A 127,752-nucleotide genomic window follows, 5' to 3' on the forward strand; every position below is an offset into this window, starting at 1 on the left:
TCATTAGGCAAATTACATAGGTATAAGCCATACATGCAAATATAATAAATTTTTAATGATTGAAAATAATCACAAAAAAGTAAAAATTCCCCAAAAATTTAAGTGAGAAAGGCAAATAAAATTTACGAAACCCCATATTTATTTAGAGGCACGAGATAGCATCAAAAATTCAAATTTATAGTGGCATTTACTACTACAAAAAAGGCTTTAGGTGATGTTCATAGTGATTATGGGAAAAAAATACCTCCATAAAAAAAGCAGTGACAATTTTGTAAAATATTTGGTGGTTGATATAACCTTTCACAGCAGTTTAAAAAAAAAAACCATTAAAAATGAAAGAAACCCTTCAACCTGGTAATTATTTTCATGGCATTTGTCTAAACAAACGTCATGAAAAGTTCTTTTTACAAAGAGATAGTTGTTTTGAATGCAAAAGGAAAGTTATTACATAAGCAATGGAATGATACTAAGAGGCAATGGCAAGAAACCAATCTTGTTCAAAATTCAGATTGTGATGTTTACGGTATATGTGGAGAATTCAGAATTTGCAATTCAAAGAGTGCACCAATTTGCAGTTGTTTGAATGGTTTTGAACCAAGAAATAGGGAGGAATGGAATAGAAAAAATTGGACAGGTGGTTGTGTTAGGAAATCAACTCTGCAATGTAAGAAAGTGAGTAATGGGAGTTCCAATGGAAAGAAAGATACATTATTCCATCTGCAAAATGTTAAAGCCCCAGGCTTTGGAGAACAATCATCCAATTCAGAAGACAAATGCAGAATGCAGTGCTTGGAGAATTGTACTTGTAAAGCATATTCATATAATTCAATGCTTGGCTATATGACTTGGAAAGAAAATCTAATTGATATACAATAGTTCTCAAATGGGGGAATTGACCTATATATTCGTGTAGCTTATTCAGACTCTGGTATCTAAATTTTCTTAGAAAACTTGGAATTTAGTTCTTCAAACTTTATTTTTTGGCAAGAATTTCTTTACATTCTTTTTATTTTGTGACAGATAAGAAGAGGCATAGGACATTCATCATTGTCATTATTGCAGTAATAGGAACTACCATTATCAACGTCACTTGTGCATACTTCTTATGGAAATGGAAGGCAAAACATTTAGGTACTATTACTTTCTATATCATCTTATTAATTTCAAATCCTACCACATCTGTTAACTTTAAAATGACATAGGCATTAACAGTTCAAGTACTGAAGGCATTTTCAAAAGCAATATTGATATGAGTAGATCTTTTTTAAACATTTATGTTTCCATATTTTTCAAATGAAGTGTCTCTATCTCTCTCCCCCTCTCTAAATTCGTTAAATTGATATGATCAGCTGGAAAATGGAATAACAAAACAAGTGGCAGTATTAGTGGAAAATTGTCACAAGTTAAATTTTAGGAGTTATTGGTCTACGATGTTGAAAAGGTTGCAATGGCTACAAACACCTTTCAATTGACTAATAAACTTGGGCAAGGCGGTTTCTCTCCAGTCTATAAGGAATATGATTTCATGAATTATTCATCAGTTTAATTCCAAAAATTCAAATTCGTTATGTATGACAGTTGTTTCATGGGGTTGTCATCAAGGGAACACTGCAAGATGGTCAGGTTATAGCGGTTAAGAGATTATAAAGAGCATCGGGACACGGACAAGAGGAATGCATGAATGAGCTGGTTGTCATTTCCAAGCTTCAACATCACAATCTTGTACAACTTTTAGGTTGCCGTATTGAAGGAGAAGAAAAGATGTTGATCTATGAGTACATTCAAATAAAAGTTTAGATGCATTTATTTTTGGTTGGTTTTTCTGATCCCTTATGCTCTAGCTCTTTCTAGCCATACATATATATAAATAACAGGAAAAAACACTTGTTTGTAGGAGTCTTTGTCACAGATATTATGAGTTTTTTTTATGGTATGGACAAAACTTATATAACCCTCTCTCTATTAGTGTAGATCCACCAAATCGAAAGCTTTTAGATTGGGGAAAGCGCTTTTTGTCATAATTGAAAGAATAGCTAGAGGAGTACTTTATCTTCATAGGGATTCTAGACTAAAAATTATACATAGAGATCTAAATATAAGCAATATCGTGCTAGATGAGAACCTCATTCCAAAAATATCAGATTTTGGTATGGTTAGAATTTTCAAAGGAAGTGAAAATCAAGCTAACACAAGAAGAGTTGTTAGAACCTAGTAAGTTTTTCTTCCCTATCTAATATTACATTAGCATATTGAGTAGTGAGTATTCTAACAATTGATTGTTTTCCTCAACAATACAGTGGTTATATGTCTCCAGAATATGTAATAAAAGGATTATTTTTAGAGAAATCAAATATATTTAATTTTGGAGTTTTACTATTAGAAATTATAAGTGGAAGAAGAAACTCAAGCTTTTATCATAATGAGCACTCTCTTAGCCTTTTAGGATTTGTAAGTCCTACTATTTATTAACTTCCTTAATACCTAATTAAAGAGTTCTATTATTAATTGTCAATTTAACTCTTAGCTCTAAAGCTAATAATTATATATGCTTCTTTTGTTATGTGTTTTAGGCATGGAAATTTTGGAATGAAGAAAACAATGTACAGCTAATAGGTCCTGAAATATCTGATCAAAGCATGGAGAAGGATCTATTGAGTGCATACACATAGGACTTCTATGTGTACAAGCCGTGGCAAGAGAGGCCAAAAGTATGAGCATTGTAGTTGATGACTGGCTTTGTGAAGACTGAGATGCAGTGTGATTATTTGGTGAAGATGACACCATAGTTCCATGTGAGGAATCATAACTAGAGTTACCATCAAAAGACCTACAAGCACCGGAACTTTCTACAATAACAGGACCAGTAGTATCATTGCACTGAGAAGAGACACGAGTGATGACAGGTGGTGAAGGAAGTACAGAACAAGACGAAGTAGAATTTGAAGAAGACTCAGAGCAACAAGACAGACGCAGATAAGGAAACTCAGATTCATTGAAGATAACATCCCTTGAAATATAGGTTCTACCATTTGGATCCCAACACTTGTATCCTTTATGAGCAACACTGTAGCCAACAAAAATACATGTGACCGATCGAAAATCCATTTTATGTCTATTGTAAGGTCTGGTAAGTGGAAAACAGGTACACCCAAAAGCTCTGAGATGACCATAACTGGGAGCCTTTCCATACAGCTTCTGAAATGGAGAAACTCCACCAATAGCTTTATTGGGCAGTCTATTAAACAAATAAACAGCAGTAGAAAATGCTTCAACCCATAATTGAAAAGGCAAAGAAGCATTAGCTAACAATGTTAAGCCAGTCTCAGTAATTGATCTATGTTTCCTTTCTGCAAGACCATTTTGTTCATGAGTATAGGGGCAGCAAAGTCTATGAACAATACCATTATGTTTAAGAAAACGCCCTATCTTCAAATACTCAGCACCTGAATCAGACTGAAAAGCTTTCATCGAGCAACCAAGCTGTAATTCAGCCATCTTTTTGAACTCAAGAAAAATATCATATACTTGAGATTTCGAGTGCATTGGGTAGAACCAAGTAAATCGGGTGTAAGCATCAGTAAAATGCACATAATACTTAAAACCATCAAGGGATGTGTAAGGGGCAGGACCCCAAATGTCTGAGTGAACTAACTCAAGAGGACGAGAATATTGAGTAGAAGACAGGGTGTAAGGTAAACGATGAGCTTTACGAAGACAACAAGCATTGCAAAAATCAAACATAGATTTCTTATTAGCAGCTGAAAGATTACAGAGTTTCATGACCTGAGATACAATGGGAGACGAAGGATGACCTAGTCTATTGTGCCAGATGCGAAAAGAAGACACATCAGTTTTATTCAAGACAGAAACAGAGGAATTACAATCAATGGAAGTAGACACATAGGCAAAGTGTTGAGCGAAAGCAGAAGGCTGAGTTGAAGACTGAGAGACAGGATGTTGAATGGACAAAGAGACTCCATGAAGACTTGAATGCTGCCGTTTGAGATGACCTTGATTGATGACACGATTAGTTTGCAGATCCTTGATCACACAAACATTAGAAAAGAAAGCAATCAGAATTGGATTATCAAGACATAACCGAGGGATACTTAGTAAATTCTTAGAAATTTCAGGAACATGGAGAATATCTTTAAGTTTAAGATTATACTGAGAGTGAGGAATAACAGACGAAGAGGAGCCAGTGCAATGAACTAAAAGGCCTTTACCATCACCAACAAAAATTTGATCTACACATTTTTCACCTGATTTATCCATGATGTTCTTCTCATCAGAGGTCACATGACTGGTTGCACCAGAATCAAGATACCAGTCTGGATCGCCAACACATTCAGCTGTCGCAACATAAACACTGTGATTTTTCTTGGAATTCTTGTTATCCAGATTCAGTCCTTGGAAGGACTCATCAAAGCGATACCAGCATTCTTTGGCACTATGGCCTCTCTTCTCACAGATTTGACATGAGTCTATGATCTTTCCAATCGAAGAGTCATTAGATGAGAAGTTATTACTTCCATTGGAGCGTCCTCGACCGCGATTGTTACGGCCGCCTCCCCTGAAACGACCACCTCCTCTGTTTGGAGGTTTGGTATGAGCAATATTTGCCACAACAACTGTCACCAACTTTTGGTTCTTTTCAATTCTGAACTCTTGAGCTAGGAGCAAAGACTCGATTTCATCAACCGTATACGGCTCTAATCTTGTAGTCACAGCAGTGATCCATGAATCATACTCTTCAATGAGACCGTCAAAAATGATCTCTATATGGTCTGATTTATTGACTGGATGGCCAATGCCAGCAAGAGCATCTGTGGTTGCTTTAATTTTCAGCAGATACTCATTTGCAGTCATGCTGCCTTTCTTGGTACTCTTTAACTACGCCTTGAGCTGTCAAACTTTTGCTCTGGTTTGAGATGCAAAATGACCGTGTATCTTCTCCTAGATCTGCAACGCGGTCGTACAGCCCACCACTCGAGTGAGCATTGCATCAGTCATGGAACACGACATCCATGAAGCAAGTAACTGATCTTGCCGTTCCCAGTCAAGATAGGCTGGATTAGGACGAACTGCTTCTGGATCTTTATCATCTGAGATAAACTTGGATGGAGGTTTGGTAGATTTGTCGATGAACGATTGGAGATCATGGCCACGGATAGCTGATGTGATTTGGTGTTTCCAAATCAGAAAGTTGCTCTCATCCAGTTTGACCGAAACAAGATGAGAGAAGGTAACTACATCCTTCTTGTGTTGAGAATGAGACGAAGCGGTTTCAGATGATGTCGACATGGCCTCAGGATCTGAAAGCTCTGATACCATAAAGGTATTGTGGAGGAGAGAGAGAATGGAGAATAGGACAAAAGTGTTTGACTAAATAGTGTATTGTATTATAATAATAAGAGCTTGTACACTATTTATAGAAGAGCACTACACGTAAAGACAAAGAGCAAGGAGAGTACTATGCGTGACAGCTAATGCCAGCTAACATATTCAGTTACGTATAACTTAATCTCATAACTAAATCACTTAACTACTTAACTACACTATCAATTCATCCAGTGGCAGAGTATATTGAATCAATTGACCCCAGAAGAAAGTCAAAGATTATTTTCCAACAATGAAGTTAGTATTAGTGACATACAAGGCAGATAGCTACATTACAAATCTATCATTAAAATGATGTAGTTTTGCTACGCAACTTCCTAGTTGCTATACCCTTAGTGGCACGAAGGATCTACTGTTGTCCATGAGTTTTCCCTATTACCAATTACTATATGAAAAGACAATACATGTTCACCATAACATTTGGGAATGCATCCCCTCCAGTCACAAAGACTGCAGGGGTCAAAATCAACCTAAATTTGAATTGTGAGCATTGCAAAGCTAGAATAACTTAATGTAACTCAATATTTCTTCTTTTTTTCCCCTTATGCATATGTATATAATCATATACATTTGTGTTCTTTATGTATAATCTGAACAAAAATACATTTAAAATTATATTTATATAAAAGGAGATATTATTGAAACAATTTTCATAAAAAGAAAAAAATTTTACTAATAAATTAAAGGATGGGAATTATAATATATTTATGGTTATCGTTGTTTCTTTTTCATATCATATTGTGTACGTAAATTTCCTTATGCACTCCTATTCACTGTATGGTATGTTAATTGATAAATTTTTTTCAAAAAAAATTTCTACTTATGTATAATCTGTTTTGAATGTACATTCATGGAACACTACTAGGAAAAAAAATTGAACAACGCTAAACAACGGCAGTTAAGAATAAAAATGCCGTGAAAAAAAAAGCGGTGGCATTTTTGTAAATAAAAAACGTGACTCTTCACTTTCCACTGCGGTTATTAAGAAAACTGCAGTGGAAAATTTTAAATTATAGCGTGATAGGGCTTAGTTTTTCTCATTTTCACAGTTTCATATTAGTGCGCAATGGTCTCTTTCTGTCCCACCACCACCAAACTGCTATTACCAGCCATTCCATCCTCTTTCCTGTCATTTAAACTCCTCCATTTCACTTGTGGTTGCTTGCCACCGTCTTCAAAGCCCATCTTCTCGCATTTAAATCGTCTCCACTGAATGAGTATCCTCTTCTTTCATTCTTTTCATTTTTTTTCTTGATTTCTTGGATGTTTTGACATATTGTATTTCAAATAGGTTGACTGGTTTTACATTTTGGATGTCTTACATTATTTATTTTGTATTTTTTATGTGCTTGAGATGTTGATTGGTGGCATTTAGTGTTAGAAAACCTCAATTCTTTCTTATATACCCATTAGAAACATGTTTAAATATTTAAAGTTTTTTAATAATTTTTTTATATTTTTTCAAACTTTTGGTTTTTTTTAGTAATAAATTTGAGAATTCACTAATAAATAATTTGTTTAGTGTTTTGTGAAATTTTTTTTTGTTATGAACTTTGATTGATAATAAAATGTCGTTTAAAATTTTATGGTAAATGGATATCATTTGTATTCCCATTTTGGATTCAAAAGTTTTGGCTTTAAGAATATTTATTCATTGAATTGATTTGAGATTAAATTGTTACTTTTGTTTTATTTGTTATATTTCTTTAAATTTATCATGTCTTTGTTTATTACATTGTTAGTTTGATTGATTGATTGATTTGTCTATTTTTTAAATAATTTTTTATTTGTTATAGGAAAAATTAGAATGGAAGACCTAAAGGAAATAATATTTTTATAAAATTTTATTTCTTTAAGTATGTGTTTTAATTTATTTTTACAAAAAGCTAAATTTTATATACAAATCTATTTTTATTTTTTTTTCTATGACATTAAATTACAAGCAAGTATTCGAAAAGAAATTATATTAAATTAATTTAAAATTTTCATAAAACTTTATGCATGTTGAATAATTTTTGTTTAACTATTTTACAAAATTTATTTATACTTGTCTGATTGTATATTTTTATCAACATTTTCACTCATTCACTATGTATGACAATTTTTTGTAGAAATTACTTAATCTAACTTTTAAAAGTAATTATATATTTGATTTTTTTATTATAATATATTTAATAAGACAAATAGGGTTGAGAAAAAAATAGAGATAAAAAATTTATCCTCATCTTAGTGGTTGAAGAAAATTTTATTTTTGATTAAAAATTTTGAGTGCATTTTGTTTTCAATTTGGTGCTTGTATATTTATTTTTTTATTTATGGTCCTTTTAAATAATTACAATTTTTAAGATCATTTATAATAAATATAACTTTTTCTTGGTCATTCATTCTAATTTTTCCTTTTGTTATATATTTAAGGAGAAATTCTGTCAATTTTTTTTTAAAAAAGGCATTCCCTTTAATGTGTAATTAAGTGTTAGTCAATTTTGATTTATTGACTAACACTTAATTATTTTATTTATTTGAATATTTGAATTAAAGTATTAAAATTGAGCTTGACAACTATACTCATTGACTCTGCAGAATAATAGATCGTAGTTAGATAAAAGCTAAAAGAATTAGTAAAAAATATGAGGATGGTATTGAAAGGTTTTTTGAGTTTGCTAAGAGAAATGTCTATAGTAAAAGAGATAGATTGCATTATTGTCATTGTGTCAAATGTTTAAATAATAGTCAGTGGGGTATTCTGGAGATAAGAGAGCATCTTATCTGTGATAGGATAAATTTAAGGTATACAAATTGGATATGACATGGAAAAATTAGAAAGACTACACTGTCTAGAAAGAAGAATGTTGTGAATAAAGACTTTAGTGATAGAATTTTGGATATATTTCATGACATAAGGTCTGAGTCCTCTATACAGTTCTCTTCCACATGTGAAACCTTGTGCAGTGATACAAAAACGCCTTTGTACCCAAAGTGTAAAGATGATTACACAAGGTTGACAACCGTGTTGAAATTGATGAACTTGAAAGCAAGAAATGGTTGAATCAATGCTAGTTTTATGAAATTATTTGAATCGTTGAGTGATATTCTTCCAAAAGAGAATTCACTTTCAAAACGAATGTATGAGGCAAAGAAAATTTTGTGTCTGATGGGTTTGGAATATGAGAAGATATGTACGTGTCCTAATGACTATATCTTGTTCAGAAATGAGTATGAAAAGTTGAATAAGTGTTCTAAATATGGGACTTTAAGATACAAAGTTAAGAAAAACCATGGTAATTATAATAAGATGACCAAATGTCCTCCTTTGAAGGTTTTATGGTATCTTTCAATAATACCACAGTTTAAGCGTTTATTTGCTAATACCACAGAAGCAAAGAACTTGAGATGGCATTCTGATGAGAAAATATATGATGGAAAACTTCGTCACCTAGCATATTCTCCTCAATGGAAAATAATAGATCAAAAATTTTCTCAATTCATTAGTGAGCTAAGAAACCTTTGTCTAGGGCTTTGTACAGATGGAATTAATCCATATGGTACTCTTAATAGCACACACAGTGCTTGGCCAGTGCTCCTAATAATTTACAATTTGCCTTCTTGGTTATATATAAAAAGAAAGTATGTCATGCTATCTTTGATGATCTTGGAGCGAAATCAGCCAGGAAGCGATATCAATGTGTATTTGGCATCTCTGATTGAGGACCTAAAGAAATTATGGGAGGAATGTGTTGATGTGTTCGATGCATATAAACAAGAGATCTTCAATTTACGTGCTATGATCTTCATCATGATAAATGACTTTCCGACATATATAAATTTGTCATGATACAATGTTAAGGGATGTAAAACCCTTAACCTCAAAACATCATAACTCGTCATAAGACCGCTACTATGGTAGAAAAGGAAAGCTGTTAAAACGAGCTACCATAGTAGAAGGAAAATTCATATTTTTAGAAATTGACTTTCAAACTCGGGTCAACCCGTAAGACGTTGCATGCAACTAAAATAATCCATTCATATCTACTGGGCCTCCGAGCCTCCGGCCCGGGTAACAAGACACATCCACAACAGCCCATATAAATCGTTTCCAACATAAATCAAAGTTCTACCATCAATAGAAAAGGCCTCCGGCCAACTAAAACAAGGAGATAACGTATCCTCCAATTTACAATAGATCAACAATCAAAATATCACAAAAGACCCTAACTGTGGCAATATACAACATATTCATACATAAACAAAGGCTAGAGGCCTGAAGCTACCAAGCTTAAGCCTCTGCGTCTCTTCCCGAAGGCGCACGCCTAGAAACTTCACCTGAAAACATTGTAAACCATGGGGTGAGACAAAGTCCCAGTAACCAACCTTTCCAATACTAGGTACTACTAAATAGGTGCTCGTGAGGTGTCAAGTGGGGCAGTTCACAAATAATATAAAACGATAGCCACAACAATTCATGTAAGTGCAATGATGCAATCCCATCAACCAAATCCCTCACTTTGGGGGATTTTCAGGAGCCGAAGCCGGCCTATCCCTCACTATGGGGGACGTAAGGAGCCATAAAAGGCCTACCCCTCACTCTGGGGGACGTAGGGAGCCAAAAGGCCTATCCCTCACTATGGGGGACGTACTAAGCCAACCATCATGCATTAATGGAGGCCTTACCACGTGGTAGTAATAGACAAAACTCTCACCAATTCCCAATTAATGCATCATACTCAAATCATAATCAAGAGTAATAATCATTTCACAATTAATCTCATTCAGTGGCATATCTTTCACAACTTCAAGATTTCATTCATCATCAATCAAAACCCTACAAGACGGTTTTCCTTTTTATACACAACATATAGTTTGAACACAATTACTACTTGGAGCACAAAACACAAATCTACTCACAATACCACAGAAGCAAGTACTAAGGATTGGAAAGTGGTTACCTCTCGTCTGAGCAAGGAACAACAAACCAACGATGTGGCCCCGTGCACCACCAAGACTCACAACCGGTCTACACAAGCACACAAACACACAACCATCATATATTAGCTTTCAAACTAATAATGTGGCCAAAAACAACACTTGGGGACACAAAATTCCTATCTCCCATCAAAACTCTACCCAACTCAAAGGGTATAACTATCAAGGCAACACTCCAAAGTCATACCAATCCATTAACACCTTAATTCCTTTCCAAACATCAATTAAGATTCACAACCTCAAGGGCCCACTAGGGAATTCTACACCCAAACATCCCATTTGAGCAATTAAGGTTCCAATAACAATTCTAAATCGATTAAACATCCAATTTAACCCTCCTTAACATAACCCAATTCACAAAACTCAGAATCAACCTCTACATTATCATCCTCAATCCCAAATCATCCATTTCCATAAACCCTAGCTCCAAAAATTCAAGATTCTTTAAATCCAGGAAAACTACACCGATTAAATACTTAAACTAATCCAATGCAATCAATTAAACTCAAAACAATCGGTCAAAAACCTCAGTTCCATCACAACCTAGAAAATCCTAAGGTTTCACCATAATTCCTTATAAATTCCAATCAAGAAGATAGATTAGAGGTTAAAATTACTTACTTGAGGTAATGGATCCTTAGAAATGTCCCCTCCAAGCCAAAAGTTTGAAACCCTAGCAGAGCTCCTCTCTCCTCCTTCAGATTTTCTTATTTTCGCACGCTGAACCCTCCCGCGACTATATAGAATCGCGACCTTTCGCCGCGGCAAACCCCAATCTTCGCCGCGGCGAACTAATCCCGAGAGGGATTACTCGCCTGAAAACCCGACTTCGCCGCGGCGAAAGCTTCCTGAGAGGAAACTCTCGCTCGCCCAGAAGAACTTCGCCGCGGCATGCACTTACCTTCGCCGCGGCGAAACATTCCCGAAAGGGAAGCCTCGCTCACCTGAACAACTTCGCCGCGGCGTCCCTATGATTTCGCCGCGGCCAAACCTTCCCGAGAAGACACTCCCCTCTGAAACTCCCGGTGCGCCGCGGCGAAGAACATACCCTGAGGGGTACGTTCACCTATTCCTCCAACAAACCTCAAATTCAACCCAAACACCAAGATCAAGATTAATTACTAATCTATCCTCAAAATCAACCCAAAAGAGGCTATTAAAACCCGATAAAACTCAGGATGTTACAAGGGACATAAAGTATGTCCGATATGCGAAGAAGTCACTCACTACATGCAACTTAAATATGGAAGAAAGACAATCTACCGTGGTCACAGAAAGTTTCTTAGTTGGCACCACCATTACCATGAGTTGAAGAAGGCATTTAATGACTCACAAGAATATCAAATGGCTCTAATATCATTAACTAGAGAAGAAGTTTATCAACAGGTGAAAGGAATTAATATGGTCTTTGGTAAAAAGAAGAAGACTGCAAGTAAGAGGAATATATGAAGAAAAAAAAAGATCTATCTTTTTTTATTTTTGAAAATGCCAAATAGTTAAGTCATCCCTAACATTTTAGTTCATTTTTTTATTATTAACTAGTTGATTATTTGTTGAGACATTAGGTGATTCAATAAGAATTGGATGTTAGTATTTATATGATCATCTTGAAATTGTTGTTCATATTCTTCTGCTCTGTCAGTTGATTTGGGTCTGTAAATTACAAGAGGTAGTAATTCAAATTCACATAGAATTATATAAAAAAATTTTTAATCATGGTTATTTGTATAATCGCCATTAAAATAATTTATAACGGCAGTTATTTTGCAAAACCATCGTTAAAAAATACTTTCTACGGCAGTTTTATTTAAAAACCCATCGTGGAAAGTTAATTTTTTACGGCGGTTGTAAATCGCCATAGTTTATTCTCTTTTCAACGTTGACAGTATCCACTTTGCCTCCAAAACCACCATGAAAAACCCTAATTAACCGTAGTTAAAAACCTATTTTTTGGTAATGTAATAACAAAAATATTATTGTTGGTTAAAAGAAAAGTAATAAGAGAAGAATTATTAAAAAAAAATTTTCTTAAAAATGTTTTGTTGATAATAAAATTAGGAATAAAGTAGAGGCCATGGCCCATGAAAAGGACTGTACAAAAACATTTTTGGTTTCTTCTTGTTCTTAGCACGGGGTTCCCAATCGATTGGTTCTCAGACTGCTTCTAGTCAAGTATCCTACCTTTGATTTATAACAATAAAGGACGCTAAAATACTAGCTTTTCCCCTAATATATTATACAGGTGGTATTATTTGTGTTCTTAAACTTTGAACACATTGTCAGCACTAAAAATCTAAAATAACATGATTGAACTCAAATATTTTTATATTTGTCTTTTTCCATATCATAATTCACATGTAATCTCTTTTATCCGCATTTGCATCCTTTATGTGCCATATATTTATTTGAAAACTGACTGTAGAACTAAAAGAACTTGTACTCAAGAATACAAAAAAGAACGCGCATCCAGTCAATTGAGCCCCATCAGAATTTGGGCTGAGTATATAAAAAACGAAAAAGCATATTAATGTGTAACAGGAGAGCAAGGTTCAGAAAGAAAGCCCAAAACCCACTACTAAGGGAGAGTACTGACTTTTCGACAGTCAAGAAAGTTATTTCCATTCTCAGAATACTGTTTATTTTCATTGCTTGGATGCTGTAATTAGGGACCGTTTTCTCTTAATTTTCCCTTATATCATGAGGATTGTAGCCTTTTTTCCTAATTAACGGAAATAATACCAATTCTCATCATAGTCTAAAGTTTTTGATCTGAGAAATTATTAACATTTTTCCGTAACAAAAGGTTTTCTTATCAAAACATTAAAAAGACTTGAGCTGAAAACAAAAAGACTAGGTTATAGAACAGAGCTAGAGTCTGGGTATAATTGTGATTCTGCAGGCACTATCTGCCTAACTTCAATATCTGTAGCATAAAAGGAGCTGAGCCGATCTCATTTTCTAATCGGCTCCTCTCACAAGTTATTGTTCATATGAACACTACGCTCCCATCACAAAATGAGGCGTTGCATGTTGGGCTCTGTGCATGGTCTTTATATCCTCGGCTAGAAATCAGAGAGAATGGCAATGGGAGATTCAAATTTCAAATTTTGAAATTCCATCCACTCTCATTTTTTCACCATCCCTTCCGTCCTTCCTTTACTATCTTCCATTTTTCTTTTTCTTTGCCCCAAGCAGCCCTCCTATTTTTCTCTGTTTTTCTATTTCTGCATCTCTATTGAGTTGATCGTCGGTCACGAGTTTTCTATTTTTCCTGATCAATCTCACCTCCAAGATCACTACTCTTGGTTTAAATGTAAGATTTCTCCATGTTCCTCTATGTTTTTCTCATGCTTTCTTTTCCCAGTTCATTCGTCTTTTTTCTACTCTATTCTTTTCCATCCAATTATTTTCCATCACTTAATCTATTTTATACTTCAATATTCTCTTTTTTCTTTTTTATTTCTGGAAGATTCAAGTCATCCATTTGACCAGATCAAATACAAACAGCAAGTCACTGGAGAGGTCGCCGACGAACAGTACCCTCAATCATTCTTTGTTCTCTGCTCTTTCCCTTTCTTTCTCTTCCAAAGACACGGAATTTCAGAGGTTTGGCTGTATTTAATTGAATGGTTTCTTAGAGGCTGTATAGTTGACGGAGTCGATGAAGTGTAACGCTGAAAAGCGGTTCCAACTAAGGCACCACCACTTCTTAATATGCGGGTGATTTCAGCAATCTTTGACAAGTTCAATTGTGCAGTGTCATGGTATGCGAATGGCAAGACAAACTATAAAGAAAATAATTCAAATCACATTTATAAGGTGAAAGTAACCACAATTCACATTGAAAGAAGCGAAACTCAAAGTGAGGATTTCTGTTTGAAACTTCGACCGGGAAGAAAACAGAGTGAGGATTTGAGGTTAAGAGCAGTGGAAAAGATATTAATTCCAATATCATATGGAATAGGATATGGCATGGTATTAAAACTCAAATTAGGTGGATCGGCTAGACTAGTAAAGTGATCCCAAGCTGGTCCAGCTGGGAGTTTTGAATGGGTCGAGTATATTAGACTTTATACTTTTTCTCCCATTGTTGGGCCTGAACTGATGTTGTTTTGAGCTAGGAAAAAAAAAAGAGTCTGTCATATTTGTGCTTTATTAACTACATTTCGTCAGATTATCTGTGTTTCTTTCATGAATGTTCTATTTACTCGTTAATTAATTCCTTTTTTATTTAAATATTATTTTTTTCAAGGTTATATGTAAATATTTTTGTATATTAATTAAATTATATTATTTTAATCATGATTGAGTTGACTTAGTTCAACCACAATTAGACTAATGACTCTTGAATTACTCCTTCAGTCCTTAATATAAGACTCATTTAACTAATTTGATTAGATTAAAGAAGTTAGGTAAGTTAGTTAATTATAAGAAAAGTGACACATTTTTCTTAAAACACTATAATCATTTTTCTTAATACTCCCTCTCCTTCTTCTACTTGATTATGGTTGAGGGGATATTTATAGGGGTAATTTAGAGAAAAATGATAAATATGATAAATGGGTCTTATATTTAGGACCAAAACCAACTCAAGAATTGGGTCCTATATTAAAGACCGAAGGAGTAATATTTTGACCAGTTGCATGACCAGTCAGTATTTTAGTACCTTGGGCAATGTTGAACATTTCATTTTCATCATGCCCACAAAGATGGCACTTGTAGCAATGGAGGGAGAAGGCCGACAATGCAAGGCTGCACCGGCATGAACGGCATCAACTGAACCAGATGAGAAAGGAAGCCTAGAAACATCTGCCCTTACCAGACCAATATTACTGCCAACAATCAAACAAAACTGGATTCCTTATACAAGCATACACCAAAAGAATAAGGGTTAAAAACATTGGATTTCTGATGTTTAGTTACATTGAATTTAAATTCAAGCTGAGGAAAAAAAGGAAAACCATACTTGGTTGAAATATTGTCTTGCTTTACGAAATTGTAACACTCATGAAGCATATTCTCAGAAAAATCTAGAGCAATGACACCAGAATAAACTCCAGATTTGGCGAATTTTCGGGAAAACAAACCACTTCCAATGTTAACATCAACAGGAACTCCGCCTCATCAATGATTTTCAAGTATTGGCACGTCACAATCGTAGCAAAGGGGCAATGATAGCATACCTCTTCATGAGGGCCAGGAAAACCAGTTTGATTGAAAATCTGACGCCAGCCTCTTTCATAAAAGAATGAAACAAGTGGATTCCTAATGGATTATTAAAACAATGAACTCCTTTAATTGGACCACAGCAAGTGACTCTCATGTTGTCATAATGTAAGTTATACCACAAGGACATGTGCCAAAAGCCTGCAAAGGATACCTGTTCACAAAAATATGTGCCAAGAGTCTCTGAAAGGGATATGTATCCAAACACTTCATGTTTCAAATCAAATGCAAGTATAAATCATATTCTTGCTTAAAGCTGTCAATTCAATGATGCACACCATTGAAGCATACAGACTTGCTATGAACCTCACATGAAGGAGAGATGCTATGTTTGAGACGTTTCCAGGACCATCCGACACATGAAAAATTCTAAAACGAGTCAATCTAATCACCAAGAGTACAAAAAACAAAGTTTACAATCTTAAAATTATTGCTACTACGATCAAAACCAAATCCTACACTGCAAAATTTTTATGCCAAGTCATCATGAGGGGAAGACATACATATTTTCAAATAATTGGGCTCCAAAAAATGAATTTGAAAGGTCATCTTCGGACAAAACATTCCAACTTATTGCTTGCACCTATAACTTATGTGCCTTTAAAATCATCGGTGGTAGGACTCTCCATGGTGCAAAGTAGATCAAATTGATCGTTATCACTATGCGGTGAATTTTGAAGTTACAAAACTTTAACAAGAAGGACTTGATTTGTGGTGACAAACTCATTCCAATCTTTGCAAACAAAAGGAGATCATAATAGAGTTTGACCACATTGAAATAGGATTTGAGCGTCTAGCCTAGGTAAAATTGCTTCAACCACATCACAAGAAATAAAAGCAATGTCGCCATTTGAGACAGTGAGTAGCATTACTCTCTTGGAAGGTTTCATGACCTCGTTGCCGTTGAGAGGCAGAAAAGGTTTGAGATTGATGGGCATGAGGCGTCTAGGGTCCGGGTTGGGCTATATTAATATAGTTACTATTAATGCATATATATATTAATTAATGATTAATTGGAAAATTAGAGGGATATCGCCTAGAGATAATAATATTTATTAGAGAATCGCGAAAACTTTAATTATTTAGAAGGATCAAATATTATAAATATAAATTAAAAAAATATTAACTTACGCCTCACTGAATCCCTATATTTCTTATAATCACATATCATGGACCCCATCATATTTCATATCTCAAGGTATTGGTCTATTTGATTAAAAGTAAAAATTTATCAAAAAGATATGTAAGATATTTTGAATAAATAATAAAAGATTTTGATTTGATTTTAATAAATTTTGTTGCAAATATTGATTAAAAAAATATTACAAAGAGTTTTAGCATAAATTAAGACGACTATAAAAGAAATTCTATTCAATAAAGATGTGATTAGAAAGAATTGTAAGGATTCAATTAGGGGCAATTTAGCACTTTTAAATTTAGATTTTGATATTTGGTCATTTAAAATTTCAATTAAAAGTCAAACTATTTTACAAATAAAGGAATGTAGAGGGAAAAAATTTCAAAATCTTTCTTCTAAATCTAAAATATAAGATAAAAATAAATCTTTTTTGGCCAGCAAAAATAAAAATAAGTCTAAATATACACAAAGTGGTAAAGATTAAAATAAATCCAAATCATGCGTGGGGAGGTCGATGTCTTAAACGGGAAGAATTTTTAAATTTAGTTCATTCTCACACGTAACTATATATTCAAATTCAAGAGACTAATTAACTATAACTAAGAGTATAGAATTTCGTTGTAATATTGTATAAGATATGTGTAAACAGCTGGCAGTACAAGTTTCACTGTAATAAAGTTTATGGCGTGATTAATTGTCTGGTTAACAATGAGTTTTTATCAATTCTTCCTATATGCCAATACAGAACATTTTAAACTTAATTCCATATTTGATTCAATAATTGAGACTTTGATGGTTTGTGTTGCATGGTTAATTTGTATTGTAGATTTAATTAGAATGGTTCAATTTTTCTTTTACTTTCATTTTTAAAAAAATATTATTTATTTTAATATTATTTTAAAAAATTATCAATTGAATATTTTAAATTTAAATGGTTGAAACTGTGTTTGGATAGTACAGATTTCAGGTCTTTAACACATCCATGAGCAACGACTTAACTAATAATTTAAGAGTTATAAACAAAATTGAACAATATATTAGTTCTACATTATGCCCAAATACCCCCCCCCAATAAAAAAAATTTGGCTTAGGGGCAACAAGCATGAAGAGTAGATTTGGATAGAAAGCCTCACTGCTGCTGGCCTTGGCATGCTAAGTTGCTTGCTTCCTCTTCTTTCTGCCTGTGCCTTCGCTTTTCATATTACTAGCAGTTATGAGTTTATAGTCAGAGCAAGACATTTCATTCATTTTCCCAAATCTTCTTTCGTAGAAGTCCCATAGTTCAGACCTGGCCACAGGAGAACCACGTTAGGAAATTAACTTGCATGGAAAGGTCCATTATAGAAACACGAAAGAGTACCACTAAATAACATGGCTTAAATTCATTTTTTGTTCCTCTAGTACTATAAAGTTTTCAGTTTCCGTATTTTGGTTTTTGCTTTCCTTCTTGTTACTTACCAGTATGCCAGGAATTGGTACGGCTCGTACTTTCCATAAATTTCTTCAACATCTCTCTGAACTGTTTGGGTTGTGGATTTTCTCGAATGAACCTGCATTTGCATCTCATGCATAAATATCAGGAGCATTTGACAAATTGACAAATTGACAAAGAAAACAGGAAATGTTTGACACTAACACCTGTTTCAAATGCCTAATCGTTTCAGAATCGGTTGGAATAACATGGTAGTAGCCCATGCACATAAGAACATTGGCACGAGTAAAAGGGCCAAATCCCTCGATTTCTTTCAAGTGGTCCGTTAGTTGGTTATAGCTTGATAAGCTCGCATCTTTAGAAAGTTCTTCAAGTAGTCCTATTTGAATTCTACCTTCAACAATGGCTCGAGCAAGTTTTACTATCCGCCCTGCCCTATAACCAAGTTTGCATCGCTTCGCCAGAAAACTCTCATCAAGGTTTGCTAGCTCTTCTGGGGATGGAAAATTCCCAATACCCTCGTTAGCAAAATAGTCTCTTCCATTAGAGAACCCAAGAGATGATTCGTCATCCGTGCTTAACTCCGTTGAATTTTCACAAGATTTGCAATGCTGACTTGGATTTCCATCAGTATCAGTTGGATGCAAGCTTGAGTTCAAACTTGTTGCAGGGACATTGTCTTCCCGCGAATTTTCATCTCCTTCGAAGTCCAGTTTCTTCTTAAGAAACTTGCTTTCAGAGGAAAAGCCAGAGGTCCTATGTGTTTTCTTGGTTTCTTTTGTCGCTGGTGTCTTTGGAACGTAGTCTCCATTCTTAGCTTTTTCTTCTTGACTGTTAGAGACTGTGGCTCCCCCTTCAACAATCGATGGGAAGGAGCACACATTGTCCAGTTCCGGCTGAAGCTCACAAAGTGCCTGAGCCATGCTCAAAGTCCTCGACCACCTGAATTTTTCTGTTTGTTAGTTTGGGATTTCTGAACAGAGTGGAGTCAAGTAATCGTTATTGGAGTAGAAGGTGAAGCGGCAGAGTTTCTATTCCATTATTTACAAGTTTCATAAAAAGATGGCCAGTGACTTTCTTAGATTGAAATCCTCTGAAATTAGAAGTTTGTAAAGTGTCTATCAAGCAAGGAAGATAGAGAATATAAGAGGCAACTTCCATACACACTCTCACATCTTGGATCACAATACCTTTTATCTCATCTCAGAAATCACTTTAGAGTTATAAATTATTACGGAAATCTGTGTTTTGTTAATAAGAAGAAAAGGGAGGAAATAAGAAATCCCAGAAGCAAGAAATAAAATGAATTGAGGAACAAGTTTTCATATCTTCATTTCGGCATTATGTCAATCACATGGTGTGCCAGCCACCAAGTCGGAGTCACTAGACAGATCATGAAAGACAGTAATAAACTCACTGGCAGTTGCAGAGGAGGATGCACTTGACCATATCCTCAAACAATGTGGGAGACCTAAAGACTCTGCCGTTAAAGCTTTTGTTCTGATCATCATCGCCATGCATGGATATGCTTCTGAACTCCCTCACAGCTTTCTCTTCGGTCTCTGACAGACGCAGCATTCTTGACACCTGAGCCTGGCCACATCAGGGAAATTGATGACGATATTTTTCTTCCTATGAATAAAATAACTCACACTCCCTCGTAACCCTAAACCCAAGTCGAATTGAAATCAATTTTTTCCCGTTCAAATACAAAAAGCAACAACTGAGCAGAACACATTCGCAATATTTGTGTCTGTATTTCCCAAGTGATGTTCAAGAGCATTGATCAGTGGTGATACCAGTAATGCATGTTGTTGTTGAGGAGAGATGAAGCTGGTGCCATGAACTCGAAGATTGAGCGAGCTGGGACGATGCGAAGGCTGAGCAATGGTGACGATGACAGATCGAAAGAGAGACGAGGAAGGGGAGGAGCGATCACCGGAGAGAGGTAGACGGAGAGGGCGCGTGAGAGTGTTGGAAAGAGGGTCCCAATAGTTAGGAGCCATCATAAAGAGGCCATGGCTGCACACAGCTTTCTTCAATTGGAACGCTTCTTCTGATATCCCCAATGGAAGCTCCAACTCGCACCACCGCCATGGAGGACCACTTGCCATTCTTCCTTCCTCTTCGACGTCGTGTTTTGGATCGCCTCAGTTACAGAGAGCTTTTTCTTCTCCTTCGTCACTGTGCTATTTTTGAGACCAGTTTCCCATGAAGCTGCGTCCCAGACTCTCAGTGATCATGCCCGCACACAAATATAGCCGTTAGTCGCTCCTTCCCTTCCCCCCGCCCAAAAAAAAAAACCAAACGTTAGTCGCTCCTTCCTTTTTTATTTTTTGGCCTGAATTTATATATCTTAGTTTATTATTATACTCTTTCGGTTTTAAATATAAAATTTTTTATAGTATAATTTATATTATAAAAAGATTATTATATTTAGAATCGGAGAAATATAATTAATCTGTTCAGTTTGGAAAAATAAAATCATATTTCATACTAGAATATAACGAAAACAATATATTTCAATTATATACACACACAAAAGGTCAAATCTATTAAATTATTTTCTTCTAAAATAATTCTTTTATTTTATTCCTCAAAATTAATTCAAGATATGTTATATCTTTATCATCATTATCATTATTACTCTCTTTAATCCTACATAAGTTTTTTTTGAAAATATGTCGTATTCCTATTTACAAAGAAATCCTAATACTATGTACCAAAAAATATATTAATAATATGTCTGAAATTTTTAATATTGTTTTTTTTACCTTCATTAATCGTTCTTTAATCTCATTACATTAATTATCTATTATTCTTTTTTATAAGTAAGGATGTTTTGAGAAAAATAAGTTATATTTTTTTTATATGTTTATTGTCTTTAATTTAATTAATTTTTTATTCAATTTATTTCATATTATAAAAAAAGATGATACTATTTCGAATCTTGGGCTGCCCATGGAAACTGCTCGGGGAGTATTCATTTTAGATACATTCTTACATTAAAAAAAACCCCAAAATCCAGGCATGACTTCTTTTGGGCCTTAGGTGATAGGTCTAAGCTTGTATGACGTAATTGGGCTTAATCTATTCTAGTAGCTAAATTCAACCTATTTAAACCAAAAAAAAAAATACCTATCGTCCGTGGGTTCAACTGGTGAAGGGGTGAGACATATGACCAAGTTGGCATGTGTTCAATCCCTGTAGAGTACCACTTTGTTGTGGTTCCAGTCGTAGCGCTTGGGGAGGCATCCTAGCTCTTAGGTGCCTAGGTAAACGCCTGAGGGTAATTGACGGCTCGCCCTGCCCAACATTTGTATGACCTAAGAGGAAGGGAGATTTCGCCCTGCCCTTGGATCGTGGGTAAGCCCAACCCCTTTCCAAAAATTTTTGTAACAAAAAAAAACCAACAGGGGTTGATCCGAGTGGTAAGCGGCTCGGTTTCACTTAAGTGAGATCTCGAGTTCGATTCCTCATGGATGCAGAAGCCCCCGCTGGGCGACTCACCCACCATACCCAAGTGCGCGACGTGGGTCAGATCTGGACGTAGCCAGGTAAAACTCTGGTGAATCGAATCGAATGGCGAACCAAACAAAAAACAAAAAAAAAAAGGGGAAATTTCACTGTAGGACCGCAGAAGACAAATAATTTCAAAGAGCCCCCAAAACATTCTGAAATCTCACTGCAGGACCAAGGGGCCAATCTGATATTAATTCCACAAGCGAAATGACGCCACTACCCCTCATTTTACTTCCGCTGAAATTTGAAAATAAGGCGAAAAAGCGACGGTCAAAAGTCCTCCCACTCTCTCTCTATATGCGAACGTAACCCGTGTGCGAAAAGTGTTCCCTCTCCCGCTCTGCGAACGTGCAACCACTCTGGGAAAACTGCTGCGTCTCTCGGTCTGCGAACGTGCTACCACTCTATGAAAAATCTGCCCTCTCCCGACTGCGAACGTGCTACCTCTGTGGGAAGATTCCTGCCTCTCGCAATCTGCGAAAAGTGTTCGACGTGGCCCCAAAAATTCCATCAGCTTCAATCTGCGGGTTCGTGGTAATCACTAGAAGCGGAAGGAGAATAAGAAGAGGCCGACAAAGGAGGAAACTTGCAAGGCTATCGACAAAGAAGGAAGAACCAGGGCGAGAAGAAGTCACTGATTTCCATTTGGTAAGCTTCGCGGTCCCGTTAAATGCAGTAGATTTCTTGGATTTTGTTTTCATGGTAGGTTAAGGAGGAATGACCCACTGAAAGGTGGGTGTGTTTGGTAATGACATTTAGGTTCTAACCCAGGAATGATTACCAATGTGTCACATAGTTTTCGGCCATTTCCCTGACTGCCCTTTAGCAAATGCTCCTGATTTAGTGAGCGAACGCTTGTGAGTGTAGCATGAAGAGTTTGTGTGGGGGCTAAGTAAGAAAGTTATTTAAATTATTTAGGGAAAAATTAGTGTTGGTAGTTAACTGCATTGCTATAGTGTTTGTAGGCATTTTGCAGGAATAAGGAAAAGAATTGGGAGGGGCAAATGTTGTCGTATGGATTAGGCAAATGAGTTTGTTTTGTTTGGTTTATCCCGTTGATTGTTGGAATGTGAGATTTTGTGGGCTAACAATGGGAGTTAGTCAATTGACGTGAAGAATTAGTTGACTAACCAGTTGCATGTGACAACCTCATGTTTGTTGGAATCTGATTTGTAGTGGCCTCACAAGGAAAACTAGGAAATTGACACGAGGAATTAGGGGTTTATCCAGTTAGCTTATGTCAAACAGTTTTCATGTTTCCGGGAATCTGTCAAGTTAGGAAATTTACATGGAGAATCAGTAAATTACCCACAAAGTTTGTGGGAATTTGGTGTGCAGTTGCCTGACAGGGAAAATTAGGCAATTGACACCACGAGTGAGCTGGATTTCCACTTAGCTTATGTGTAACTGTTTGATGCGTGGTGGACTGAGAAAGTTAGGAAATTTACCTCGAAAGTTAGTTAATTAACCACCTCTGCTGCATAATTGCATGTTTGTGGGAATGTGGTTTGCAGCGGCCTCACAGGGAAAATTAGGTGATTGAGACGAGCAATTAGGTGAATTTGCACTTAGCTTCTGTTTAAGTGGTTGATGTGTGGTGGACTCTGGAAGTTAGGGAATTTACATGAAAAATCAGTAAAGTAACAACTGGCAATTCAAAATTTCATGTTTGTTGGCATGTGATCCGTAGCGGGCCTCACAGGAGGAATTAGTCAATTGACACGAGGATTTAGGGGATTATCCGCGTAGCTCCTGTCTAACGGTTTCATATTTTTGTTGAATCTGTCAAGTTAGGAAATTTACATGGAGAATCAGTAAATTACCCACAAAGTTTGTGGGAATTTGGTGTGCAGTTGCCTGACAGGGAAAATTAGGCAATTGACACCACGAGTGAGCTGGATTTCCACTTAGCTTATGTGTAACTGTTTGATGCGTGGTGGACTGAGAAAGTTAGGAAATTTACCTCGAAAATTAGTTAATTAACCACCTCTGCTGCATAATTGCATGTTTGTGGGAATGTGGTTTGCAGCGGCCTCACAGGGAAAATTAGGCAATTGACATGAGCAATTAGCAGAATTTTGACTGTTCGCCGGTGTAATTGTTTGATCTGTGTTGGAGTGTGAAAGTTAGGGAATTGACATGAAAAAGTAGTTAATTAACCACCTCTGTTGCATAATTTAATGTTAGTTGGAATCTGATCTTTTGTGGCCTGACAATGAATGTTAGCTAATTTACACGAAGAATGGTGTCATTATCCAGTTAACCTGCATGTAACAATTTGATGTCCTGTCGTATGACAAGTTAAGGATTTAACAATAATAATTAGTGTGTATATAATTTCCGGGTTTATGTTACAAGAAATGTTGGATGGTATGAATGTTGCTGTTTAATGTACTAACTAATGACTTTGTGATTATTGGATACAGGAAGAAGATGGGAAAAAAGGACGCACAAGTTACCGGCTGGAAAGTATTCAAGGGAGAATATTGGGAGCAAAAGAAGCAGGAGATGCATGGAAATATGGGAGCAATCACAGATGCGGCTTCAGCAATTTGGAGGGAGATGAGTGATGCTGACAGGGAGCCGTACAGGAAGAAGGAGGAACAGCTGATAGAGGAGAAGAAGAAGAAGGAGAAATATGTGTCCCCATTTTCTACTCGGTGCTCCCCCACAAAATTCAAGGAAGTGGCAAAGTTTATAAATGGCAAAGAAAATTTAAAGCGCAAGGTAGAAGAAATGGGGTTTGGTCATCTTCTTGGTATTACTTTGAATAAGCTGCCCAGAGATTTATGTCTGGAGTTGATTCATGCATATGACCCCCCAAGTAAACAAATTACCATAAGGGGGAAGACAAAGAAGGTCACGTGTACAGATGTTAGGAGGGTTCTTGGGTTACCAGATAAGGGCTCCAAAGTGAAGTTGGATGGCTTCAAGGATGAAGTAAATGAGCTGAAGAAGGACTATACTCCACTGACATATTCTCAAATTGCGGAGAAGATAAAGAGTGATGAAGAAGATGGAAACTTTGAATTCTATTTTGTTCTTTTCACAGTGGGCACTCTTCTTTGTCCCACGGGAAGTGCAAGTGTGAGTGACAAGGTGCTAAAAGTAATGGCCTGCACAGAAAATAACTGAAAAAAATTTGACTGGGCTTCCTTTGTGCTTGACGAGCTTAGTGAGGAAATTAAACGGTACAATAGGAGCAGTAAGGAAGGACAGACCGAGAGTGCCAGAGTCGTCGGAGGGTGCATCTACTTTTTATTGGTACTTGCATATTTCCTTACAAAATATGCCCTGTTGGATATGCTTTGAACATTAAACTGTTGATGTATTATGTAATTTGATTTTTGAGTCATATTTTTTCTTTCTCTGCAGTTGCACTTCCTGCAAAGGTTCCCTCTACAGGGAGGTGAACCAAAAGACAAAGACGCCGTCACACATTGGGATGATAAGGCTGTGAAGAGGAGAATTGATGCGGAAAAGGAGAGTCGACATGGCATTTTCTACAGTCCACCCGCTGCTGAAGTGAATGAGTCAACACAACCGGGGAGCAGTACAAGTTTCCATCATCCGGTGAGTAATACCAATGTGATAATGTCTGTTGGTGAGACTTAATATCTGTTTGATGACATACATTTACAATGTGCAGGACATTAAGGAGTTTTGGCTCAATTTCAACACCACATTGAACAATGAGATGACCAAGATTCAAAACTTAGTTTGTGATGAATTAGTTAAGCTGGAAAATAAACTTCTTAACCGGGGAGGCAATGAAGAAGAAGGAAAAGAACACCACACTGAGGAGGATGAAAATGAGCGGCCACAACATGATGAAGTTATGACTGTAGAGAGCGGAGAAACACATGAAAGTGGTGACAAATTGCATGATGATGAACAGCAAGAAGAAGAAGAAGAAGAAGAGGAAGATGAAGACGAGAACGACAATGTGAGAGAAGATGAAGCTGCAAATAAGGATACTGAAGATGAACAGGCAGCTCAAACGGAAGAAGGGAAAATGGTGGGCAAAGCAGTGCAGCTACCCACAAGGAGGTCAAGTAGACGTAAAGTCCCAGCAGTTAAATCTCCTTACATGTCTACTTATGGCAGAAAGGTGAAAATGAGTGAGAGGGATGCATTTTATACTGTGTGTACTGAGTGGTGTCAACTAGATGAGGCTCAAGAGTAAGTATAGTCAGTTATTATGGAAAAGACAGCTTGTGAATAATACTACTATGCAACACTGACTACTTATTTTCACTTTCATATTTGTTGTAGGGTCATGGTAGATATGTTTGGGCATTTGGCAACACGATCAGACCTACAAGCACTGGGTCCCAGAAGGTGGATAAGCAACAGGGTACGTGCACCTATTCAAGTTACATCAAAGTGGCCATATATGGAATGTGCCACAATTTTAATTTAATTTTCCTGCTCCTTTATTCTACAGATCATGACTCTGATTGCCCACACCTTGAACGCTGACCAACATGAGAGTGCCTCTGCGGTTAAAAGACACATATTTGATGCAGATTTCACGGTTAGTGCTATCCCCTGTTAATGGATCAATGCTTTAAATTGTGCAATAAAGTTATCGATACAGTTTCTTCACTGACAATTTGCATTGCTGTGCAATTTGCTGTTGTGATAGGCAAGGATGGTGCAGCAACACACAGCATGGCAAGTGGACAAACACCTGAAAGAACTACTTCCCCAACACGTGGGATACAATTTGGCTGAATGTGAATACATATTTGCACCTGTTGTGTTTGCACTGCATTGGTTTTGCTTTGTGTTTGAACCGAGCACACTAAAGTTTTATGTGCTGGACTCTCTGCGTGGTGGTGAGGATACAATGAAGCACCAAAAGAAGAAGAATAAGTCTGATCCAGCATTAAAGGGGCAGCAAATGATGGCGCAAACTTTTGTAAGTGGTGTAATTATTCTGCTACTTTTGTGTTGGACAACCATAGTATCCCCTGTGTGATAATCATCTGTAATTGTGTAGAGGGCACACTTCATTGAAATACTAAGGAGAGTGAAGCCTGAGCTGGAGGGGTTGGCCAACCCAGATTCAAACAATGACATCTTGTATCCCACGGTTCATGTTCAAGACAATACGTGAGTCTTTTGTTCACTGAAAGTTATTTGTCATAAATTATAATCGACATACATAAGCCAGCATAGTGATGTGTTCATTTTTTCAGTGATGATTGTGGGGTTCATGTCATCACATATCTAAGAGAGTGGCCCAACCCACAAGAGAAGGATGGAGTTCTATTCACCATGCCTTATTATACAGCGGTAGGTGTTGAATTATATATTAATGACATCATGCATTTGTGTCAACTTACTGAGAACAGTTGTTGTTGTCCCATAGGATCAATACACATCTATACGGTGTGAGCTATTGTGGTGGCTCGTGACGCATCAAAGAAACATCAAGTCAGATGCTGTTACCAAACACCTTGACCACATTAACAGACAACGCAAGAGAAAGCGATGACTGATCAAATTCCTACCTTGTAGTTTTTGCTGATAAGCACTGTAATTGTTGTTGTGAACACTTTATGCGGACTAAAATGTTGTGCATACAAACGATGTTAATGAAGACTGTTTTGATGGATTCATATTATCACTACTTGTTTACTTTCATTAGATGTACGGTTAACAACAAAAATTAGGGAATTTGCACCAAAAAAACAGGAATTAACACCAAATGTTCGTCCATTTCCAACTGAACAACCTACATCAGGGATTAGACCTTTCAACGAACGATTAGACAATTTGCAAGAGAGACAAATAAGTTAACAACAGAAATTAGAGCATTCACAAGTGTCGTTCATCTGCTGAACAACGTGTCCTCTTAAATATGCAAGTGCCCTCCTTCACCTGAATAAGGTGTTCATTTCCATGAGGAACTAGGGAATTTGCTACTCCGATACATATATTCACAACTGTAATCAGTCCATTTACATGTGCCGTCCTTGACCTGAACAGGGTGCGCATTTGCAAGGGGAACTAGCCAATTTGCACAACACATACCAATATTCACACGTGGAATCAGTCCGTTCACATGTCGACTGGTGCAGCTGAAGCACGTGTCCGTGAGGGAACAAGTGCGGGAGAGCGCATTTGCAAGGGGAACTAGCCAATTTGCACAACACATACCTATATTCACACGTGGAATCAGTCCGTTCACATGTCGACTGGTGCAGCTGAAGCACGTGTCGTGGGGGAACAAGTGCGGGAGAGCGCATTTGCAAGGGGAACTAGCCAATTTGCACAACATACCTATATTCACACGTGGAATCAATCCGTTCACATGTCGACTGGTCCAGCTGAAGCATGTGTCCGTGAGGGAACAAGTGCGGGAGAGCGCATTTGCAAGGAGAACTAGCCGATTTGCACAACAAATACCTATATTCACACATGGAATCAGTCCGTTCACATGTCGACTAGTCCAGCTGAAGCATGTGTCCATGGGGGAACAAGTGCGGGAGAGCGCATTTGCAAGGGGAACTAGCCAATTTGCACAACACATACCGATATTCACACGTGGAATCAGTCCGTTCACATGTCGACTGGTCCAGCTGAAGCATGTGTCCGTGAGGGAACAAGTGCGGGAGAGCGCATTTGCAAGGGGAACTAGCCGATTTGCACAACAAATACCTATATTCACACGTGGAATCAGTCCGTTCACATGTCGACTGGTCCAGCTGAAGCATGTGTCCGTGGGGGAACAAGTGCGGGAGAGCGCATTTGCAAGGGGAACTAGCCAATTTGCACAACACATACCGATATTCACACGTGGATCATCACAAGTGCAGACGCATTTGCAAGGGGAACTAGCCAATTTGCACAACACATACCGATATTCACACTGGAATCAGTCCGTTCACATGTCGACTGGTCCAGCTGAAGCATGTGTCCGTGGGGAACAAGTGCGGGAAAGAGCATTTGCAAGGGGAACTAGCCAATTTGCACAACACATACCGATATTCACACGTGGAATCAGTCCGTTCACATGTCAATGGTCCAGCTGAAGCATGTGTCCGTGAGGGAACAAGTGCGGGAGAGCGCATTTGCAAGGGGAACTAGCCGATTTACACAACAAATACCTATATTCACACGTGGAATCAGTCCGTTCACATGTCGACTGGACCAGCTGAAGCATGTGTCCGTGAGGGAACAAGTGCGGGAGAGCACATTTGCAAGGGGAACTAGCCTATTTATAAAATACATACCTATATTCACACGTGGAATCCGTCCGTTCATATTGGCAAGGGGGACTAGCTAATTTGCAAGACACATACTTGGCTTCACATGTGGACTGATTCACCTGATGCATGCGTCTTCCTTAAGTGTGGGACAGCCCATTTACAAGTGGGACTAGACAATTCGCACCATACATGCATATTTTCACAACTATAAATAATCCATTTGCATCTGACCTACTCGTACTGAAGGAGGTGTCCGTGGGTGAACAGCTGTGCAAGGGCCCATTTGCAAATGAGATTAGACAATTTGCCACATACATACAAATATTTACAACTAAAAATAGTCCATTTGCATGCGGACTGATTCACCTGGAGAAGCTGTCCAAGTATGGTTTCTTATACCATTTGCAAGTGACATTAGACAATTGGCAACATACATATATATTCACAACTGTAATCAGTCCATTTACATATGACGACCTTCACCCGAAGAAGCTGTCCGTCAGTGGACAGGCAGGGGAATCTCCGTTTGCAAGTGACATTACACAATTTGCAACATACATACAAATATTTACAACTAAAAATAGTCCATTCGCATGTGGACAGATTACAGCCTAACATATCCTGCGACAGCTATAGTCACCTACTGTCATGAAATTTTTCAACTATTGACACCACTATACAAAATATAATCGAACCCACCACCAAAAAATCAAAATGGGTTGTCATAGCTACTTCCCCAACAACTCAACAACTACATAGTGGGGCTCATTTATGTACAAAAGTAGCTGTGTGTTGAACCAAAAAAATAAAAGACCATTTTGAGCAACAAAGTCACCCAGGGTTCGGGTTAGTGCAAATCTTTCTAGTGTGACCAGCTTCACCACATCCTGAGCAATGATACGCTTTCTTCTGCTGGAATTGTGATTCAATCCTCCTACCTCTGGGTCTTCCAGCACGCCGAGTTGTCAATGGTGGTTGTAGGAAGATGGTGGACGAGTAATCTTCATATCGAAGGGAATCTGGCCTAGGGATGTCATGGGTCTCAACTGGAATCATGAGTCTGCCATAAATTTTCTTTTGGGCTGAGAGTAAAAAGCAATCCTCGACATATGCATATATATTACCATATACCTTCTTGATTGCAGCACACGCATGTGGGCAAGGTAGTCCTGACATTTGCCAACCTTTGCAGGTGCATTCACGTAACACAAGATTTACCCGCACATCTAGGTTTCCCCATCTGACCCTGAAATTGTTCATTCCATAATTTTGCACATCCATTCTTTCTGATCTGGCCACATGATCCATCAACTTTTCCTCTATATTAGGTCCCACACCATTGCTCCAATTCGTCATGGCTTCTTTGCTGTGGTACATCTTGTTTGCCAATTTTTCCCTGTGCTCATGTATCAAGACAGCTATGTTGTGCTTCCTCTCACCAACAAGCCAAGCATTAAAGGATTCGCTAGATTTGTTGTGATATTGTCCCACCTCTTGTAAGGAAATTTGCTTTGTGCCCAACGGTCAATGTCTCCATTTGTTTGAAGCCATTGTCCTAATTCTGGACAAAATGCCATTAGCTTTTCCATACTGCAATCAAAGTCTCTATCAAGTCTTGCGTATGCAATAGAATCAAGTAATTTTAGTGCAACTTCCTTTGTCTGTCCGCTGGTCCTCCTCTTTCCCCTGGTTATCTTCAAAAACTCAGCACTGTAATTCTCCTTCACATGACGGTAGCAAAAAGCATGTCGATCTCCTCCAAACACGGCTTGCACTGCACCTTTTATTGAGTTGTGTCTATCCGATACTATTGTCACTTCTAATGAGCCCGTAATATCCTTTATGTTACCAAGAAACCATGCCCAGTCATCAAGCGTCTCACCTCCAACAATCGCATATGCAAGTGGGAATAATTCATTATCCGCGTCATACGCTTGTGCTCCCAATAACGTTCCTTTGTACGGACCACTCAAGTGGCATCCATCCACATATAATACAGGTCTGCCACCTTTCAAAAACCCTTCTACACAGCAACCGTATGCAATAAATACAGCTTGAAATCTATTATCTGATGATGCAACCCACTTTGCTACCGTTTCTGGATCACTTTCCTTCAGCCTTTCACATATCCAAGGGATTAGCATATAAGACTCCTGCGGACAACCATGAATTTTTTCCAATGCTTTCTCTTTCGCCCTATATGCTTGTTGGTAGTTGAGCCTCAACCCATACTCTCTTTCCAAATCCCGTCTAATGTCATTTGGAGCTTTGTGCATGCAAGAAATCAACTCATCTATTATGACTGCTGAAGCAAGTTTGCACCTCTTTCTCTGAGGGACAACTAAGTTGTCTTGTGCATAATGCAAGTGTTCATAGTTAAATCTTCTCACAACTAGGAATCCATTATTCTCACCTACACCATATGCTGAAATTTCCCAGGGACAACCATCTACACAGCACTTCACAATCATCTTATGCCTATCATTCTTTACGTACCGGTAACCAAACTTGTGTGCAAGGCTATACTTATATAATGCCTCTCTAAAATGTTCAGCACTAACAAAGGTTTGCCCTCTTGACATCAACAAATCTGCCCACTTTGATGAATTCATCACCGCTATTGGGGTTGGCAACGTTTCCATACCTACACTTCCTATCAGTGTTGGCACATCTTGTACGGAAGATATGTTTATGTTGTCTGTGTCTAGATCCAATTCCATTGCAGATACTGACATTCCACAAGGGCCAACCAAATCATCTAACCTGCATAAACAAATACAGCTATTCAGTATTACAGTTCAATTTATCAAAATTGGACATATTCTTTCTTATCCTACACACAATCTTAATAAAACCAGTTGAGAACAACTTACTCTTGTACACTGTCCAGCTGTGACACTTGTGTGAAGTCTTTCTCATTCTCACAAACATAAACATGGCCACTACTATTGTTGTACTCAATTACTTGTCCAACACCAATATCGTCAACAAGATCCAAGAATGTATCCCGGTCAAAGCTAACTGTGTACTTCATTTTATATTCACGAGTCCCTGGCCACACATCATGAGCTACCATGCATTGTAGTTCTTCATATGTCATCCCTTCTCTAATCAATCTTCCAGTAATGATGCCCCCTTCATAAATGAATTTCCCTTCTGAGGTCTTTACAAAGTGCCCTCTAACATGAAAGATGCAAAATACTTGTTTCCTACTACTGCTAGCCATTTATCCTCTGCTGCTGCACATCATTCAAGTATGACACAACGTACGTTTACATCAGCAATTTGACAATTGACAACAAGAATTAGTATTTTCACAACATTATATTGCTTTTTCTCGCACACAACCAGAATTACCAAATTTACCATCGTACTATGTATTTTCACCATTCCTCTGCGCGTCTACCTGTCATATAACCCATTCCAGGCCACACACCCATTTCCCTTTCTTTTTCGCCTACCTATGTTCCTTCAGCAGTGCATTATTCTCAATATGCACCCACTTTTGAAAACATCACAAACACCACATCTTTAACAACTTAAAACAGCATCAGCATGAATTTCTTAAACCATAAAACCGTAAGATTTGCAACTCACTCCCAACCTACATGCCCATGCACTTAAATACTCATTTCTTCCTCATTCACCCATCACAACCCACCTGTGCTAACCGAATCACACCAACAAAACCAAAATTTTAACAACAAAATCTTACCTCCCACGCCAACCTGACGCTACTTCCAGAGAACACGCAACACTGTAGGGCACACTTGCGACTTCTCTCTCTTGCACCAACTCTAGCTTGGAGTCCGAAAGACGGCGGAGGGACGGACCGCAAAAGTGAAGCTCCGCCACTGCGTTTTCTCAGCTCATGGTTGTCAGCTATCTCCCTTCCGCACCGGCGCGCTGCATGGGAGAGGCAGGAAATAACGCCATCTCCTCCCTTTCCGTCTTTCTTCCGTCTTTTACACCCGCTGATAATATGTCTCATTTTCGGAGGAAATAAGTCTTCATTAGGGGCAGTGGCGTCATTTCGCTTGTGGAATTAATATCAGATTGGCCCCTTGGTCCTGCAGTGAGATTTCAGAATGTTTTGGGGGCTCTTTGAAATTATTTGTCTTCTGCGGTCCTACAGTGAAATTTTCCCAAAAAAAACGAGTATAAACAGTTACCTCAAGTTATTAAATATAATTAAATTATCAAAATTAATTTTATAATAATTAAATTCATCAATATTAGTTTTATAAATGATGGGGTCTCCTTATGTTTATAATAATCTTCGTTTTTCTATGGGACAGCTTGGTACGCACTGCTAAATTAGGCAACAAATTGACGCAAACCAACTTTTCCCATTTGAGCTGCCAAAAATCACCAAAGAAGAGTTAGGTCCATTTGTTTGATTCACTTCTTTTATTTGTTCCTTTTCTTTAAAAATTGTTCGTTGATATCCATATTTTTCTCGTTGTCTTTTTAAATCTACTTTTTGAATTTCTTAAAACATAGTCCACAAGTTTGTTCATTACTTCTTGTCCTTTTTCCATTTGTTCTGTTATAATTCTAATTTGCTTCATATTTTCATCTAATATTTGAGATCTTATTTTTTCTTGGGAAAATCCCAAAAGAAATCTTTAAATTTTAAAATTTCAAATTGCCGTTATTCACTATATTTTAATAATAATTGACAACATTTGAAAAGTAAATGACAACATATTTTTGTAGTCATTCTTGATTTGATATTTTAAAATTTTAGAGTTTTTTTTTTTGGATTTTTCCTTTTTTCTTTAATATTCTCATTATCTTTCTCATTTTCCTCGGCTGTAATTCTTAACATTTTAATTTGCGGATTATTTTCTATTAGTTCTATTTTTGACTCTATTCCTGAAGCTTTCATAATATTTTTAGTGTTTCCTTTTAGATAAGCTAATTCATTAGTAAGATTTCTTATTTCTGTTTTTATATCATATATCTTCTGTTCTAACGGTTTTGCTAACTCTATTAATCTTTCTAATCTCTATTTTGGTTGTTCTTTGTCTATTACTAATTTTGCATCTTTTGGTAATCTTTCTATTATATCTTATGAAGCATATACTTTTAATATATCTTGAATATTTTTTTTTATGAAAATATATCTTGAATATTGATATTTATATAACATCCTAATTGTTTCATTAAATACATATATTTGTCCAGTTTACTTGGTTAAATGTACTATCTCCATCTCCTAAGATAAATGGGGAAAACATACATGTTTCATCTTCGTCTAAAGGCATATAAGAACTTATTGGTAGCTTATTGCTTTCTAGACATTATATTCTTGGTTCTACAGTTTTTATTGCATCCATTATTTAACTCGAATATTAATCAGACAATAATCAGCTATTCAAATAAATATACTAGATTATCAAATAAACAGTAAATAATGATTGCTTAAGCAATCAAATACTAACAAATATGATTAAGGTAAAAAGATATTTCTCAAGATCACGGATCCAAATATGATTCCTGAAGCAATCAAATGCAAGCAAATAAAAAGATACTGATTGCAAAAAGAGATTGATGAAAGCGTTTATGTAGTTTATGAAATAGGTAAAATGGTAAATAAATTGAATAAGGGAAGAATCATTCATAACATGTAATTAATAGCTCAAAACAATTTTCATCCATACATAAATAGAACAAACCAATAAGAAAGACAGAAACCAAGCCGTTAAAGATTAACAATGTCAACATAATTCTCATATTCATCTTCCAACAATTATTTAATTATTCTTCATTGCAATTAGGTTTTTCTTCAATGACAATAATATCAAGGATTTCATCTACCATCTAAAATAAAATCATGCAACCAGTTACAAGCACAAATGAAAGCTTGAACATTTGTTAAAATAAGAGAATTTCTATACTTCGTTAGCACACATGAACCAATGATAAGTGACAATTTATTGGCTATTATAGTTATAGAAATGCTAAAAATATCAACTGTCATCCTTGAAATAATTAGAAATTGATTTTGATTGTTCTTCAACTAATTCAAGACATCTAATTCTTTTCGATTATTAAGTTTCGTATTGGTTATTCTAAATAATTTTCTTGTCCAAACTTATTCATACAAGATTGATTCATAATTATATAGTTATTTTGATAATCCTACACCTTTAAAAGAATTTCAACTACATACTGTTATACTAGCCAAATAAAATTAAGCAAGTTTAATTGACAAAGAATTTAAATAATAAATACAGTAAATGCATCATAAAAAAATGTTGTTGTTGAAATACTTGAAGTATGAGAAGAATGACAAGTTGTAAGTGTTGAAACTTTAAAAGTTGATGAACTCCCAACTCTAAGATTAGTAGACAATGTCCCCATATTTTAATACTGATTAAAAAAATTTCACTTACTCTTAAAATTTACATTACGTTATTTAGATTTGAATTAGAATTTAAATCATTGTTATTTATTATTTCCTAAACTCAATAGTAGTGAGTTATTTTAATAATGTATTAAGTTTTTATAATTAAAGAAATAGAAGGGATTAAAAAGGCTAGCCTTTTTATTTCTTAAGCCTTATGAGGCTAACTCGTTGAAGTCCAATTTTCTTTTAAATTTTTTAAAACACAAACCTAACTCTTCATTTAAAATGACTTAAACGAGCTGACCCAATGAGCCTAACCTGTTTTGACAAGTATATTAGTTTCAAAAGTTTATATATAAAACTAACGGGGATTGATTCCAGTGGTAAACGGCTTGGTACCGATTAAGCGAGATCTTGAGTTCGAGCTTCAGCGTATGCACAAATCTCTGTTGAGAGAGGGGGACTCACCCACCACAGCCAGGTGTGCGACGCGGGTCGGATTCAGATGTAGTTAGAGCAAAACTCTGATAAACTGGATAAGCAACAAAAGTAAAGTTTATATATAAAAAGAACAGCAAAAAATAAGAAAAAGTTACTTCACCTTAAGTTTTAGTCCAGAAATTCATTTCCTCATAAGCCATCACAAACACACATGTCAGGCCAAGGTGACATTTTGCCACGGAAAAGGTGGTTTGGCAGCACACAGTACAATGACAAACAAGTTCTGTACTCAAAATTTGAAAAATAAATCAACTTTAGTCTTAAAATCTTGTCATATTTTCAGTAAAAATCTTTTAGAAGCATTAATTGCATGTTACCAACGATTCTTTCCTTATTCCATTTATTTACCTATTTCATAAACTACATAAATGTTTTCATCGATCTCTTTTTGCAGTCAGCATCTTTTTATTTATTTTTATTTGTTTGCTTAAGCAATCATATTTGGATCCGTGATCTTGAGAAATGTAGAAAAGGAAAGAACCGGAGAAAAAAGGAATATTTTAAGGGTTAAGGTGCACCCAACACCCCGAACTATTTACCCAGGTACGTCCAGTGGCCTAAAGTAATTTTGGGTGCATCCAGTGTCTTAAACTAATTAAAATGATGCGTCCATATCTCAAGCTAACAGAAATGTTATGTCTAACTGTTACTTTCCTGACTCAACTTAAAGTTGACCCCAGATATTCTACATGGTAGACACTTGGACACCCGATGTGTATTATTCTTACTCAAAAAACAATTTATTTAGAAGAAGAGGAAGGAAATAAATTCAATTTTGAGTAAGAATAATACATATCAAATGTCCATATGTCTACCATTTAGAATATTTGGGGTCAATTTTAAGCCGAGTCAGGAAAGTAATAGTTAAACATAACATTTTTGTTAACCTGAGATATGGACGTACTATTTTAATTAGTTTAGGACACTAGATGCACCCAAAATTATTTTAGGCCACTGGACGTACTTAGATAAATAGTTTATGGTGCTGGACGTACCTTACCCCATATTTCAATTGGCATCTTTTTGGGTCAAATATTATTTATTACGTGTATTTCAACGAATATTTATGTTTTTTCATTGTTTATCTTTCCTTTTCTATATTTCCCAAGAGTTCAAACTTCAAAGTACATTTTTTCTTTCCCAGTGATTTGACTACTAGGTTCTTCTAAGCAATTTTTACTGGTTCGTCAGTTGCTGGGTTATTCGGTTTTGTTTTAGTCAAGTCCTTTGTTTTTTTTTTTTTTGTGGGGGAATTTCTTTCCTTAATTTTTATCCAAGTTAGAATGTTCGATGGTATTAAAGTCTTCTAACAGGTGATACAAGCAAAAACTAGGATTAAACTCTCAACAAGGTAGATCATTAGGATTGTATTTGATTCATTGTCTATTAAGATTTTACAGTCTATTCTTGATGTAATTTCTTTTTAATATCTTCCATTTATCTTTATTATTGTCATCTCTCAAATCTTTTTAACTCAATGCTTTCCTTCAAAAATTCATACTACTCCTATCTTAAATATAAGACCTATTTTGTAATATAAAGTTATACTACAAAATAAGTTTTATATTTAATACTAGAGAAGTATATCACAATTTTGATCAATAGGGTATTTGACACAAAAGTGCAAATGTAGCCTTTTTATTCAAGGGGAAAAATATTGTTTCGTGTTCCAACATATCTGGAGATTCTCTTTAAACTATTAGATAACTATAAACGTTGGTTCAATCAACCAACGAGGGAGAGAACTATAAACGTTATTTTTTATAAAAATAAAATTTAATAATGAAAAGGGTGTAAAGTTTCTCACTTTTTTTCATTTAAGAGAAATTTTTAGATTTTCTAGAGTACCACTTTATTTCAATACTGAAATGAAATACTCTTCTTCTTCTTTTTTTTTTCATTTTTCATCCATTCAAATCATTTTATCGGCATCAGTGTTCTATATCCGAAAAAAGAAATTCCAACTATTTTTTAAAATCTTTTCTATATTAACATAGTAGTAGAAAGAGTACTACGCTGTGTTTAGACTTTAAACTGTTTAGCTTTAACCATGTTAATGGTCCCAAATTATTGGTTGATAGAGAATCAAAGTAGATACCAATAAAATTGTACCAATTCAATTGGAGTCTATCTACATGTCTAAGAAAGGAGGCTTTTTAAAATTTAAAATAGTTTTTGAAAAAACCTTTGACACTATCATCTTTTCTCTCTCATTTTCCTACAAATATCACTTAAAAATTTTTCTCTGATCTTGAACATCTCTCCAATTTTTTCTTCTGACTCTCCTTCCCCCGTAAATTTCCCTCTCTTCTTTCAACTTTTATCTTTAGAAAAAAATTGGCAAAGTTTGCAACTCCATCATTCATGAACCTCAAGGTCACGACTTCATCTTATCCCTGATCATCATCACCAACAACGCCTTCAACTCTATCGTTCCTCACCACCATCAACCTTGACTCCATTGTTGACTTCATCTTCTTCTCCCTTCCTAGTTGCAGATTCACAAACTACATCTCTACTCCTCTTAAAGCCATCCATCGGCTCCACTTAATTACTTCATCACAACATTCATCAAATCTCCACCCCCATCTGGTCTCCACCCCTTTGTTTTTTCTGCGAGTAAACTCCATATCTTTTCAAAAGATATTTGAAAAATTGGAGATAGGTAATGACAAAGGAGAGGTCAATTAAAGAAGGAGGAAAGATGGTCAAGAGAAAAAATAGAGGAGAGATGTTCAAGGAGAGAAAGAAATTTTAAATGATGTTTGTTAAAAAATGAGAGAGAAATGATGAGAGTATCAGAGTTTTTTTTCATAAAATATTTTAAATTTTGAAAGGTCACCTATGTTGACATGCAAACTAATACCAATTAAGTTGGCACAATTTTATTAGTCAGTGTTGAAATAAGGTAGTGCTCTCAGAGCACTTAAGAATTTCTCTCCCCATATTGCTACGGTTTTACATAATGGAGACATGACGTCGCTTGTGTGCAATAGGTTCATGCTCCCAAAAAAAAAAACAATATGCCTATAAAGAGCACGTGGCATCTAAACATTAGAATGTAACTTAGAGATGCTTTGCTCAGATTCTGAATGGAGATCAAAATCTGGAAGAAACTATATTGATCTTAGTATATGGAAAACAAGGGTAGTTGGTGAGGATAATTTGAAGCGGACCCTTAGTAAGTGCCTTACACTTATCCTGAAAGCTAATTCAGTTCATATATTAACCTTTTAGACTAGTCAACTTGAGTTGTAGCCTTGTCTTCATCATTGCTTGAAAAGTATTGGTTTTAAATAGCTTCCAGAACCTTAAAGAAAATAAGCTGGTGGTTTTTTTTTAAAAAAAAGAGTCTCAAAGTTAGACACAATTAGGTAATAAAGAAGCTTAATATAACCAAAATGCAAAAAAAAAATAAAAAATATTTCTAAAACTTTAGGCAATAGACATGCTAATTGATTTTAATTATTAGTATTATAAATCTTGAGTTAGTAAGTGTAAAAACCCAACATTCAACACATCGAGAACTTCTCTCTAAGAAAGGATTGTTCCCACTTTGGTATCAGAGCCTAGTTTGCATGAAAAAGAATTGGGTAATTAATTAATCAAGATCTACTTTGCTGTTTAGAAATATTTTCTAAACTCACCCCGCCTTGGTATCAGACCCTAATTTGAGTAAAAAAGAATTAGATAATTAATTAATCAAAATATACTTTTGCTATTTGAAAATATTTTCTAAACTCATCTACATTACCTCATAGGAGCATCTCTATTCAGAAATTGAGCAAATGAATTTGTAAGGTGCATTGTAAGATTTAGTTGCCTCGTTTGCTCCACGATCACATAATCCTTTTAGAGCACGAGCTTATGGTAAAGAGGCAGTGCTACATCTCCATTGTACAGAGTGACAGCAATATGAGGGATCACGAATCTCTTTTTATCTTCACTTTGCGTAGCGAAGAATTACTCCACAAGATTCTAGTAACTGATATTTATGATATTCTTTGATATCGACAGTAACACGAAACAACAGGGACAAGAAAACCTAAAACTATGGTTTTAAAAACCGGACCGGACTGACCGGTTCAGGCCAAAAACCAAGGAATCTGCTACTTGTCCGGTCTGGTCGATAGTCTGACTCGTCACTGTTTTGACTTAACAGGACCTGTCGTGAACCGATATAAACGGGAAGTAACCCTGATAACCCACTGGGTTAGGCAAGTTACCCATTTTTGTTTCCTTCCCTCCAGATGCTGAGATAGTTGTCGTTTTGCTTTGGCAAAAAATAATACACTTCATCTAGTTTCAGTTTTTAAGTGTTTTCATAGAGGAGAAGAAGACAAAGATGTTGACAGGAGAAGAATAATAATAAAAAAGGAGAAACAAAATAAAAGAAAGATGAAGGCAAAATAAAAAAAATGAAAGAAGAGAGAAAAATAAAAGCCATGAAAACCTACCTAAAATCGTAGTGCATATTACAAAGAGGAAGAGTGCTTGAGAATGAACGATGCAGAGAGATAGAGGAATGAGAGTGAACGGTAGAAAGAGAAGGAGCCACGAATGAACCGAAAAATGAAAAGACATCAGATTCAAAATGTATATTCATTGCCACACAATTTAATTTCAATCAATGTCTTGCTACACTTACCAATGCATTTAAGAGGTTTAGAAGAACGCGTAGCAAGAAGGCTTAGTTTATACGCTAGCTATGCTTTCTTTGGGTAACCAAACCTACCAACTTTTTTGTTATAATAAATTATTAAAAAGAATAGAATTTTGATCAGGTTAGAATATTTTTTCACATGTTATTTTTTAAAAATATTTTTAAACTCTTCATATATTATTTTAATTTTATTATTTGACATTTATATTTATATTTATATTATTATCTACACTAATCAATATATTATTAAAAATATATCATCTTAATCATGATTGGTTTGACTTCGAGTTGACTCCGATCTGAATCATTGACCCTTAAACTTCTCCCTTGACTGGTTTAGTAACCGGTCTGGTGTTTAATACCTTGCTAAAAACTGGCGTGGATGTTAAAACTTTTAAAATGTTCTTATAACACCATTTCAATCACATGCCCATTAAACCTCATGTTTCGATACCACACACGCATCAGAAATGTAAATTGCGTGGTTTTGGAATTCATTTCCCCCTATTTGATTGTTATGAGTATGTTGAATTTTACTATTGATTTTTTTTTACATATTGCATATGTAGAGAGCACAATATCAGGTGAAAAATGACTAAAACTAATTGCTTACACTAAAATCTACATAAATTTGATATTCTTTTTATCTTAAATATTACTTCAGATATTTAATATGAGAGTTGATTAACTAATTTGAGTAGATTAAAAAAATTAGTTAAGTTGTTATTTATAATAAATACGTGTTGTTTTTCTTAGAATATTTTTACTTATCATGTGTATTCGTTAGAACTATCATTTAATAAAACATTTAACATGTACAACCACTACAAAGACTACTTGGGAAAAAATGAATAAGTATAAGAGACAAAATGAATTGAAATCTTATATTTAAGATCAAATTGAAAGTTAAATTAGCTCTTATATTAATGATTAAAAGTAGTATATGACTCGAATGACGAATAGTTAGTTTGACGACATGGATCATATAGTGCCATTATACTCTATTACAACCAAATTTAGATAAATAATTATCGTATATTAAAAAGTAAAATACTCTAACCTTCCTTGTATTTTACTCTAAGTATACTAACATCTCCTCTATTTTGAAAACATACACTTAAGTTCAAACTGTTCACTCCGTTAATAATATTATAAAAAGATACTTTTTTAATTAAAATGTATATTAAGATACTTTTTATTTACTAATTTACCCTTCATAACACTAAATTCCTACACTCTGGCTAAAATGTTTTGACATTTTAAATCTTTTTTCTTTTTCCTTAATTTTATTTTTATTTTTACAAATAGTTATTTGCAGTGTTTTTATCATATTGAGATGGAAAATTAATTTATTTATTTAATATAGGCAGAAAAACCTTGAGTGAAAGTTTGATTAATTCTTTAAATAAATATATAATAGACTAAATACGTTATAAATGTTTCTAACAAAATTTTTATTTCAAAATTTTAAATTTTAAATTTCAATGATTTCTATTGTCTCTCAAACTTAAATAATTTATATTATACGATGAAAAAAATATTTATTTAATTATATCTTGCATTTAAAAGAAATATAAATAAATAAATAAGTTTTATTATCCAGCGAAAAATTAAAATTATAAAATTTTATAATATAATCAAAATTAATAAATTTTATTCCATATTAAAAATTTGAAAATATGTGTATTAAAAATTTTTTGTTGTATCAAAAATTATTTTTTTGACAAATATAAATGTTTAAATAACTTTTATATTAAGGAGGGGTATTTTGATCAAAATAGATGTTTAAAAGTCCAACTTAAGGTTGAATGGATGGAAATAAAATAATAAATATACAAGGGAGGTTTATGTAACATGCATTGTAATTTCAATGGAGGTTTATATACTTTGTCAAAATAGAGGGAATATTTCTGTAATTTAGATAAAACAGATAGATAGTTAGAGTATTTTACTCAATATTAAAATAATTAGTTAAGTCATATTTTTGTTAAAAAAAAAACGTGTGTTGATTTTTCTGAAGTATTTTTTTAATTATTTGCAATGAAAACTATCTCCTAATGAAAAAAGACCTATTACCATATACAACCAATAAAGAGACTTTGGGTAAAAAATTGTAAATTTGTAAAATAAATTAAAATGGACTGATATTTTACGTCTGAGACCAAAACAAATTACTCTTCCAGTCCTAAATATAAGACCAATTTAGTACTGGAAGAGTATTTTACAACATATTACATTTTGGAATATCCAAGAGAGTAGCTTTCGGTAGGAAATTACACACATTATGAATCTGGCCCAATTAAAAGAGTAATGAAAAATAGACCAAAATTTATGAAATTAATCGGTGTACATGGTCCAAATATTATAGCAAGTCTGAGATTGCTAGCCGTAATAAGAAAACTAACACTTGATTGCTGGTTACATTTACAACAACCATAGACAACAACAGACTCAGATACATCACCAAACCACTTCAAATTTGGAGTACAAAGAAAGTGTCCATTGCCCATTACTATTATATATGCAACATTTGCATGTGTCATATACTACTTCCGGTCACATATTAAGGACCGGAAGTAGTATATGGTCAAGCATTGCCAAGTGGTACAATATTATCAGTCTCATCGGCTGCCGCCGCGAACGGAGGTACTTCTGCTATCCTTGCCTTCATGGATTTCAGCTTCTCATTACGGTTTACCAACCTACAGCATCAGATTGTTAACATCAGTGCATTTTAATTGTATTGCATGTACTAAACATCTGAATGACTGACCACACAGAAAATTACCTTGGACAAAGACTTTCTCTGCTCAGCACTTTCCACAAGCTTATTCCATCGCTCACTCCTTCTCAATGTTGAGGCTGATCCAACCACCAATAAAAAGAACCAAGACTTAGATGATCACATTAAGATGCATGTAACACTGTAAACTGATGCACTGACTGAAGGTACAATACCAAAACTGCAGACTTTCAAATATGCACCTTCCCAGGGATCTTGCGTTCCCTAGTCATCTATTAGAACTGTATTCGCAATAATTCTTAGGTTATATTATGAATTAAATAATCTATTGTTAAAATTTTCAAGGCATAGTTGAATAAATAGTGAGGACTCAATCTCTTCATAAAATCACTCATCAAAATATTTGCTGACACTCCAAACTCCTCTTCAAAATGTTCTTTGGAAGAGCTTTACTTGTTGACTATAGGGAGAAGTTATCGCAAGGTTACCAGACTTTCAGCTCTGGATATAATGTTACCAGCTTCTTATATAGCAGCAGAACGAATTCAACTTCGTTGACGCTTACCCATTAACCACTTCAGTGAATCTCCATAGAACTCTATAGAAGGAAAGCTTCTAATCTGCTGCGAGTCACACGCCAGAATGGTTGTCACATATACATGGCAATGGTCATCAGTAATAAGATGCATAACTGTAGACAAACCCGCAGATGAAATAATCCTGGAGACTCAAGTTCCACTCCACTATAATTTGTACTATTTGTATAATTTATAGGGTGGATATAAAAAGGTCACAAAATAAACATAAAACATCTGAAAAACGGGGGTAAATGGGGATGTTAATTGGGTTGCATGATCAGAGCGCACGCGCTCTAGATTAAGGCATAAACAAGACCACGCGCACTAGATCAAGGTATCAAGTGAACCAAAAAATTCACTAATTTAGGATGTTGAGTCTGACCCAAATAAATTCAGAGCATGAATGAATTTGACTCAAATAAAAAGTTCACAAAAGAAACAAATAACAACTGAAAAAAGGGGTAAATGGGGAAGTCAATTGGGTTTCGTGATGTGCTCTAGATGAAGGCATAGACAAGAGCGTGCGCAGTAGATGCCTAACCAGAGCACACGCGCTCAAGATTAAGAGCTCACGCCCTCTAGATTAAGCCATCAACAAGATCACGCGTAGTAGATCAAGTATCAAGTGAACTAAAAATTCATTAATTTAGGATGCTGAGTCTAACCCAAATAAATTCAGGGTATAAATGAATTTAACCCTAAATAAAAAGTTCACAAAAGAAACACAAAACATCTACAAAGAAAAAGGCTAAATGGGGAAGTCAATTGGGTTGCAAAAGCAGGGCGCACGCGCTCTAGATTATGGCAGAGCGCGCTACATTTACGCATAACCAGAGCGTGCGCGCCCTAGCTTTACACATACACCACACCGTGCGCGCACTAGACGAAGGTGTCAAGTAACTAAAATTTACTTCGTTGATCTGCCAAGGCTTTACCATGAAGAAGCAGATGGTAGTGCATGGCGTATGCAAAAAGATAAAGAAGCATGGCGACAGTCCGTTTCTTCCCGATGAAATCATCACAAACATTCTCAAGCGACTTCTGGTAAAATCTGGTTTCAGTGCGTCTGCAAACATTGGAAAAATCTCACGAATGTCTTAATCCAAAAACTGAAACGGATAGAGTTCAGTATCACTGTCACTGGGGGAAAATAATGCATACCCATGATTCTTTGCTGCCTCTGAAATCAGAGTTGCCGGTAGTTGAGCTGGCTCACCGACCTGAGAGGAATGGAAAACGTAGCCATTTGTATGAGCCATACAATACGAAGCCCAGGAATTCCATTTCCAAGCCATATATGCTATGTGATGGCCTGTGAACAGTAATATGTATCTAAAGTCATTGATAAGCCATATTAGGAGGTGGCTTAATTGATGAGTTTTTATATACATATTGATAAGAGGGTAGTTAGTGAGAGTAGGCAGAGGGTAACTTCTGAAATTCAGTGTGTTTTTGGAAATTCTCCTTTGGCTTTGTTAGCTGTATGAGTTTAAGATCCTTACTCATATCTTAATAGAGATTTTCTTCATCTTTATTAATTTGTGAAGCTTTATTCTGATTTCACATTTTAGTAGAGACTTCCCTTCCTCCTATGTCTACATCCATCTTGGACCCTATCATTGAGAAAATCGCATTTCCTTATTTTAAAACATTCAAAAGAATGACTAAACGTACTATTGTGGCTTCGCTCAGAATTGCAGTCCGAAGACTGTCATCATCAGTCCCTGCAGGACCACCACTCTGTTTACGAGTGGATGATTTGTTAGCAGTAGTCTGTTTTTGTTTCACCTGCAAGTAGAATTTGCAGCATCAAAATTTGTCCTATGGCATTAATCCATTAAATTTGCAAAGAAAAGGAATTAATGTTTAAGAGATAAGTCAGAATAGCCATACCGCAATTGCCATATCCAACTAAATAATTGTTTCCAGTGAGACGATTTTCTAAAGGAACAATGATTAGATTAGACGATTTTCCAAAGTTAATTTAAAATGTTGTGAAGTAAGGGTAATACAAACACATTCTCCACCGAAGATAGATTTTAAAAAAATGCCAAATATGCATGTACCATAAGAAGCTGAAGTGCTTTTGTTGCCTCGCATATAGGCCACAAGTTGCAAGATGGAGCGAGGAAGTTGACACCTCCCTTTAGAACACGCAACACAATCTCATCTAGGGCAGAATTTGATGGAGCACATACTAGCACTCGTACACGATACTTGCGACTTGAGGTCACAGCTTCAGATTTCTAAAAGCATGTGAAAAATATATATATTACCTCCGGTCTTTAATATAAGACTTTGTTTGACTTTTATTTTGATCCTAAATACAAGACCTCAACCCATTTTGTCTTTAATATTTATGTATTTTTTTCCTAATGTCGTCCTTCTAACAACGATAGTTCTAACCAATATACTTGATTAGTAAGAATATTTTAGGAAAGACAATATCTATTCATTACAAATAACTAACTTAATTTCTTTCTTTAATCTCCTCAAATTAGTCAACTAACTCTTATAATTAGGACCGAAAGTAGTATATAGTAAGAGATAATATTGTGAAATCAGAATGTTGAAAGAATGGTTCATACTCACTAATTCATTTCCGGTGGTTGGGTAGAAACCGTCATCGCCATCTTTAGGCATCAAACTGTCCCTGGGATTAATGCCAGGCAACCATGGAGATGCCACTCCCCAATGCCTGTATCTGCACAAGGACGATACAGAAAAAATTCATTACAAACCTTTAAGCAAGCAACCATACAAAATCACTACGTATTTTTTAACAGAACTCACATGAAACTGTCTGTTCTTATTTGGTTGGGTCAGGGCAGAAGTGCTTATACGAGTATCATAGTATACCCAACACTGGTACACCAGAGCAGAGTCAGCCTATAAATGAGGAAGGTGAATGACTAGAAATGGGCAAAACAACAAGATCCTAAGGAAACCCAAAATAACTGCTTGGTAATTAAAGCACAACAAATATTAAAGTATTGGCTATTGAGTAAATGGCATCCAAAGTATCCAATACTAATATTCATCATTCAAATATATTTTACAAACTTGTAATTATTCTTTGAAAAGAAAATTTGTACTTATTAATTACTTTAAAAAATATATTTAAAAACAACAATTAAATAAAAAAAAAAAGAGACTAGATTTCCCAATAAGAAAAATAACAAAACAGCTAACATGTAAGAATTACAAAACAGCTAACATGTAAGAATTACAAAACAAACCAACATCAAGAACATGAGGGACAATCAAGTAAATAAAGCCCACTAGTTCATATACTTTTCCTCAATTGGCAACTGCGGTCCCCGCTTCAGCTCAAGCGCCCCACTCCTCAGAAAGCAAAAGAGATTAGTACATCAGCAACGAAATGGGGAATATATGCGCATGCTAGCTGCTTAGATTCTTAGTGCATACTTTGTAGAAGCAAAATTTTCCAATTTTTTACTTTCCACTCCATTCCCTCAAATTTCACCTCAGTTAAGCACACTATTGTAATACTGTACTCCCTTTGGACCATATTATAAGAAGCCTTCTAGAATGTATTTTTGGTTCATTTTATAGCAAGTTTTGATAGTTTCACTGAGCATTAAATATTTTTTCATATATGTCCATATTTAATAAGGGTAGAGAGAGAGTAGAAATTCATATGATATTGAAATTTAGTATTGCGAATAAGGGTAGTATTGAAAATCACTTAAATTTGATAACAAATTTAATGATTTTAACTATTTTTATTGTTAGGCTGAGTTTGTTGGAAACATCTTATATTATGACGGAAGGGAGTATTCAATACAACAGGGAAAAAGGAAAAAAAACCAGCAACATGTGATTGTTTATCACAGACCCGCGCAAATATCTAGAAAGAGTCATACTTAAAGTACACTCTTGCTGGAGGTGCATGGAAAGTGGCACTTACAAGTCCAAGTATGGTGTGAGTCTTTCCGGTCCCTAGGCGCCCCTACAAGAATTTTGTTAGAACCAGTTAAAGCATTTACAGAGGCCAACAACCAATTAAAGCCTACAGGCCTAGGCTGAATAATTTTTTAAAATTCATTTTATTAAAATATGTATGCTTCTAAGTATATCAAAAGCTTAAATTTATGTAAGTTTTACTAGATTCAAAGTTTATTTATAGTTTTTAAAGTTTGAAACATGAGGTCTTTATAAATGTTTATATTGTAAGTAGGGTTTTAAAAGGGTTTCAAACCTGCCAAGCTTTTCGAAGGCTCAGGTTTGAACATAAAAAAAAAGCATGTATGTAGGCTCAAGTTCAAGCTTAGGCTTTAAACTCCTATTACAAGCTCAAGCCTAATCTGAATTGGCTTGTTTCCATTTCTCGTATATGTGCGCGTGAAAAAAAAAAACAATGTATTAGTTCATCGTTATATAGTTAATTTGTTCATTTTCAAAAAAAAAAAAATTCCTGGTTAAAAAAAACGAAATTCACTAAAATCTAACGAAAACAATGTATTTCATTTTACATAAATATAAAAAATGCTCAAATCTATTAAATTGTTTGCTGCTAAAATAATTCTTTTCTTTTATGCCTAAAAATAATTATTACTCTCTTTAATCCTATATAAAACTGTTTTAAAAAAAGATACTAACAGTACATACCAGAAAATATATTAATAATATAGTAGATAGTAGGGAGAATTACAATAAGGTCTAAAAAAAAAAAAGCCTTAAAAGTTGTCATTTTCTATTTGAAACACATTTTTACAGACTATTTAAGTTATTATTAGGACTTTTTAGTAATTATGTTTTTCTTAAATACTTTATTGTAATTCTTTCTAGATACTAATAGAACTCCAGGTTACCTCTTCCTGGAGTTCTCATGAAGATCACTTCTGCTAGTGACTGTAAACAGGCTCTAAAATTAACATATCAATTTAAGTCATTAAATATAGTTAAATTATCAAAATTAATGTTATAATAATTCAACCCATCAATATTAGTTTTATAAATGATATGGTCTCCTTATATTATAATAATATTTGTTTTTCCATAGGACAGATAGGGACACACGGTTAAATTAGGCCGTAAATTGAAACAAACCAACTTTACTTATTTGAGCTGCTAAAAATCACTGAAGAAGAATCAGGTCCATTTGTTTGTTTGTGTTCATTACAATCAATTTTCCCATCAAATCTTGACAGTCGGACAGTTTTTCCTTACTTTATCATTTACTTAAATATTATCAGCTATAATTATATTATATTTGTGGTAAAATTTAGATGTCAAGATTTGATTGTAATGCATATATGCAAATGGAATTAAAGTTTTGCTCAAAAACATTACACCTAAAGATACAATACAACATAAATATTACCAATGGGATTAAGTTTAGTAGAAAAGAATTAGTTTCTCATAATACGAGGAATCAGATATTTGCTAGAAGAGATATTCACGTAAATGTCTAAACTATCAGGGACAATTTCTCTCTCACAAAAGCACACCCCAAAAAAAAAAAAAAAAGAAGAAGGAGAAGAAGAAGAAGAACCCGCGTACATGAAACGGCGAGACCAGGATTCTTCTATACAATGTTCTGGGCTGCGCCATAATGGCATGCGACTTAAGAAGACTTGACCTATAAACTTTTTCAAGCTCAGAAACGAGTCCAGGAGTTACATAGAACAAGTCAATAATATATTTTGAGCCAATCTGTAAGTACATTGACTATGAGCTTCTTTTCTTTTCTGTCAGTACCTTCCACACTGGATAAAACAACCTAGAGAATGACAGCACGTGTCGCCTTTTCTCCTTGTCTACGCATCTCCTCTACTTTCTCATAATCTTATGTGTTCGATTTAATGTGATTGGTGACTTTCATGTCTTTTTGTAGAAGACTCAAAGTTCAAGGTCTTCCAAGGTTGACAGGTCTTGTTTTTTTCGTACACATGCATGGAAAATCAGGTCTGACATTTCTCTAATTTATATTGCTTGACATATATGGTACTGAGACTTTATCTTCATTCTCTTATCCTTTCATTTTGATGATTTAGATATGTATGGCTATTGTTGGTTCATTATATTAGATTGGTTTATTATATTACATTATTAGATTGTTGCAGTTTTATCCAAGCTTTAAAAAGAAAGAAAAAATTAACTTTGGCTCTATTAAACATTAACTAGCCTTTGTTGACAAGACCCAGGTAAAACAAAATTGCACTTTAGTTATTATCCCAGTATAAACTTGGACACAGGGCATGATATAAGATAGGAACATAGAAATACAATCAAATACAGTGCAATTTAAAGTGGGACCAAGTCTTATACATGCTTTTGACATATCTGTACTGGAGATGTGTACATTTTTTTTTAAACGTCTTCGGTAAATACTGGATGGAAATATCCTAGAATGCTGTCTATAACTTCTCTTATATCAGTGTATTGGGATGATAGGTCGATAACAAGATATTTATGATTGAACAAGGGGAAGCTATGAGAGTGAACCTTGCAGTTCCACCACAACTAGATGATGGGTGAAAGAGTATCAATGTTGCTGGTTCTTGTTTTCACCCTTTTTCTGGTTGCAGAAACAGGAACAGCTCATGAGGATTGAAAGTTTAGTTCTAAAGTCATGTATTATATGACATCCTTGATTTCTGAATAACTTCTATGCTACACATGTTTCGCCTGCAAGTAGAATTGTCAGCATCAAAATTTGTCCTATGGCATGAATCCATTAAATTTACAAAGAAAAGGAATTAATGTTTAAGAGAGATAAGTCAGAATATCTATACTGCAATTGCCATATCCAACTAAATAATTGTTATTAGTTAGACGATTTTCTAAATGAAAAATGATTAGATTAGAGGATTTTCAATGAACTCTGGGAATACATATAGTGCTGAAGCTTCCAACTAAATTACCCGAAGCCAAATGCTATTAAAACCAAAAATTGTTCATTCAGTAGCATGGAAAGTTAAAAAAGTTACAGTTTGAGACATAATCAGTGTCGTCTCTTCATATACATACAAGTTCATCTAGGGCAACTGACTTCATCGAATGGTGTGCTTTAAGACCAATACGCACAACTTTAGGGCAATAAGAACGGTCGCCTTCGTAATGTATACCTGAGAAAACCCAACAGTAACGAAAATTAACTAACAAAAACTGCATCAGATGCAGGGTTCCTATATAAACAGACTTCTAAAGAAAAATTAGTGCTAAATGGTTGGTTAGTCTACTAATAATAAGAAAGAGCTAATTACAAGGGCTAAAGCCTGAATGGCGTTGATTTCTCCCTAGAAAGAATGCCTCTGTTGAAATCCCAACCCCCAACAACAACCCCCAAGATTTTTCTTTAAAAAAAATGAAAATATAGTAGAAACTACTGGCTCTTGGAGAACACATCATAGCTTAATTATTCAATAAAAATTAACAACGCTGAATGTGAAAACCTTCAAAACTTCCAGTATTTGTATTCTTCAAATGGAAGACACCATCATTGAAAGTGATACACTATGCAGAATCACTTCTATTGACAAATTAGGGCCAGTTTGTTTAAGATTAGAGAAAAAAGTGATTTTGGCTGATTAAATGCAAGTGAGTGTTGGAGTAAAGATGAAGCGATGTGTTGAAAGATAATTTACTTCTTAGCTTGTTTTGTTAAGCTAAGCCCATCTTTACTCCAACAACTCCCTTGCATTTAATCAGCCGAAACCACTTTTTTCTCTAATCTTAAACAAACGGGTCCTGAAATGTTGCCAAAAGTTTATTTAAAATGTAGTGAAGTAAAGGTAATACAAACACATTCTCCGCTGAAGATACTTTATTATATTATAACAGGAGACATATATTCTCATCTTTCTTTGAGAACCCATTTTAGTACATTATGGGAGAGCAATTGGAACATATACGGCACATCCAAAGGTTCTGAGATGGGAAATATTGGGTTCCTGACCAAAAACCAATTGGAAATGAGAGGATTTGAGATAGCTTGTTGGCCTGATGCGAATTAACATTGCTGCAGGCATCGTGCTGATAACTGTTATAAATAAAAAAGAAGATAAAGAAAAAAAGAATATCAATAAGAGAGAGTATTTCTCATTCCATTCAAGGGTGCTGAATACATTATACATGGCCTCTATTTATAGGCACAACTTTACATTTTTGATAAAATCTACAGATATAATAATAAAAGATAATTACAGATAATGGGGATAATGGGAGATATTGAAGATACTGGGAGATAAGAGAGATAATGGTAGATATATGGACATCCATAAAGATATTACATTCATAAAATAAAGAATGTATACTGCTTATTGCTTGATTGATTTTAGTTTTTTTTTTTTTGTCAACATATTGACTTTAGTTTATTTGAAATGATTTTACGTTATCAGACTAACGTGCGAGAGGCATTATCTCGTCAGTGCAAAATACTACCTTTTTCTAGTATTCTCAATGGAAATTCACTGCTTTTTTTTAATTTAACACCTATTGGAATTCCAAAAGTACCTTGTGAAAGTAAGCTTCGGATATGGAGATGCATCTTAAATTGACTTATGGTGACACTTTTTAGATATATTGTGACAAAAAAAAAGTTGTTTGATGTACTGGATTATATAGAATTTTCTGTTCTTTCCCCCTAAGATATCCTCCTTTTTACTTCAGAAAGGTCAGCAAAAGTTTGTAGCTTGAAATATGTAATAAAATCTTTTTATTATGGGATATTCTTATTAATATTAAAAATGCTGCAATTTTATGCTTGGTTGAAAAACATCAACTAAATTGAAGAAAAGAATTCGTAAAAAAGATAATACAAGTTCAGATTTGGGAAGTACGTTTGTTGAGAGAACTTTAACCATAATGTTCTTAGTCTAACACATATTAGTCTCAGGTCCAAAGTGACTTGAGCATACTATGAGTTGCACCAAAAAAATTTATATCAAATAATTATAATTTAAAGCATCTTTTTTCAGTATTTTACTGCAAAAACACAATTTACATTTATTGAGTCATTTTTTTTCATTAAATGAGACTAACAATGGTAAAATTAAGGATTAGAAATGTGTAGAGACTCCACTAAATCACGTCAGCAAAAAATCTACTCCTGTCCTATATAATATATAGGTAATATTCTTTCAAATAGGTTGGTTTTATATATAAGTAACAATTTGTATTTGTCAAAAAATTTAATGATTTTTTTACCTCTAATTAATTATATTTTTCTCATCTCTTTTTCTACTTATTCTCGCATAAATAAGTACATATTTTGGGGGGGGGGGAGAATCACCTCCAGAAGTTAAGTGACTAATTTGTTAAAAGAAAGAAAAGACAACTAATCTATAGATATTAATAAGGTTAGTTAATTTAGTTATTCATAATAAATACTACCTCCGGTCCTAAATATAAGACCCAGTTGACTAATTTGGAGATTAAAGAACTTAGTTAAGTTAGTTATTTATAATGAATAGGTGTTGTTTTTCTTAAAATATCCTTACTAATCAAGTTTGTTATCTAGAACTACCATTTTTAGAAGGATTATCTTGGAAAAAAAAGTGGATAAATACGAGAGATAAAATGAATTACGGTCTTATATTTAGAATCAAAATAAAAGTCAAACAATGTCTTATATTAAGGACCGGATATAGTACTATCTCTAGTCTTTAATATAAGATTTCGTTTGATTTTTATTTTGATTCAAAATATAAGATTATAATCCACTTTGTTTATGATATTTATCCCTCTTTTTTTTCCAAAGTAGTCTAATTTTAACCAGTACACTTAATTAGCAAGAATATTTTGAGAAAGACAACGTTTATTTATTATAAATAACTAATTTAATTAGTTTTCTTAATGTACTTAAATTACTCAACTAACTTTTATACTATTAAGAAATAGAGGTAGTGTGTCCTAATTATTCAAGAACGTGGGTTTAACGGAAAGAGTCATTACCTTACAACATGGCGAACAAGTGTCAAGTGCTGGCGCAATGCACCTCTTATGGAGTATTTATTAATTTTAATCAACATTTTCGCCTCCATGATTTGGTTAGTTACTATAGAAGTTACTATGCCAAGTCCGACGCATGCGTAAGAAGCAAAGCATGTTTGGATTACCGTTTGGAATGAAAAAAATTTATCAGAAAGCGTGAAACTGCAGTTTGTGACTTATTTAGAACTAAATGATTGTTTGGATGGGATTAAAAGCCAACCAACTTCTAATCTTCAACCTCAGTTGGATTTAACGAAGGAAAATATGACTTTTCCATTTCAAACTGAAGTTTCACGCTTTCCTATAGATTTTTATAACTGAACTCATTTTTTATTTAATTATCTAAATAACTTTTAACTTTTTTAACTGACTTTTTATAAACAATACACTTTTTCTAAGCATATATATAAACATAAATCGTATTATATTAACTGATTCTAACTTCAATTACAATAATCAATTAGATTAGAAGTTAGTTTTGCCCAATATTAATCCAAACACACCCGCAGACGATGACCACGACGGTGGACATTCAAAGGCACGTGGTCGGGTGTCTTGTCACCTAATGGCAATGTATTACGATAGCTGGGTCATTGTTGAGAAATTAAAAGCTATAGATAGCCAATTTGCACCACTAGGGCATGCATCATTAACTACGGGCTTATCTTTTCATTAAATGCCGTCTCCCATACTTCACAATGCTCCGCTCTGAAAAGTGGGAAGGACGTGCCAAGAATCCCTCCAAATATCCTGGTATCATTTCTTCCATTCCACACACGATGCATTGACTTGGCTGACTCGTGATTGGCCATTTCTTTTGATCATTTTTAGATGGAATTTTCATGGTATTCGATGAAGACAACATTATTCACCTCATTACCCTGTCTGCTATTGACTGGCTTGTGAAATGCTGAACCTTGTTGGTCGTTCTTTCGGGATATGTCCTATTCAACTGAGCTAGAAATTAGTGATCATTTACACTTTAGAGAGATTCTCCGGTACATTTTGGTATAACAAAGGAAAAAAGAGTTATTCTGAGCACATCGATGGGTCCCACTAGAAAATGTGACGCGCTTGTTTTTAGGTATCTTGACATGATTAACTTAGTTTACTTGTAACCCTTTTATCGCTGAAGTACACTCGTTTTTTTTTGGGGTTACAAATGACAAGATCTTACGAGCTTTTACAATGGTCTATGGAGCCTAGAGCCGTTGGCTACTTGGCCTTTCTACTCATGACGGACACTCGGATGAAGATATCTAATTGTTGGCAGAGAAAAGAAGGGTCAAGATATTTAATGTTTTGTTCAGCATTTGTTGACTTCTAATATAGTAGTGTTTTCTTTTTGCTCGTTATTGACTTTTCCAACATTGGTGTACCGGGTGGTGAGCGTGTTGGGTGTGAGGTTGATAACAAAAGGGTTCTGCTATTCAATTTAGAAAAATTATCACAGTGATGAGCGCTTGAATGCCGGTTTAACTTGATGATGGGTGGAACAATACTGGTATTCCTCCTGCTTGTCTGCAATTGCTTGCTGGTTGCAGTAGCAGAAATTGCTACAGAGGATTGTGAGTTCAACCTTAAGGCTTATATTCCATCTCTTGGATATTTTTCTTGAGATCTAAACGCAGTCTTCAGTATATAATATTCATTCATGGGATGTTTACAATCCATAGAATCAGAACTCAATCTGTAGGAAATTTAGTACCAGAAGCACTGGCCCTGCTTTTGCTGCTAGAATAATTCTTTTCTTTTATGCCTCAAAAATAATTATTACTCCCTTTAATCCTATATAAAATTGTTTTCAAAAAAGATACTAATTGTACATACCAGAAAATATATTAATAATATAGTAGACACTAGAGAGAATTATGATGAGGTCTCAAGAAAAAAAAACTACAAAACAAATCTTAAAAATTGTCATTTCATACTCTGAAACTTGTCATTACAGACTGTTTAGGATATTATTGAGATTTTTAGTAATTATTTTTTTTGGAGTTGACTTTAATTCTCCCTTCATACTAATAGAACTCCAGGTTACCTCTTCGAAGAGTTCTCATGAAGATCAATTCTGTAGTGACTATAAACACACTCTAAAATTAAGACATCAATTTAAGTTATTAAATATAGTTAAATTATCAAAATTAATGTTATAATAATTAAGTCCATTAATACTAGTTTTGTAAATGATATGCTCTCCCTACGTTATAATAATATTCATTTTTCCAAGGGATAGGTAGGTAGACACAGTTAAATTAGGCCATAAATTAAAACAAACCAACTTTACTTATTTGAGTCGCCAAAAATCATTGAAGAAGAGAGTCAGGTCCATTTGTTTGTTTGTGTTCATTACAACCAATTCTCCCATCAAATCTTGACACTTGGATGGTTTCTCCTCACTTTATCATTTACTCAAATATTATAAGCTATAATTATATTTGTGATAAAATTTAGATGTTAAGATTTGATTGTAACGAATATATGCAAATGGAATTAAAGTTTTGCTCAAAACCATTACACCTAAGTTACAACACAACATAAGTATTGCCGATGGGATTAGGTTTAGCACAAAAGAATTAGCTTCTCATAACATGAGGAATCGAATGTTTTCTGCAAGAAATATTCACATAAATGTCTAAACTATCCCGGAAGATTTCTCTCTCTCACAAACATACACACCCAAAAAAAATAAAACAATAATAATAAGAAGAAGAAGAAGAAGAAGAAGAAGAACCCGCGTACATGAAACGGCTAGACCAAGATTCTTCTATACAAAGTTCTAGGCTGCACCATAATGACGTGTGACTTAAGAAGACTTGACCAATGAACTTTTTCAAGCTCAGATATGAGTCCTAGAACAAGTCAATAATCCATTTTGAGCCAATTCTGTAAGTACATTGACTATGAGCTTCTTTTCTTTTCTGCCGTACCTTCCACAATGGGTAAAACAACCTTGAGAATGACAACAAGTGTTGCCCTTTCTCCATGTCTACGCATGTGCTCTACTTTCTCATAATCTTATGTGTTCAATTTAATGTGATTGGTGACTTTTATATCTTTTAGTAGGGACTCAAAGTTCAAGGTCTTCCAAGGACAAGACATGTCTTGTTTTTTTCGTAGCAAATGGAAAATCAGGTTTGACATTTCTCTAATTTATATTGCTGTATATGTATGGTACTGAGATTTCATCATCATTCTCTTATCCTTTCATTGTGATGATTTAGATATGTGTGGTCATTGTTGGTATTACATTAGATGATTAGATTGTTACTGTTTTGCCCAAGCTTTAAAAAAAAGAAAGAAAGAAAGAAAAAACCAACTTTGCCTCTATTAAACATTAACTAGCCTTTCTTGACAAGACCCAGGTAAAATAAAATTGCACTTTAGTTACTATCCCGGTATAAGCTTGGATACAGGGCGTGATATAAAATAGGGACATAGAAATACAATCAAATACAGTGCAATTTAAAGTGAGACCAAGTCTTATACACGCTTGTGACATATCCGTACTGGAGATGCGTACATTTTTTTAAACGTCTTTGGTAAATACTGGATGGAAATATCTTAGGATGCTGTCTATAACTTTTTCTATATCAGTGTATTGGGATGACAGGTAGATAACAAGATATTTATGACTGAGCAAGGGGAAGTCATGAGAGTGAAGCTTACAGTTCCACCATAACTAAATGATGGGTGAAAGAGTATTAGTGTTGCTGGTTCTTGTTTTCACCCTTTTTCTGGTTGCAGAAACAGAAACAGCTCATGAGGATTGTAAGTTTAGTTCTCAAGTCATGTATTATATGATATCCTTGATTTCTGAATAATAACTTCTATGCTACACATGTTTCACCTGCTTATTAAAAATGAAAATTTAGTAGAAACTACAGGCTTTGGAGAACACTATAGCTTAATTATTATTTAATAAAATTAACAACGCTGAATGTAAAAACCTTCAAAACTTCCACTATTTGTATTCTTCAAATGGAAGACACCATTATTGAAAATGATGCACTATGCAGAATCACTTCTGTTGGCAAATTAAGGGCCAGTTTGTTTAAGATTAGAGAAAAAAGTGATTTTTGTTTATTAGATGTAAGGGAGTTGTTGGAGTAAAGATGGGGGATGTGTTGAAAGGTGATTTACTTTTTAGCTTATTTTGTTAAGCTAACTCCCATCTTTACTCCAACAACTCCCTTGCATCTAATCAACAAAATCACTTTTTTCTCTAATCTTAAACAAACGAGTGCTAAATGCTGCATGCTATGTTAGAAAAATAATTGCCAAAAGTTTATTTAACATGTTGTGAAGTAAAGGTAATACAAAACATTCTCCACTGAAGATAGATATTTTTTTTAAAAAAAAAAAAGAAAGGGCCAAATATGCATGTAACATAAGAAGCTAAAGTGCTTTTTGTTGCCATTTGTTGCCCCGCATATAGGGCCACAAGATGAAAGATGGAGTACTGAGGAAGTTGATACCTCCCTTTAGAACATGCAACACATTCTCATCTAGCTAGGGCAGAATTTGATGAAGCACATACTAGCACTCGTACACAATACTTGCGACTTGATGTCATCACAGCTTCATGTTTCTAAAAACATATTTCTAATTATAAAACCCGTTTTAGTCTACAATTAAAATCTTATAAATAGGATTGGAGGTAGTATATTTTACGAACTTGTAATTATTCTGCGGAAAAAAAACTTGTACTTATTACTTACTTTAAAAATATATATTTAAAAACAACAATCAAATTATAAAAAAAAAAAAAAAGACTAGATTTCCCAATAAGAAAAACAACAAAAGGAGTTAACATGTAAGAATTACAAAACAAACCAACATCAAGAACATGAGGGTCAATCAAGTAAATAAAGCCACTAATTCATATACTTTTCCTCAATTGGCAACGGCGGTCCCCGCTCCAGCTCAAGCGCCCCACTCCTAAATAGCAACACAGATAGATACATCAGCAACGACAAGGATTAACTAAGAGGCGTCAGGGAAATATATGCGCATGCTAATTGCTTAGATTCTTAGGACATACTTTGCAGAAGCAAAATTTTCCAACTGTTTACTTCGTCCACTCCATTCCCTCAGGTTTCACCTCAAGTAACCACACTATTGTAATACTGTACTCTCTTTGGACCATATTATAAGAAGCCTTTTAGAATGTATTTTTGGTTCATTTTATATGAAGTTTTGATAGTTTCGATGAGCATTAAATATTTTTCATATATGTCCGTATTTAATAAGGGTAAAGAGTAAAAATTCATATGATATTGGAATTTAGTATAATGAAAAAGGGTAGTTAGGAATCACTTAAATTTTATAACAAATTTAATAATTTTAACTATTTTTATTGGTACGTTGTATTAGATGAAAACGTCCTATATTATGACGGAAGGGAGCATTCAATACAAAAAGGGCGGGGGGGGGGGGGGGAAGCAACATATGATTATTTATCACAGACCCGCACAGAAGTCCAGAAAGAGCCATACTTAAAAGGGAGAATTTCATTTAAAGCCTCTGAAGAGATTTAATTTCAAAATGCCCCCATAAAAGTCTGAATTATCACTCCACTCCTATAAAGGTACATTGAAATTAAATTATGAAGCTAGGAGACCAAAATAACCCCCTAAAGAAAGAGAAAAAAGGAAAAGTTTTATTAGAAGACTCCATTGAATATGAAATGGCACTATTCCTAGTAAAATGACGTAAGAACAACGTGTGTTATTATTTTTTTCGTATTGATTTATTATTTTAAAATTTTCGAAGCAAAAAAATCAATGTATTAAAAGTATTTTAAAATATTTTAAACTCAATCACTAATATATATATTACATGATATATGAAATGTAGTTATTTCTTCATATTAGAACTCATTTACAATTTTATTCTCATTTACATTCACATTCTCTTTTTTCTTTTCTTTTTTTCATAATCCAAACATTTATTAATTTTTTATAAAATGTTTGAATTCATAATCTTTTTTTTTTAAATTTAGTAAGGTGTTTTTTAAGCCTCATTTCATTAAGATTTACAAGATATCTAATAATAAATGTGGACTAGGTATATGTTATTTTTTTCAATAAAGTAAAAAAAAAATCAATTTGATCTCTTGGGCGGCCAAAATCAATATTTGTTTACAAATTTTGTTGGATTTTGTTCATTTTTTATTCTTTTGCCGTTAAATTTTTTTATCCTTTTAATTTTCTATACATTTCATTTTATTTTACGTAAATATTGAGCAAAACAAACATATTTTTTCATCAAAATTTAAATTATTATTCAATTTGGAAACCAAAAAAATAGTTTTTACAACAAGAATTAGTGTATTTACAAGTTGATTGTAGCAATTTAATGTTTGTTAGTGGAACAACTAAAGTTAGGCAATTTACAATAAAAATTAGTATATTTACAAGTTGATTATAGAAATTTCATGTCTGGTCGTGTAACAAGTGAAGTTAAGAAATTTATAACAACAATGAGTATATTTGCAGGTTTGGGATTTATGTAACAAGTGAAGTTACATGCTATGAATTTTAATGTATTGTCTAGTATACATATTAATAACATAATAATTATTATGTGAAGGCTTATGAAAATGGAACGGGGAGGAGACGAAACATGTGACACTGTTTTATACACTATGCTTTTCAAGTAAATTCAACAATTGGAGTTCAATTATATGTTTATGAGGTTATGCATTATTTTGAGTTTTTAACATTCCATATGGGTAACCACACTAATTATTATTATGTCATAGAAGCAACTCACTTTATTGAGGTTAAAGTTATTGTGGTGGTTTGGCACTCACAAAAGTAATTTAAAGTCAGATGATGTTGCAAAGCTACTTGAACAGATTAAAACAAATTAAAAAAGAAAGCGCTGACTTATAAATTCATATATTTTCAATTGAAAATGTGGTTTAAATTAGTTTACAATGTGTACAATTTTGTATTTAGATATTTTGGTATGGAATACTTTATTATTTATTTTGGTCACATGGAGTAGTTTGTATATAAGAAATTTTTGACATGTCAATTTTATAGAATCATTAGTTGTGATTGTGAAAATTAGGAACTTGTGAAGTAACCATTCAAAGATATCAATAAATGCACACTGACAATTAGATTAAGTAAATTTACAACAAAAATATGATGATTCACAACAAAGATAAGTGACTTTAGAACTAAACTAATACATTCACAACTAAACAAAACACATTCATAATCGAATTATATAAACTTACAACAAACATTAGATGATTTACAATAAAGATAAGTCAATTTACAGCTAAACATAAGTATCAACAACTAAACTAATCGAATTCAAAACTCACTACAACAAATGGAAATAAGTGAGGGAGTTGATAAGGAAGATTAAGAGATTCACAAGAGGGATACAAAAATTTACAATCATTGGCTAGTGAGGGAAATGATAAATTTTTTTTTTTAGTTGTTAGACCAATAAACATTAAATTACTGTAATGAACTTGTAAATGCACTAATTATTGTTGTAAAAAATATTTTTTTTCTGTTTCCATAATGAATAATAATTTAAAATTTGATGAAAAAATATGTTTGTTTTGTTCAATATTTACGTAAAATAAAATGAAATGTATGGAAAATTAAAAGGATAAAAAAATTTGACTGCAAAAGAATAGAACATGAACAAAATCCAATAAAATATCTACAAAAAAAAATTGATTTTCGTCACCCAAGAGATCAAATTAATTTTCCTTTTTACTCTGTTAAAAAAAACTAACAAATACCCAAAGCATATGTATTATTAGATATCTGTTAAATCTTAAATGAAATGATGTTTAAAAAACACCTTACTAAAATGTATAAAAAAGATTATGAATTCAAACATTTTGTTAAAAAATAATAATAAATGTTTGGACTATGAAAAAAAAAAAGAGAATGTGAATGTAAATGAGAATAAAATTGTGAATGAGTTCTACTATGATGAAATAATTATATTCCACATATCATGTAATATATATATATATATATGTATTAGTAAGTGATTATTGAGTTTAAAATATTTTAAAATACTTTTAATATGTTGATTGTTTTGCTTCTAAAATTTTAAAATAATAAATCAGTATGAAAAATATAATAACACTTTCTCACGTCATTTTATCAGGAACAACGCTATTTCATCGAGGTCACGAAAAAGTTGAGATTCAATGGAGCTTTGCTGGATCTAATAAAACGTCCCTTCTTTCTCTTTCTTTACAGGCATTTTGGTCTTTTAGCTTCACAATTTAATTTCAGTTTACCCTTATAGGAGTGCAGTGATATTTCAGACTTTTATGGGGACATTTTGAAATTAAATCTGCAGAGGGTTAAATGAAATTCTCCCTGCTTAAAATTGCTGGAGTTGCATGCAAAACGATACTTAGAAGTCCAAGTATGGTCTGAGTCTTTCCAGTCCCTGGGGGCCCCTACAAGAATTTTGTTAGAACCAATTCCAGCATTTACAGGGGCCAACAACCACTTGAAAGCCTACGCGCCCAGGCTGAAATTTTTTAAAAATTTATTTTATTAATGTATATTAAAATATATCAAAAGTTTGTATTTATGTAGGTTTTACTAGGTTCAAAACTTGAAACGTGAGATCTTTTTAAAGACTTACAGTATATGCAGGTCTTTAAAAAGGTTTCAGGTCTGTCAAGCTTTTGAAAGCTCAAACCTGAACCTATTAAAAAAAAAAAAATGTATGCAAACTCAAACGTAGGCTTAGGATTTAAACTCTCGTTTAAAGCTCAACCTAACCTACATACATTTGTATGTAAAAAATCAATACACTAGTTCATCATTATATGATTAATCTGTCCAGTTTAAAATAAATAAGATTCTTGGTTTAAAAAAATGAAATTCACTAAAATCTATCGAAAACAATATAGTTCAGTTATATATATAAATATAAAAAAGGTCCAAATCTATTAAATTGTTTGCTGCTAAAATCATTCTTTTCTTTTATGCCTAAAAAATAATTATTACCCTCTTTAATCCTATATAAAATTGTTTTCAAAAAAGATACTAATAATAGTACCAGAAAATATATTAATAGCAAAACAAGTTCTAAATAATGAAGTCCTAAGGAAGAAAAATAATTACAAAACAAGTTCTAAAAGTTGTCATTTTTCATTTTAAAACTTATCTTTACAGACTGTTTAGATTATTATTATGACTTTTTAGTAATTTTTTTAAGACTTGATTATAATTCTCCCTAAATAGTAATAGAACTCCATGTTACCTCTTCGTAGAGTTCTCATGAAGATCAATTCTGCTAGTGACTATAAACACACTCTAAAATTAAGAGATCAATTTAAGTTATTAAATATAGTTAAATTATCAAAATTAGTGTTATAATAATTGAATTCATCAATATTAGTAATAAATGATATGGTCTCCGTACATTATAGTAATATTTGTTTTTCCACGGGACAAGTAGGTAGACACGGTTAAATTAGGTTGTAAATTGAAACAAACCAACTTTACCTATTTGAGCTGCCAAAAATCACTGAAGAAGAGTCAGGTCCATTTGTTTGTTTGTATTCATTACAACCAATTTTCCCATCCAATCTTGACATGTGGTCAATTTTTGCTCACTTTATCATTTACTTAAATATTATAAGCAATAATTATATTTGTCATAAAATTTAGAAGTTAAGATTTGATTCTAACGCATATATGCAAATGGAATTAAAGTTTTATTCGAAAACATTACACCTAAGGTTATAATATCAATGGATCAGGTTTAGTAGAAAAGAATCAGTTTCTCGTGACATAAGAAATCAAATATTTGCTAGAAGAGATATTCACGTAAATGTCTTAAACTCTCCGAGACAATTTTTCCATCTCACAAACACACACCCCCCAAAAAAGCTAGACCAGGATTCTTCTATACAATGTCCTGGGCTGCACCATAATGACAGGTGCCTTAAGAAGACTTGACCTGTGAACTTTTTCAAGCTCAGATATGGCCAGGAGTTACATAGAACAAGTCAATAATCTATTTTGAGCAAATCTGTAAGTACATTGACTGTCAGTTTCTTTTCTTTTCTGCCAATACCTTCCACACTGGGTAAAACAACACATAAATATCTTATGTGTTGGATTTAATGTGATTGGTGACTTTTATGTCTTTTTGTAGAAGACTCAACTTTCAAGGTCTTTCAAGGACAAGACATGTCTTGTTTTATTCGTAGCACATGCATGGAAAATCAGGCACTGAGATTTTATCATCATTCTCTTATCCTTTCATTTTTGATGATTTAGATATTTATGGCCATTGTTGGTTTATTATATTAGATGATTAGATTGTTGCAGTTTTATCCAAGCTTTAAAAAAAAAAGAAAGAAAGAAAAAACTAACTTTGGCTCTATTAAACATTAACTAGCATTTGTTGACAAGACCCAGGTAAAAAAAAAAAAAAGCACTTTAGTTACTATCCCGGTATAAACTTGGATACAGGGCATGATATAAGATAGGAACATAGAAAGACAATCAAATACAGTGCAATTAAAAATGAGACTGAGTCCTGTACACGCTTTTGACATATCCGTACTGGAGATGTGTACATTTTTTCACGTCTTTGGTAAACACTGGATGGAAATATCTTAGAATGCCGTCTATAACTTTTCCTATATAGTGTATTGGGATGACAGGTAGATAACAAGATATTTATGATTGAACAAGGGGAGGTTATGAGAGTGAAGCTTACAGTTCCACCATAACTAGATGATGGGTGAAAGAGTATTAGTGTTGCTGGTTCTTGTTTTCACCCCTTTTCTGGTTGCAGAAACAGGAACAGCTCATGAGGATTGTAAGTTTGGTTCTCAAATAATGTATTATATGATATCCTTGATTTCTGAATAACTTCTATGCTACACATGTTTCTGCATATAGAGTCTATCATCCCAAGAATGAAATCTTGAGCATCATCTAACATATGCAAAACTTTTATATCTCCAAGATTTAGCAGGTGGTCTTGGCTTCAAACTTCTAAATTTTAATTTTATTGCACTCAAAAGAGTGAAACTTGAAGCTTTTCATGATTTGACCTTCTGTTCTGCATATTTTCTGTGCAGTCGAAAGTTGGATATTAACATGTATATTCTAAACTCATGATTTGTCATGTACTTAAAAGAATGAAACCTTTGTTTATTCCACCTTCTCCTCTGCATATTTTCATTGCAATCAAAATCTGGATACTTCTTATGCATATTCTGAAGTGTGTTTGGAATATCATGCAGTTGTAGCTCTGAAGTCTCTTATGGATACGTTGAAGGACACTCCCGCTAGTTGGTCGAGTCCAGATCCTTGTGATGGTAGTTGGGAAGGAATCAAGTGCACCAACTCTCGTGTTACTTCGATGTAGTTTTTCTTGCGGATTTTTATGTGAAGTTGCCTGCTTTGTCGTATGCCTTCTGTTGTGAGATTAACTTGCTTCATAATATTTCAGAAAATTATCAGGCACAGATTTGACAGGCCAGCTATCAGGAGATATTGGTTCACTATCTGAATTAGAAACATTGTAGGTGATTTGCTTTTGGTATTTTTCTTATTATGCTCGTCCAATCCATAATGTAAAACCTGATTGTGAAGTTGATCTTAGTTCTAAATATAAGGGTTATTTCTCATGTTTATGAGTTTGTCCAAATTACTTCTATTGACACTCCCTCAACCATAATCAAGTAGAAGAGAATGGGAGGATATTAAGGAAGATTATTAGGATGTTTTAAGAAAAACATGTCATATTTATTATAATTAACTAACTTATATAACTTTCTTATTTTGATCAAATTAGTTAAATAAGTTTTACTTTAAAAATCAGAGGAGTGTTTGATATGCATCTATCTCTTTGTATTAGACATGACATGACACTTCATATTGCATTTCTTATGACCAAAAAATCTTCCAAGTTTGTGGCACATCCTGTAGTGTCAACTTTCTGTCACTGGGGTTGTGCATCGGATTTCAAAGCAGTGAAGAAAATTTGGGTAAAGATCTTAAGTGCTAGCTATGATGTTCTTGTGTGAAACATAATACACGGGGAACGTTTTTATTTGGAAGGAATCAAGCGTACAACGTGAGCTGTGAAAAATATCCGCACGTCTTGAAGGAATTGTGAGCTACTATCTTCAAATATGACTAAAGATTGAATCGAGTTCTATATGCTCTTAAAATTAATATGATTTCTGTAGGGAACTGTTTTTTGTAAAACGTTGTCACAAATTCTTCCTGATTTTTGTCCTTTGATAGGGATCTCTCTTATAACAAGGGTTTGACTGGTTCACTTCCACCAGAAATTGCAAACTTGCAGAAACTGTCCAACTTGTAAGAGTGTATTGATTATTATCAAGAATATAACCCCAATCTCAAATAGCTCACATCAAATGATTCTCAACAAATAAAGATGCTTTCTTATTTTCAGGTTTCTTGTTGACTGTAGTTTCACTGGTCCCATTCCAGATAATATAGGATCCCTGCAGCAACTTGTCTTCTTGTAAGAACTATGAAAAAAAGCTTTCCATTTAGACCAAGAAAATATGATTTGAGTATCTGTTCATATTCTTTTGCTGCAGTCTATGCATTTTGTTGGTGTGCTAGTTTCTGGGGTGACACTCTGAATCAGCCATTTTTTATTTCAGATCTTTGAATAAAACAGATTTTCCGGGAAAATTCCTCCTTCAATTGGTAATCTGACGCAACTTACTTGGCTAGATTTAACTGAGAATGAGCTTGAAGGACTCATCCCAGTATCAAGTGGCAGCATGCCTGGTCTTGATAAGCTACTCAATACAAAGCACTTGTACTTCAACTCTCTTCTGCAATAGTTACCATTTCTCCTCCAACTATGGATAGCTTTCATTAATTGATCCCTATTTCATACATTTCCATTTTCTACAGTCATCTTGGAAAGAACAAGCTTTCAGGAGAGATCCCCCCTCAGCTTTTTACCTCAGAAATGACTCTGAAACATGTGTAAGTACCACTCAACATTTGTCATATAGAAAAGTATGCAATATTTCCTACTCATATGGAAACTAAGCAAGGCACAGAATGCATCCCAAACATATAACTTTATTTTGTCTGCTTCAGTAGCTCTCTTTGTAACTAGGAACAAGCAAAGGGAAAAAAGAGAGGGAGATAACCGATAATGGATATTTTTATGACGCTATGCCAGCATAGAAACTGGGGATCAATGGTATAGAGGAAAGAGTCAATGATACAGAAGTAAACAACACAATCAACCAGAAAATGATAGAATCATGGATTTATATTCGTAGGGACATCTTCTGTCTTAAACTCTAGTGCTCATCTATATTAGACTATTTGACTGTGCCTTTCTACCTCAACATCTTTTGGCACAGGCTTTTGGACAGCAATAAACTTACAGGGAACATTCCTTTAACACTTGGACTTGTTCAGAGTTTGGAGGTGGTGTAAGTGTCTTTGTTACATATTTCAAACAGGTTAGAATTCAACTAGATTCTTTCAGGCTCAAGAATCCTTCTATGGCTACAGGCGCTTTGACAATAATTCCTTAATCGGAAACTTGCCTCAGAACATCAACAATCTTACGAATCTTCAGGAGATGTAAGCAGAAATGAACTAATTACCAGACAAGCTTTATTGTTCTATTAAATGACCATCGTTAATTCTTATGGAAACTGACTTTTGATCTAAGTTCAGGTTTTTTTGTTTTTGGTTTGCAGGTACTTTTCCAACAATAAGCTGTCTGGTCCTATGCCAAGCCTGAGTAGAATGAATTTCCTCGCATACCTGTAATTATTTGGCAATGCGTAAATTTTATGAAAATCATGTTACTATTATCAAATAAAATTTGCGAAGAAAATAATATTACTCCCATGATAATGGCTGACTTTGTTTTGAAGTGATATGAGCAACAACAGCTTCGATCGTTCAGATTTTCCACCATGGCTTCCAACTCTATGGAATTTAACAACATTGTATGTCTTTATTTTTTTCACTTCAACCTGATGCGCCCCCCGACCCCCACCCCCCAAAAAAAAAAAGGAAATTTGCACTTAAATGCAGTTTTTTCCCCATTGCAGAAAGATGGAGAACACTAAACTTACAGGGGAGATTCCTGCATCTTTCTTCACTCTTGCCCATTTACAGAATGTGTGAGTAATAGAGGAATTAATTTGGTGCCATGAAGTTTGGAACCTCGACAGTCACAAATTGATTGCAGAAAAGGAGTGGGAATCCTATTCATAGTCTCACTCATTTTGTCACTCTCTCTCGGAATGCTTAACTATATAACTGTAGAAGATCCAATTTAGTAGGGTGTTTTAAGTAGTTTGAGGTTTTCATATAATGACTGATTACATTCAAACAGGAAAGAAAGAAGAAATTTCACATATTAATGTCCGCTAATATGTTCTGATATGTGACTACAGGGTGCTAAATGGTAATAATCTCAATGGCTCGTTGAACATTGGCACCACCTACAGCAAGCAGCTGCGACGAATTGAGTTGCAGGGTAACGAAATCGTGAATTGTGATCCGCAAGATCCGCCCTCCAACATCAAGATAACGTAAGATATAAATCTTAATGATTATGGGCTCTTTTATCATCTAGCTGTATACAGAGAAGGCAGTTTCTTCGCTTCAAAAGAGTCTTATTCCTCCGTCCATGGCATAGTTTACATTTTCATCTTTTTCTATTCAGACTGGTGAGCAATCCTATTTGCTATGAAGGGAGAGAAACACGAAGTTTCTGTTCTGATGCGCCAGCCAATATGACATATGCAGCACCACCAAGTTCCTGCCCTCCAGTTACCTGTAGATCAGACCAGAATCTCAGTCCAAACTGCAAATGTGCATATCCATTTGAGGGAATTTTAAGTTTCAGAACTCCTTCCTTCCCAGACTGGCAAAACTCTTTGCCCATTCAGAAATTTCTAATGCGAGATGTTAAAGCTAATAATCTACCTGTGGATTCAGTATCTGTGACAAATCTGACCCAGAATCAATTTAAAGATGTTGAATTGACCTTACAAGTGTTCCCTTCAAGGGAAGATCATTTCAACAGAACTGAGACTTCTAGTATAACTTCTCTTCTAAGCAATCTGACCACTTATCCATTCTATTTCTATCCATATCCTTATGGACACTATGGTAATTACTTCGGTTAGCCTGTTTTACACTTTGTATAAGAAATTCCTTGTAGTTAGTTATTGTTTCATGTTAAATTTTTTCTTTCTTTCTTTTCATTTAGAGGAACCTGTGGAATCAAGTAAATCGTCAAATGTTGCTTTGATAACTGGAGCAATTGTTGGTTGTTCTGTTGTGCTGGTCTTACTACTTTTTGCTGGCGTTTATGCTTTCTACCAAAAGAAAAGGGCAGAAAAAGCAATTTCTCAAAGCAATCCTTTTGGTAAGATATCATTTACAAGAGGCAAATTACACAAATTCTCTCCTAGTTTAGTTTAAAAATAACATATTTCCTCTAAATTTTGTTGAAATTTGATAGAGCTCCTATCTATTCTAAAAACCCATCTGCATCTCCTAAAACAGAGTAAACTACAAGACTTCCCTTGAGTTCTGTTGAAATAGTGAGGATGCCTACGTTTTTTATTTTAGAGGAAGTCTCCACACACACACACACACACATATATATATTTGTTTTTCAGAAGATGAAGGATGACTTTATTTAATTTAGTCAATCTAACAAACTACGAAGACTTCCCTTGAGTTCTGTTTTTTGTTTCAAGGGAGATATTTAACTTAGCCCCAGAATTTCTAGACAATCTAATAAAATTGAGTTGGGAAATTTTTTGTTCTATGATATGCAGGAAAATGGGTTTCTAATGACAACAAAGTCACGACCCCTAATTTGAGAGGAGTAAGGCAATTCTCTTTTGCAGAGGTCAAGAAATACACCAGAAATTTTTCTCAAGCCAATGATATCGGAGCTGGGGGTTATGGAAAGGTCATTTATCATCTTTATCTTCAATTCCCAGTGGTTCAATAAATGGCTAATAGCTGGCTAAAAAGGGATCAAAATACAAATAACACTCCTTAACATAGGAGGTTATACAATCTATCCCTTCAACTTTAAACAATGACTATCACTAATACTGTTATGGTAGTCCACAAGGAAAATGTTTTTTTGGTCAAATTAATATTTAAGATTACACATTTTGTAAGTATTTGTTGACAGGTTTATAGAGGGACACTTCCCAATGGGCAACTAGTAGCCATAAAAAGAGCTCAAAGAGAATCTAAGCAGGGAGGGCTTGAGTTTAAAGCTGAGATTGAACTTCTGTCAAGGGCCCACCATAACAATCTTGTAAGCCTTGTGGGGTTCTGCTTTGAGAGAGAAGAACAAATGCTGGTTTATGAGTATGTCCCAAATGGAACTTTACACGGTGCTATCTCAGGTATTTCTATCCACTTTTCACCATCTACAGAACAGATTAGTTCAAGTGCCATCTGAAAATGTATATGGATATTTTTTGGCTTCTACATCCAGCTTTTGGGCACAATGCAGTTTCCTAAAAGCTGGTAATACGAGCTTTTGGATAACTAACATACCAAAAAGAAAAATGAAAATGTTTGCAAAGTGGGACATAATAGACTCAGCATATTTTTCTTCTACAAATAACACAGATGTGATCTGTGACTGTATCCAGGGAAATCAGCACTTAGATTGGACTGGCCTAGGAGGCTAAAGGTAATCCTTGGCGCTGCTAAAGGTTTAGCTTATCTACATGACCATGCGAATCCCCGTATCATACATAGGGACATCAAGTCAACTAACATCTTGCTGGATGATCACTTAAATGCCAAAGTAGCTGATTTTGGCCTTTCCAAGACTATGGTTGATTGTGGCAAAGATCATATCACCACTCAAGTTAAAGGAACAATGGTAGGTTTGGTACCTTCTAAACCCTTTTACACTACACAGACTAACAGAACTAGTTATGACTTATGAGAAGATTTCATATAATTGTACAGATTGATTGAGGATTGAATGCTTCATTGTACCCTTAAATCATAACTAATAGTCCCAATATTGTAATTCTATTTTGGTTATGGAATCTAATATCTAGAAAACTCTCAGATTCTGTGAAGAATGTCAAACTAATTTGATGAGCATGGATCTATTTATTTCTGATATAGGGCTATTTAGATCCAGAGTATTACACAAGTCAGCATTTGACTGAAAAGAGCGATGTTTACAGCTTTGGAGTTCTAATGTTGGAGATGATAACTGCGAGAAAACCTATAGAAAAAGGGAAATACGTTGTGAAAGTGGTTAGGAATTTAATTGATAGAACAAAGGAGTTATATGGTCTTGAAGAAATTATTGACCCAGTCATTGGTTCAGAATCAACATTGAAGGGTTTAGAGAACTTTGTGGATCTCTCACTGAAGTGTCTTCAAGAGACAGGTGCTGATAGGCCTTCAATGAATGATGTGGTCAAAGAAATTGAAAGCATTTTGAAGATAGCTGGTTTGAACGACACTTCTGGATCAATGACATCTAATTCAGCTAGTTATGATGAGATAACAAGAGGGACTTCTCTGGATCTTTACAGTAATGACTCCTTTGATTCAGGTGCAGTACCCCTGCAACTAAAACTCGAGCCTAAGCAAGTCCACCGTACAATTTAGAATTGTGAAGCCAGGAACTTGTTTTATCAACCTTTCTTTGTATTTAGGCCATAGGTTAAACACGGGGGCGTCTTTATTGATCTATCTTTCTTTTTAGTCTTCGGACTGTATGGCTGATATTTGTTTGTGGATACTATAAATGTTTGTTTTTCAATTTGCTAGCTATATGAACACAATTTGAACTTATGGATGAACGGAGTGAGGTTCGAAACTAGGAAAATAAGATATTCAATGTTGAGAGGTTGTAATGCTGTTTTGGTATTGATGTTCTTAAGCAACTTTATTTGACATGGCTGCTTATATTTTTATCAAGAAAGAAGCCTTTGCATGGCATGAGAAGTGTCCTTCAGAGACCTAAAGGAATTCAAATACATAGAACGGCAAGACCAGAATTCTTAATTAGTTAACACGAGTTATGTTGTAGATTGCACCGCAACCATGAATTACTTCACATGACCTCCCAAGATTTCACCTGAAGATTTTAGAGATACACGTAATCCAGAGAGGTATATGCTAGTGTATCACTAATGACTATAGCATTGTTTTTATCATTTTTTTTTTAATAAAAAGATCTATTATACTCCTCTAGTCCTTAATATAAAACCTATTTAACTAATTTGATTAGATTAAGGAAGTTAGATATATTAGTTAATTGTAAAAAATATGACATGTTTTTTTCTAAAATACCATAATCATCTTTCCTAATATTCTCTCTCTCTCTTCTACTTGATTACGGTTGAAGAAGTATCCATAGAGGAAATTTAGAAAAAATTGATAAATATGAGAAATAGGTCTTATATTTAGGATCAAAATCAACTCAACAATTAAGTCTTATATTAAGGACTGAAGAGTAGAATAAAGAGACGTATATAAAGATAACCATACATACAATAATACTACCTCTGATCCTAATTATAAGAGCTAATTGACTAATTTGAGGAGATTAAAGAAAGAAGTTAAGTTAGTTATTTGTAATAAATATGTGTTGTTTTTTCTAAAATATCCTTGCTAATTAAGTGTATTAGCTACAACTACTATTGTTAAGAGGACTATCTTAAAAAAAAGTATAAATATGAGAGACAGAGTGCATTGGTGTCTTATATTTAGGACCAAAATAAAAGTCAAACAATGTCTTATATTAAGGACTGGAGGTAGTAATACACACCAGACACAAATTTAACAGAAAGTTTACTAGGTAAGATATAACACCCAAATGCTACTTCCCGTTTTTAATATAAGACCCAGTTGATTAATTTGGAGTGATTTAAAAAGTTAATAAATTACTTAATTATAACATACTACCTCCGGTTCTTAATATAAGACTTTGTTTGACTTTTATTTTGATCCTGACCATAAGACCCCAATCACTTTATCTCTCATATTTAAATATTTTTTTCAAAATAATCCTTCTAATGATAGTAGTTCTAGCCAATACACTTGATTAGCAAGGGTATTTTAGGAAAGACAACACCTATTTATTACAAATAACTAACTTAACTTATTTTCTTAATCTCTTCAAATTAGTCAATTAACTCTTATAATTAGAACCTGAGGTAGTATATTGTATGATCTTTCTAAAAGATTTATAAATATCATTAGATTATATATCAATTTATAAGTGAAACAAATTAGTATTTATAAAAACAATAAATATAAATACTTTAAAGTAATTTAATAACTTCTTTAATCTCACCAAATTAGTTAATTGAATATTGTATTAAAGATCGGAGCTAGTACAACTATAACAGCTAATGACCAAACTAAAGTGTCAAACAAACTAAAGGATGAAAGCGTACTACAGCTAACTTCCAGTAGATCATATTTAAACACATTTTTCATGTGGTTTTTGACATAGCTATTTGAAATACAGCTCAGATTCAGACGCTAATTGTATAATACATAAAGCACATTGTACTGTTTATCGCCGGCGCATAGTGCAATTTGCTATATAAATGTTATTAACTTTGATTTTAAATATAAAAGATAGATAACTAATTTATAAAAATTAAAAAAATTAGTTATGTTAATTATTTATAAAAAAAATATTTTGATTTTCCTAGAGAGTACTTTTTTAGTTATTTACATTAGAAATTACCTTTTGACAAATATCCTTTAATATAGGTACTGATTCATATAATTCGAATTGTAGGTCATATGTAACACGTATTGATATGAAGTTACATTTATATATATTTAGTTTACTGTGTTTTTTGCTTTGTAATCCACGTCCTTTTTATGATTCATATCGCGCTAGGTATCCCCAATCCTTAGAGGATACATGTATGTGTCTTTTTTCTTTTCTTTTTCCATTTAAATTTCATATCGATTTTTTTTTTAAAAAAAGGATGACTAATAAATATTATTTCTCCGGTTCTTAATATAGGACCCAATTATTGTGTTGGTTTTGTTCCTAAATATAAGACCCATTTCTTATATTTATCAATTTTCTCTAAATTATCCCTATGGATACTTACTCAACCATAATCAAATAGAAGAAAGAGATGGGGTATTAAGAAAGATGATTATGGTGTTTTAAGAAAAATGTGTCACTTTTTTCTTATAATTAACCAACTTACCTAACTTCTTTAATCTAATCAAATTAGTTAAATGGATCTTATATTAAGAATAGGAGAAGTATTTCTGTTTGTTTTCCAAGGGGGAAAAACTTCTTATATGTGTTTCGGCGGCATCCCTCTCCTCTCCCTGTTTTGCGCCGATTCCGTCAGTTAAGGTTGCCGTCTCTTCAATTCTTACCCTTCCACGAACTCATCTCTCTCTCGGTGCACCAACCCAATCGCGATCTTCACTCCCTCCGCTAAACAAGTTCCTGTTGAGGTGCTGCCACCACTCGATCACCGGCGCACTGGCCACCACCGCCGCCTCCAGTGCTGAGTTCCCCCCGCATTGAGTCCCAAACCACCTACCAACTCTGCTCAGCACCTCCACTTGTGGGGCCCCTCGACCTCATCACCGCCACCATCGTCGTATCTTTGATTCTCTCCTTATGCGACCATCATCTTTCCGGCAGGAAGGGAATGTTGGATAGCTTCTTCAAGCCGGACGGGTCAGACTCAGATCCCTGGTTTTGTTTTCTCTTCGATTTTCCCAAAGACTCAAATCAGTGAACCAAACGGGCCTAGTTTTAGAGTTGCATTAGGCAGTAGCGGTGGCGCATGATCAGATTGTTCCGTCCCACTAAATCTACCTCACGATCATGCATCGCTTTATCAGCACATTCTATTTCCTCTCAATTAAGCCACCCCCACCATTACCAATCCACGGCTTCTGTGGACTTCGACTCCCATCTCTACGCGGCTACGCTTCAGAAATGCATACACAACGGTGACTATTGCTCCGGAAAATGCCTTCACTGTCATGTCATTAAGACAGGCGCTTCTTTGGACTTATTTGCATTTAACGTTCTTCTTAATCTGTATGTAAAGTCTGATTCTTTGACCGATGCATCTCAACTGTTCGATGAAATGCCCAGTAGTAACACTGTCTCCTTCACTACATTGGCTCAGGGTTACATGCGCTCACTTCAATTCCCTGCAGCTCTTGACTTATTCCTTAGGTTATTCAGAGGAGGCCACCAGCTCAATCCTTTTGTTTTCACATCCATTCTCAAGTTGCTTGTCAGTATGGACCGCGCACAGATGTGTTTCTCTATTCATGCGTGTATTTATAAGCTTGGTTATCACTCTGACGCGTTTGTTGGTACTGCTCTTATTGATGCCTACTCTGTTTGTGGGTGTGTTGATGTTGCTAGAAGTGTTTTCGATGACATTCTTTTTAAGGACATGGTCACTTGGACTGGCATGGTAGCTTGCTATGCTGAGAATGACTGCTTTAACTGTTCATTACAACTTTTCTCCCACATGAGGCTAATAGGTTACAAACTAAACAACTTTGTCATCACTGCGGTGCTCAAGTCCTGTCTTGGCTTACAGGCCTTTTGCCTTGGCATGAGTATTCATGCATGTGCTTTGAAAACTCATTACGAACAGGATCTTTATGTTGGGCTTGCACTGCTGGAATTGTATAGTAAGTCCCAAGATCTTGATGCTGCACGGCAATTTTTTGAGGAAATGCCTAAAACTGATCTTATTCCTTGGAGTCTAATGATCTCTCGGTACGCTCAGAGTGACAAAAGTGTAGAGGCTTTGGAGTTGTTCCAGCGTTTGAGGCAATCATCCATTGTCCCTAATCAGTTTACATTCGCTAGTGTATTGCAAGCTTGTGCGGCTTTACCTGCATTAAATTTGGGGGAGCAAATTCACTCTTATGTCCTGAAAGTTGGTCTTGACTCAAATGTGTTTGTGTCTAATACCCTCATTGATGTTTATGCCAAGTGTAGTAAAATGGAGAACTCTATGAAATTATTTGTGGAATCACCTGAGCATAATGAAGTGACTTGGAATACCATGATTGTTGGTTATGTGCAGTTAGGAGACGAGGAGAAGGCACTAAATATGTTTGTATCCATGGTTGCTTATCCCATACAGCCAACCGAAGTGACATACTCCTGTGTTCTTCGTGCCTGTGCGAGTTTAACATCATTGAATCAAGGACATCAGATTCATTCTTTAACTATCAAAACCATATACGATAAGGACACTGTAGTTGCCAATTCATTGGTAGATATGTATGCCAAATGTGGTAACATTCGTGATGCCCGAATAGTATTTGATAAGATGGGAAATCGAGATGAAGTTTCATGGAATGCTATGATCTGTGGATATTCCATGCATGGCCTAGGTGTGGAGGCTCTAAATATATTTGAAATGATGCGACAATCTAATTGTAAACCAAATAAACTAACTTTTGTTGGTGTCCTATCTGGATGTAGCAATGCAGGACTGCTAGATAAAGGACAAGTACTCTTTAAGTCAATGATGCAAGACTATGGCATCAAACCATGTATAGAACATTATACTTGCATGGTCTGGCTTCTTGGAAGGTCAGGCCATCTTGAGAAAGCTGTGAAACTCATTGGTGAAATTCCATTTCAGCCTAGTGTTATGGTGTGGCGAGCATTGCTTGGTGCTTGTGTCATCCACAATAATATTGATCTTGGAAGGGTCTGTGCCAAACGTGTACTTGAGATGGATCCACATGACGATGCAACCCATATACTTCTGTCAAACATGTATGCCACAGCAAGGAGATGGGACGGTGTTGCTTCTATTAGAAAAGTTATGCACACAAAAGGAGTCAGGAAGGAGCCAGGGTTAAGTTGGATTGAGGATCAAGGTGTGGTTCACTATTTTACTGCCGGGAACACCTGTCATCCTGACATTAAACTTATCAGTGCAATGCTTGAATGGTTAAACAAAAAAACGAGGGAGGAAGGATATGTACCCAATATCAATGCCGTTTTGCTCGATATGGAGGATGTTGAAAAAGCACGTCTCTTGTGGGTTCACAGTGAAAGATTGGCTCTTGCGTTTGGACTGATTCGATTGCCGCGTGGTTGTCCTATACATATCATAAAAAATCTCCGTATATGTGTAGATTGCCACATTGTTATGAAGTTGGTCTCCAAAATTGTGCAGCGAGATATTATTATCAGAGATATGAATAGGTTTCACCATTTTCAGCATGGGATTTGCTCCTGTGGTGATTATTGGTGAATGATGTAATTCAAGTTCCAGAATCACAAATTCCCATTTTCATTTTGCGGTTGCCTGCAAGAAATTCTTGTTTCACTTGAAGGTAAACTTGTATAGGCAAATGGTCATGTCATATATGGTATCATTACCAGGGATGATTCGTTTTTGATCTTAGGATCTTGTCACTAGCTTTCTTCGAGCAAAACTTTCAAACAAAGATGTGAAGTAATATGCTTCTTCTTGATACTTTTATTGTTTCATCCTCACCTCTGCTATGTATATTTCATTACATTACTGGGACAACTTTGCAGGCCATTCGCTTTACCTTTTTTGCCTATTCAGATCTTACTCTTCTGTTACAAAAGGGGCAATAATGCTTTACTGCTTCCACTTCGTTTTATTTATGTTGCTCTCTCTTAGTCATTCACCTCACACACTTTATTTGACTTGCTCTTGGACCATCAATTCTGCCAAAATGTGGCCCACCCTACATTGTTGACTATTTGTTTTTGGGTTGTGCATCTTGTACAGGATTGAAGAAGTCAAGAAAACTTGGATAAAGTACTTTTAGTGATAGCTATGAGGTTCTTCCGTTTAACATAACAGTGAGAAAAGTTCTTTGGAAGAATAGTTCATCTAGTGCTGAATTTACTAGCTTTTAAGAGTTGATCTCTGTTTCAAAGATGTCCATTTCCTACATTTATCTTGGCAGGAACGAGCTTTCGGGCACAATTCGTCCTCAACTTTTTTAGCTCGCAAATCATCCTGATACATGGGTAAGAACTGAGAAGTAAGAACCACCCAGTATTTATCATTTTCTTGGCAAACAATATTTATCAATTTAGACTCTTTCATTATAACTATCAAAGAAAAGTATGCTGACTTTCCTACTTACAGATTGGTTGGATCATAACAAAGCATAGAATACTGATACAGAGGTTCAATAAACTGAATCTTCTGATGATGCCGTAATGTATCGCCCTATTTTCTAGCTTCATTTGGCATTACTGCAGTGGCTTTATTTTTCTATGTTACATTTAATATTGGTTTTTATTTTATTTTATTTTTATACTAACAAGTTTGTGTACCAAACTGCCAATCAATCCTTATTGCATGTGCTTTAATGCAGAAAAATCCAGTTTTCACCAGATGAAAGGGTGTAATATGGACGAGTCTGCGGAGACTCTCCATTCATTGTGATGGCAAAACAGACTCTTTTTTTTTTTTTTAGCCACGGAATTACTGAGAAACAATGCTGCTTAGACTGAAGGAGGGAACTTGACCAGAGCTTCTTTTGCTATAGTCTAAGTGTTTTGTGCACTGTATTGAGTCATAATGTTTATGGTTTATAAAAAGGGTAAATTGTATAACTTTCCTAAACTTTATGTCATGTACAAATAACCTTCATTTTTAACGTTTTACAATAAATCCTCCTAAACTATTACATTTATGTAGATGAGTTTCATGTTATTAATTTTGTTCACTACCCAAATGCATATAACTAAAGTTTAATGAAGTTGCATGCATATAATTCTGAGTTTGTGAAAATTATATGTACACAAAAATTTTTAAGGAGGCGTGTGAGGGTTGTCTGAATAAAATTAAAAGTTTAGGTGGATCTATTGTTAAGTTTTAAATATTAAGGTCTTGGTCAAAAAAAAAAAAAAGTTTTAAATATTAAGGGAAATATTCAGGTTCAAAGTTTAGGAAAGTTTTGTCCAATTTAGCTTGTAAATAATAATGATTACTAATTTTATATTTGGGCCTGTGGGCTTTCCATGCCCTGAATGCTATCTAGGAAATGATCGGGTCTGGATTCTTTCAACGGGAGCGTCTCTCAGCGTTCGGACATGTTCCATCATACTCTTCCGGTTCTTAATATAAGACCCATTTAATTAATTTGATTAGATTAAGAAAGTTAGGTAAGTTAGTTAATTATAAGAAATGTGACACGTTTTTTTTAAAATACCATAATCATCTTTCTTAATACCCCATCTTCCTCTTCTACTTGATTATGGCTGATGGAATATCTATAAGGGTAATTTAGAGAAAATTGAAAAATATGATAAATGGGTCTTATATTTAAGACCAAAACCAACTTAACAATTAGATCCTATATTAAGGACCGGAGGAGTATTAATCTAAGAGCTCATAATATGTCACATCATCATACTATTGAGAATTAAAAATAAATCTAACTGATGCCATTTTTTTTTTAAATTTCCTAGGAGTGAAACAGCTAATTTTCTTGGATCTACTTATTTTAACTGTAAAATTTATTAAGAGTCTAAAGGGATATAAATTAGGTCGAATAGGACCACAAAGAAGGCAAAGTTCTTCCATCAACTATTTCAATTAAAAGTTAAAATAAAATAAAATACTTGGTGTACTTCTACCACTCTTTATGATCCTGATTGGCTTAATGTATACCAGAAAAAATTAAGATAAATCTTTCAATTTAAGTTGAAAAGCTCCAAAAAAATTATATATAAATATGTGATGGTTAATGCTTTCATCATTTATGGTCATCTAGATAAGTCTAGAGTCTGTACATATCATAAATCCTCGAGTTGAAATGAGATAGGTGAAAATAAATCAGTGTTTCGTGCTAACAAAAACTTAAGAGGTGTTTAGGAAGTCTCAGAAACACTTTTAAAATATATTTTCATACAAATCGAAACAAAATTTCTCTCATGTACTTATCTTAAATTTTATAAAATTACTTCTAAAATCTTAATTTAGTTTTCATCTAAATACCTCCTAGTCGAAAGTTGGTAAAAAAATTTTATTTCTAATTTTTAATAGCATTATGATGTGGCACAACTGCCATAACGTAAGCTGTGTGCCTGTGTTAGATTAACCTTAACGGCTGCTAGTTGGACGCTGAGAGACGCTGGGGGGAAGAGAACGCTGAGAGTATCCTACTCCCAAGGGGTCATGGTTTGTGTATATGGGTATCTGAAATCAAGCACTAAAGGGTTAAATTTAAGCATCATCAAGCTTAAAAGTAAATCTCTTAAAAATATTTTGTATACTCACATGAACTCATTCTTCAAGTTCATTATTTCATATTTAAACACCTATTATTCATCTATAACTTACAAGTTAAAGTTATATTTCCTTTTTAATAGCACAATAGTCGTATGTTTTTCATTGTTACAAAGTATTTGTCTTTGAATTATTCTTTTGTATAAAATATAAATATACCCCCTTGTTTACCCAAAAAAAAAAAAAAGCCCCCCCCGGTTCACAACAATTATTACTTTAAAAAATACTTTTGACTTAAATACTCTCTTATGCATATAATTTGAGGATTTTTTTTAAAAAAAGTGATAAACATTTTAAAAATAATAAAAGCTATAAACAACCATTTTTGTGAACCAAATTATGAAAGGGCTATTAGTCATGGATTTTCCAAGCGGAGACCAGGTCAACTGTATATTCATGTAACAGAAGCGTTCACCAGTTGATTAGATTGGGATTGAAGCATTCACCAGTTAATTGGTCCAGTAATTTCATGAGTGTAATAATGCTAATTTTCAGTTGGCTTGCCCACAAAACTCTTCTCCCATTTGATGTGAGTCTACATCTAACCTTATAAAAGACCAGTCAACAGAAAATGAAACATTTCATTCTCAAGAAAACATTCTTTACTTAACAAATTTGACTATATTATAAAAATTAAATGAATTAGTTAATTTTAACAAATATGATTTGATTTTCTTAAAGGAAAAAAATTTAGGTTGAGTTCGTTATATCAATTATATCAAGTTCTCTAATCATATATGGTCTTGTATTCTTTTTTATTTCATGTGAATTTATAATTAAATGCTATCAAACACTAATATTTTAAAAATAAAATACATGGTTATGTATAATTGGAGAACTTGACACGATGGATATGAATAACTTGGTTTTACATAACATTAGATTATATATATATATATATATATATATTTATATATAAGGCAGTAAGATACAATGGATTCAAATCTACAGCAAACTCCTGGAGAAATATATAATACATATTTATAAGAAAAATGAAAACATTAAATGCTATGTTTATTTTATAAATTAAATTATAAAAGATAGTGGTTTAATTGAATTAAATTTTTATTCATATAATTTCGATTATTTTTGAAAAACCAACCATCTAATCCGATCTATAAATCAAATAGCACTCTGGGTGCACCCAAAAAAGGAGATTAAATTCAATTATTTTAATGAAAACCAACTCGTATACTAAATTAAAATGGGATACAGCAGTTTCAAATTATTAAAATAAATAAATCTGAATGATAAAATATATTACCAATGTAACTGGGTTCTCATCATCTCTTATAAACAACAGTCTATATTATAGTCTCTCAGAGAAAATTAGAGGACCTATCATATTCCTCTGGCTCTGTTTATAAAGTACAAAAAGGAAATTTTCTATCCTATTTATAAATCACTTTATTAAATTTTTACTATAAATATACTATTCAGTTCTTTATTTATTATGGTTTATAGTTTTTTTTTTAAATGTGTATATATTTATTATGTTGGCTTCATTCAAATCTGGTGAGTGTATTTATTTATTTTTCTTGTAAGCAGTTGAATGAATTTATTGATCATTAAGCTATCATCTTCAATTTAATTAATGATAAGTAGGAATACATGGTCAATATTTTATCTGTTCAATCTTTGTAAATCGACTTCAGCTAAATATCACATCTGGGTTTATAAAACATCATAATTTAAATCCTTCAACAAAATAATAGCAGTAGTAATAATAATAATAATAATAATAATAATAATATAACACTTACATCAATTTCTTTATATATATTATATCAAGTTTCTGAATTATACATGATCATGTGTCTTATTTTTAAAATACTAATATTGAATTATAAGCTTACATTAAAAAAAAAAAAAGATACCACAATCATGTGTAACTAGAAAACTTGATATAATAGATAAAAAGTGTTTTATCTAAATATTTTTTTTTAAATATTAGCTCTTCAAACTTAAATATACTAACAAGTTTGATTTAAGAAAATTACGTGAGTCTATCATTTATATAAATTGTGCAATGATTTTTCTAAAATAACTTCCTTTTATTATTTATATTGGAGTATTATCAATATAGTTTATGCATCGTATATTAGACAAAATAATAAATAAATAAATAAAGGACATTAAATTTTTATATTTAGAATCAAGATAAACTTTTCAATTATTTAGAATTAGAGAGATTATAATACTTGGCTAGTAGATATAGTATCCTAATGTTCAAGATACCAGATGCCATCCATGTTATTTAAAGACAAATGCCTTTTAAATTTTTTTTAAGACCCGTGTGTCATTTTAAAATTTTCAAATCTCACAAAATTATATAAATACCCTTCACTATTTTTTTTATTTTTTCTTTTTAATATTGCCATCTCATCCCCTTGGCCAGTTTCCGGCCATCAAAACTCTGACAACAGCAACTCTATTGGTGGCCAGCCGCCAAAGCTCCAGTGGCATGTTATCGAAACTCCGGTGACTACTCTTTCTTATGTATTGACTAATTCTTTTTTAGTTATTGACTGTATTTATTTTTAAAACTTCAATGACTACTCTTGTTTAACTACTGACTATTCTAGTATTATAATTGATTACTTTCATTTTTAAAAATTTGGTGACTACTCTTGTTTAGCTATTAACTATTTTGTTTCAAAAATTCAAAAAATACATCAAGTGTTGTTGGAAATCTATGGCACGTTTGGTTGGACCGCAAGAATCATAATTACATGTAATCACGATACAAAGTACTGATTCAATTGTTTGGTTTGGCTTTTGCGATGTAAAGAGGATTACATTTTGTAATGTTGATCACCTAAACTAATGTAAAGGGGATTATATTGGTGGAACATATGAATGACGATTACAACATGTAGGAACAGGGTAAAAAGACATTATTTGCCCCCACCTCTTCCATAGTCCCTCTAACCGTACTTCCACTATCCTCCTCCTCCTTCTCCATTGCCAAGGTCAAGCTTCATTATTGTGAGTGTCATAGCTTCATCCATGGTGACTGTGCGGCCATTCATTAAACTCTTCCATACTCATTGAACTCCTCTCATTCATCAACTCTGCCACCACCATCAACCTCCCTACTCAACAACCACAATTAAGTTCAGGAATCAAGTCCCTCGGGCCTTTCCTGTAGATCTTGCAAACTCATCCTGAATTCTCAATAAGTGCCTGCGCCTCCCATAGAATCGAATCCAAGTGAAAACAACGAACACATTAAAAGCAGACCATAAAAGGTCAGTGAAATAGCAGCAGTAAAGAAGAGTTGTGGCCAATGTTTGACTCATTAAGTAACAAACTCTTTTGGCCTTACAAATCATTAAGCAATGAATCAATTAGATAATTGCAGTACTTGACCCTTTTCATTTGGATTAGAAGGCATCGAAATACATTAATGGCAGTACTTGGCCCTCCACCTCGTTCGTTGATGCCATCCCGATTCTTCTTCTTGTCTTCCACACAATGATTCAATGATTTCATTTCTATTTTTAGCCTTCCAAATCATTTTGCCTTAATTTTGTTTCGTTGATTATGGCAAAAGCAATGAAGGAGGAGGAAGAAGGAGATCATGAAAGGGAAGGGGTAAGGGAAAAATGTGATAAGGATAATTTAGTCTTTTTCATTTTTATGATTATTAAAATTAATATAAAATTTATTATCTTTTTGAGATTCCTAATATTGAACCAAACAAATTTATTGTAATCATCTTTACATTACATTCCCTCCTGTTACATTACATTCCATTGCTTATGATTCAATGAACCAAACGGGCCACTAGTAACTACTCCTCCGGTCCTTAATATAGGACCCAATTCTTGAGTTGGTTTTGGCCCTAAATATAAGACCCATTTTTCATATTTATTAATTTTCTCTAAATTACCCCTATAGATACTCCCTCAACCATAATCAAGTAGAAGAGGGAGAGGGGTATTAAGAAAGATGATTATGGTATTTTAGGAAAAATGTGTCACTTTTTTTATAATGAACTAACTTACCTAACTTTCTTAATCTAATCAAATTAGTTAAATGGGTCTTATATTAAGGACCGGAAGAGTATTTTTTATTTAGGTATTTACTACACTTGTATAGTCAATAGCTATATAAAAGTAGTCACAGGAACTTTGAAAACAAAAATAGCTAATAGTTAAACTAAAGTAATCAACAGTTATATAAAAATAGTCACCAGGAATAAGGGCAATACTGTCATTTCATAATATTTTAAAATTTCAAAATAGTACAAGGAGTCTAATTTGAGGTTTTAAAATCCACCCACCCTAGTTTGTTCTTTAGCATTTTTTAAGGTATTTTAGTGTTTTTTTTCCCTATTTATCCACTAACATGGTTTTTCCGAAAGGGTAAGATTTTTTTGGAGACCATAGCTGTAGCCGTGCAGGAACTAGGAAGGTCAATTTTCACTAAATATTATTTTGAATTTATTTAATTAAAAAAAAAAAAGCAGCCGTGAGAATCTTGTCTTCCTTATAATGGGGCTATCCGACAGGTTCATGTTGTTGGGAGAAATTATGAAAATGGGATTGAGGTGGAAAAGTCAATTGCTTTTATTGCTAAATCTTTTTAGCATTCTCAATTTATTAATAGAAAATTTCTCAAAAATTTCTAAAAAGAGGTTTAATGATAATGGCACTCAATTTCCTTACAATAAATTTACTCATAAAACAATAAGAGACGTTATCTCATGTCTTGTCCATTACTATGTGATAATTTATTATATTAAAACACTGTAAAAAATTTTGGTAACTGTTTAAAATTTTTTTACCTAATTCATCTTTTCCCATATAAAAATGTTTAAACTATCAATTTTTCATAAGTACTATTGAATTTTTTTTCACTGTACTCACTATGTAGTTACCAAGTACTTATGGATCAAAATCCCCTCCTTTACTCTTCCTTTTCTTTCACTGCCATTGGATCAGCACTTCAATCATCCCAATTTAACAGTTTATTAAAAAAATTATTATAATTTCAGATAAAAATAGATAAATAAATTTAAATTAGTAAAATTTGATTTGAACAGTTCATTGTAAAATATTATTATAAAGGGGATTTTTTTCCTAATTTTTTCATTATAGTTATAAACTGTTTAGATCAAATTTTAATAGTTTAAATCTATGATATTCCTTTTAACAATGTTAGGAGAAATTCTTATATTTAATATTTGACAGTATTTCAAATATAATTGTCTCAAATAGGAAGATATAAGTAGCAAAGAAAAAGTTTTTAATGTAAGACTTTTCCAATTATTTTCTCTATATTAGGAGGCAAGGTTTTATGCATTTGATTTGATATGAAAATGCCATGAGAGTGGGGAGAAAGCGGAAGAAGTGTTGCTCCGTGTTGAAAATGGGTGAGAGAAGGGTTCATGAGTTGCTGTGTCTGCATCTTCTTCTCAACTTCTTGCTGCTTTCTTTTGCAGCAGAATCACCATCCATGGAAGAAGATAGTAAGTCCTCTTTTATCAGTTTCCTCTTCTTCTATGATTCCATTTTTTTCTCTTCACTGAAGAACTCTGTTTCAGAACCATCTTACACAGTCCACCTTTATAAACTACTTATCTTTCATAAAAAAGCTGATGGAACATTGACTAAAGTTTAAAAGTGTTCAATAAATTTAAGGGATCTGAACTTGATGAACAAAAACTGATGCTTCTCATATGGCTTACAATTTGTATGTATGTAGATGTATACGTCTGTAGTCTTTTAATTTTTTAGCTTAATGTAAAATAAGGAATAGAAGATTAAAAAGATATTTTTTTAAAAAATCAAGAAGAAAACTAAAATTTTGAATGAAATTAGAGGATTAAATACACTCCACTTTGTAACATCAAATGGTACAAAAGAGGGCTAGACCCAACAAAAGAAAACTAAGACACTGGGTATTCAGATTCTAAACTTCTCTGAGGGATATCTTAATCCTAGTTAATTTCTCACACTCAACTCATTTAAACTTTTTTAACTGTCACAAAAAAAATTTATAAAAAAGGCAAAGACTTCAGATTCGAAGGGCAAGAGAGCAGCTGAGAGGATTTAGAAAGTAAATTTTTTGCAAGAGGGTCGGCCAACTTGTTTTGCTCCCCTGAAAATTTGAAATAGCTTTCATCTTTGTATCTCAGTCAAACCTCACTATCCTCTGGATGATAATATCCATATGTAGGGATGTTCAAATAGGTCCATCTTAACTTGCTCGTCTCAGTCCTAGTCATATCGTCCGTCGTCCTGAAAAAATTTCCGGACAGGATAAAAAATAGGACTAGGATTAGATAGGACACAAGACAAGGTCGTCCCATCCTGGTAGTAATATTTTTTAATTTTTTATCATATCATAATCATCAAATATTAAAAATACAAAATGTTTTTATTTATAGTTTCTAAGATATATGTAGTTGAAATGATTATTATTTATTTAGAGTTTTTATAATTGCTTATGATTTTTGGAATAGTGTAAATGAATTTTCAAATTATTATTTATTTGGATTTTTCTTTAAGAGAGTTAAGCCCAGAGAAAAAGAAAAAGAAAAAAAAATACTTTCAAAAGAGCTAAGCCCAAAGAACTAAAAATAAAAAAAGAAAAACAACCAAAATCCATTATAACAGGTCAAACCACTAAAAAAATATTTTTTTTAAAAAAAAAGGACTTCTTGGTTCCGTCCCATTCCTCTTGGAACCGGCACAACACTAAGACAAGAAGGGATACAAGATAGATTTCCTGTCACATTCCTATTTATTGGGATCGGACTGAAACAATTTTGTCTCGGTCCCATCCCTTCTTGTGAGCAGCCCTATCCATATGCATCAATTAACATCTCTTTTTTATGCAAGTATTCAGAGCTCCCTTGGATTTTATGGTAAGTTTATTTTTTTTAATGACTTGATTTTAATGTTTATTTAAATATTTCTTCTATTTAAAAAAATTAATAATTTTTGGGTTGATTCAAGTCAAACCACAAAAGTATAATACAACATCTTTTTTAGTGATAGATTCTTTTCATTGCTTTTTTAAAAGCATTATTTATGTCAAATCTTCGTCAAACTTTTTTTTATTTAGGATTTTTGAAGATCCAAATGGTTTTGACTTTTGTGAGGGTTCAGAGTTTCAGATCATTTTAAAATAAACTTGATTAAATAATTAAAAAATAAGGACCGAGATTTGACTAAGGCCAAAGGTCAAACAAGGAAAAAAAATAAAGAAAAATTTTGAAGGAAATTCTTCCCCTCCACCATCTTGCGAGCATTGTAAGGAATCAATGACGGAAACCTACATTTGAATTCTTGACTGAGCATTGTGATGCAGTGAACGCCCTAGATTCTCTGAAGAACCTAATAAAAAATGTACCCCAAAGTTGGGAGAGTTCGGATCCTTGCAATGGCTGGGAGAGAATTTCCTGCACCGAGTCGCGTGTCACTTCCATGTAATGTCTCTATTCTCACTTGAATTTTCCTCCGGACTCTACTTCTTTTCCTGTGAAACTGAAACTTCATTGCAAGTATTTCAGACATATAGCAGGCATAGATTTAAATGGCCAGCTTTCTGCGGATATTGGATCGCTCTCTGAATTACGGGCCCTGTAAGTTTTTCACTCTTCGTTACAACTTCCATTTTCGGTTTTGGATGTCAATGTAACCACACAATGATCATGTTTCTACTCATTTCACGCTTCTTTATGAACTAAACATTTTCTACTTCAAGTGATAGGCATACCTTGTAATCATCCTCTCTGGTTATCGTGCTGTTTGATTTCTTTATAAAAAAGTATCTAACTTTTAGAGATCTAAGATAAAAATTTTACAAACTAAAAAGTATTATGCGTAGAGTTGCATGCATAACTTCGATCTCATTTGTTATTCCTACTTCTGGTCATTAATATAGTTTATTCATTTGAGTAGATTAAAGATATTAGTTAAGTTAGTTATTTATAATAAATAGATGTTGTTTTTCTTAGCTTACTGATTACGTATATTAGTTAGAACTTTTATTTGATGAAATCTTTAACTTATACAACTACTACAAGAACCGGAAAAAAATGATAAATATAAGAGACAAAGTTGATTAGTGTTTTATATTTAGAACTAAATTAAAAATTAAACTAGCTCTTATATTAAGGATTAAAAGCAGTATTTTTTTCATGAAAAAGAATATCGCTGACTGGAAACCATGATGCAAGCAGCGCGAGGTACGATATTATCTCTCTAGTAGCGAGTAACGCCTGCAAGCTTCCTAAACTCATGCTAATCAAGGCTCAGCATTATCAATCTCTGTCATCGTCCACTACTCCATTATTTGTTATTCCCAATAATTTGAACATTGAGAAAATAAAGATTTAGCTTAGTTTAACTTTTTTGAAGTCTTAATTTCTTGTTAAAATTACTCCAAAATGGTATTGTGGTTGTTATTATTATTTTTTTTAATTTGGTCTGAAATGGGTATTGTCTGTTGACCACTATTTATTACCATATCTCAATTGAGTCGTGTATTGTGTGGAGCTCGAGGCTCGTGTAAACAATGCCGCTTGGTAGATATTATTAAGACATAGCATGAATTTGTTGTATTCTTTTTATATCTTCTGATGGAACAAGTTGAATAATTACACTTTATGTCTATTTTGATCTCCATGGATCTTACCTTTATCCTCTGTCTATTAAAAAAGTAACCATTTTTAATGCATGCACAGGTATATGTTTTACTTCTAATTTTCATATTTTGTAGGGATCTCTCTTACAATAAGAACCTAGGAGGACCACTTCCAAGAGAAATCGGAAATTTGAAGAAGCTGGAGGAATTGTAAGGAAGGATTGACTGTTGTTAGGATCCTTACACAAACATGAATTTGTTTAATAAGAAATGATTAAGTACTCGATCTCTCATATATGTTCCAGATTTCTTGTTGGTTGTGGTTTCACTGGTCCTGTTCCAGATGAAATTGGATCATTACCAGAGCTTTCCTATTTGTGAGTTTCTTTTTCTTTTTTTTTTTTTTTTAAATCGTTCTGCTACATAACAAAGATTATGTGAAAGTTAGGTTTTGTTTCTGGCATATATAATTTTCATTCAATCAAGGTTCTGTTTGTCTGGTAAGTGCTTTCACTTCAAGCTTTGTATATGACTCGATAAATTTAAGCGGTCTATATATTCTGACTCAAGTTGAGCCTTGAACCTCAAAATTTTAATTTGATTGAGTGTGATCATGGGGCTCCTATCAAAAGTAGGGGACGGGTTGTGTTTGAATTTGTTGTTTTTATATTTAAATTCTTTCAATGGCTATACTTCACTTCTCATTTGTTGAGGTTAAATAAGTGAAGAGTTGGTACGTTGTTGGTTAGTAATATGTTAAATTGTTAGTTCACTTTGGAAATCTTAATTACAATCCTTCTTAGTATATAATTAAGAGATAGATACATGTAAAATATATGTACAATTTGAATTTATATTTTCTCTGTGCCAATAGTTGAGCTAAGGATTGTAGTTCATTAATAACTGAAGAAAATATAGATTCTGTTGATATTTCTCATCTTAGTAGCTGTAAAAACTATGCTTCATTATTAGTATTATTTCTATTACTACTACTACCACCACCACCACCACCACTACTACTACTACTATTACTATTACTATTACTATTATTATTATTATTATTATTTATTGTTCTGCTATGACATTTGGTTGTCAAACTAGACAAATTGAATCAGCAACTTCATGTTACAGATCTTTAAACTCAAACAGCTTTAGTGGAAGAATTCCAGCTTCCATTGGCAATCTATCAAAACTGCAATGGCTAGACTTAACTGATAATCAACTTGTTGGACCTATCCCTGTATCAAGTGGAGCTACTTCTGGTCTAGACATGCTGCACAACGCACTGCACTTGTATGTCAGTTCTCCTCTGCAATAGTTTAGTGATGGTTTTCTTTCACACAATAATGATCTATTTCATATTATGTATCCTGACGTATATTCATTGCCAAAAGTCATCTTGGGAACAACAACATCTCAGGAGCTATTCCTCCCGAACTTTTCAGCTCAAATGTGGCTCTGATACATTTGTAAGTGTCATTATCTATTTCAGTTCAAATCTTTAAACTATCAAGCGAAAGTTCATGAATAATTTTATTATATTCTCAAACACATCCTTCATTTGATGGCCCATTTGGCTCAAAGTGTGAACAAAGTATGGGTCCATCATACCTTATTTTCAAGCAAAATTTTAATCAAGAGAATGGGATGCAGCAAGAGTCCCACTCTAAAAAGATTATGTGAAGAATTATTTAATTAAAAATAATAAGCTATCAATGGAAGGCCGATGAATATTATAATAGTCTTTAGCATTATGAACCATCCTAATTTTTGTCCTCTTAGCCATAAATATTCAATTGAACAATTACATATTACCATAAAAAATTGTTATTCAGCCTCTCTAACTATAGGATGCGCTTGTCAGACTCACTATAGTACTTTTTGGGATAATATTCCTTTTATTTTCTTCTTTTTCCCCTTCCTGATCCATTGTTAATCAATAAATAAAATTACAAGATACTCCTTTGAACTTTCCTGAAACTACCGTGACCTCCGATCAGTTTTGCTAGTTGTGCACCTAGCTGTCATTTTTGCATACAATGTAACGTTCCTCAGAAAATTTGAGTGGCCGCAAAGAAGAAAGGGAAAGGAACACTTACATAATACTAAAACAGAGAGTGAAAACTAGAGACATATTAGTAAAGTAATGGATCTGAATTTATGAGGATATTTTATTTTTGTTCGCCTGCCAAGTTAAAAAAACATTTGTTTGCAGGATCTTGGATAGCAATAAACTTACTGGCAACATTCCCAATACGCTTGGACTTGCTCAAAATCTTACAGTGGTGTAAGTGTCCAAATTATATCCTGCTCAAACTAATTCATAGACAGAAATATTCTTGGTGCATTTTTGCAGTAACATTCCTTTGCTGCCACAGGCGCTTGGAAAATAACTTTTTGACTGGCTCTGTACCTCAGAACCTAGCCCTCCATAATGTTACAGACCTGTAAGATGACATAAGCATCCTGCCAAATCAAATCGTGCTCATTTCATGTGTATTATTAGCATCTGCAGATGAAATCTTGTCATTCTTCATCAAGGTCCTCGATTTTATTTATGTTTGTCAGGATCATGTACAACAATAATCTGTCAGGTCCCATTCCAAACCTAAGTGGAATGACTTCTCTCCAGTACTTGTAAGTAAAGCGTATATCTCTTACATTTGTATTTTGTCTTCATGTTGGTGCTCTACTATGGCATGTTTAAGTGGCAGCTGAGCACCTAATGTTTGCATTATCTTCACATTAGGCTTTGGTGCTCGTCTCTATTGATTGGATTTAACATGAGGACAATATTGAAGATAAAATACTGTTTGAAATACTAAAATGAAACCAGATTTACTTGAGGACCAAATTTTCGTTTCAATTATTTTTGTGAAACCGGCTAAGTTTTTGAAATCATTCGTGTAGGGACATAAGCAACAATGACTTTGACCCATCTGAATTTCCATCGTGGCTTCAAAACTTACCAAGTTTGAAATCACTGTATGTCTTTCTTATTTTACTTCTTGATCACATCAGTTCTGTGTGTGTTTGTAATTTCAACACTCAAATGCTGTTAGCCCCCCCTTTTTTTGGGACAGAATAATGGTGAATACGAATCTTGAAGGGAAGATTCCTGCTGCTTTCTTTAGTCTAGCCAATTTACAGACCGTGTAAGTGCCAAATTATCTATGCTCGTGATAATTGTGTTCATTATAGGAATAGTGTCATCCATGACAAATATTCCGCATGTGATCTTAGGGTTCTGAAAGACAATAAACTCAATGGAAGGCTAGAAATTGGCACCAACCACAGCAAACAACTGCAACTGATTGATTTGCAGAATAATCGTATTGAGGGTTTTAACAAACAATATGAAGCCTTTGGGATCACAATAATGTAAGCATAGCTGTTAATGGTTCTGGTCGTTTTTCAATATTGTGTTGCATAGGTTATTTGATTATATCTGACAAGTTTATTTTCAGAATAATTATTAAACAAAGTAAATTATGTAGAGTTTCCTTGAATTTTCTGAAGTTAAATTGACGTCTTTTCTATTTTCAAATTCAATGTAAATTTCTCTAAATTTGCTAAATTACAGGTACCTCCCTTATACTTTGAACCACACGTACAAATGTCTTGTGGAACAAAAGGCAAAATATATACATCACCCTCTAGTTTTGTTGACATTACACCTAGTCATGGAATTTTTGTTTAAAAAGCTTCACGAGCTTCCCCTGATAGTAGAATGGAAGTCTGTAATTAATTTCATCTAAAGTTAAAGAAGTTTTTGTAATTTACTCTTTTTCAGGGAAAGTTTGGGTAAATTTTGAAAATAAAAAGATGTCCTTTAATTTTAACAATGTCACGGGAGGTCTTTGTTGGTTTTAGAAATAGTAAAACGTCTCAATAATTTCAACAATAATTGTACGAGGTCCATGCAATATACTCTCATATTGTAAACAAGTTGTGCTTTTGGAATGGATTGGTATTCACAATGCCTATCTTTTCTTTCTTTTTTGTGCCTGCATGGATGAGTAATAACTGCATTTTTTCAGACTCGCAGGCAACGCTGCTTGTCATGAAACAGGTTCTGAAACAAGTGCTCTGTGCACCATTTATGACAAACCAGCTGCAGAATTGCTGAGAAACTGTTCCGATAAATGCAGTGTCTCAAATCAGATTTCTAGTCCCAATTGCAAATGCGCATATCCGTATGTTGGAATTTTAGCTCATAGAGCTCCTTCTTATATGATAAACAAAACTGCCCTTGAGGAAATTCTTGTGAGAACATTCCAATCCCGTCATCTACCTGTGGACTCTGTTTCCGTGATCAATCCACCTTGCTCTCCATTTCAATGTTTTAAACTCACCGTACAGATCTTCCCTTCAGGCCAAGACCACTTCAATCAAACAATGATATCTGCAATGAGCGTTCTGCTAAGTAACCTCAGTACAACTGAAGCATATACTTTCATTCTTGGTCTTGATAACTATGGTAATGTTAACCACTTTCAAACATTGGTTTCGTTTATATTTTACTATTCTAATGGTCTCTAGCTTTCCAAAAAATTTATGAGTACATATAATTTAAAAAAAATAATAATAATTTGGCCCTTATCTGTGAACCTCCATCCATGTGCCATGGGGGGGAAAAAAGTTATCATCTTAGCATTCAAATATGCAAATTTCTGCCAACTCAGCCCAGGGCAGCGAGCCAGCGATGAGATTTGAATCTTATCAAATTAAGAGCTTGAGAAGGGATTCTTAAGGGAGAGATATATAGAAGAGAAGGAGTGGGTAGAAAGAGAGAAAGTGACCCCTATTCTAATGCCAGCAGGCTGAATTAGGGTGAATTTTGAATATTCAATGTGTCAGGCAAGTCAACGTACTTTCATGACCCTCAAATGAAAGTTTAATGACAAGGGAGGACCAAACTAAGAGCTGATTAGAACTTTGAGGACTAACAGAGTAATCAAACATGTCATTTCATATTGAAAAAAGTATTGGTAATCCTCTATTCAGACTGTTCTTTGATGGTATCTTGCAATTTGGCCCTTATCTGTGAACCTCCATCCATGTGGCATGAAAAAATAAATAAATTTATCATCTTAGCATTCAAATATGCAAATTTCTGCCAATTCAGCCCAGGGCAGCGAGCCAGCGATGAGATTTGAGTCTTATCAAATTAAGAGCTTGAGAAGGGATTCTTAAGGGAGAGATATATACAAGATAAGAAGTGGGTAGAAAGAGAGAAAGTGACCCCTATTCTAATGCCAGCAGGCTGAATTAGGGTGAATTTTGAATATTCAATGTGTCAGGCAAGTCAACGTACTTTCATGACCCTCAAATGAAAGTTTAATGACAAGGGAGGACCAAACTAAGAGCTGATTAGAACTTTGAGGACTAACAGAGTAATTAAACATGTCATTTCATATTGAAAAAAGTATTGGTAATCCTCTATTCAGACTGTTTTGTGATAGTATCTTGCAATTTGTAAGGACCTGAAAGTTCAAGTAAATCATCAAACACCAGAATCATAATTGGAGCTGCAGTTGGAGGTTCTGTGTTGCTTGTGCTATTTCTCCTCGCAGGTGTTTATGCTCTTTGCCAAACAAGAAGAGCAGAAAAAGCGATGGAAGAAAGCAATCCATTTGGTCAGATATCTTTATTCTATTCAGCACCTTAATTGCTACCAAGTCATGTGCAATTTAGGTTTATCTGCATATTTGACCTCACAAATGCAGGGAACTGGGATCTAAATGACAGCAGCAGCACCAGACCTCAGTTACGTGGAGCAAAGAGGTTCTCTTTCAAAGAACTTAAAGAATACACGAACAATTTTTCACAAGCCAATGAGATTGGATCTGGGGGTTATGGGAAGGTATCAATCGTATTCTGGTTAAGAAATGGACACTAGCCTCTTAAATTCTAGAGGCCCCTTATTCTGGGACCGGTAGCATTGGTAAATCTAACGAAACCCCTAATGTGATACCCAAGATGAAGTTATTGTTATTTGGAATCTTCTTACTATACTTGCGATAATATTGGAAAATTATCGTGAGCAAATTAACTGTGGTGATACAACCAAGAACTGTTATATGAACTAGGTAGTGACAATGCTATTGTGCCTATGTTATATATTTGTGCCTACATTTTAATAGGTGAATGTCCGCAGGTTTATCGGGGAACTCTTCCCAGTGGACAACTGGTTGCAATAAAACGAGCTCAGAAACAATCAAATCTCGGGGTACTTCAGTTTAAAGCTGAGATTGAACTCCTTTCAAGAGTCCACCATAAGAACCTGGTTAGCCTTGTGGGATTCTGCTTCGAGAGAGGAGAACAAATGCTTGTTTATGAATTTGTTTCTAACGGAACCTTGAAGGATAGCATCTCAGGTACAGGGTTCATCGGTTTGATATTGCTTAATTTTGAACCAATACTAAGTTGGATCGACATAACTGATTTTTGGATTTTGATTGATTTAGTTTGTTTTGGTTCAGTTTAGTGTTCTTTTTTTCAATTTTAAAAAAAATAATTTTAGTTAGATTTTATGCTATTATAGGTATACAAGTCAATCTCAAGAAAATTTTGGTAAAACAATACTCAAGAATATCATATTATTATTAGCTAAATGCGTTCTTCAATCGTGCACACACGCACGCAACCAAATATAACGAAGTTAACCTGACAATTCAACTGATTGAATTTGGTTTTGACGTGGGAAACTAATTTCGGCTTCTTTCCCCCCCTTCAATTTTGTTTGGTTAAGTACCTGAAATAAACTAACCAGGTTATGATCTGTTCATATCCTTTCTTTTCACGTGATGAAATCAAAAGCTTAAGTTGGTACTTGAAGGCTCATGAATATTTCTTATGGTAACCTCTTTCAATGCAAATTGTCTATGCAGGAAAGTCTGGCATAAGATTGGACTGGGCTAGAAGGTTAAAAGTAGCCCTTGGTACTGCTAGAGGTTTGGCTTATCTCCATGAACATGCCAATCCTCCTGTTATACATAGAGACATTAAATCAGCCAACATTTTGCTGGATGAACGCTTGAATGCAAAAGTTGCCGATTTTGGTCTTTCCAAGCCTATGGACAATTGTGAAAAAGATCACGTCACTACACAAGTTAAAGGAACAATGGTTAGTACAATATCCTCTAAACCTTTATACTATACCAAAAAAGCACAAGATAGGAAGTGACTGATTTCATGCTTATCTAAATACGTTATCTGTAATTAAATAATTATTCTTTCTAAATTGTATGTTGCTGGAGAATATTAATAAAATTATAACGCATCTCTTAATCTTAGGCTAATTATGGTCTAGCTTCAACAGCATATGTAGAACAGCTATTTTTGTAGAGTTTAGATACCAGAACATATCTCATTATATCTGAAATAAAGAGCTTTCTATGGAGTAGAATACTTGAAGAACTTCAAGAACCTGACGCTCTTGTACTCCTGCACTTTATTTGTAAATGGAGCATAATAATATGATGGAAGGCATATCATTGGCTCTAATTTGTTTTGTTTTGGAGTAACATAGTGTTTAGCTATGAAAGATATTCAGGTAAAAATCTTACTGGAGAATTAGATGGCCATAAATTTTGTCTTCTTGAAAAATATTTTGGATCTTAGCAAATTCATCAAGTTCATCACACAGGGCTACTTGGATCCGGATTATTACACTACTCAACAGGTGTCTGAGAAAAGTGATGTTTATAGTTTTGGAGTGCTAATGTTGGAGCTAATAACTGCAAGAAAACCAATACAAGGAGGGAAACATATTGTGAAAGTATTTCGGAGTACAATTGACAAGACGAAAAACTTGCATGGCCTTCAAGAAATTCTTGACCCAGCTCTTGGCTTAGGCTCTCCACTGAAGGAACTGGAGAACTTTGTTGATCTTGCAATGAACTGTGTTGAGGATTCAGGAGCAGACAGACCGACAATGAGCGATGTGGTGAAAGAAATAGAAAGCATGCTGAAATCTGCTGGTTTGAACTATATCCCTGAATCATCAGTGTCTAATTCAGCTAGCTTTGAGGAGGTAAATAATGTGACTACTTCCTCGCATGTTTGCAACAGTAACGAGTCTTTAGATTCGAGTTCATTCTGCAATATTGGAAAGATTGAACCGAAGTAAATCTTCGACTCATGTTTGAACTGTAAGGCAACTTGTTTATCAAGTACTGCTAGATCAAAAAGGATAAAAAATATAAAACAGTGTTTATTAAGAGTACATAGTAGTCTAGATTTTAGAATTAAAAAAATAACCTGTAAAGAAGAGTTTTGGAAAAGGTGAATTGTGTGTTTTTATTACAGAACTGTCTAGCAAACATGTAAAAATTGCGCCTATCTTTACTTTTTCATCCTTCAAGTGATGTGTAAACTGTTAGTCTTTGAACATATAGAATGAGGATTAATAATTTAATTTTGATGTAGTTTGCTTGTTTGGTAATTCCTTTTATGTGTTCCTAAAATGGGAAGGGAATTATAATTTGAAAGAGGCATAGCGCTGTTTTGTGTTGAATAATTGAATAAATTTCTATTTTTCTTACAAGATGTTTAAATTATATACTGCTTTATTTTAACAATTTTGCATAAGTTTCTCTTAAACTTATTATAACATATTTAAATGGGTCTTATATTTAGGACCGGATGAGTAACATTTTACAAAAAGGAAAATGACACAAAAATGACACCTGAACTTGGAAATGCCAAAAATGATTATTTGAATTTGCAAAATCCTAATTTAGTTATAAGTGACCAATTTAACATTTATAAATTTTCTGAAATGATCATATTGCCCTTATTTTATTTATTGTGTTTTAAGAAACCAAATGCCCCCACTGGCTGTCCAGTCACCAGAGCTCCGACAATCGCCGCCAATTGGTCGCTAGAACTTCGGCAGCCGACAATAATTTTTTTTTGAAAATTTTTGCAATTTTAGTAAAATGATTAACAATTTTTATAATGTTGTTAAAAAATTCAGTATAACAATTATCAATAGGTTTTCTAGAAAATTCAAAAAGTAGTATTTTCACAATTTCAATAATGCCATTAACAAATTCCGTAACTCTATTAACGACTTTAATATAGCATTTAACAAAAGCTTTTCTAAAAAATTAAAAAAAATGAAATTTTTACAACTTTAGTAACTATTTTTTTAAAAAAATTCTATAACTTCAGTAAAACGATTAATAAGTTTTGTAATACTATTAACAAGTTCAATATAGTAGTTAACAACAGATTTTTTAGAAAATTCAAAAAGTAGCATTTTTACAACTTTAATAATGTTATTAACAAGTTTTGTAACTCTATTAACAAGTTTGATATAACATTTAATAACAGGTTTTCTGAAAAATTCAAAAAGTGACATTTTTACAACTTTAGTAACACAGTTAACAAGTCATATAATGATATTAACAACTCTTATGACTATAATGCCTGCCTAATAAGTGAAAAAAATTTTGTTGCACTACTTTCATAAGGAACTACTCCTCCGGTCTTTGATATAAGGCTCATTTAACTAATTTGATTAGATTAAGGAAGTTAGGTAAGTTAGTTAATTATAAGAAAAGTGACACATTTTTCCTAAAACACCATAATCATCTTTCTTAATACCCACTCTCCCCCTTCTACTTAATTATGGTTGAGGGAGTATCCATAGGGGTAATTTAGAGAAAATTGATAAATATGATAAATGGTTCTTATATTTAAAACCAAAACCAACTCAAGAATTGGATCCTATATTAAGGACCAGAGGAGTAATATAAAAAACATCAACCTTTATGAGATTTGCTACTATTATTACATGATTTTGTTAACCATGTTACTGAAATTATAAAAATGCTACTTTTTGAATTTTTCAAAAAACCTATTGTTAAATGCTATATTGAAGTTGTTAATAGAGTTACTGAACTTATTAACGTCATTACTGAAATTGTGAAAATACTACTTTTTAAACTTTCTGAAAAGCCTATTGTTAACTGCTATACTGAACTTGTTAATAGCATTACAAAACTTATTAACTGTTTTACTAAAGTTGTAAAAATTTTCAAAAAAAAAGTAGTTACTAAAGTTGTAAACATGCCATTTTTTTAATTTTTTTTAGAAAATCTATTGTTAAATGCTATAACGAAATTGTTAATAGAATTACGGAACTTGTTAATGACATTACTGAAGTTCTAAAAATGCTACTTTTTGAATTTTCTGAAAAACCTGTTGTTAACTACTATATTGAACTTGTTAATAGCGTTACAAAAGTTGTTAACCATTTTATTGAAATTATAAAAATTTTAAAAAAAAATTATTGCTGGCCATCGAAGCTTCGGCAACTGACCGGCCAGTGAAGGCATTTCTTTTTTAAAAAAAATAAATAAAATAAAGGATAATATGGCCACTTCATAAAATTTATAAATGTCAAATTAGTTACTTATGACTAAATTGATATTTTACAAATTCAAGTGATTATTTTAGTATTTCCTAGTTCAAGTATTTTTTTTGTGTCATTTTTCTTTTTATAAAACTTTTACATTGATTAGTAACAATAAACGATAATATGTTCTTAGTGTCAATGCAGTGTACATTATTTCTTTTTTTTTTTTTTTAAGAGAGAGAAACTTACTTGTGTGTGTTTCGGCGGGCATCTTACTCCCCTCCCTGTTTTGCGCCGATTCCATCAGTTACTGTTGCCTTCTGTTCAATGCTTTCCCTTACACGAGCTCATCTCTCTCTTGGTGCACTAACCCAATCGCTATCTTCACTCCCTCCGCTAAACAAGTTCCTGTTGAGGTGCTGCCACCACTCGATCACCGGCGCACTGGCCACCGCCGCCGCCTCCAGTGCTGAGTTCCCCCCGCATTGAGTCCCAAACCCACCTACCAACTCTGCTCAGCACCTCCACTTGTGGGGCCCCTCGACCTCATCACCGCCACCATCGTCGTATCTTTGATTCTCTCCTTATGCGACCATCATCTTTCCGGCGGGAAGGGAATGTTGGATAGCTTCTTCAAGCCGGACGGGTCAGACTCAGATCCTTGGTTTTGGTATCTCTTCCCTTTTCCCAAAGACTCAAATCAGTGAACCAAACCGGCCTAGTTTTGGAGCTGCATTGGGCAGTAGCGATGGCGCATGATCAGATTGTTCCGTCCCACTAATTATACCAGACGATCATGCATCACTCTATCAGCACATTCTATTTCCTCTCAATTAAGCCACCCCCACCATTACCAATCCACGGCTTCTGTGGACTTCGATTCCCATCTCTACGCGGCTACGCTTCAAAAATGCATACACAATGGTGACTACGGCTCCAGAAAACGCCATCACTGTCATATCATTAAGACAGGCGCTTCTTTGGACTTATTTGCATTCAACGTTCTTCTTAATCTGTATGTAAAGTCTGACTCTTTGACCGATGCATCTCAACTGTTCGATGAAATGCCCAGTAGTAATACTGTTTCCTTCACTACATTGGCTCAGGGTTACATGCGGTCACTTCAATTCCCTGCAGCTCTTGACTTATTCCTTAGGTTATTCAGAGGAGGCCACCAGCTCAATCCTTTTGTTTTCACCTCCCTTCTCAAGTTGCTTGTCAGTATGGACCGCGCACAGATGTGTTTCTCTATTCATGCGTGTATTTATAAGCTTGGTTATCACTCTGACGCGTTTGTTGGTACTGCTCTTATTGATGCCTACTCTGTTTGTGGGTGTGTTGATGTTGCTAGAACTGTTTTCGATGACTGCTTTTACCGTTCCTTACAATTTTTCTCCCACATGAGGCTAATAGGTTACAAACTAAACAACTTTGTCATCGCTGCGGTGCTCAAGTCCTGTCTTGGCATAGAGGCCTTTCGGCTTGGCATGAGTATTCATGCATCTGCTTTGAAAACTCATTATGAACAGGATCTTTATGTTGGCCTTGCATTGCTGGAATTGTATAGTAAGTCCCAAGATCTTGATGCTGCACGGCAATTTTTTGAGGAAGTGCCTAAAACTGATCTTATTCCTTGGAGTCTAATGATCGCTTGGTGCGCTCAGAGTGACAATAGTGTAGAGGCTTTGGAGTTGTTCCAGCGTTTGAGGCAATCATCCATTGTCCCTAATCAGTTTACATTCGCTAGTCTATTGCAAGCTTGTGCGGCTTCACCTGCATTAAATTTTGGGGGAGCAAATTCACTCTTATGTCCTGAAAGTTGGTCTTGACTCAAATGTGTTTGTGTCTAATACTCTCATTGATGTTTATGCCAAGTGTAGTAAAATGGAGAACACTATGAAATTATTCGTGGAATCACCTGAGCATAATGAAGTGACTTGGAATACCATGATTGTTGGTTATGTGCAGTTAGGAGACAAGGAGAAGGCACTAAATATGTTTGTGTCCATGCTTGCTTATCCCATACAGCCAACTGAAGTGACATACTCCTGTGTTCTTCGTGCCTTTGCGAGTTTAACATCATTGAATCAAGGACATCAGGTTCATTCTTTAACTATCAAAACCATATATGATAAAGACACTGTAGTTGCCAATTCATTGGTAGATATGTATGCCAAATGTGGCAACATTCGTGATGCCCGAATAGTATTTGATAAGATGGGAAATCGAGATGAAGATTCATGGAATGCTATGATCTGTGGATATTCCATGCATGGCCTAGGTGTGGAGGCTCTAAATATATTTGAAATGATGCGACAATCTAATTGTAAACCAAATGAACCAACTTTTGTTGGTGTCCTATCTGGATGTAGCAGTGCAGGACTGCTAGATAAAGGACAAGTACTCTTTAAGTCAATGATGCAAGACTATGGCATCGAACCTTGTATAGAACATTACACTTGCATGGTTTGGCTTCTTGGAAGGTCAGGCCATCTTGAGAAAGCTGTGAAACTCATTGGTGAAATTCCATTTCAGCCTGGTAATATGGTGTGGCGAGCATTGCTTGGTGCTTGTGTCATCCACAATAAAATTGATCTTGGAAGAGTCTGTGCCCAACGTGTACTTGAGATGGATCCACATGACGATGCAACCCATATACTTCTGTCAAACATGTATGCCACAGCAAGGAGATGGGACGATGTTGCTTCTATTAGAAAAATTATGCACACAAAAGGAGTCAGGAAGGAGCCAGGGTTAAGTTGGATTGAGGATCAAGGTGTGGTTCACTATTTTACTGCAGGGAACACCTGTCATCCTGACATTAAACTTATCAGTGCAATGCTTGAATGGTTAAACAAAAAAACTAGGGAGGAAGGATATGTACCCAATATCAATGCCGTTTTGCTTGATATGGAGGATGTTGAAAAAGCACATCTCTTGTGGGTTCACAGTGAAAGATTGGCTCTTGCATTTGGACTGATTCGATTGCCGTGTGGTTGTCCTATACATATCATAAAAAATCTCCGTATATGTGTAGATTGCCACATTGTTATGAAGTTGGTCTCCAAAATTGTGCAGCGAGATATTATTATCAGAGATATGAATAGGTTTCACCATTTTCAGCATGGGATTTGCTCCTGTGGTGATTATTGGCGAATGACGTAATTCGAGTTCCAGAATCACAAATTCCCATTTTCATTTGCCGTTGCCTGCAAGAAATTCTTGTTTCACTTGAATGTAAACTTGTATATGCAAATGGTCATGTCATATATGGTGTCATTACCAGGGATAATTCTTTCTTGATCTTAGGATCTTGTCACTGGCTTTTCTTCGAGCAAAACTTTCAAACAAAGATGTGAAGTAATATGCTTCTTCTTGATACTTCTATTGTTTCATCCTCACCTCTGCTATGTATGTTTCATTACATCACTGGGGCAACTTTGCAGGCCATTCGCTTTACCTTTTTTGCCTATTAAGATCTTACTCTTCTGTTACAAAAGAGGTAATAATGCTTTACTGCTTCCACTTCATTTTATTTATGTTGCTCTCTCTTAGTCATTCACCTCACACTTTATTTGACTTACTTTTGGACCATCAATTCTGCCAAAATGTGGCCCACCCTACATTGTCGACTATTTGTTTTTGGGTTGTGCATCTTGTGCAGGATTGAAGAGGTCAAGAAAACTTGGATAAAGTGCTTTTGGTGATAGCTATGAGATTATTCCGTTTAACATAAAAGTGAGAGAAGTTCTTAGGAAGAATAGTTCATCTAATGCTGAATTTACTAGCTTTTATGAGTTGATCTCTGTTTCAAATATGCCCATTTCCTACAGTTATCTTGGCAGGAACGAGCTTTCGGGCACAATTCGTCCTCAACTTTTTTATCGAGAATCACCCAATATTTATCATTTTCTTGGCAAACAATATTTATCGATTTAGACTCTTTCAATATAACTATCAAAGAAAATTATGCTGACTTTCCTACTCAGATTGGTTGGAACATAAAAAAGCATAGAATACTGATACAGAGGTTCAATAAACTGAATCTTCTGATGATGCCCTAATGTATCGCCCGAGTTTCTAGCTTCATTTGGCATTACTGCAGTGGCTTTATTTTTCTATGTTACATTTAATATTGGTTTTTATTTTATTTTATTTTTATACTAACAAGTTTGTGTTCCAAACTACCAATCAATCCTTATTGCATGTGCTTTAATGCAGAAAAATCCAGTTTTCACCAGATGGAAGGGTGTAATATGGTCGGGTCTGCGGGGAGACTCTCCATTCATTGTGATGGCAAAACAGACTCCTTTTTTTTTTTTTTTAAGCCACGGAATTACTGAGAAACAATGCTGCTTAGACTGAAGGAGGGAACTTGACCAGAGCTTCTTTTGCTATAGTCTAAGTGTTTTGTGCACTGTATTGAGTCATAATGTTTATGGTTTATAAAAAGGGTAAATTGTATACAACTTTCCTAAACTTTATGTCATGTACAAATAACCTTCATTTTTAACGTTTTACAATAAATCCTCCTAAACTCTTAAATTTATGTGGACAAGTTTCATGTTATTAATTTTGTTCTCTACCCTTATGCATATGACTTAAAGTTTAATGAAGTTGCATGCATATAATTCTAAGTTTGTGAAAATTATATGTACACAAAAATAAAATTTAAGGAGGCATGTGAGGGTTGTCTGAATAAAATTAAAAGTTTGGGTGGGTCTATTATTAAGTTTTAAATATTAAGGGAAATGTTCAGGTTCAAAGTTTGGGGGAGATTTTCCAATTTTATATTTCCGCCTGTGGGCTTTCCTTGCCCTGAATGCTATCTAGGACATGGTCAGGTCCGGATTCTCTCAACTGGAGCGTCTCTCAGCATCCCGGCATGTTTCACCATATTAATCTAAGAGCCCACAATATGTCACATCATCATACTGTTAAAAATTGAAAACAAATCTAACTGATGCCATATTTTTTTTTCCTAAATTTCCTAGGGGTGAACAGCTAATTTTCTTGGATCTACTTATTTTAACTCTAAAATTTATTAAGAGTCGAAAGGGATATAAATTAAGTCGCATAGGACCACAAAAAAAGGCAAAGTTCTTCCATCAACTATTTTAATTAAAAATTAAAATAAAATAAAATACTTGGTATACTTCTACCACTCTTTATGGTCCCGATTGGCTTGATGTATACCAGAAAAAATTAAGATAAATCTTTCAATTTAAGTTGAATAGGTCAAAAAAAATTATATATAAATATGTGATGGTTGATGTTTTCATCATTTATGGTCATCTAGACAAGTCTAGAGTCTGAACATATCATAAATCCTCTAGTTGAAATGAGATAGGTAAAAATAAATTGGCGTTACATGCTAACAAAAACTTAAGAGTTGTTTGGGAGGTTTCAGAAACATTTTTAAAATATATTTTTATACAAATCAAAATAAAATTTCTCTCACATACTTATATTAAATTTTACAAAATTACTTCTAAAATCTTAATTTAGTTTTCATCTAAATACCTCTTAGTCGAAAGTTGGTAAAAAAAATTTATTTCTAATTTTTAATAGCATTATGATGTGGCACAACTGCCACAACATGAGCTGTGTGCCTGTGTTAGATTAACTTTAACGGTTGCTAGTTGGACGCTGAGAGTATCCTACTCCCAAGTGGTCATGGTGTGTTTATATTTTTTAATATTAATTATATTTTATATAAAATATTAAAATAGTATTTCAATTCAATCCATTTTTTAAATTGTAAGTATTAAAATTTTTAAATATAAAAACCGTTCATAGCATTCGATCAAGCAATGAGAAAATACTTAAATTTTTTTTTTCAGAGAGAAAAGACTTGCACACATGAACTTGCAAGAAAATTTTACATTGGTTTTGGGCCAGCAAGAAAATTTTACATCGTTGACCACGCCTACATGCGTACGTATATATAGGTACCTGAAATCAAATACTAAAGGGTTAAATTTAAGCATCATCAAGCTTAATTAAAAGTAAATCTCTTTAAAATATTTTTTATGCTCACATGAGCTCATTCTTCAAGTTCATTATTTCATATTTAAACATCTATTATTCATCAATAACTTACAAGTTAAAGTTATATTTCCTTTTTAATCGCACAATAGTCGTATGTTTTTCATTGTTACAAAGTATTTGTCTTTCAATTATTATTTTTTGTACAAAATATAAATATACCCCCTTGTTTACCCAAAGAGAGGGGGGGAAAAAAAAAAGCCCCCCTCGGTTCACAACAATTATTACTTTAAAAATGCTTTTGACTTAAATACTCTCTTATATATATAATATATATATAATTTGAGGATTTTTTTTTAAAAAAGTGATAAACATTTTAAAAATAATAAAAGTTATAAACAACCATTTTTGTGAACCAAATTATGAAAGAGCTATTAGCCATGAACTTTCCAAGCGGAGAACAAGTCAATTATATATTCATGCATCAGAAGCGTAGAGATTGTGGCATGTGAGATGGAAGTTGAAGCATTCAGCAATTAGTTAGTCCAGAGTGCAATAATACTGATTTCCATTGGGCTTGCAGTCTATGTCTGTCCTTATAAAAGAAGAGTCCACAGATATTTATTTCAACAAATATGATCTGATCTCTTTTTTTAAAAAAAAAAACTGGGTCAAGTTTTTTATATCAATTATATCAAATTCTCCAATCACATATAGTTATATTTCCTTTTTGTTTTATGTGAATTTCTGATTAAATACGATTAAATAATACTATTTAAAAATAGGATACATGGTCATATGAAATTGGAAAACGTGATATAATGAATATAAACAACTTGACTTTAAATAACATTAGACTATATATATATATATATATATAAGATACAATGGATTAAAATCTATAACCAACTCCTGGAGACATATATAATACATATTTATAAGAAAAGTTAAAACATTGAACGCTATGATTATTTGACTAAATTAAATTATAAAAGATAGCTTGTTTAATTGAATTAAATTATTTGATTATTTATTTTCGATTTTTTGAAAAACCAACTATCTAGTCCAGTCTAAATCAAAATAGGATGCCAGGTTTACCAGAAAAAAGAGATTAAATTCAATTATTTTAATGAAAACCAAGTCGCATACTAAATTAAAATGGGATATAGCAGCTTCAAATTATTAAAATAAATAAATTTGAATGATAAAATATACTTCTAAGGTCCTAAATATAAGATATATTTTATAGTACAAATTACGCTACAAAATAAGTCTTATATTTAGGATAGGAGGAGTATTATTAATGTAATTGGGTTCTCATCATCTCTTATAAAGAACAGTTTATATTATAGTCTCAGCCAAAATTAGAGGACTAATCATACTCTTTTAGTCCTATTTATAAAGTAAGAGAGAATATTTTTTTAGTCATATTTATAAGTCATTTTATTAAATTTTTAGCATTAATATACCGCTTTATACTTCATTTATTATATTGTAAATAATTATTTTCTCTAAAAAGTATATATGTTAAATAGGGGTAAAGTGAAAAAAATTATTATATTTTAATAAAGAATTAATCCAATTTAAAATTTTTCTTAGTTTATATAAAACATGCTAAAAGTTTCTTATACTCCTCTGGTACCATTTATAGGATATAGAGAAAAGATATTTTTTGATCTTATTCCTAGGACATTTAGAAATTTTTTTATGTAGATATACAATTTTATCTTTTATTTAATATTATAATATATATTAAATTGGAATAAAATTAAAAATTTATTAAATTTTAAATAAAAATTAATAAATTTTAAAATTTTTCTCGTCCCCTCTCAAACATATTAAAAGTGATTTACAAACTGAACCAAATGAGTAGATAGGAGTAGAGTAGCAGTCGTTGTTGTGTTGGCTTCTTTCAAATTTGGTGTATCTATTTATTTATTTTTCTTGTAAGTAGTTGGATGAATTTATTGATCACAGGGCCATCATCTTCAATTTAGTTAATGATATGTAGGAATGCATGGTCAATATTGCTCTTATTAGTGATTTGCCAGTTATCTGTTCAATCTTCATAAATCGACTTCAGCTAAATATGACATATGGGTTTACAAAATAAAATACTATAATTTAAATCCTCCAACCAAATAATAGAAATAATAATAACATAATAATAATATCATACTTATATTAATTTCTTTATATACATTATGTCAAGTTTTCTAATCATATGTTACTATGTGTCCTAGTTTTGAAATATTATTATTTAATTATAAACTTACATTAATAAAATAAGACACTATAGTCATATATGATTGGAAAACTTAATCTAATGGATATAAGGTATTAAAGCTAAGTGTTTTTTTTTTAAAAAAATATTAACTCTTCAATCTTAAATATACTAACAACAAGTTTAATTTAAGAAAATTATGTGAGTCTATCATTTATATAAAATATGTAATGATCTTTCTAAAATAAAATTCCTTTTATTATTTATATTGGAGTATTATCAATATAGACTATACATTGTACATTGGAAGAAATAATAAATATAAAGAAAAAAATAAAAGATGTTAAGTTTTTATGTTTAGAATAAAAAAAACTTTTCAATTATTTAGAGTTAGAGAGATTATAATATTTAGATCAGTAGATATAATATCCCAGTGTTCATTATAACAAATGTCATCCATGTTATTTTCATATTTTAGGAAAAATTACAAAAAACTACCTATTAAATTCTTAAAAAGTATGTCATGCTAACTACTCTGGTAATGATTTTAACTGTTTTTGTAATGATTATAACTACTCAAAATATGTCAAAATTACCTATTTATTATTTTAAAATTTAATAAGTATTTTTCTGTCTGTTTTTTAATATTTTAGATGATATTTTATACTCTCCAATATTTAGATACATTTACAAGGTTTTTTTTCTAAAGGTTAAGATTTTTTTCTGGGGACCATAGGCGTGGGAAGGTCAATTTTCATTCAATATTATTTTGAATTTATTTAATAGAGAAAAAAGGAGCGGTGAGAATTTTGTCCTGAAAAAATCCCAAACAAATACCTTTAAAATTTTAAAATCTCAAATTAGGAATAACTATAAAAATATATTGTTATTTGCATTTTAGATTTTGTGATTTAAAAGGTTTTTTTTATTCTCCTTTTTATCCTCCTCATAATAGAGCTAACCGTCAGGGTTATGCTGTTGGGCAAAACTATGAAAATAGGAATAAGGAGTAAAATGTCAATCGCTTTTATTGCTAGATCTGTGTAGCATTCTTAATTTATTAATAAAAAATTGCCAAAAACATTTCTAAAAACAAGTTTAATGATGATGGTGCTCAGTTTCCTCAAAATGAATTTAGTCATAAAAGAATAAGAGACGTGGCATTTTGTTTAAATAAATAAATTTAAATTGTTAAAATTTGAAGAATATTATTATAAATTAGATTTTCCCAATTTTTTTTTATAGTTGTAAAGTATTCAGATCGAATTTTAATGACTTAAATTTATGGCATCCTTTCTAAAAATAAAGTTTTTAATGGAAGACCTTTCCCAATTATTTTCTCTATATAAGGAGGCAAGGTTTTATATATTTCATTTAACATAAAACTGCCATGAGGCTGGGGAGAAAGTGGAAGTGCTGCTTTGTGTTGAAAATGGGTGAGAGAAGGGTTCATGAGTTGCTATCTCTGCATCTTCTTCTCAACTTCTTGCTGCTTTCTTTTGCAGCGGAATCAACATCCATGGAAGAAGATAGTAAGTCCTCTCTTATCAGTTTCTCTTCTTTCTCTTCACTGCAGAACTCTGTTTTGGAACCATCTTACACAATCCACCTTTATAAACTATCTATCTTTCATGAAAAAGTTGATGGAATATTGACTGATGTTTGAAGGTATTCAGTAAATTTAAGGGATCTGAACTTGTTGAACAAAAACTGATGCTTCTCATATGGCTTACAACTATGTACGTAGATGTATACGTTTGTGCTCTTTTAATTTTTTAACTTAATGTAAATAAGGAATAGAAGGTTGAAAAGATATTTTTTAAAATCAAGAAGAAAACTAAAATCTCGAATAAAATTACAGGATTAAATAGACTCCACTTTGTAACATCAGATTCTTCTCAAAGTCACACAGATGGCCATCTCAGCAAAGTTTTAGTTCTTTTTCTTTTTCTTTTTTTTGACAAAAGAGGGCTAGGCCCAACAAAACAAGATCAAGCCTCTGGGTATTCAGATTCCAAACTCCCCTGAATCAAAAGCCATCTCTTGATCTTATTGGGTGTTTGGATATCCTTTTCACAAATCAAGATAAACTCCTTTATATATTTACCTCATAGATGGTAAAATCACTTCTGAAACTATAGGTTGATTTTCATCTAAACACCTCCTGAGTCTTACATACCCAACTTACTTAAATTTTTTTCGGAAAAAAGAAAGGGGCAAAGATTTCAGATTCGAAGGGCAAGAGAGCACTTGAGAGGATTTAGAAAGTAAATTTTTTTGCAAGTGAATCGGCCAACTTGTTTTGCTGGAAAGTTGAAATAATACCTTCGATCCTAAATATAAGGATTAGTTAATAAATTTGAGTAGATGAAAAACATAAATTAAGTTAGTTATTTGTAATAAATATATATTGTTTTTCTTAAAATATCTTTGCTAATCAAGTATATTGACCATAACTAGAAGTATTTAATTTGTTTTGTCCCAACCTTGGTTCCTGTGAGTTGGGGATGGAACAAAAAATTTTTTTAAGATTGGACAAGTACAGGACAGGATGGGACAGGAACCATGACAGGATGAGATGAGGAATATGATCGTCCCACCTTAACATTTTAAAAAAATATTTATTAATAATTATTATTAGATTATTCAATTTACTTATTAATAATAATAATTATTATTATTTTTATAGTGATTTTTAACTCTTAAGTTGTAACATTCTCTCAATAAAACCTCCTTCCTTAATAAAATGATTCATAAAACCATTATATAGCGTTTTTTTTAACAATATTTCTTTAAATTATTGTTTTTATACCTTTTTCATAATATATAATTGAGCTTTCTTTGTAATTTTTTTATAATGTTTTTATCTTTAAAAGCTCAATGAAAAATAATTATTATAACATAACAAATTCATGCAAAAAATTATTTTTTTTAAAAAAAAGGGAAAACGGGACCTCTCGAGACAAAATTGGGACCGGACGGTACGTGACAAAAATCCTGTCCCATCCCGCGAACACTCTTTAGCTGTAAGTATCATTATTAGAAAGACTATTTTTTTAAAAAAAAGATAAATATAATAAATAAAGTAAATTAGGGTTTTATATTAAGAATTGAAATAAGAGTTTTTTTATTAAGGGGGTGTTTGGCTATTGCCAAAAGCACTTCTTAAAAGTATTTTTTTGCAAAACGAAACAAATTTCTTCATATATTTATTTTGTCAATAGTAAAAACACTTTTAAAATTATGATTTAGTTTTTATCCAAACACCTCATAATAACAGCAAGAGACGGGAGGTAGTAGCTTCTATATTTATATACCAGTCAACTCGTTATCCTCTAGATGATGATATCAATGTGCAGCAATTGGCATCTCTTCTTTAATGCAAGTATGAGGAGCTCCCTTGGATTTTATGCTAACTTGATTTTTTTAATAACTTGATTTTAATGTTTATTTAAACATGATCTTTTATTTTAAAAAATTAATATTGTTTTTGGATTGATTCAACTCAAATCACAAAAGCATCACACAGCATCTTTTTTTAATGATAGATTCTTTTCATTCCTTATTTAAAAGCATTATTTATGTCAAATCTTCCTCAACTTTTTCTTTTTTATGTAGGATTTTTTAAGATCCAAATGGTTTTGACTTTTGACAGAGTTCAGAATTTCAGATCATTTTAAAATAATTTTGATAAAATAATTAAAAAAATTAGGACCGAGATTTGACTAAGGCCAAAGGTCAAACAAGAAAAAAAAAATAAAGAAAAAATTTGAAGGAAATTCTTCCCCTCCACCATCTTGCAAGCATTGTAAAGAATCAATGACGGAAACCTACATTTGAATTCTTAACTGAGCATTGTGATGCAGTGAACGCCCTAGATTCTCTGAAGAACCTAATGCAAAACTTACCCCAAAGTTGGGAGGGTTCGGATCCTTGCAATGGCTGGGAGGGAATTTCCTGCACTGAGTCGCGTGTCACTTCCATGTAATGTCTCTATTCTCACTTGAATTTTCTTCCCAACTTTACTTCTTTTCTTGTGAAACTGAAACTTCATTGCAAGTATTTCAGAAAATTAGCAGGCATAGATTTAAATGGCCAGCTTTCTGCGGATATTGGATCGCTCTCTGAATTACGGGCTCTGTGAGTTTTTCACTCTTCGTTACGACTTCCATTTTCGGTTTTGGATGTCAATGTAACCACATGATCATGTTTCTAATCATTTCACGCTTGTTGTGAACTAAACATTTTCTACTTCAAGTGATAGGCATACCTTGTAATCATCATCTCTGGTTATCGTGCTGTTTGATTTCTTTATAAAAAAGTATCTAACTTTTAGAGATCTAAGATAAACATTTTACAAACTAAAAAGTATTATGTGTAGAGTTGCATGCATAACTTCGATCTCATTTGTTATTCCTCCTTTTGGTCATTAATATGGTTAACTCACTGGAGTAGATTAAAGATATTAGTTAAGTTAGTTATTTAAAATAAATAAATGTTTTTTCTAGCTTACTAATCACATGTATTAGCTAGAACTTCTATTTGATGAAGCCTTTAACATATGTAACTATTACAATGGCTGGAAAAAAAGAATAAATATGAGACAAAATTGATTAGTGCCTTATATTTAGGACTAAATTAAAAATCAAACTAGGTCTTATATTAAAGACCGAAGGCAGTCTCTTTTTCATGAAAAAGAATATCGCTGACTGGAAACCATGATGCAAACAGGGCGAGGTACGATATTATCTATCTAGTAGGGAGTAACGCCTACAACCTTCCTAAACTCGTGCTAATCAAGGCTCAGCATTATCAATCTCTGTCATCATCCACTACTCTATTATTTGTTATTCCCAATAATCTGAACATTGAGAAAATAAAGATTTTAGCTTAGTTTAACTTTTTTGAAGTCTTAACTTCTTGTTAAAATTACTGCAAAATGGTATTGTTATTATCATTATTATTATTATTTTTTAATTTGGTCTGAAATGGGTAATGTTTGTTGACCACTATTTAGTACCATATCTCAATTGAGTCGTGTATTGCATGGAGCTCGAGGCTCATGTAAACAATGCCGCTTGGTAGAGATTATTAAGATATAGCATGAATTTGTTGTATTCTTTTTATATCTTCTGATGGAACATGTTGAATAATTACACTTTGTCTATTTTGATCTCTATGGATCTTACCTCTATCCTCTGTGTATTAAAAAAGTAACCAGTTTTAATGCATGCACAGGTATATGTTTTACTTCTAATTTTCATATTTTGTAGGGATCTCTCTTACAATAAGAACCTAGGAGGACCACTTCCAAGAGAAATCGGAAATTTGAAGAAGCTGGAGGAATTGTAAGGAAGGATTGACTGTTGTTAGGATCATTACACAAACATGAATTTGTTTAATAAGAAATGATTAAGTACTCGATCTCTCATTTATGTTCCAGATTTATTGTCGGTTGTGGTTTCACTGGTCCTGTTCCAGATGAAATTGGATCATTACCAGAGCTTGCCTATTTGTAAGATTCTTTTTCTTTTTGTTTTTTTTTTAATCATTCTGTTATATAACAAAGATTATGTGAAAGGTAGGTTTTCTTTCAGGCATATATAATTTTCATTCAATCAAGGTTCTGTTTGTCTGGTAAGTGCTTTCACTTCAAGCTTTGTATATGACTCGATAAAGTTAAGCGCTCTATATATTTTGACTCAAGTTGAGCCTTGAACTTCAAAATTTTAATTTGATTGAGTGTGATCATGGGGCTACTATCAAAAGTAGGGCACGGGTTATGTTTGAATTTGTTGTTTTTATATTTAAATTCTTTCCATGGCTATACTTCACCTCTCATTTGTTGAGGTTAAATAAGTGAAGAATTGGTACGTTGTTAGTTAGTAATATGTTAAATTGTTAGTTCACCTTGGAAATCTTAATTACAATCCTTCTTAGTATATAATTAAGAGATAGATACATGTAAAATATATGTACAATTTGAATTTATATTTTCTCTGTGCCAATAGTTGAGCTCAGGATTGTAGTTCATTAATAACTGAAGGAAATATAGATTCTGTTGATATCTCTCATCTTAGTAGCTGTAAAAACTATGCTTCATTAATTTTTTTTTTTTTAATTGTTCTGCTATGACATTTGGTTGTCAAGGTAGACAAATTGAATCAGCAACTTCATGTTACAGATCTTTAAACTCAAACAGCTTTAGTGGAAGAATTCCAGCTTCCATTGGCAATCTATCAAAACTGCAATGGCTAGACTTAACTGATAATCAACTTGTTGGACCTATCCCTGTATCAAGTGGAGCTACTTCTGGTTTAGACATGCTGCACAATACACTGCACTTGTATGTCAGTTCTCCTCTGCAATAGTTTAGTGATGGTTTTTTTTTTTTTTTTTTACACAATAATGATCTATTTCATGTTATGTATCCTGACATATATTCATTGCCAAAAGTCATCTTGGGAACAACAACATCTCAGGAGCTATTCCTCCGGAACTTTTCAGCTCAAATATGGCACTGATACATTTGTAAGTGTCAGTATCTATTTCAGTTCAAATCTTTAAACTGTCAAGTGAAGGTTCATGAATAATTTTATTATATTCTCAAACACATCCTTCATTTGATGGCCCATTTGGCTCGAAGTGTGAACAAAGTATGGGTCCATCATACCTTATTTTCAGGCAAAATTTTAATCAAGAGAATGGGGTGCAGCAAGAGTCCCACTCTAAAAAGATTATGTGAAGAATTATTTAATTAAAAATAATAAGCTATCAATGGAAGGCCGATGAATATTATAATATTTTTTAACATTATGAACTATCCTAATTTTTGTCCTCTTAGCCATAAATATTCAATTATCAATTAGATATTACCATAAAAAATTGTTATTCAGCTTCTCCTAACTATAGGATGCGCTTGTCAGAAAGTGATGACTCACTATAGTACTTTTTGGGATAATATTCCTTTTATTTTCTTCTTTTTTCCCTTCCTGATCCATTGTTAATCAATAAATAAAATTACAAGATACTCCTTTGAACTTTGCTGAAACTACAGTGACCTCCGATCAGTTTTGCTAATTGTGCACCTAGCTGTCATTTTTGCATACAATGTAACATTCCCCGGAAAACTTGAGTGGCCGTAAAGAAGAAAGGGAAAGGAACACTTACATAATACTAAAACAGAGAATGAAAACTAGAGACATATTTGTTTATTTTATTTTTGTTCGCCTGCCAAGTTAAAAAAGCATATTTGTTTGGCAGGATCTTGGATAGCAATAAACTTACTGGCAACATTCCCAATACACTTGGACTTGCTCAAAATCTTACAGTGGTGTAAGTTTCCATATTATATCCTGCTCAAACTAATTCATAAACAGAAATATTCTTGGTGCATTTTTGCAGTAACATTCCTTTGCTGTCACAGGCGCTTGGAAAATAACTTTTTGACTGGCTCTGTACCTCAGGACCTAACACGCCTCCATAATGTTACAGACCTGTAAGATCATAAGCATCCTGCCAAATCAAATCGTGCTCATTTCATGTGTATTATTAGCATCTGCAGATGAAATTTTGTCATTGTTCATCAAGGTCCTCGATTTTATTTATGTTTGTCAGGATCATGTACAACAATAATCTGTCAGGTCCCATTCCAAACCTAAGTGGAATGACTTCTCTCCAGTACTTGTAAGTAAAGCGTATATCTCTTAAATGGTCCTTGAAGTTGTATCATCTCAATTTTAGTTCTCTGGAGTATTTTGTCTTCATGTTGGTGCTCTACCATGGCATGTTTAAGTGGCAGCTGAGCACCTAATGTTTGCATTAGCTTCACATTAGGCTTTGGTGCTCTTCTCTATTGATTGGATTTAACATAAGGACAACATTGAAGATAAAATACTGTTTGAAATACTAAAATGAAACCAGATTTCCTTGAGGACCAAATTTTCGTTTCAATTATTTTTGTGAAACTGGCTAAGTTTTTGAAATCATTCGTGTAGGGATATGAGCAACAATGACTTTGACCCATCTGAATTTCCATCGTGGCTTCAAAACTTACCACGTTTGAAATCACTGTATGTCTTTCTTATTTCACTTCTTGATCACATCAGTTCTGTGTGTGTTTGTAATTCAACAATCAAATGCTGTTAACCCTCCCCCCTTTTTTTTGGACAGAATAATGGGGAGTACGAATCTTGAAGGGAAGATTCCTGCTGCTTTCTTTAGTCTAGCCGATTTACAGACCGTGTAAGTGCCAAATTATCTATGCTCGTGATAATTGTGTTCATTATAGGAATAGTGTCATCCATGACAAATATTCCGCATGCGATCTTAGGGTTCTGAAGGACAATAAACTGAATGGAAGCCTAGAAATTGGCACCAACCACAGCAGACAACTGCAACTGATTGATTTGCAGAATAATCATATTGAGGATTTTAACAAACAATATGAAGCCTTTCGGATCACAATAATGTAAGCAATAGCTGTTAATGGTTCTGGTCGTTTTTCAATATTGTGTTGCATAGGTTATTTGATTATATCTGATGCAAAGTAAATTATGTAGAGTTTCCTTGAATTTTTCTGAAGTTAAATTGACGTCTTTTCTATTTTCAAATTCAATTTAAATTTCTCTAAATTTTGCTAATTAGGGTACCTCCCTTATACTCTGAACTACACGTACGGATGTGAAGCAAAAGGCAAAATATACACATCAGCCTCTAGTTTTCTTGACTTTACACCTAGTCATGCACTTTTTCTTTAAAAATCTTCACGAGCCTCCCCTGATAGTAGAATGGAAGCCTGTAATTAATTTCATCTAAAGTTAAAGAAGTTTTTGTAATTTACTCTTTTCTAGGGAAGGTTTGGGTAAATCTTGAAAATAAAAAGATACTATCTCTGATCCTTAATATAAGACCTCGTTTGATTTTTATTTTAGTTTAAATAAAAGACCTCAATCAACTTTTTCTCTCATATTTATATTTTTTTTTTCAAGGTAGTCCTTCTAATAATGGTAGTTCTACCTAATACACTTGATTAGTAAGGATATTTTAGGAAAGACAATATTTATTTATTACAACTAACTAACTTAACTTATTTCTTTAATCTTCTCAAATAAGCCAACTAACTCTTATATTTAGGACCGGAAGTAGTATCGTTTTAATTTTAACAATGTCACCGGAGGTCTTTGTTGGTTTTGGAAATAATAAAAGGTCTCAATAATTTCAACAATAATTGTGTGAGGTCCATGCAATATACTCTCATATTGTAAACAAGTTGTGCTTTTGGAATGGATTGGCATTCACAATGCCTATCTTTTCTTTCTTTTTTGTGCCTGCATGGATGAGTAATAACTGCAATTTTTTCAGACTCGTAGGCAACGCTGCTTGTTATGAAAGAGGTTCTGAAACAAGCACTCTCTGCACCATTCAGGACAAACCACCTTCAGAATTGACGAGGAACTGTTTTCCTGATAAATGCAGTAACCCATATCAGATTTCTAGTCCCAATTGCAAATGCGCATATCCGTATGTTGGAACTTTATCTTATAGAGCTCCTTCTTATATAAACATAACTGCCCTTGAGGAAAATCTTGTGAGAACATTCCAATCCCACCATCTACCTGTGGACTCTGTTTCTTTGATCAAGCCACCTTGCTCTCCATTTCAATGTTTTAAACTCACCGTACAAATCTTCCCTTCAGGCCAAGACCACTTCAATCAAACAATGATATCTGCAATGAGCGTTCTGCTAAGTAGCCTCAGTACAACTGAAGCATATACTTTCATTCTTGGTCTTGATAACTATGGTAATGTTAACTACTTTCAAACATTGGTTTCATTTATATTTTACTATTCTAATGGTTTCTAGCTTTCCAAAAAATTTATGAGCACATATAATTTCAAAGAAAATAATAATTTGGCCCTTATCTGTGAACCTCCATCTATGTGCCATGGGAAAAAAAACTTTATCATCTTAGCATTCAAATATGCAAATTTCTGCCAACTCAGCCCAGGGCAGCGATGAGATTTGAATCTTATCAAATTAAGAGCTTGAGAAGGGATTCTTAAGGGAGAGATATATAGAAGAGAAGGAGTGGGTAGAAAGAGAGAAAGTGACCCCTATTCTAACGCCAGCAGGCTGAATTAGGGTGAATTTTGAATATTCAATGTGTCAGGCAAGTCAACGTACTTTCATGACCCTCAAATGAAAGTTTAATGACAGGGGAGGACTAGACTAAGAGCTGATTAGAACTTTGAGGACTAACAGAGTAATTAAACATGTCATTTCATATTGAAAAAAGTATTGGTAATCCTCTATTCAGACTGTTTTGTGATAGTATCTTGCAATTTGTAAGGACTTGAAAGTTCAAGGAAATCATCAAACACCAGAATCATAATTGGAGCTGCAGTTGGAGGTTCTGTGTCGCTTGTGCTATTTCTCCTCGCAGGTGTTTATGCCCTTTGCCAAACAAGAAGAGCAGAAAAAGCGATGGAAGAAAGCAATCCATTTGGTCAGATAGCTTTATTCTATTCAGCACCTTAGTTGCTACTATGTCATATGCAATTTAGGTTTATCTGCATATTTGGCTTCACAAATGCAGGGAACTGGGATCTAAATGACCGCAGCAGCCCCAGACCTCAGTTACACGGAGCAAAGAGGTTCTCTTTCAAAGAACTTAACGAATACACGAACAATTTTTCACAAGCCAATGAGATTGGATCTGGGGGTTATGGGAAGGTATCGATCGTATTCTGGCTAAGAAATAGACACTAGCCTCTTAAATTCTAGAGGCCCCTTATTCTGGGACCGGTAGCATTGGTAAATCTAACGAAACCCCTAATGTGATACACAAAATGAAGTCATTGTTATTTGGAATCTTCTTACTATACTTGCGATAACATTGCAAAATCATCATGAATAAATTAACTGTGACGATACAACCAAGAACTGTTATATGAACAAGGTAGTGACAATGCTATTGTGCCTATGTTATATGTTTGTGCCTACCTTTTAATAGGTGAATGTCCGCAGGTTTATCGGGGAACTCTTCCCAGTGGACAACTGGTTGCAATAAAACGAGCTCAGAAACAATCAAATCTAGGGGTACTTCAGTTTAAAGCTGAGATTGAACTCCTTTCAAGAGTCCACCATAAGAATCTGGTTAGCCTTCTGGGATTCTGCTTCGAGAGAGGAGAACAAATGCTTGTTTATGAATTTGTTCCTAATGGAACCTTGAAGGATAGCATCTCAGGTAGAGGGTTCATCGATTTGGTATTGCTTAATTTTGAACCAATACTAAGTTGGATCGACATAACTGATTTGGCAAAATGGAACTCCTTGACTTCTCTATTTGGTTTTGGATTTTGATTGATTTAGTTTGTTTTGGTTCAGTTTAGTGTTCTTTTTTTCAATTTTTTTAAAAAATAATTTTAGTTAGACTTTTTGCTATTATAGGATATACAAATCAATCTCAAGAAAATTTTGGTAAAACAATACTCGAGAATATCATATCATTATTAGCTAAATGCGTTCTTCAATCGTGCACACACGCACATAACCAAATATAACGAAGTTAACTTGACAATTCAACTGATTATTTGGTTTTGGCGTGGGAACTAATTTCGGCTTCTTTTCTCCCCTTCAATTTTGTTTGGTTAAGTACCTGAAATAAACTAACTAGGTTATGATCTGTTCATATCCTTTCTTTTCACATGATGAAATCAAAAGCTTAAGCTGCTACTTGAAGGGTCAAGAATATTTCTTATCGTAACCTCTTTCAATGCGAATTGTCTATGCAGGGAAGTCCGGCATAAGATTGGACTGGGCTAGAAGGTTAAAAGTAGCCCTTGGTACTGCTAGGGGTTTGGCCTATCTCCATGAACATGCCAATCCTCCTGTTATACATAGAGACATTAAATCAACCAACATTTTGCTGGATGAACGCTTGAATGCAAAAGTTGCCGATTTTGGTCTTTCCAAGCCTATGGACAATTGTGAAAAAGATCACGTCACTACACAAGTTAAAGGAACAATGGTTAGTACAACATCCTCTAAACCTTTATACTATACAAAAAAAGCACAAGATAGAAAGAGACCGATCTCGTGCTTATCTAAATACTTTATCTATAATTAAATAATTATTCATTCTAAATTGTATGTTCCTTGAGAATATTAATAAAAGTATAACGCATCTATTAATCTTAGGCTAATTATGGTCTAGCTTCAACAGCATGTGTAGAACAGCTGTTTTTATTGAGTTTAGATATCACAACATATCTCCTTATTATATCTGAAATAAAGAGTTTTCTATAGAGTAGAATACTTGAAGAACTCCAAGAACATGACGCTCTTTTATTTGTAAATGGAGCATAATAATATGATGGAAGGCATATCATTGGCTCTAATTTATTTTGTTTTGGAGTAATATAGTGTTTAGTTCTGAAAGATATTCAGGTAACAATCTTACCGGAGAATTAGATGGCAATAAATTTTCTCTTTTTGAAAAATATTTTGGATCTTAGCAAATTCATCAAGTTCGTCACACAGGGCTACCTGGATCCGGATTATTACACGACTCAACAGTTGACTGAGAAAAGTGATGTTTATAGTTTTGGAGTGCTAATGTTGGAGCTAATAACTGCCAGAAAGCCAATACAAAGAGGGAAACATATTGTGAAAGTATTTCGGAGTACAATTGACAAGACGAAAAACTTGCATGGCCTTCAAGAAATTCTTGACCCAGCTCTTGGCTTAGGCTCTCCATTGAAGGAACTGGAGAATTTTGTTGATCTTGCAATGAACTGTGTTGAGGATTCAGGAGCAGACAGACCGACAATGAGCGATGTGGTGAAAGAAATAGAAAGCATGCTGAAATCTGCTGGTTTGAACTATATGCCTGAATCATCAGCGTCTAATTCAGCTAGCTTTGAGGAGGTAAATAATGTGACTACTTCCTCGCATGTTTGCAACAGTAATGAGTCTTTAGATTCGAGTTCATTATGCAATATTAGAAAGATTGAACCCAAGTAAATCTTCGACTCATGTTTGAACTGCAAGGCAACTTGTTTATCAAGTACTGCTAGACCAAAAAGGATCAAAAATAGAAAACAGTGTTTATTAAGAGTTTATAGTAGTCTAGAGAAGAGTTTGGAAAAGGTGAATTGTGTGTTTTTATTACAGAACTATCTAGCAAACATGTAAACAATGCACCTAAATTTCCTTTTCATCCTTCAAGTGATGTGTAAACTATTAGTCCTTGAACATATAGAATGAGGATTAATAATTTAATTTTGATGTATTTTGCTTGTTTAGTAATTCCTTTTATGTGTTCCTAAAATGGGAAGGGAATTATAATTTGAAAGAGGCATAGCTCTGTTTTGTGATGAATAATTGAATAAATTTCTTTTTTTCTTACAAGATGTTTAAATTATATACTGCTTTATTTTAACAATTTTGCATAAGTTTCTCTTAAACTTATTATAACATATTTAAATATAATATTCATTTCTTTTGTTAAAATATATTTTATTTGAAAATATATTTCTTGATGTTCTTAGTGCTTTTTGTGAATTTTTTTTATCATATCAAAAGTTATAAATTTTAAGGCTAAAATATGGAGTGCTTTTGATCCGTTAACTTTATACAATATTTTAATTTAATCCCTTAACTGTAAAAAATATACTTTTAGTCTTTTAACTCTAAAAAAATTGATGATATTTAGATCTTCAATATTAATAAGATATTTTTAAATATTAACATATTAATTTTAATTTTAAAAATAATTATGATTGTTACAGAAAATTATTATTTAAAATTAACAATTTTAAGATTAGAGAACTAAAAATACAATTTTAAGTCCAAAAATATAATTTTTAAAATTAGGGATCAAACTATAAATTTATATGAAGATAAATGACCCAATGCATACTTTAGCATAAATTTAACATATTTTAAATAAAAACCACATTTTTTCAGCTTTATGAATGATTTGAACTGTCAAGATAAATTATTTTTCTTTATAAATTATTTTTTTAGTTTTATAGATGATTCAAAATAGATTTTTTTTTAATGACAAGATTATTTTTCTTTTCCGTTGTTGGATCCATGTCCGATGTCGCCTTCACAGTCATAACCCGGAATACAGTGCCAACTGCCAACATGGCGAGAAATCAATAACGCGAGTGAGATGTTTTTTGAATTATGATCCTCTTGTACAGCATAATATTAAACATTTATTGACATTTTTTTTTGCCAACAAAAATTTATTGATATTTAATACAACATAGTACATATATTAATATGAATCGGATTGTATATGTTGCTTTTACATAAATCACTATTACATTAAAAATTTCTCTCTCCAAATGGATGCTCGTTTTCCTCAAATGAAATCTCACTCTTAATCCTAACCTATCCCTTCTCCGTAAGTGAGACTCAGGGAGTGTTTGGCAAAACCAAAACCACGGTTTCAGAATCACTTTTCCGCAAAACGAGGTAACCTCCTCCACATATTTACTTCGTAATCCGTAAAAGCACTTCTAAAACCATGGTTTAGTTTATATCCAAACACTCCCTCAAATAGGCTTTAAATATTAGGCCTTTCTTCGTATAGGAATTGGAGCCCAAAACCCAACTAATTGCCATAGCTTTTGGCATAATGGTTACACCAACAAGAGTATAAGAATACGACCAACCAGTGTTAATCCAAATAAAAGAAACTTAGACATCTTAAATATTATGTTGTAGGTTTAATTCTTGAGACAGTGTGTATAGAAAAAAAAATACTGTTGGGAGGGGGTTTCCATTACGGCACCTGACAATATTCCGAGAGATTAGTCTTTTAGGATACTCTAAACAACAAAAAAAAGAGTATAAGAATAAGAGAAATTTAGATGAAAGTAAGAAAAAATGGAAGCAAAGCATATAGATATGACCTATTCTTAACAACACCCGCGTCACTTAATATATTGTGACAACTGAGTCAAATAAAATCCCCACGTCATATTGTTCTTCTCTTCACAATTAGAGAGTCATTTCACTCTTTTTAAGGCAAGGGTTCAATTTCCAAACTAGATTTAGCATTCAAAACCACTCCTAATAACAAAATTCGCTTCAAAAATATTTTTTTTTACACAACAAAGGCTTGTTGATGGAAATATTATTTTGCGAGGTAGAGCATAATTAAAGATTAAGTCTTGAAGCTAGTATCGAGTTTTAACACTCAAGAATTGTTGGATAATAGAGATAATGTAATGCTTAAATTTAGCATGTTTAGTTTTTGTCCCATTAATTGATCTGATATATATGATAATTGTATATATTGATCAAGTTCCAATTAAGTGTGTGTGTATATAAATATCATAACGATAACTATAATTTTAAATCCTCGAATCAATGTAAATATAAAACCATTAATTTAGGTATTAAATGACCATTATAATCATACGGTACTCCAAAATTTTATATTTGCTTCAAATCCTAATCTTTATATTTTCTCTCCTCTCCAAAATAATATTTTCATTAGAAAGTTCTTGTTAAGTAGAAAAATATTTATGAAGGGAATTTTGTGATTAGAAGTGGTTTTGAGTACAAAATCAAGTTTAGAAGTTGAGTTCTTTGTTTTTCCCTTAAAAATGACGGAAGTGTTCTTTACTTCTTTAGTCCCGAAAAGAAGAAGAAAATGTTGGGAGGCTTATTTGATTCACCTGCCCCAATATACATGTGGCAGTAGAATTCTATATTTGTAGGAATAAAAGAAGCGTATCTTGTTACGTTGGCCGAAAAATAAACAAGAAGTGTATCTATCTTTTTCTTTTTTCCCAATGTGGAAGTGTATTTATGTATTCTACTACTGATATCAAACTTGGGAGTTAACTCTCTAAGTTTAATATTTTTACGTTTTTAACTAACTAAATTATATCGATTCGTTCTTAAACTCATGATAATTGTAAACTCGGCTAAACTTATGAGTTTATTTATCAACTTTACCGTTTTTAATTTTTTAGCTTGCAAAATCATGTCAACTCGCTCTTAAACACGTGCTAAATTTTAGATTTGATTATGTTTTTTGACTTTACATATAAATTTTATAAGAATTTTTTGGTTGAAGGTGATAAATTATGAACATTAATGGGTATAATTTCAATTATTTAAATTTAAAATACATTTAAATAAAATTGTTATCATTTTTTATATATTAATTATTTGATTATATACTTTTAATACCAATTTACTAATAAAAGTAAACTTTTACGAGTTTATGATTCGAGTGTATATCATTATCACGAATTTGTTTAAACTCGCGAGTTTAACAACCTTCGTCTATAACAAGGATACGAAACTGTGATTGGGAATAAGCATATTTTATATATTTTTATGAGTGTTTATATTTTCATACCAGGGAATCTCTCAAAATATCGATTTGTATGATGGTATGGACCAATTATTATTAAAACAACAAACCCGTTATTGCGTTTCTGTATAAAAGAATGTACACTGCTTATTGCCTGATTGATTTTAGTTTTTTTTTTTTGTCAAAAGATTGATTTTAGTTTATTTGAAATAATTTTACGTTATCAGACTAACGTACGAGAGGCATTATCTCGTAAGTGTAAAATCTTCTGATCATTAGTATAAAATCTATTTAATTAATTTGATTAAATTAAAAAAGTTAAGTAAGTTAGTTAATTATAAAAAATATGATATATTTTTTCTAAAACACCATAATTATTTTTCTTAATATCCTTCCTCCTTCACTTACTTGATTATGGTTGAAGAATGATTTATATGAGTAATTTAGGAAAAAATGATAAATATGACAAAAAGATCTTATATTTAGGATTAAAATTAATTCAATAATTAGATCCTATATCAAAAATTGGAGGAGTACCTCTTTCTCGTATTCTCAATGGAAATTCACTTCTTCTTCTTCTTTTTAATTTAATACCTTTTTTTTTTTGCCAAAATTTAATACCTATTGGAATTCCAAAAATGCCTTGTGAATGTAAGTTTCGGATGTGGAGATGCATCTTAAATTGACTCATGGTGACACTTTTTAGATATATATTGTGACAACAACAAAAAAAAAACTTGTTTGATGTACTGGATTGTATAAAAATTTTTGTTCTTTCCCCCAAAGATATCCTCTTTTTTACCTCAGAATGGTTAGCAAAAGTTTGTAGCTTAAAATATGTAATAAAATCTTTTTATTATGGGATATTCTTATTAATATTAAAAATCCTGCAATTTTATGCTTGGTTAAAAAACATCAACTAAATTGAAGAAAAGAATTCGTAAAAAGGATAATACAAGTTTGGATTCACGAAATGTATTTTTTAAGAGAACTTTAACCATAATATTCTTAGTCTAACAAAGATTAGTCTAAGGTCCAAAGTGATTTGAGTATACTATGAGTTACACCCGAAAAAATTTATATCAAATAATTAAAATTTAAAGCATCTTTTTTCAGTATTTTACCGCAAAAACACAATTTAAATTTATTGAGTCATTTTTTCATTAAATGAGACTAACAATGGTAAAATTAAGGATTAGAAATGTGTAGAGACTCCACTAAATCACGTTAGCAAAAAATCTACTCCCGTCCTCTATAATATATAGGTAATATTCTTTCAAATAAGTTGGTTTTATATATAAGTAACAATTTGTATTTGTCTAAAAATTTAATGATATTTTTACCCCTAATTAATTATATGTTTCTCATCTCTTTTTCTACTTATTCTCGCATAAATAAGTACATATTTGGGACGGGGAAAAAAAAAAGAATCACCTCCAGAAGTTAAGCGACTAATTTGTTAAAAGAAAGAAAAGACAACTAATTTATAGATATTAATATTAGTTAATTTAGTTATTCATAATAAATACTACCTTCAGTCCTTAATATAAAATCTCGTTTCACTTTTATTTTGGTTTAAAATATAAAACTCTAATCTACTTTGCCTCTCATATATATCTTTTTTTTTTTCAAAATAGTCTAATTCTAGCCAATACACTTGATTAGCAAGGATATTTTAAAAAAGATAATGCCTATTTATTATAAATAACTAATTTAATTAGTTTTCTTAATTTACTTAAATTACTCAACTAATTTTTATAAGTAGTGTGTCCTAAGTATTCATGAACGTGGGTTTAACGGAAAGAGTCATTGCCTTACAACATGGCGAACAAGGATCAAGTGCTGGCGAACAATGCACCTCTTATATATTACTCCTCTGAAAATTATAAGATCCAATTGATTTATTTGAGGAGATTAAGGAAGTAAGTTAAGTTGGTTATTTATAATAAATAAGTGTTATCATTCCTAAAATATCTTTGCTAATTAAGTATATTGGCTAAAACTATCATTATTAGAAGGATTATCTTGGAAAAAAATGCATAAATATAAGACAAAATAGATTGGGGTCTTATAATTAGGATCAAATAAAAAGTCAAATAAAATCTTATAATAAGGACCGGAGGAGTAATTAATTTTAATCAACATTTTCGCCTACATGATTTGGTTAGTTAGTAGAAGTTGCTATGCCAAGTCCAACGCGTACGTAAAAAGCAGACGATGACCACGACGATGGACATTCAAAGGCACTGGTTGGATGTCTTGTCACCTGAGTACGATAGCTGGGTTATTGTTGAGAAATTGAAAGCTTTAGATAGCCAATTTGCGCCACTAGGGTATGCACCATTAACTACGGGCTTATCTTTTCAGTCAATGCCGTCCCCCGTACCTCACAATTCTCCACTCTGAAAAGTGAGAAGGACGTGCCAAGAATCCCTCCAAATATCCTGGTCTCATTTCTTCCGTTCCACACACGATGCATTGACTTGGCTGGCTCGTGATTTCCCATTTCTTTTTATCATTTTTAGACGGAATTTTCATGGTCTTCTATAAAGACAACATTGTTCACCTCATTACCCTGTCTGCTATTGACTGACTTGTGAAGTGCTGAACCTTGTTGGTCGTTCTTTTGGTATGTGTCCTATTTAACTGAACTAGAACTTTGTGATCATTTACACTTTAGAGAGATTCTTCGGTACATTTTGGTATAAGAAGGGAAAAAAGAGTTATTCTGAGCACATCGATGGGTCCCACTAGAAAATGTGACGCACTTGTTTAGGTATCTGACATGGCTAAGGGTGTTTGGATGAAACCAAACCGTGGTTTGAAAAAGTGATTCTAGAGAATAGATTCTGAGAAGAATAGATTTTATGAAAAAGTGATTTTGAGAAGTGAGAGTGTTTGGATAGTTGTTATCAGAAGTACTTTTTATACATACAAATTACTAAAAAAAGACACAAGTTAATATGATAATTACAGAAAAAATATTTTATGATATTTTTAATTTGAAGGAATAAAATTGTTAATAATATATTTTTATTAACATAATTAACAATACATAAAATAATACAGTTAATAAATAATTAATATGTATATATATTTATAAATATAAAGATTAAATATGTTTATAAAAAAATAACAAGATACATATCCTATAGGCTCTCACACTCTTCCTTTTTTCTCCAAAAGCAAAAATTTTTGCTTTTTCCCAAAATCATGGTTTTGGTCCAAAACCATGATTTGGTTTTTGGGTGATTGATTCTCCAAACCATGGTTTAGGGTATCATCCAAACACCCTTTTAGTTTACTTGTAACCTTTTATGACTGGAGTATACTCTCTTTTTTTGGGTTACAGGTGACAAGATCTTAGAGTTTTACGATGGTCTATGGAGTCTAGAGCTGTTGGCTACTTGGCCTTTCTACTCATCACGGACACTCGGATCAAGATATCTAATTGTTGGCAGAGAAAAGAAGGGTCAAGATATTTAATGTTTTGTTCAGCATTTGTTGACTTCTAATATAGCAGTGTTTTCTTTTTGCTCGTTATTGACTTTTCCAACACTGGTGTGCCGGGTGGCCAGCGTGTTGGGTGTGGGGTTGATAACAAGAGAGTTCTGCTATTCAATTTAGAAATATTATCACAGTGGTGTGCTCGTGAATGCTGGTTTAACTTGATGATGGGTCGAACAATACTGGTATTCCTCCTACTTGTCTGCAATTACTCGCTGGTTGCAGTAGCAGAAACTGCTACAGAGGATTGTGAGTCCAACCTAAGGCTTATATTCTATCTCTTGATATTTTTCTTGAGATCTAAACGCAGTCTTCGGTATATAGTTAGTACCAGAAGCACTGGCCCTGCTTTTGTTGGTAGAAAGAATGTGGAGACAAAAATTTGTGTCCTGACGCTCTCAAATTATACATAGGTTTTGAGTTTTTCTTCCGCAGTTCTTCAGTGGGATTTTTGTTACTGAAATGTTATTGTTGGGATATCTGGCAGTGACCGCTCTGAAGTCTCTTATGGATACATGGCAGAACACACCTCCCACCTGGGTGGGATCTGATCCTTGTAATGATTGGGATGAAATTAAGTGCACCGGTTCTCATGTTATTTCCATGTAGTGTCTCTCTCTAAGTGCTATGCTTTCTTGCTACCTTCTTCTGGACTTTACGTTTCAGGTAT

At 33.5% G+C, this 127,752-nt stretch overlaps 5 protein-coding genes and 3 pseudogenes across 6 annotated transcripts; 5 read left to right on the top strand and 3 right to left on the bottom strand.

Moving 5' to 3' along the window:
* Positions 1 to 18,509: 18,509 nt before the first annotated feature.
* On the bottom strand, positions 18,510 to 20,306 carry LOC114748528 (uncharacterized). The gene is made up of 4 exons (XM_028936957.1): positions 19,976 to 20,306; positions 19,594 to 19,769; positions 18,599 to 19,118; positions 18,510 to 18,515 (listed from the first exon to the last, which is right to left on the bottom strand). Exons 1-4 carry the CDS (start codon positions 20,288 to 20,290, stop codon positions 18,510 to 18,512), a joined length of 1,017 nt encoding a protein of 338 aa, XP_028792790.1. The 5' UTR covers positions 20,291 to 20,306.
* A 9,443-nt stretch (positions 20,307 to 29,749) lies between these two features.
* On the bottom strand, positions 29,750 to 30,274 carry LOC114748529 (uncharacterized). The gene is made up of 2 exons (XM_028936958.1): positions 30,093 to 30,274; positions 29,750 to 29,978 (listed from the first exon to the last, which is right to left on the bottom strand). Exons 1-2 carry the CDS (start codon positions 30,272 to 30,274, stop codon positions 29,750 to 29,752), a joined length of 411 nt encoding a protein of 136 aa, XP_028792791.1.
* A 62-nt stretch (positions 30,275 to 30,336) lies between these two features.
* Positions 30,337 to 32,144, bottom strand: LOC114748530 (uncharacterized). The gene is made up of 2 exons (XM_028936959.1): positions 31,792 to 32,144; positions 30,337 to 31,681 (listed from the first exon to the last, which is right to left on the bottom strand). Exons 1-2 carry the CDS (start codon positions 32,142 to 32,144, stop codon positions 30,337 to 30,339), a joined length of 1,698 nt encoding a protein of 565 aa, XP_028792792.1.
* Positions 32,145 to 64,354: 32,210 nt separating this feature from the next.
* Positions 64,355 to 71,672, top strand: LOC114748534 (probable leucine-rich repeat receptor-like protein kinase At5g49770; annotated as a pseudogene).
* A 2,640-nt stretch (positions 71,673 to 74,312) lies between these two features.
* Positions 74,313 to 103,559, top strand: LOC114748535 (putative pentatricopeptide repeat-containing protein At5g13230, mitochondrial). 2 transcript variants are annotated; one of them, XM_028936961.1, is made up of 2 exons: positions 74,313 to 77,786; positions 103,236 to 103,559. In XM_028936961.1, the coding sequence occupies exon 1, from the start codon at positions 74,558 to 74,560 to the stop codon at positions 77,015 to 77,017; it is 2,460 nt and encodes an 819-aa protein (XP_028792794.1). In that variant the 5' UTR covers positions 74,313 to 74,557; the 3' UTR covers positions 77,018 to 77,786; positions 103,236 to 103,559. The 2 variants fall into 2 exon arrangements, with proteins under 2 accessions (XP_028792794.1, XP_028792795.1); XM_028936962.1 differs by having other exon boundaries at positions 74,313 to 77,772.
* LOC114748532 (probable leucine-rich repeat receptor-like protein kinase At5g49770) lies at positions 84,544 to 97,077 on the top strand (annotated as a pseudogene).
* On the top strand, positions 99,704 to 102,179 carry LOC114748533 (putative pentatricopeptide repeat-containing protein At5g13230, mitochondrial; annotated as a pseudogene).
* Positions 103,560 to 108,608: 5,049 nt separating the features above from the next.
* LOC114748536 (probable leucine-rich repeat receptor-like protein kinase At5g49770) lies at positions 108,609 to 120,521 on the top strand. Its single transcript, XM_028936963.1, has 19 exons — positions 108,609 to 108,758; positions 111,093 to 111,210; positions 111,295 to 111,366; positions 112,500 to 112,574; positions 112,670 to 112,741; positions 113,411 to 113,572; positions 113,683 to 113,757; positions 114,490 to 114,561; positions 114,653 to 114,724; positions 114,844 to 114,912; positions 115,224 to 115,298; positions 115,399 to 115,470; positions 115,559 to 115,696; positions 116,590 to 117,029; positions 117,579 to 117,734; positions 117,825 to 117,961; positions 118,256 to 118,475; positions 119,023 to 119,258; positions 119,771 to 120,521. The coding sequence occupies exons 1-19, from the start codon at positions 108,617 to 108,619 to the stop codon at positions 120,251 to 120,253; spliced, it is 2,886 nt and encodes a 961-aa protein (XP_028792796.1). The 5' UTR covers positions 108,609 to 108,616; the 3' UTR covers positions 120,254 to 120,521.
* The last annotated feature ends 7,231 nt before the right edge of the window (positions 120,522 to 127,752 follow it).

The sequence above is a fragment of the Neltuma alba genome, unplaced genomic scaffold (genome assembly GCF_004799145.2).
Source record: "Neltuma alba isolate B1F8T4 unplaced genomic scaffold, ASM479914v2 tig00005725_pilon, whole genome shotgun sequence".
In the NCBI taxonomy this organism is placed as follows: domain Eukaryota; kingdom Viridiplantae; phylum Streptophyta; class Magnoliopsida; order Fabales; family Fabaceae; genus Neltuma; species Neltuma alba.

What these genes read in the sequence shown, in the direction of transcription:
- LOC114748530 (XM_028936959.1), bottom strand. Translation starts at nt 32,144, where the DNA reads ATGGCTAGCAGTAGTAGGAAACAAGTATTTTGCATCTTTCATGTTAGA. An exon ending in CAGCTGGACAGTGTACAAGA is followed by an intron (nt 31,682 to 31,791) that starts GTAAGTTGTTCT and finishes TTGTTTATGCAG; the next exon opens with GTTAGATGATTTGGTTGGCC.
- LOC114748528 (XM_028936957.1), bottom strand. Translation starts at nt 20,290, where the DNA reads ATGGCAAGTGGTCCTCCATGGCGGTGGTGCGAGTTGGAGCTTCCATTG. An exon ending in AACAACAACATGCATTACTG is followed by an intron (nt 19,770 to 19,975) that starts GTATCACCACTG and finishes TGATGTGGCCAG; the next exon opens with GCTCAGGTGTCAAGAATGCT. An exon ending in ATCCTCCTCTGCAACTGCCA is followed by an intron (nt 19,119 to 19,593) that starts GTGAGTTTATTA and finishes AGAAAAATTCAG; the next exon opens with GTGGTCGAGGACTTTGAGCA.
- LOC114748536 (XM_028936963.1), top strand. Translation starts at nt 108,617, where the DNA reads ATGAGGCTGGGGAGAAAGTGGAAGTGCTGCTTTGTGTTGAAAATGGGT. An exon ending in GAGTCGCGTGTCACTTCCAT is followed by an intron (nt 111,211 to 111,294) that starts GTAATGTCTCTA and finishes CAAGTATTTCAG; the next exon opens with AAAATTAGCAGGCATAGATT. An exon ending in CTCCATAATGTTACAGACCT is followed by an intron (nt 114,725 to 114,843) that starts GTAAGATCATAA and finishes TATGTTTGTCAG; the next exon opens with GATCATGTACAACAATAATC.
- LOC114748529 (XM_028936958.1), bottom strand. Translation starts at nt 30,274, where the DNA reads ATGACGAATTGGAGCAATGGTGTGGGACCTAATATAGAGGAAAAGTTG. An exon ending in ACCTGCAAAGGTTGGCAAAT is followed by an intron (nt 29,979 to 30,092) that starts GTCAGGACTACC and finishes AATTTATGGCAG; the next exon opens with ACTCATGATTCCAGTTGAGA.
- LOC114748535 (XM_028936961.1), top strand. Translation starts at nt 74,558, where the DNA reads ATGATCAGATTGTTCCGTCCCACTAAATCTACCTCACGATCATGCATC.